General features: G+C 40.4%; 1 protein-coding gene across 1 annotated transcript; it reads right to left on the bottom strand.

Moving 5' to 3' along the window:
- Positions 1–82,318: 82,318 nt before the first annotated feature.
- On the bottom strand, positions 82,319–117,374 carry WDR11 (WD repeat domain 11). The gene is made up of 30 exons (XM_041415550.1): positions 117,371–117,374; positions 116,452–116,656; positions 115,397–115,508; positions 112,316–112,469; positions 111,277–111,450; positions 110,052–110,238; positions 109,337–109,502; positions 109,007–109,121; positions 107,817–108,012; positions 106,701–106,804; positions 106,045–106,218; positions 104,480–104,564; positions 100,942–101,048; positions 98,798–98,873; positions 97,296–97,404; positions 96,868–96,992; positions 96,297–96,444; positions 95,884–95,990; positions 95,303–95,417; positions 93,936–94,107; positions 91,443–91,551; positions 90,629–90,691; positions 89,556–89,621; positions 88,684–88,852; positions 88,354–88,449; positions 87,838–88,003; positions 86,873–86,970; positions 85,804–85,949; positions 84,960–85,039; positions 82,319–84,434 (listed from the first exon to the last, which is right to left on the bottom strand). The coding sequence occupies exons 1-30, from the start codon at positions 117,372–117,374 to the stop codon at positions 84,277–84,279; spliced, it is 3,786 nt and encodes a 1,261-aa protein (XP_041271484.1). The 3' UTR covers positions 82,319–84,276.
- Between the last annotated feature and the right edge of the window lie 26,805 nt (positions 117,375–144,179).

Below are 144,179 nucleotides of genomic sequence, written 5' to 3'. Positions count from 1 at the left end.
AATTAGAGGTAATTCAATAGTAAAATATGCATCTAGCCCCAGGAAACATTGTATAGTCTTTAATTCTGAAAGCCTTCTATGATTAAAAATGAAACCTAATTACAAACTCCCCATTCATGCTCTAAAATGTCAGAGAATTGATGTTTTTCAATGTCAATACAGTAACAAAGTCAGTCCTGGAGTGGCGATGCAAGATATGTTTTCTCAACCAAATTTATGCTTTGACAACATCCAGCTTGGAAAAGGGGGAAAAAAAAGAAAAAAAAAAAGCAATATCAGAGTTGTCCATATCTGATGTATGAGCCTTCCTGTGTCAGTGGCTTTCATTATGGCTTGGTTTCCAGTTGTCCCACTGCAAAGACACAGCTCTGGCTGATGCAGTGCTCACCTTTTCCCAAACCTTTTCCCAGGACAGCTCTGCAGCACCACCCTCTGTGCTGGGGAAGCCAACAGCCTCCAGCAGCAGCAGCAGAGCAAAGCCCCGAGGGGCAGGCAGAGAGCAGGGGCTGTGCCAGGAGGGAGGATCCCTTCCTGCAGGATCTGAGCCTTCCCAAGCACAGGGATGATATGCTCCAGGGATGAGATGCTCTCCATGGGGGCAGAGGGTTGGTGAGGGGATGCTCTGAGCCTTCTGCTGGTGTCGGTCAGCCTCCACCCATCTCTGCCATTCTGCCATTCTGGGATTTAATCCTGGTGCTGGGTTGAGAAGCATCCTTACTTAAAAAAAAAAAAAAAAAAAATGCAGCTTCTGGAAGTGGTAGAATTGTCAAATCATGGAGTATCTTGAATTGGAGGGGATGTATGAGGAGCAGGAAGTCCAACTCCCCAACAGAAAAAAAAAAAAAAAAAAAAAAAAAAAAAAAAAAAAAAAAAAAAGGGAAAAATAGGTAGAAAAGGGAAAATAGAAAAGGGGGAGGAAAAGGAAAAAGAGGTAGAAAAATGAACAGAAAACCCTTTTCTTATCTTTCTGAGATGTCCTGCTGGAGTCTGCTGGTGTAATTCCTGATGTTCAGGAGCAGCCCTGCTGAATCCAATGGGACTATTTACAAATTAATGCACAACTCAGTGACACTAAACACAGCCCGTGTCTGGCCTTGTGTAAATACAAATCAGCCTGCAGACTGTAAGGTAAATACAAACAAAATTCCTTTCCTCTCACTCAGGAGGAAGAAGAGAAACGGAGAAGGGTTGAGGAGGAAGAAGAGAAATGGAGAAGGGTTAAACAGGCTTTTTCCCTGCTCTGGTTGAAGCACCCTCTGGAGTTTGCAGTGTCATCAGTACCTATTTCCACTAAACCCTGAGTCTGTGCTAGCAAGACCTTTTCTTCCTTCAAAGAAAGATTACATCCCTGCTGCTATCGCCTGCAATTCTTCCTGCTGCTCTGGGGGATCTCTGCTGGCATTTCAGTCCAGGAATTGTGCAGGAATTGTGCTCCTGGTTCTCCATGACACTGTCAGTCCTGGCTCTCGCTGCTCTGCTCCCATCTGCTGCCTTTTCTGCCTCTGATGATAAACTTTAAAGGAGGCTTTAGTTTGTGCTTTGCAGCCTGGTGTAATGCTGATGAGGTCTGTGACTGGAGATTAGAGCTAGGCAGTAACACACCTAAAATTCAAACCCCTAACAGATCATTCCTTTTGCATTTGCAGAAAAAAAAAAAAAAAGGAATAAACAGAGCAAAAAGTTTTGCTTGTGTGTAAAACTTTATGAAAACAACCTTACATGGCCCCAACCAAGTTGAATACTATTCTTTAAAAAAGAAAACAGTCCTAAATTAAGAGTGGAATTTTAGCTTCCACTTTGAATTTCTTGGCCTTTGTTGGTTTCTTATATACCCTCATTATTTCAGCAGTGTGTTGGTTTTGGTCTGACTAATATTTAGAAATTGTTCCATCCAACCTTTAGATGTCTACTGTTTGAGAGTGATTCATTTCTCATTGACTTCATGAGCAAAATTTGCACAGTGGGACCTTTTCCTGCCCTTGGTGTGTCTCTCCCTGCTCCAGAATTCCCAGTGTTCTGCCCCAATAACTGTGGGGTTGCCTCACAGCTGTGGAGCAGAGTCCATTTCAAGTGGGGAGCTGCAGCTTTGCAGGGATGTGGTTGAGGGAGTCATTTTGCCAGGATGAACTCAGGGTGCCCAAAGCACCAGCACTCAGGGTGCTGGCAGCAATTCTGAGCTCAAGTACTGAGCTATTCCAGTGGGGTTCGAATAAATATTGGACAGAAGAAGTTTAAAAAGGAAAAAAAAAAAAGTGAAAGTAAAATTTAAATATCTCTTTATGAGGTATTTCTTTTTAAATGATGAAATATCAAAGGTGTTCCATAGGTTTGCACAGTGATAATTGTGCACTGGCAGCAGTGCTGTGAGCTCCCAGGCCCACTGGGGAGGCTGCCACCAGTGTTAGGAAAACAGCTATCCCTTCCCAGTATAATTGTCCTGAACCAACATGAAATATCTAAACACCCTGTTCTTTGGCAGTAAATGATGGATAATCCTCTAATTTTGGATTATGAACGCCAGGGATCACGTAGTGTTCAGTAGCAGAAGATCTGTAGTGTGCCAAGAGGCACAGTGATATTTAATATCTCCATGAATGGCACAGACAAAGGGACTGGGGGCACCCCCAGTGAATTGGAATGACTCCAAGAGGTCAGAGAGGTGCTGGTGACACACCTGAGGATTTGGGATGCCATCCAGAGGGACCTGGACAGGCTCCAGAAGTGGGACCTTGGAATCTCATGAGGTTTAACAGGACCAAGAGCTGATGTTGTACCTGGGTCAGGGCAAACCCTGGTGTCAATCCAGGCTGGGAAGTGAAAAGATGGGGAGCAGATGTGGGGAGAAGGACAGAAATTCTTTAGATCCATTACAAAAGCCTCCATTAAATAGATGCTGTTTGCTTTGAGTGATGCAGAAAAACAAATCAAAGAGTGGGACATCAGAAAAAAACCAGAAGATAAATAAAGGCAATGAAATATGACCACTGCTGATGCAGAAATTTCCATGTTTTTCCCTTCAAAAGATCCTTTACCAAGTTTCTAAAAAAGAGAGAGGAACAAATTTTTATTTGGTGCAATTTGTTTTGCAGTGATATATTTCCAAAATCTTTCAGCATGTCTGATAATAGGTTCTGAGCCACAATCTTCAAATGTCACATGGAAAAAGAATTTACAGCTGGTTAGGCATGGGATTTCCTCTGGCATAGCATAATGCCAAGTCTTGTGATCTATTTACATTTAAAACCAGTAAAATTAATGAATGAACCAACACAGAAGGCCCTTGTCTGTTTGCAGCGTTTCTGAGCTGCCCTGATTTTCTTATTTAATTTTTTATGGCTGCAAGTGTTCAATTTTAACTCGGATTTAGTTTTCAGCAATGCAAATTTTTCTTAATACTAACAACAGCTGTTAGCAATATACCCACATCCAAGAACACGTTTATATGTGACCAAACTCGGTGTAATTGCCACATCATCTGCTAAATTGGCATTACAAACAAGTCCCAGGGGAAGAAACACGACTCCCTCTGTATGTCATCACTTTTGAAATTTCCACAGTAAAGAATCAGCGCTCAAAGCTCTTCTTACTGTGCTGACAACTCAGATAAGGGAGCTTGTAGTTGGGGCTTGCTGTTTCCCAAGGACTTGGTAGAGCCTTGCTGTACCACTGCAAGCGCCCTTTCCACGTGGGACAAGCATTTGTGTCATGTTGCCTTGCAAAAACACCTCCCTATCTGCCTTTTGTGCAGCTGAGTGTGCTCTACCATGAATTAAATAGTGGCAGATTGCAGAGAAGCAACAGTACAGAACTCAACTTTTTTATCACCTAATTAGTCCCAACGTAAAAGTTCTGTATTTTGATGGTAGCTGTTAGAGCTCTGCTATCACTGTGGTTATTGCCCAGGCCACTGCAGGCTGGAAATGTTAAACGGGATAGTGCTTTGAGTTTCTCTGGCTATCATAGCCCATCAAATTGCCTCTCTCTGCCACAGATGCTATTCCAAGTTATTATATTACAACTAAATGTGTTTGGAATGATGTCTGGCTATCAGCATTTTGTCATTAGAAGAGAGAAAGGAAGACCAACAGTAGACATATATTGCTATCTGGACTGTAATGAGTCCCTGAGGGAAAATTAAGGGGTAATTGTAACAAGCCTCTGGATGGACCAAAAAAATATTAGTCAAATCTCATCTGTTCTCCAACTTCCTTCTTTCTTTAAACTGTCAGCACTTTCCATGCCTTTTGGCTCAAAATGCCTGTCTTCATCTCAGCTAAGCCCCACACAGCTTTTTACTTCCTTGCAAAGTTTTCAAAAAGCTTAAGAGGCTGCTAAAAGTGTCATTTTGTGTGTGGTAGGAAATCCAGTGGAACTGGATGCACTGATGGCTTTGTCAGAGTATTTACATGGAGCAGATGTGGGGGGAAGTTCTCCCTGTAGCGTGAGCATCTCTAACCTGGGAGGATCTGCCAAAACCCAGAGCTTGGTGCCTCTGCCTGACTGCTCACACCAGAAATGGGCCCTTTGTTTGAGGCAATGGATATTGAACTGGAAAAAGGGATTAAATCCATGATTTCATCATGGACTGTTTTACTTCTCATTTTATTTCAGGAAAATTGAAGTTCTTAATTTTGGCTATATAAATAATTCTGCCTCCAGTCACAAGTTTTTTTCCAGTTCAAAGAGTCAGTGAAATAAAGATCTCTCACTTAGATGGAATAAAGGTGGTTTCCTGTCCTGGGTGTGCTCTTCTCCTAGGTACCTGCTAGGATAGCTAAGCCCAAGTTTCTAGACCTGCCTTGGAAAATGGGAAATGGAGACAACCAAATAAATGTCTGGTTGTTTTCCCCTGTTGTTTGGTGTCCTTGTGTTACTCTCAGCACTTAAATCAAGACACAGAGAGACAAAATAGTATTAGGAACATTAGGATATTGGATATTAAAATGCAAATCCAAACCAGTTAAAGGTATTCCCTGAGATGATGGCAGGAGATGTATGGTGGGGAACACTGTGCTAAAATTCAGAAAATATGTGACATAAACCAAATTCTTGGTATGTTCAGAGATAGTCTGGAGAATCCATTATAAAGCTGTGGTCCTGAATAAGCTTCTTGGCTAATTAGTTACATTTTTTGTCCCCTGGAAATAATATTCTGAATGTGAGTTACCCACCAGCTGTGGTGCTTGTCCAAGGAGGGTGTCAGCTCTTTGTGATTATTGGAGTTCACCACTGATGTTATGTGACACAGAATAAATGAATTCTCAGGGAATTATTGGATCCTGCACCATTTTTCCTAGAGCAGCTCAGACCTGCTGAACACTGCTGAGCAAACCCACCTATGGGAGAAGGTGGAAAATCCTGCAAAGGCCTCAGTATTCCAAGCCAGCGGAGAAAGGAGCCAAAGCACTGTCAATATTTATATTTAGACCTAGAGATATATATTTTAATTTTAATTTATTTCTCTTTGAGGGTGGGCCAGACTGGAAGAATCAAAAACCTGTTGAGCTTAGGACAAAACCAGCACATTACTCTGCATTTTCTTTTGCTTCCCTCACAGTTTCCTCCACTGACTTTAGTTCAGCTCTCACCGGACCAACAAGCTCTGAGAACTCCTATAAAACTCCAAAGTGAAAAAGAGTGTGCCTGCCAGGTGGGATTTTTTTTCCCCAAGTGCTCACAGACCTAATTTTCACCACATGTGAACAAGTGTTCGCAGTTTTAAAGATGTGTTGAGTAATTGCACATGCGAGACATCTTCCCTTTAATGCTCCCCGTGTGTTCAAAGCTTTTTTTTTTTTGTGAGAACACCTCTGTTAACAACGGAGTTGTGGCCTTTAGCTTACACTTAAGTGGGTACTGCTTTGTGTTGAAATATAATTGGTAGCACTTGCCTGTTCTTATTCCCTCAGCTCAGCTAATGAAAGATACTGCCATAATCTCCTTCTCTTAGGCTCAGGGTTTGAGCCTGGAAAATCTCTGCTAGAAGGAGCTGGAGATGCATCTGCCACTGCCATTGCTGTGGGTACCATTTCTTGTTGAGCCAAAATAGGAAACAAGGGTGTGTTTGCTGCCTTCTCTTCGGGGTGAGGTTGTGATGTGCTGCTTTTGCACACCAATAAAAGGAATGATCCAATAAAAGGAAAGGGAGTTGTGACTGATAAGATGGGCAGGACACCTGACCACCTTCCCTGTGACACCACAGCAGATCTTCAGTGGTGGCTGAACAGTTTTCAAGAGAGCTGAGGAGGGAGAGATTTATCATCAGCCTGGTTACCCTCTTCCCATGCACCCAACCAGACAAGGGATGACTTAGGCAACAAAATTCAATTAATCACCATCCAAACACCTATCCTTAGGGGAATATCTCATTGCCTGACCAAATGTCCTGTAGGACTAAGTCTGGACAGCACTGGCATGAGACAAACCAAAGGGGAAGGGGTCTGAAGGATGATAGAGCTGTGGGACAAAATTAAATACAAATGGTAGTAAGTGAGATTTGAATCAGTTGAGGGAACAAATGCAATTTCTGTGAGATAGGACTCAGACAACAACTGTGTTTTCTTGGTTTCTCTAAGCCACTCTTCTCCTGGCCAGTAAATCTGTGAGAAAGTGGTAATGAAATGTTAACCACTTCCAAAATTATCTGCCTCCAGTTATTGCTAGAAATGGCATGGGAAACAACAAATTGTTGAACCTCATGGTGAGAAAAAGATTATTTTTTTCTTTTGCTCCATTGTTCTGAAAATGCACACGGTAAAAAGCCTCATAAATGTTTTTTAAATTTCAGGAACTATAACTAAAAGTCATTTACTCCAGGTTATTTCTGGAAAGGGGCTGACCATAGCCTGTTTGGGGGGAACACTGGGTAAAAGTCATTTACTCAGGTTATTTCTGGAAAGGGGCTGACCATAACCTGTTTGGGGGGAACACTGACTCACCCACCTCTCCTGACTGTGTTTGCAGGAACACAGAAGTGCCTACAACAAAGCCTGGGTTTCAAATCCAAGCAAACAAGCTGCAAGCACCACTTACATTTATGTTTTTGTAGTGCTCAAAGATATTGGCCAAGTCCAACACTCTGCTGGTGTGGAAGGAGCAATTCTTGTCCCATGAAACGTGGCTGACCTGAATCAGAGACAAAATAGAAGATGCTGGTCTGTGGTGGAGCAGCCAAACCTCAGAACCACAGAATCAGTTGCGTCGGAAAAGATCTTTAAGATCATCACATCCAACCTTAAGCCCAGCACTAAACCAGCCTTTAAGGGCCACAACTTCGTGCCTTAAATCCCTCCAGGGATGGTGACTCCACCACTTTGCTGGGAAGCTGTTCCAGCTCGACTTGGAGCAGCCCTCAGCACCAAACCTGTGCGAGGGTCACACCCTGGAGCACGTGAGAGAGCTTTCCCTGCGAGCTGACACGGCTGCTCCATGGCTGCGAACAGAAACTCTCCTCCTTTCCAGGTCCAGGGCTCTCTCTCTGGTGCAGCCTCTGCAGATAAACTCTCTGGAGATGTGCTTACACTTACGGTGTCACTCAAGACAGGAAAAACAAGCGAGCGCTTTTAGGTGATCAGCACGTTCAGAAAGAAATGTGTTCATTAGAGTTATGACAGCCCCAGTGATTCATTAGTGGGAAAGAGGTTATTATGCATTTGTAGATATAAACCAGAGCTGATCTGAACAGACCGAGTTCCCTTAGTAGTAGCTTATTACCAAAGAATTAAAGGTTGCAGTGGGATCTGCATCTAAAATTGGAGGAAACTTCTCGGCCAGCAAAGCTTTGGTGCTATTACTGTTTTTAACTTGAATTGCTCTTTTCCCTTGTTGGTATTTGCTCTGCGATGTGTGTGTGGAGAGCAACTGTAACACTTCTCCAGAACAGTATAAACTTGTCATATTAAATTTCACTTGGAAATTAAAAGGTTTCTAATCAGCAGAGCGGTGACGATCTGGAACAGCTTTCCAGGAAAAATGGAGGCCAATAAATTTAATCATAATGAAGCCTGAACAGTTTATAAAAGGGATTATGTGACATAGTGCTTAGAATATTAGGGGACTGAAACTGAAGATCGCTGTGTCTCATTTTCCAAGCTCTGTTCCTGTGTCTGGATATTTCTCTCACAACAGATTTTTGCAGATGATTCTGTGATCACTGCTGCATGAAGAACACCAGACAGTCAATGCCAGGGTACCAGTGCCCCATGTTTACAGCTGCCAAACTTCAGTTTAAAAATGTCTGCTATGGCAAATTATTTTAGTGTTCCCTCTTCATGCAGGCAGTGGAGGTGGTTGTTACAGGGCTGAAGGGAATCTAACATAACACAGGTACAATGCGGCAGGTCAGAGGCCCAGTTAATCCAGAACTCTGTCTCCAAGTGTGGCTGAGAAAAAAGACTTAATGAGCAGAGAAAGATTGTGGTAGTGCTTCTTAAAAGTCCTTTCCTAACCTCCAACAATTTAATGCCCAGGGACCTCACAGAAATCAAATGTAGTTGCTCCGGGCTTCCTCTCCTCTCTGATTTTTCTTCTGTGAATTAAAGCAGCCACTTTTCTAACACCTGAAGACTTTTGACACTGGTGCAAAGGATCTGCACTGCATGGAGAAGGTTTTCCTTCTGATGCCTAATTTAATGAAGACACCAAGAATGGGTATCCAGAAAACTCAGGTGTGCTGTCTCATACTGCCCCTTTCATCCACCCTTTCCATACTGAGCCATCCTGATCTGCCTGTGCAGAATCCAGCATTAACTTGATTATCCTTCCTACATGTATACAGATATTTTATCTTTTCCCATTTTCTTTTACTTTCTTCTTTTCTTTTCTTTTCTTTTCTTTTCTTTTCTTTTCTTTTTTTCTTTTTCCTTTCTTTTCCTTTTCCTATTCCTATTCCTTTTCCTCTTCTCTTTTTTCTTCTTTCACAGAGACACTAAAACAGCAGATAGCATTCAAGATTCATGCACACCACAGATGAATAAGTTGACATAAAGACGTTCTGCTTTGTTTTATTCTCTATTTCTTTCCTAACCTCCCAACATTCAGTTTTATTTTTTCATTAGCTGCTGAGTACTGAGATATATTCATGGAACTTTATATTCTGATCACCAAATCTCATTCTTGAACAGCTTCAAGTCCAGTTTCCAGTGTGCCTTACCATTAATTGGAGCTGCTCTTGATAATGAAAGTACTTTTCTTTCCTCCATTAAGAGAGAGAATCAGTCCTAACTCAGCCTCTAATTCCCTAGCTGGTGTTGGCCATCTTGGCTTGCAGTTTATTTCTGTACCTGTTTTCCATTAAAAAAATAAGATACAATCTGTTTCTGCCTACAATTTCTGGTTGCCTCTGTGCAGCACAGCTGCAGGAAGGTTACAGGTTTTGTTACTTGTTGGAGCTGCAGCTCATCCTTCCAGCTGTGGAGATTATCTTTCCTAACAGCATGTGAAACTTGGGATGTTATCAGGATTCCTTGTTTAGAGACCAGCTCTGAAATTAACCATTCTCTTCAGAAAAAAAAAAAAAAAAAAAAAAAAAAAAAAAAAAAAGAAAAAAAAAAAAAAGAAAAAAGAAAGTTAAATAATTCACAGCCTTTGCAAAAAGAATTAAAAATTGAGTCATATTTGGGGCCTTTTCTTAGCTCCTGTGATCCTCCTAGAAACAATTTCAGAGTTTGCTCTCTGTATTATTTAGGCTATAGAGAGTGAATTTATAAGCAAATGCAGGAGTTTCCCACCAGCAGTGGAGTGTGTGGGAAATATCAGCAGTAGTCCAGAATGTCAGCACATTTCCTTCTCCTTAGCTTTATTTAGTCTTTACCACTAATTGCCATTCATTTGTGGCTGCTAATGTTAATTTTTGCTATTTTTTCCCCTCCAATCTGCTAATTCCCAAAGAGATTGTTTTGTATAGTTGGATCAGTCATTTACATACTTTTTCTAGAAACTCATGGTGCTCTTTTCTGATCCTAAACAGCTAGAGAAGCAAAATGGGAACTGGAGCAGGCACTTCCCCAAAAACCAGGCTTCACTGATATTTTGCTTTGCCAGTGGGTAAATCACAACAAGCTGGCAAACTACAAGTCTTGAGTTTTTATTCTTATTTATTGTACGACCCTACAAAGTTTGTACAACACATCCACAGAAGGAGCTAATTAATAGGGTGTCATAAGGTGTGAGCAGTGCATTTTATAGCTCCTTTAACCCTTGTGGGAAGCTGTTGTTCAAGGCAATTTTGGCTGCTGGCTGACATTTCTTTATGCAGGACAATGGTGACATTTTTTCCAGGGATTTTCCAATTGTGGTTGTTGGAGGTTAAGTATTCCTGGATGAATACAGTTTAATATTATTAATCACAAAGGACAGTATAAAAAAAGGTAGCTTTTTTCAGCACTGTGTAAAACATGATCCTGCACACTGTCTTTGGGGAATTGGCAAGGTTTTTTTGAACAAGAAAACTGAATGCTATGAATCACAGGGGAGTTTGGTTGCAACACCAGCTAATATTTCATTTTATCTGATAGTTCCTGATTAAGTTTATCTTTTAGATACCTCCATCACCTGTGGATGTTCAGTCTTTCCCCTCTCTGTTTAAAATGACATGCAGAATACCAAATACAGCCAAAACCATTTTTCCCTGTGCAAAATGCTCAGCTCCAATTAGATCAAAGAAAATTGTTGTGCATGAAAGCAGGTGTGAGCAAACAGCAAAAAAAAACAAAAAAAAAATCCAAGCAAAAGCCACCCCCAAAGCAGCAGCATGCACACAAGCTCTCTGAGTGCACTTATATAAATAAACTGCACATCCTGTGGGAAGTAAACCACCCAAATCAATATTCGAGAGACACTTTTGAAAAATTCCTTTTGGAAAGCCAAAATTTTGACTGAACTTTTAGGACCTTGACTTTTTTGTGCTGCTGGGACAAACAGTGCAGCTCTTTGTTTGGTGCATGCTGAGGGAGAGAAGCACAGATGCTCTTTCCTGGAGGATTTTCTGTTCTGTCAACCTTGTTATTTAACAGCAGTAATAAAGAAATGATAACATTTTGCACTTCTGCAGTCACTTGAATCTAAAGAGCACCAAATGTGCTCAAAGAGACTCTTCTAGAAACTGGGTAAAATTGCAAACATCTTAAATCAACCCAAACCCAAGGAAAAGCAGTGTCAGAAATGTGGCCTTAGTGATGGAGTTACTGACCGAGCTGATAAAAATAAAAAGGAAGCACTGCTTTATCTTGAAGTCTATTTCTCATATTTATTATGGGATGAAGCTCCAGAAGGAGGAGGAAGGTTTGCAGCTCAGTTGGATTTCCAGCAGTTTGGGAAATGGCCACACTTTTCAGTCCTGAAGGTTAATGTAGAGGTGGATCTTCCAATGAGAATGAGAAATTGGCCCGTAAAATGCTTGGGACAGAACTGATGTTTCTGTGTGTTGCACAGCTGCATCACAACAATTTGTTCTGTTTGGGGTGTCCCTGTATCACCACATGAGAATAAATAACAAGAATAATCGAGGAGAACAGTGAGCGCTTTGCTTGTGATATTTGGTGTTGGGGATTTAAAAAAAATAAAGCAATAATTCTAAAAAGACCTTGCACTCAAAGGGACTTCTTGGAGTAAGAAACCACTCCAAGAGCTGCAGACAGCTGCAGCTCCTCTCTGCCATCAGCTGTGACCCTTCTCACAGCCATTCTCCTTGTCCTTTAGGTTTCCATGAGCATTCATGTGCCTATCTGCCCTTTATTAGAGGGAGATTTTAGGGGGGGACTGTAAGAGTTGGAATGTGGGTATTTAGTGTGTGTGGCTGTATTTTGGCAAGCCCTTTGCAGTATTTATACCTGAATTATTCATGGAGCTCCCTGATCTGGATTCTCAGTTTTTCTTTGTGAGAACAGTGGAACTGGAAAGGCAGCGAGAGGCTCAGGTTTTCCTTTTTATTGCCTCAATTCCTACACAGTGCAGTTGGGGAAAAGATGGGTGAGTCCTTGGTGTAGCTTTGGTTTTAATATTCCTTTTGGTTATGGAGTGGCTCACTATTTATGAGTATGGTTTTCAGTTTTCATCTCTTTATCTTCAAAGCCTGGTTCATGTTGATGTTACCTGTGTAAAAAATTGAAACAGTGGATGTGCACTAAAAATCTTACCAAGTTCTCTCACTATTGAGAGAACTTGCCTTGATTAAAATGAAAATAAATATACAGGCAAAAAAATGTGACCTAAGATTTTTCATTATTCAAAGGAATCCTTTTATTTCTTTTCAAATGAGGCTTTAATAGGATTATATATGTATGTTTTATTATATTGAAACTGGCATACCTTTCAAACCTAAAAACCCCTTTTCATAGTTATATTTAATGATTCCTACTTCTTTGAAGCTTAACATATTTTCACCATATGGCAAGCATTTAATTTTTCCTATTTTTCTAGTGGAGATTAAATTAAAATGGTTATTTGGTTTAGCAAAACCCTTCAACCTATATGTGCTGCAGGTCAAGGATTTTGTAGGCTTATTCCTCACTGCCATCCCATACTTTTCTCAACAGTTTGTTCCAAAACCTGATGAAGTCAACAAAGATATTCCCACCTACAACAGAATTCCATGCTAAAATTAGGAAGCAGTATTTCTTTTTATGCACCAAAATGTCCTGTCAAGACTACAACATAAACTCTGATGTTTGTAGATTCCACAATCAGGCCTGAAAAAAACCCCAAAATTGCTACAGGCAAAGAACCACGCAGCAGGGAGAGAGGAGATTTGGATTCCATCTCAGGATAAATATTTGTGTAAGAAAATTTAACCCAGCTCCCTAAAAATCACGTTTTGTAGTACAGTGTCACAGGATCACAGGTGGAAGGGATTAAAGAACCTTCCACTGTCCCAGGCTGCTCCAAGCCCCAATGTCCAGCCTGGCCTTGGGCACTCCAGGGATCCAGGGACAGCCACAGCTGCTCTGGGCACTCTGTGCCAGGGTCTCCCCACCCTCACTGGGAACAATTTCTTCCCAAAATCTAATTTAAACCTGTTAGTGTGGAGCCATTTTAAAGAAATAAATTTTTTTAGATTTTTTTTTTTTTGCAATTATAATAGATGTTTCTGTTGTTACAGTACGAACGCCTTGACTGCACTTGACGCAGTGAAATTGAGTTTCCCTTTAATGCCGTGGGAGTTTCAGCACAGACTGGCCAGCATTTCTTGACATCCTACCTTCCTGAATACAAAGTGCAGCTGTGAATCCATCTGTTGCTTTGTTTTGTTTTGATTTGTTTCCCATTTCGTGTTGCTTGGTTTGGCTGTCAGGCAGAGGGGGAGCTCGGCGTAGGAAGTTGTAGCTGTATCTGTCATCTCACCTGAAGCAGTTCTGGAGGTTTCTATAAACTGTGTATTCTTTGGCTGCTCTACAAAAATGTGAGAATATTCAGATAGAGCTGTAACTGATTCTACATCCGCTTCTTGGAAAAAAAAGATTTAATGTAAAGATAAATCAAGAGTACAAAAGACCTTTCTTCACTTTCATTTGTTCATTGCATATTCAGTTGGCTTTTTATCACTCTTTGAGGAAAAAATACCCTGCACACAACTACATCTCTGTAAGAATGAATCCTTCCATTTCATTTGTGTTATCTGTGCAGAATTCCAGCCATTTGCTGGACATGGAGAAGTAATCAGTGTTAAAATGTGTCCTTCCATTTCATTTGTGTTATCTGTGCAGAATTCCAGCCATTTGCTTGGGACATGGAGAAGGAATCAGTGTTAAAATGTATAATGATACAATTACTCCTCTTTTTAAAAATCATAACATCCAAGCAAACAAAAAATCCAAACACCGTTGTTTTTCTCCCAGGAAATCACATACTTTCAATTTATGTATTTTAATTTCCATGGTTCTTTTTTTTTTTTTTTTTAAGGTTTATTTTCTCTTTCCTTTTTTCTAATATGATAAGTTATTTCTCATTAAAATGCAGTTTTCATTCTTCCTAGGGCTATTAGATGTCAGTGACTCGAACAAAAGAATCTTCACATAAGTCATTCCACTTCCAGTCTTTCATTTTCCTAGCAAAATCCTAAGGCTACAGTTGTAAGAGCATGAATTTGTGTCTTGAAAGACACAAATTGTCTTTAATTCTATTAATGTTAATAATATTTTATGGCTTTCTGGACCTTGTGGGATGAAGCTCCTCACTGTACTTAAATAATGATATTACTGCTCACTCTTTTGCCCCACGCACATTTTACCACCTGATCTCTGGTGGTGCTTGCAGGGCCCTGTGCTCATGGCTTGCATGAATTTCCCTTTTAAAACGTTATTTTCCTTTTCCAGGTGCAGTTGGCAGGGTGCCTGTGTGCAGTACATGCAGTTTGTTTTTCCAGCAGCCACCACTGCTGTGGGAGCTGAGCTGAGCTGAGCTGGAGGCACAAACCTCCCTAAGCCTGCTGCCCAAATCCAGCCCGGGCAATATTTATAGCAGTTTCAGCTGGAAACACCAGTGCCAAACGCTGACTATTTTGTTTTCATGTTTTACCTTTGTGTTGCTCAGTCAAAACAAGTTAATTTTAAATGGAATGTTTTCATTCTAAGGGGGTAAAAAAAAAAAAAAGGAAAAAAGAAAACAGAGCAGCCCTTTGTGACGTGTTATTTTTAGTTTTACCACTCCAAAACGACTGATAGGGTTCTGATTTCTGTTGTCTATAAAACTTTTAGGTTTGGACCTTGCAGTCTTATTTATTGTTGCATAAACTTTTGTATTACTTTTTAAACCTCTCCAGTCAAGGATGTACTCCTGGATGAGCACTCACAGTCACCCCATGATACAGCACAGCAGAGGCCAATGCAGACAAATCCACATTTCTTGAAGCATAAAATCCCTCACAACAGCATGGAAAAGGCTTCTGTTGGACAGAAAACCTCTTAGATTTTGTCCCACTGGGTTTTGTATTTTCTCACTGGTTTTTGGGGTTTTTTTTGTCCTCATTGTCTTATTATTTTTCTTACCTTATGCAGCATGGGAAGGGGGTTGAGCTTTGCCTTCAAGAATTCACCAGGCTGAACAGCACCTTGCACAGCCTGTGAAGGGAATAACATCATTTTAAATTTGTGAGTGCTATCCCTATTCTCTCAAGCTTCACAGCAACTGTTTCTGCTTTTCCTGCTCCCCCAAGAAGTGTGTGTGTGAGGGGAGGAGGAACAGAAACTGCTCCTGAATTGCTGGCCCAAAAAAATGCCATTCTGCAGATGTGGTCAGTGTCAAAAATTACATTTTTTTTATACTCTTCATATTTGTTCTGTTAGGATGTGGCTAGATTGGATAGTTTAGTGCAGAGATACTTGAGGGAGCTAATTTCTCACCAATCAGTATATTAAAAATGATCTTAATAAATATACATAATAAAATTTTCCATGCAGCTTTGCCTTGATTAACTGGTTTTAGTGCAGAGATACTTGAGGGAGCTAATTTCTCACCAACCTGTACATTAAAAATAATATTAATAAATTATAAATAACATATAAATATTACATATAAAATAAATATATAAATACTTATATATTTATATATTAATTCCAGGTACACTTATTTTTAAGACTGTACGGGCATTTTTATAAATCAGAAAAATCCCGAAGACACAGAGAGTAATAACAAGAAAATAAAAACTGTGTAATTGCACTTATGTTGTCTCTTTCCAGGTTTGCCAGCCTGAGTATATTCTAAGGTGATGAATACCATGGGTGAGTTCTGTAACAGCAGGACTTTGTGTCAGTTCAATGTCTTGCAATGAGTCAGCTACAGAATCTTTTGATTTTCTTTTAAAACAATGTGAAACTCATAGCCTGGTTTGATTTCACTATGAACACAGGTGAGACTTGTCAATTTTGTCTCAATTTTGCCTTGAAAGCTGATGGTGACTTTTTTTTTTTTTTTTTTTTTTTTGCTAAGCCAAGTAATGATATAGTAGAAATACATAAAAGATTTGTTTGCCTGTTAATATGAAATCTTGTGCCCTGGCCTTTGCAAACTGAACTCTGGGTTTGTGGTTTGGTGCATTTGCAAACCCGAGGCCACGCTAAGAAAAAGTGAGCAAACAAAAGCTGAGATTTTTGGCATTGCTGGGAAGTGACCAGATCCCTCTTCTCATCTCCTGCATGAGAAAAGAATGAGAGCTGGTAAAACAAAATCTCTGTCAAGTTTTGTGTTTTCCTGCTTGGATAGAACTGTGGGGATATGAACTTGTATTTTCCTATATATAAGTTAAAGCAGTTATTTAAAAGTACACTTACACAAAAATAATCCTACAATAAGTCAAGTCCTCAAATAATTCATACCTTCACACAGCCAACATGAATTCAGAAAAGAGGGAAAAGAGAGAACAAAAAGGGGAAAACTGAGGTGGAAGGTCTTGAAGGGAAAGGAAACAACTGTGAGGAATTAAAAGTAGAGAAAAAGTTTGCGAAATAAGGGGTGCTGAGATAAAGATCTCCTTACTGTTCACATCCAGGATATGTGGCTGAATCCCAAGATTCTGCTAGCCAAGAAAAGTGCTGGATGCACAGAAATCCCTGTCCCTTCCCATGGCAGGGCTTAGTTTGGGTCTGTCATTACTGCCTGTGAAGCAAACACGACCGTAAAAAAGGGAAAAGTTCATTCTATTCTGCTTCATTTCTTTTATTTCATTTCAATTCTCATATTTCCAACCAAAGTAGTTTTATTCTTTACACATTTCTTCCCATGCCAGTGGCCTTGCTTCCAACCTTTTGAATTTGGCAAGAAGCAGCCTAAGTCAATAAAAGAGAACTCCAAGTGTCGTGCACAATAAAGACTTGGGTACAGTTTTCCAAATGACTGTAAAGAAAATTTTACTGAAAAGCAGGCAAAGAACTCGTATCTAGAAATCAAATCTCTGCTTGTAAAAGTCAGAGGTTAAATTCTTTTATTAAAACAGCTCTTACATGCATCTTTCAGGCATGCCCTATCCTTGCTTAAATATTTGAGGGGAGGGAAATCACTGGGATAGGCAAGAACATTTCCATAGATGCATGTCAGAAATCTACAATACAAAATTAGATTACTTCCCTCTTCTAAATGACATTTCTGATTTTTACTTATGAAGTATTATGAGCTCTAATACAACTTTTGAAAGGCAAAAGGAAAAGTAAAATAACAGGAACAAAAGACACATCCCAGTGTGTATTTATTTTACTTTGTAATTCATGTCAGTCCAATTGTGCTGCAAGGTATTTAGTTTATGCAATGCTGAAGTTTGAAAACTACACCCAGAATTACTTTTGGATCATATTCTGAAGATATATAACACAGGAATGATTGATTTATTTGCATGTTCTGCGGTTTTGTATTTTGCTCAGTTTGTGACTAAATTCTAATGCAGGAAAGCTTTAAAAATCATATTCATAACAAAGGGAGAGGAACATCTTTATCTAACTGCCATTTTCTAATGTGAAGACTAAATTTTAAAAGTAGGCATTGACTTTTAGATGGTCAAAACAGAAGTCCCTCTCTTGACTTCCACAAGTTGAAGGGAAGGATTTGGAGCTGCTTTCCTAAATAATAAAAGATCCATAAAATGGCTGCTCCTCCCAGGCAATGGCTGCTTTCACAATCCATTAATTTTACTGTGTGAAGTACTGGTCTCCAGAGAGATGGAGTTCATTACTTCATATTTTGTGGCCCCCTTAATGGATATGCTTAATTACACAGCTTCTGGTGTGAAAGAATGGCGTATGAGGATGTCCACGTATGGTTTCCCTTTGCTGGGATTTGGGATAAAACCTGCACCACCTCTCCCAGAAACACAGTGAACTTTGGCCATATTGCAGAGCTGGGAACTTGCTGAATGCCTGGCCACAGGATGCTTTTTCCTGTTGTGCCCCAGTGCAATGAATATTCTGATTTTTGTGGCCTCTAGTTGTGCCCTGCCAGGGCTCATTCTGTGCATTTCCAATGGCACTCCTGCTCCTGACTCCTTTTGGAGATTTTCAGCATGGAAAATATTTCCTCAGAGCTGCCCAAGCACGGGCATCACCTGCCTTTTATCTCCTGCATGTCCTGTGGAATAAATATCAAAATCACCCACTCCTGGGTGGTTTTTTTCCCTCTCAGGAGCCCTGGTGGTGTCACAGTTGAGTTACAGCAGCCTGGGGAATTGGTGCCGGCAGGAGGGACTGGGGGCTGAAAGCTCTGCACCCGCTGCTCTTGCTGTTGATGAGGAACAGGAGAGAGCTCTGCCAGGACTTTTGGGGCAGAAGTGGGAAAAGGAGGTGTTTTGCAGAGCCATAGCCTGGATGCAAGGAGCAGAAGAGCTGCAGAAGGTGCTGCAGGAGCCCTGGGGCTGCAGTGTCCCATGCACGGCTGCAGCCCATGGCAAGAAGCAGTTCTGGAGGCCACAGGCTCCTCCAGAGCTCCAGTTCTGGAGGGAACAGGCTCCTCCAGAGCTCCAGTTCTGGAGCAGTTCTTCCCATGCCAGTGGCCTTGCTTCCAACCTTTTGAATTTGGCAAGAAGCAGCCTAAGTCAATAAAAGAGAACTCCAAGTGTCGTGCACAATAAAGACTTGGGTACAGTTTTCCAAATGACTGGAGGGCACAGGCTCCTCCAGAGCTCCAGTTCTGGAGCAGTTCTGGAGGGCACAGGCTCCTCCAGAGATCCCAGTCCATGCAAAGCCCTGTGAAAGGTCCCTCAGCCTGCCGTGGAGCCCTGGCCCCACGTCCCCTGGGGCTGTGTGAAGATGGGAGAAGAGGAGCACACCTGCCTGGGAGTCAGGCTGGGACCTGCCAGCCACACAAACCAACCCTTGCTGGCAGATTGTGGAGCCGTGTCCCTGTTTCCTTGTATTAGGCAATTTGCTGCCTGTGCCACTGTCCCTCAGACAAGGGCACATTCCTGGGACACCCAGCCCCACTGCTTCAGGGAGCAGAAGCTCGTCCATGCATTTTGTGGAATACAAAAGCAAACAATTCCATGATCAGCACTCCTCAAAAACATAGACTGGCTTTTTTGCTCCTTTCCCAAACTTCCCTTTTGAGTTAATTCACAACCAAGTAGGATCTAAACTTGATCATTTACAGGGCTCATTTTGCTCCTCTGAGGCTGAATATCCCCACAGACTGACAGGCTCATTGCTGCTGTGTTAATTTCATGGTAAAACAGAGATGTTTCCCTAATATAATTTATCTAAATCAGATTTGATTTCACTAAAATACATAACTTCACTAGGTGGATAACTGAGGACACGTCTAAATGGCAGCTGAATTAGGAGGAGTTACATCAAGGATTCTTCTTTCATAGGCAAGATGAGGAATACCACAGAAGGGGACAAAGAAAATCATAAGAAAGCACCAGCTCTGGTCATTAATTTATTTCTGTAATGAACATACTCCAGATTTTGTGCTCATTTTTTCCAGTTTGAAAATTTGTTGCTTCCCACCTACATAAATGTAGGTTATCTAATATGGAAACTTAACAGCCAATTCATACTCCCATACTCCCATCATTTTTTGCTTTGTTTTTTTTTTTTGTTTTTTTTTTTTTCTGTAAAATAACGCTTATGTAAACCCCTAATGGTGAGGAGGAAACCTACATATGGTCATTGACTTTCATCTCCTACAATCCAAAGAAAGGAAAATACATAGAGTGGGATCTGACCCAAGAAAAAAATACTTTTCTTTCTGAACTACCAAAATGCATCATTTAAACCCATACTCTCAATCTAGTCCATCCAGATGGCAGATGGTCCTGCAGCTCTTATCAATGGCAAAGTATTCTATTTATCTTTCCAATATTTGTCTTTCAAACTACTCTGGAAGGCTTGTGAATTAAACATATCTTCATAAAAATTGCATCTTTGAAATCAGGGCTTCAATTTGACCATAACACTGATATTAAAAAAAAAAATTGTCACTGAAGAGCTGCTTTTTTGATATATTAAAAACAAAACCATAGCTGAGAAACACTACTGAGCCTCAACCAGAGACAGAAAAAATATGGAATCTAGCTCTGTTTGCATCTCACTGGTCTTATACTGATCTTTCCAGTGGCAGAATGATGGATTTGATTTGTTTGTGACTCATGCCATTTTAGCTCCAGGAATAACAAAACAAAAAACTTCTACGTTTTAGGTTGGCTTCGTTATGCTAACAGCAGTTTCCCTTCTGGCCAAAGAAGTGTCAGTATTAAAAATAATTACAAGTGTAAAAGAAGCTCCATAACCTAAATTAGTGGATGCACTGTGTTATCTTCAGAAAGAAGAACTGGGTGTGTTATGTACTGTGCTCAAGGCTACCTAAATTCCTTAGCTTTAGATACTTTGGCATTAATTACCTGTAATTATTTTTGTCCTTTCATTGAGATTTATGTTGGTCTGAATCATCACCAAAAACCTAATTAAATCAGCTATTTCCTTTTCTTTTAGTCCTGTTCAGTGATGAGTTTATTCTCATTTTGTTCGTATTTGGACATTAATCTTCTCAATGTTTGTGAAGGTCTCTGGGGAAGAGGGATTCATGTGAAACACAGGGAGGAGAATGAAGGCACCTCAGTGATGTTTGAGAGATTTTATGCACTCAGGTGACAAGATTTCCTAAAATATTTACAAGATTTACAAAAGTGATGGCTATTGTCAGTCCAGGGTTATCTGTCACAGTTGTAAAGGGAATTTTGACTTCACAACAAAAGACTCTCTCTTCCTTTCTGTGATTTTTTCCCCCCATGTCTGTATGTATACATATAAAAACACATTTTAAATTCATTCCTGTGCTTCATTTTCACAAAGAAGACTTGCTGTCTGTCAGTTCCTGTTGTAGCTCTGTCTTCAAAGCTCCAGAGTATTTATTCACTTCCTCTGCCAATGAATATGTAGAAACTCCATCAAAACCCAAGGAGTCACACCTGTGTAAAACTGGTTCCAACATTGCACCTATTGTGTTTAGAAGTCAAATGTACACATTTTCAGAATCCCAAGGAAGAGAAATATTTGCTTTAAATGGGTGCATGAGAGGTTGTGGCAATATCTGTGAGACCCTGAGTTTTTCACTGCTCTTTTTAACCCCTCTGAAATAATCCATGAAAATCAGGATGTCACAAGAACTCTTTTAGCCACAAAGAGGGAAAAAGACTTTGTGAAACAATAGCCAAGAATGATGTTTGGAATCCACAACTTAGTCTTATTAAAAAGGACAGGAGGGGCACAGGTGGACAGAAAATGGTAATGCCTTCAGGTGGAAGGGTGGGAATTGTCTCCTAAATTAAAGTCTTCCTCATAATCATGAAGTGCTTTAGTAATTTTTTGAGGCACTCTCCTCAAACTTACTAATTTGCGCTTAAATTGAGGCACCCTTGCACCAGAATTGGGTGGTGCCTGCAAATTACAGATCCTCACAGCTCTGGTGCCTTCCTGTGCCTCATTCCCACAAAAATGCCACGTGCTTTCCCTGCCCTGTTCAATACACATGCAAAATCTGCCTTAATTCCAATCAACCCCTCAGCAAATGCCATTTTAGTCCTGAGCTCTGCCCGAAGGAATGAGGGGATGTGCTCTGCAGAGCTGTGTGCAGGCAGGGCTGGAGACAAACCCTGCAGTGCCACTGCAGCATCGCCAGGCACCGGGAATCCAGCAGGAACATGCATGGAATAGACACATCATGGTTTTCATCCACACAGAGGAGAAAAAGTGGGTTATTTAAAAGAAAAAAAAACCAAAACAAAACCACCAACAACCCCACAAAGCAGTTTTGTGGAAGAAAGCAGGTAGTTTCCAATTTAAAAGCATTTGCCATTCTGGTAGCTGTCTTACATATGCAGGTGGGGGAGCATAAAACATTTGCTGGATTTTTCTGATCATTTCCCCTGCTAATAACTAAGGAAAAGCAAAGTGAACTTCAGCATCTCACACTGCATCTTTTAAAAGCTCTTCACAGATGTGTACCTTAACAGTATGAAAACACTTCCTTAATTCTCCTGATTGCTTGGAATTGTTGTCTGTGGAAGTAATTGGTGAGGAAATTGTTTTAGCTGGAAATCAATGTCATGCAGCCAAACCAACAGACTGTAGGGGCAAATGGCAAAATTCAATTCAAACAAGAAAGAATAAGAGGTTTTATGCTGCTCATGTATTTTTGATTAAAAGAAACTTCCTGATGGTGCATGGGAAGGGAGTGTGGGTTTACAGAAGATGACAGGAAAATATCTGTTCTAGCCCTAACCTTCCATCTACTCTAAAGTCTGAACTTTTCCAAATTTCCAGCCCTGTTTAATTTGTGTGTTTCATGCTACAAAGGGACGGAGTGAGCAGTGAACACTCATAAGGACAAGAGTGTCTGTTTTATCAGAACTGTCCTCCAAAATTCCTTTTAAAAATACCCCAGAACATGCATTAGAGTTGTTTCCCTTTTGGTGGTGGTTAACAGTGCACTTCACATTAAACACAAAGGGAAGAGCTCTCTGCATTGGGAACTGAAACCTGAACTGATGGAAATCAATATTCAGCAGATCAACATCTGTTTGTACCAGCTGAGAATTGGGAGCAATGCTGTAAACTGAATAGTGCCTGCTGAATATTAAATGAGTTTCTGCTCATACTGGGGCTGGGCAGAACACAGGATGGTTTTCCACTGCTACCTCTGACTGCAGCATTTGTCCTTCTCACCAGATCTGACTGAGACAGTGGGGTGAGCTCAGCCCCCTGGTACAACCCTGCAACACGATTTCTTGTGTAACTGCCAATGTATAATCTTATGGGTAATTATAGTTTAAGAGCATTTTACTTAAGGAAACCATAATTAGTGCTGTGATGTTTAAATAGGGTTTGAAGCTAGTAGCTGATGATCAGTACAACCTCTAGAAGTCACAGGGATCTGAAGCATGGATAGATTCATTTTTCCTGGTCCATGTCCAAACAAGAGGAAAAAAAAGACAATATAATTCAAGCTTTGACACTGATGGGGAAAGGAAGGAGGGGAGGGAGGGAATTGCAAAATCGCCTTAAGAAAGTGTCCTGTTGGATTGCCTAGGGGACAAAAAAAAAAAAAAAAAAGCTGATTAATGTCCAGTTAGGGCTTTCTTTAATTGGCTCAGACCCTGGCCTGCAGGAAGACCATCTTCCCAAACCAGGTGTGTGCATCTGCAGTTTTATCACTCACTAGAGACATTCCCTTCCCCAGCCTACTTCCTACCTTTTAAAAAGTGGATATATATTATCTTAGACTGCATCATTATCTGAAGATCAAGAAACCTCCTTTCCAATGACACATTAGATGTGATTCATTGCACCAAGTTTCAATTAGTTTAATGTTAAACTAAGCCTGTCTCAGCCTATGCCAATCCCCCAGCTGCTTTATATGACAGAAAAAAGGGCAAAGGCACTTCCAGAGAGCCATTTCCTGCATTTATCTGGCTTCTAACCCAGTGACTGCCACCATCAGGTCATTTTGGAGGTTCACCTATTACATAGCAAAAATAAGGCTTAATCCAAAAGTAGTTTTGGTGAAGACAAGTGGAAATATTAGGAGGAAATGATAAACAACAGAATTGAGGACCAGGGCAAAATGGAAGACCTCCTGAACACAGCTCCAAAGCACAGAGGATGGTTGGGGTGAGATTTATTTCAGCCAGACAACCTCCCAAGACCTAAGCATTTCTCTGCCCTTGTTAGATGGATATTTTTACTGTTGGTCCATATTAACAACATAACCAACTGCTTCTCCAGGTGAAGTTATTGAAAAAAGTTACTTTACCTTCCTCCCTACATGCCAACAAACGAGTTGAAAGATTTAGGCTTTGTTTTTCCTGTCACAAGTGAAGACATCACTAAAGGAAGCAAGTAATTTCTTCTGCCTCAGTGTTCAGCAGCTTTTGCCTTGCAAACAAAGCAAACTGAACCTGGTCTTGGATGGATGAAAAGTTCCCATCAAAAAAGACATTCACAGAGGTATAGGAGTGGGTCAGGGATTTATTGATTTTATCATCCTGTTGATGCAGGAGCACAGCAGCTGCTTCAGAGGAAAGGACAGGAAGCCTTACAGAAGGCAATTATGGAATAACTTGCTGACAGGAAAGAATTCTTACTAGCCCCCATTAATTAGAGGTTATCTTATGTCCTGGGAGCATAAAGACTTACATCCTTTCCAAAAAGATTGTCATGCTATTTATAATTTCTGATATTCACTAGCTTGTAAACTGCATCTTAAACCACATATTTCTTGATTCAGCTTAATGGCACAGAATGAACAGTGTTTATTTACAATGAAGACAAAGTCTTTTGTATAAATCATACCAAATTTTTCACTATATCACAAGGATAACAAAAACTGACTCATCTGGCACTAAAAAATAAACAGAGATTTGAGGATTTCCCTCATAAATTCAGCAGAAAATAGTCCCATTTTATAACAATGAATTATAACAAACAAGATGATTATTTCTACTTTAAAAGTCTGCTATTAATTAATAACTGGATCAAGCTTCTCTTCACTTATCTGACCTGGTGACAAACGTGTTTGGGAAATTTCCATCTCTGTATTTATGCCTGTCCCTCTCTGACATACAATGCTCACTTAGGCTCATGTCTGACAAGCAGAAACACAAACTACAGGACTGCAACCCTGAAGCTGCAGGCTGCAGATGTGTAGCAGTGGTGAGAATCACCCAGCCAGCATCCCTTAAAATATTTAAATACAACCAAATGTCACCCAAGGCAACTAAACCCAGAGTTCACTGTCCCCCCACTGCCCCACCCTGCTAAAGCTCCTGCTGTTTGTTCCAGAGGTCTTTAGGGCAGCACTGACCTGTCCAGGACTGGCCAAGGACAGCCCAAGATTGAGGCCACAAAGTGAATTCCAGACCAGTTCTGTACTTGCCTTTGGCCATCCTGCTTTCAGATAAAGGGGTTTTGGGCAAGGAGAGAGGCACAGAGAACTAACCATGCTGTGCATCTCCCTTCATCTCCCCCTGTTCCTCAGTGGGTCGTGTGCCAGCTGGTTTATTCCCATTTTTTGGCTGGTGACCCACAGAGCCTTCAGCCACTGGGTTCGGCTGGGCTGGAGAAGCCCTGACCTGCCCTAGGGTGGAAGGAGCTCCTGCCTTGGCTAAGAAGCCACCAACAAGATTTGGTGTCACTTAGGAGAACCCTTATACCAAGAGAGGAACTGATTCAGCCTCACACACTTTGAGAGCAGTCAACCTGTGTCTCAAATCAAAGATCCTTTTCACATCTCTCACGTCAACAGCTGCCCCTCCAAAGTGTACAGACACTGCCTTTGTTCCTGTGACAGACACAGTCCTGCCCACACCTCCCAGTGCTCCTGGGGTGGTTTCTGGGACTTCTTTTAAATTCCACTGGAACTTCCTGCCACATCTGTAACTAAACAGAAACCCAAAGGGAACTCATCTTTCAGCTGTCACTGCCATGAGCTTACAGCCTCCCCTTTTCCATCGCCTGCCATTAGAGCCTTCCATCATTTCCAGGGCTTTTTCACAGTTACAATTCCATCTATCTGCTCCCTTGGGAAGTGCCATTTTCCTTTCTAACTGCAGCCCCCTTGTTTGGGCCGTTTATGGCATCAAGTCAGTGCATGACTCTGGCTGCAGTTTGTCCTTGGGAAGTGCATCCTCTGGCCTCAGGAAGAGGTCTCCCCATCTGTGTTCCCTTCCTGCAAGAAGGATGCCTTTGGCATCTCTGCCTTTTGTGCAACAGCTGTTGGGCTCACAGGGCTCAGCCATGTCCTCCACCTACTGACCCAGTGGTGGAAAACAGCTCTAGCTTGGGAAAAAACAGATGGATAGAGTGGAGAGATGGGGGTTTTTATCACATGACACCAAACTCCCAGAATTCAAGCAGGTTTGCCAGTTACTGGGTACTCTGCAGCAAGGAAAATCCCAAATGTGTCAGCAGGAAATGTCAGATGGAAGAAGCTCAAGCAAAAATGGGGTCCAAACTCAACATGATTGTTGCACAGCTGTTGTCCCAAATTACACAGCTTAGATTTGCGCACTCCCCAAAACTTCCAAGTGCAAATAAACAGCAAGACTGCACTGCTTGTGAGTATAAAAATGCACAGCACTTAAAAACAGCCAAAGCATCCATCACAGATACACAAGGAACTAAGTAACAGCAAATAATCAGAGAGCAACAGCCACTGTGGAAATCAATATTACTTGAAGATAGGAGTAATTCAAATGTGGTTCTTTTCAAACTTACATCAGATTACTCTTGCTGCTACCAGACCCCAGTGAAGTAATTTCTAATTTCATTTATGCAATCAATGTATTTTTACATATCTAAAATCACAGGAAAAAATCCTTCCCCCACAGAACCTGACCCAGGATTGGCCATTGCCTTCCGTAGAATTAAATATTCACCCACAGGATTTTCTTTCCTGTTCTGGCCTCCTCGGCAGTTCAGGCCTTAATGAAATGCTGAGAGGCTCAGAAAAAAACCCCTTTATCTTTGCTATCAATAAGGGGTCAGTCTTGAGGGAATTTGGAGGTTTAGGATTACTGGGGATAGAGAGGTTTCAGGGCACTGCCCTCAAACTGCTCACAGCACCCCTGGACTACTTCTGCAGGAACTCTGTTCCTTGGAGGTTTTTGAAAGTGTATCTTCATACTAAATGCACTGTTAGGTACTTTCCAGAGAAATATTTCTGTTCATGAGCTGACTTGGAAAGGAGTCCAAGCAAGGCTGGTTTCCAGTGAGGCTCTGCCTGGCTCATTTTGGTTTCCATGAAACACAAAGAGCTCGAGGCTGGCCAGGGTGATTCAGATCCCCATATGGAGCTAGATGCCAGCAGTGTCCTGGCACTTCATCCTCCCATCCAACCACATATCCTCTTAAGCACAAAGTTCTGAATTTTTCTGGTTTGTTCAATTTTCAGCATGTGCAGGCCATGGTTGTTATCTCCTACATGTTACATTATTATAGTGAGCAGAACCTGGGTGTTGTTCCAGCTCTGCTCCTTTCTTTGTTGTTTTCTTTCTGTGCCTCTTTAAATTCAACTAATTTTTAATTAATATAAACAACAGCAAGATTTGGCCCAATTAACCTTCTTTGTCTTATCCAAAAGTTAAGGATCCAGTATAATTTTCCATATTTCCATGCACTAGCTACAGGCTTTAACATTAGTATTTAACAACATCAGCTAGGAGCTGTTTTGTGAGGACAAAAAAAGGACTTTTGATTATTTTAGCAATCATTTCAGTGCTTGCTTTTATTTGACCATTATCAGCTTCCATCCAGAAAGTTTATTTCTGCGTAGTTAAATACACAAACATGAGCCCACACACTTATCTCTGTACTCCTGCACATCCACACAAATAAACATGTCCAAATATTTCTGAGTGGTGATGAACTCCTGTCTCTAAGAGCCATGTGGAGCTCCACATGCTAGGGATTAGGGGCCAGCAAAAGCAATGGCATTGATCCTCAGACAGTGGGCACCAGGAGCTGTTGTGAGGAGAGCACAATCCAGAGCTGAGAGGATTTGCAGGGTGTTGGTCATGCCTTAGAATGAGGAGATTTGGTCTTAGCCCCATCTAGCATGAAGAGAAAAGCTTTAGTGATCTATTTTTAAAAAATCTGACTTTTTTTTTCTCTCTCTAATTAATTTTTTAAAAGCAGTGGCAGCCCCCTTATGCTTTTCTATAATGTATAACAGTGTCCCAAACATCATCTGGGAATGATTCCTTCCTGGGGGAGGTGGGGAGAGGGGACCTTTGGGGACTCAGTGGAGTGGGTGATGTGCCAGGCTGCTTGGCAGGGTCAGGGCTGAGGCAATTCTGGGTTTGCAGGAAGCCTCAAAACCAAGGGAAGCTTTAAAGCCTGGAAGTGGCAGCCACATGCAGCTGAGAGGTCTCTGAGGTGAGGCCATAAGTGGTTGGTGGTTTCCATGATCTCACCTTTTGACTTGGCTGTCCTGCTCAGCCTCTGTGACTGTTTACATGGAGCTGGCCCTTAGAAACCTGCTCAGTGTGAAGCCAGAAGTGTGTGCCCTGAATAAAAACTGGGGATTGTGTATTTTTAAATGTTTCTGAAGTTCTAACTGGACTTGCTCTCCTCTGTTTCATCCAGTAGACCTACAGCTAGAAAAAGTAAAGCCACCAGTCATGGTGGGTAAAAAGGGAAGGATATTTAACCTTCAGCAGCAACCACTCTATGGTTTTTAGAGATGTCTTTTTACTGATTATAGACAGGGATTTATTCATTACAAAAACTCTTCTAACCAATGAATAACAAGCATTAATTTTTTAAAATATTTTTGCTAAAACTCCCAAGTATATATTTGGAATATTCCATATTTAAAATGTTGGTGGAATAAAACATGAATCTGAATTTTTCAAGTCCCACACAGGTGCATTTATCAGCAGACAAGTACTGATTTCCACATCTAAAGTCTGGCCCCTCAAAATTAAATAAATCTTTCCAGTGGTCTAATTTTTCTAGGTATTTGGTCCCTGCCAGTGAAGTTCTCAAAGCACCTCCATCCCTCTTTCTGCACAGAAAGTGAGCCTTAAGAACATTAGGACTGGTTCCTATCTCAGCCCTAAGCCTTTTTGGCTTCAGAGGATTCCCTGCCTGTCAGTTCCAGGTAGATTTGCTCTAAACTTATCAATTTTTACAGCATTCAAGGCTTCCTTTCATGTGCAATCAGATATAAAAACAGACCAATTAAAAGCAGTTGAATGTCACTCTGCCATTCCAAGTGAAAACGCTGGCACTTTCCTCAGGAATGCAGTGACTCAAGTCACCAAATAAGACAAGACCAAATAAATAATGACAATAGCAAACCCAGGACAGCTAAATTCCAGAGCAGTGCTTCAAAACTTGTATTTAAATCGTTGCCTGTAGACCACCAATTAAAGTTCTTACCTGCAGTGTGAGGAGTAATTCTTTTTCCTTTGGTTGAGGCGAGCCAACCCTTACCTCCCACAGATGTGCTCTAAACCCACTGAAAGGTGTGGTGGGAGATTTCTCATTGCATGGAACAACCAAATAACCCTTGGACAGCTGAGAGTATCTGAAAATTAGGCTTTAGCCTGTGTTTAGGGATATTAATGCTCCTCAGAGGGAGTCTGGCTGTCCCAAACAGCCCAGACTGGCAGGCAGACCGCAGGTGCTGCCAACAGAAGAAGGTGCTTTTCTATTTATTGCCACAAGCTCCTTACTGAGCCTTTTAGTTGACTGATTAGGAAAACCTGCCAGGAGAAAGCTGGAAGTGAGTGAGCTGCCCCAGGCAGGGTGTCTGAAGAGGAGAGCTGGCTCTGGCTGCTGGGACCTGACCCCAGCCCTCCTGCTGGACCCTGCTGCTCCTTCCTCAGCCCCGAGGTTCCAGTGCTTCCTGCCAAACACCTGGCTCGTCTTGGCTCTGCTTGGAGGCCACCAGCCGTGTCCCATTCCCACTGCCCCGGTCCCACCCCCTTGTGTGGCCCTTCCATCAGTGCTGTGGCCACCTCTGGTGCCATTCTGGCATGAAAGCATCCCAGAATTGCACATCCAGGCAGCTGTCGAGCCGGGGGTCATCTGCACTGGTGTGACAACAGCCTCACCTTGCACGTGTGAGGGTCTGTGACACTTTATAGACCCCTCAGTTATCCTTTGGGCTGCCATGCAAGTGATGATCTCTTCTTTTTGGGAAGAAAGCTGCCGTGACTGCCAGACTGTGTGGAGTTTGGGCACACTCTGAAGCTAACCAGTCACATTATCAGACTGGGAGAGGTCTCACTTTCTGAACCTCAGATGGATTGGAGGGTACAGATGTGCTCTGTTTGCTGTGTCCAACCTTAGGGCACACAAGGAGTGTGAACCAGGCAAAATCAAACCACTCTGAGCTCAGTGGTGCCAACATGCATTGCACATTTCTTGCTATCACTTCCTTTTTTCCCCCCTTGCGAATGATTCTTGAAGTTTTTTGACAAATTAAGGCTCCCCAGTTTGTTTTCAGCCTCTTTACTCAAATGTTGATTCTGCTCTCACACCTGATTTTTAATGCCATGGTAATGTTAAAGATTGACCTAAAAATTAGATGTTTAAATGAGGACCTTGAGTCTTCCCCAGCACATTGGTGCTGTGCCCAGCAGCCTGACAGATAAAAATTGTCAAAGATTTTGACTGGCCCAGCCCTCTGATTGCCTGCTTTCCTCAAGGATTTTAAACCACACTTGTTCTTAACACACTTTGTTTCTAAAGCCCTGCGGGAACCCCACAATATCACTGTCCAGGGCAGCACTGCTAAAGGCAAAACTCATCTAAAGCTTCTCTTTTTAACTTTTCTGGCCTGAGCTCATCCACACAGTTGCCCACACATTTGCTAATGCGAGCAGCTCCTTTGCAAATATCTTTGGGAGGAAGGCTAGTCCTGTATTTCAAAAGTTCACAAATCAAGCTGCACTGAAAGGCCTCTTTAACCTCAGCCTTAAGCATCCTCAGCATATCATTAGGAAGATTAGCAGAGCCTTTAGCACCCCACTGAATTTCCTTATGTATGGAAAGGCCTGGCAGATCAAAGGAAACATTACTTCAAATAGCTTGTGACTTATCTTGTGCTTACCCTAGCACCGCTGGCCTCTCAATCATCATATTTTCTTCCAGTAGGGATTGCTTTTAAAGACAACAGTTTATCCTTCAAGATCCTTGTTTTGACCCTTTCATCTTTCCCAACATTCCCCTTACTGAGATGTGCAATTAAAAGAAGTAACAAACCAAACAGTTGATAGATAAAAATGTGTTCAAATTAAGCAAATACTTGTGACTTATAATTACTGCTTGGTTCTGCTAATGAAGTGACTAAGAATCTGAGTAAAACCATGTTTATTCTTTATAGATTTGCCTGGAACTTGGCAGAAACTCTTCACAAACACTGAGGTCAGTGATATTTGGCCTTCTTTGGCGTTTTCCAAGTAGGATGTGAATGGCTGCAGAGTGCTGAGGGGTCAGTCCTGGTTCTGCAGCCACATGTGGGTGTGTTTGGACCTTTCCACCCACACAGAGACCCCAGCTCAGGGTGTTCCAGCTGCAGGGCCCACCCACATGGACCGACTGCAAGCAGAGGTGTCTGATTCGTTAGCACAGCTCTTATAAAACTGTATTATTCATCAGTTTAAGGTATTAATCACTTTCTATTTAAATTTCCTTCAGGGGCTTGTTATTTATTCTGTAGGTGTGTTTTAGCATGTTGTAAGATGAAATCCGCCTTCATTTAATCAGCTTAAAATATTTCCAGGTTTATTACTTACATGTAAATCTGAATTAAGATATATATGCTATAACCAAGGAACATGGATTTGCAAATAAGATGTTTGACCTTTACCTTTTTTCAAAATAACAGGACTGGTAACTGCTGCATAAATGAGTCACCCGAAGAATTAAAAATCAGGTACATAACTGTTACTCCAATATATCTGTTTCAGTTAAGCATCAGCTGCTATTTCCATTCTAAATCCCATTTTCATGGGTATATAATTTGATGTTTTCAATTATATGGGGCTTAAACTCCCCTTAGTACTCTTAACTTCACAAATAAGCATGGCAATTTAAAGTTAAATGACTGTGCTTCAAAAAGTGTCATTTACCAATAAAAGGATAAGATTTGTGTTCTAAGGTTTGGGTGCAAATGGTGAAAAGGAACCTTGTAAAACTGTGGTTGAGATTGGTTCACTATGGATTTAAGCACTGAACAGCATTTTAAACTGCATTTTTTGTTACTTCCATTCCACTTCTTTTCAAATTAACTTTCAAACACCGCACACTTTAAACAGCTGGGAAATAAATCATCTAACAGATATCATCAATCTCCCATCCTCAGACAAACAGGGTCTGTAAACAGCCTTATGCCAGTTATCTGCAATTAAAATCAGTATCAGACAAGGAAACATGGAGTTTTCACAGAGTGATCCAGAATACTTTGAGTCAGAACCAGAGATACTTTCAAAAATTATGAGCACTGTGGTCATAAATTTTCTGTCACTTAACTCAGAGATAGCTGCCTTCTAGCCCTGATGGGCAGAGAAATGTGCCCTTCACATTCTGCTGTCATGTAGATATTAAATTTGTCAAAACTCCAGTGACATACCAAAAACTAGAAAAAAATCATTGAGCCCTGTTGTTTTCAAAAAGAAAAAATCCAGTTATTAGATTTTATTTGTTGTCCTTGGCATCTAAGGTAAAGGTTTTTCTATAATGATGCAAATTTTCTCATCAGTTCTCCTGGAGTATTTTGTAATCTGTTGGCATCACTTTGCCTGCAGATAAGGGAAGAAAACTAGAAAGATTTGGTGTCTTGGATCCAGTAACCATCCCTTTTTCAGGCTGGACCTTAATGGTCTGGGATCTCTGGATATTGTGGCAGGTTTTGTGGCTGGAGTTGAGCAAGAGTTATTAGATCCCCTTAACTTCATTTAGTGCTGAGCTGCTGGAACCCTGGGTGCTGAGAATTTCAAACTTCCTGTGCTTAAAGGCACAGACCCACAAGAGAACGCTGCATTTGACCTGAAGCTGTGGCAAAGACTTCCAAAATTGACTGATAGCACTGGGATTATGGGTGTGTAATTTGTTAGAAGTGTGTAATCGCACAAAGTAAAAAACTTAAAGTTTAAGCTTTTAAAATATAGAAATAAATATGAAGCAAAATAGAAGTTTTAAGGCAGAGACAAGTTGTTCGTCTTTACCTTCAACCTTCTTCTTCATAGGTTTAGGTGATGTTGTGTAATTAGACAGAGAAGTCCACATTGCAGGCTTCAAGAGATCAATTTTTAAGTTAAAAAGGGCTTAAAGGCACAGACCCACAAGAGAACGCTGCATTTGACCTGAAGCTGTGGCAAAGACTTCCAAAATTGACTGATAGCACTGGGATTATGGGTGTGTAATTTGTTAGAAGTGTGTAATCTCACAAAGTAGAAAACTTAAAGTTTAAGCTTTTAAAATATAGAAATAAATATGAAGCAAAATAGAAGTTTTAAGGCAGAGACAAGTTGTTCGTCTTTACCTTCAACCTTCTTCTTCATAGGTTTAGGTGATGTTGTGTAATTAGACAGAGAAGTCCACATTGCAGGCTTCAAGAGATCAATTATTAAGTTAAAAAGGAAAATAATCAAAGTATCATTTCTAAATTAGATTTTTTTTAGTCTTAAAAGACCTTGTAACAAGAGATAGTGAGCCATTTTGTACCCTACTAATGAAAAGCTTCTGAGCTCATAGTTACAAGACTGCTTTACTGATAAGAAATAATAAACACCTAAGTCCAAACATAAACTGCAGTCTCAAGTGCCTTCAACCAAACCTCAAAAAAACAATATTGAGCCCCTCTCCTAAGGTTTGTCTGTATTTGTTTGATGTATTTAGGGTGGAGGGGGCAAGTTCTGTCCCAAAAGTGTCCAGAGTTAATCCTGAGCAGACTCTGGGACTTTCTCCAGCCCCTGTGGTGCAGAGTGGGGAAGGAGACGAGGGCTGCTGGCACGGCTCTGAGCCCTCCTCTGCAGTGGAGGCAAAAGATCCATGTGGTGGGCTCCAATCATATATCATTAGCATTCATAAACCTCGTTTCCTGCCAGCAACAGCCACTCAGCACTGAAAAATCATAATTTCACAGTGGATTGCCATGCAAGTTGAAATAAATCCCCGAGGCAGAGCACGGCACGCTCTGTCCTGAGGCATGGCAGCCCCCAGGAAGTCTGCTAAAAGAGATTCTGAGCACTCTGCCTTTAGTGGTCCATTTCTACACACATAAATTCTTTTTTTTAATCTATTTTTATGTGTATCTATATGCAAATATGTGTATATGAGAAGTAGAAAAGTGCCTTGGGAATAGAATTCCCTACGAATTTTAGCTATTATTAGACAGAAATATGACACTCTGTTCCACCTCTGTACCATCTGTGTTAAAAAGCAGCTTCAAGGCTCCAGCAACACTAAAAAAGCTGGCAGTGCACTTTTCTTATCTCCGCTGCCTGCAAAGAGAAAATTAGTTAAGACTCCCTGATACTGAGCAATTGAATGTGTTTACCAAAAGGAACCATCAGTGACACAGAATTCTGCTCTGGACTCTGTAAAAAGATTGTATAAACATCTGCCTTATCATTTACAGTACATCTTTCCCATGCACTTATTTTTTTATAAGTATCTTAAAATACCCAGCATGTTCTTGCCATTGTATTTTAAGAGTATTTTGAGCAGATAAGCTATTTCCTTACTGATGTCTATATTCTGCTGAGTCAAATATTTGCACTCAATTCAAAAGTAATGATGAAAGTTTGACATTTTTGGTTTTCACTTTTCTTCCAGACTCACAAACAAGAAGTAGTTTCCCCAAATAAATCTTTTCTACAAGGCATTTTTGGTCAGAGAGCTTTGTAAACACAATTCGTGGAGTGAAGCAGCACAGGGCTGAGTTCAAGGCTTCCAAATCCACAATAAAATTAAGCAGTTAATTGGGAAGATGGATGCATTTCAGAAGATGTAAGAGCCAAGAATGCCTTCTTCCTTCACTGAAACTGGTAACACATGTTTTTCCATGTAGCCCGACACAGAACCAAACAGAAGAAAACACTCTCACAAAATAATTTGGTGTTAGAATGGTGAGATTCTGATTGTTATTAATGGATGTGAGACCAGCATTTCATCCTACTGCAAATTATTCTTCAAAACCAGCATTAAATCACACATTCAGAGACAAAGACCTCTCACTCAGGCAGCTCTGGCCTGCTATGATTTGTTTCCACTCCACAGATTGTCCATGTATTAAATGCAGTTGTAACACTGCAGAGCTGATCTCACCAAACTCTGTGTGTCCTAATTCATCTTTGTGGTGATTGTCTCCTTCAGATCACAGTGAAAGGCACATTTTGGTGTGTAACTGTGGCTGAAAGCCAAGGCTGGGCATGAAATATTTTTTAACATTCTGGTGGTAACATCTATAAATTGTTCAGTGTATGCTGCTCTGCCACTTTATTTTGTCCTTTTAATAGAATTTTTGCTCACACAAGGTGTGTTTTTCCACCTACATCTCCATGTAGGTTGCATCTCCATGATGCAATTAATTAAAATAATACTAAGGGGTAAACCTGGGTGCTTTCTTGGGCTTCCAGGCTGTGAGCACAGGGTGAGCACACAGATTACCAGAGTTAAAACAGAGCTGTGGGTTTGCTCTGCAAAGGTGGCAGGTGCATTGCAGCACTACAGAGGGGACCTGCTTCTTTTGGGAACCTGCCATAAACACAACAGCTGAGGCAGGAAGGGCTACAGTGAGCTCATGTTTATTTTAATATTGTTTGTTGCTCTGCTCAAACAGCTCCCTGGATGATTTTGACCTTAAGTGCTCACTCCAAAAAAGCATCTGTGTGTAAACACCACCTGCATGGTGGAGCACACCATGAGCCACTGCTGCCACTGGGTTACTTTCTTATCATTCATAAAGTGGAAATGGGGCTGCCAGGCTCTGCAGATGGCAGACACATGTGAGCACAACATCCACATTTTATAGCTCTGATCAATAAAATGAAGGCTTTCCCACCTCTGTGCTGTTCTGGTAAAAATTGTCCCTCCTTAGTTACTGGTTAATCTCTGTCCCTGTAATTTCCAGATGATATTGTCTTTAAATATTTGCATTTAATTTTGGCGTTGTTGAGCAGTTGGCCTACGTATCAGATTTTCCTAAAGCCAACATTTTCTTGGTGTTATCTAGAGTTTTAATTTATTAGCTCCCCTCCTTAGTGAAGAATTAACTTTGATCTTCTCTTATCTGCTCTTGTGTTTGTGGTGAAAGTATCTTCTCCATGGTAATTCCTTATTTTCTGGCTTCATGGGAGAGCTCAGAGGTTAAAATCAGCCGTCTCCTCAGCCTGTGGTACCCCAGGGGTGCAGAACCACCTCACCTGAGCTGTGCACCCCTGAAGGTGGGAGCAGGAGCAAGCCTGACTTTCACACCGTGCCTTGGGTTTGGGGTCACTGTGTGGGGTTTCAGCTGGTTTATCCTCTGAACTTTTGTGCATCTCCAGTGACTGGATTACCACAAACCCATTTTTTTGTTGTCCTAGTTCTGAACAGGCAAATGGTTGAACCTCTTCAGGGGTTGAAGGAGGAGAAATATGAAACCTCTCAGCAAAATATGCAAAGCTCAGTCCTGGTTTTCTTTCTGGTATTTTCTATCAAATATTTTCAAATATTTTTTATCTCTCTTGGCTCTTGAAAAACAGTTCCCATAAAATTGCAACTTCAGGCATTACAAATAAAATCTGTGCCTATTTACTTATTTTTTCAAACATCTATTCAGGTGTCAATACAGAAGAGGGGCTTTTGACATCCCTTTCTGTCCAGAGGAGTCATAGCAATCATGCAGACTTCAACAGTGGGAGTTTCCACAGGTTTAGTTAAATAAAAATGAGAGGGAAGTGATCCCACTGAAGGTCTGGCTACCTCAGCCCACTCTCCCTGGTGGCATCCCAAGGCAAAGAGCAGGAACAGAACAGGCACAGACAATTCCCCCACTCTGACTGTCCCAGCTTCTGATGTGCTTTCCTCTCAGCCTCAGATGTGCTTTCCATGATTTAACAGCCCTCAGTGGATTTCCATTCCATGGACTTGTCTAAGTTCCCCTGAAACCCTCGGCATCCCCAGCCCCATCCGTGGTGACTCCACAGACCTTGTCCCTGCCCTGCTCAGCTGTCCCTCTCTGGGACAGTCCTGGTGGGCTTGGTGGCTTCCCACATGGGAGCTGAGTGAGTGACCCTCTGTCACTCTTCAAACCACTGCCCATCCCCTAAAGGACAGATGCCACAGGTGACCACAGCAGTAGATCAGACAGCAATTTTCCCATGGGAATTACTCTGTGCTGGGAATGGGATCTGTACGTTCATTTACATGGAAATGATCAACCCACGAAAATCCCAAAGCAATGTTTTATTACATTTTCTATCTCCTTCATGATTTAATGATTAGACTGTAAGTTTTGGATTTGAAATTGCCATCACATGAATGGCACATTTTAGTGTGTACAGTGTTTTTCAGGATTGAGAATAATTCTGGAAAATTGTTTTTTACAATGCAAATGCTTTCAGGGCTTTCTGGTTACTGAACCTAATCAGGAGTCATTTCCAGAGAGTATTTTTTACTGTAGCTCTATAAAAGCTTGTCAGAAGCCTCACCAGTACAAGTGCATGCAGGAACAAATAAATTAATTACAGTGTGAGTTGCTGGAGGAGATAATGGTTCTCTCTCCTTGACCGCATGCCATTCTGGAGAGATATGGAGCATCTGACTGCCCAAGTGCTCATTTACACTTCACAGGACCATTTACACATCTAAATGGTATTTTATAGTCTTGTTGAGCAATTTGATCATCATCATTCTACTCCCTAGTTTAAAGATGGAACTAAAATCAAATTTCCATTTGTAATCTGGTCCTTTTACATTAAAATAAAATTAAAAAATGGATGAATTGAGGTGCCTGATCACAATTAATTCTTTTGCTTTCATTCCATTTGTTTTTTGCTCTCTGCAAGCAACATTTTCTATTTAAAAATTAAACGCAATAAAGAAAATAAAGTCAGGAGGAAGGAAATGTGTAAATCTTTGTCAGCTTTGCATTGCCACAGTACATGCAATGTGATATTTCCAGCATCCACTAGAACAGCATCATTTTTGCTGCTGACAGTGTGATTACTCTTTTTTTTTTTTTTTTTTTTTTTTTTTTTTTTTTTTAATGGGAGAAAAACAGGAGCTCTTCCCTGAGTTAAGATCTCATTTTCGTAATCTCATTCACTGGCTAGTACCAGACTGCTCAAATTGGACATTTTTGTTCTCAAGCCGTGCATGGATGTACATTCTGATCCTACTGTTAAACTTCATGGAAAAAAAAAAAAAATTTGACCCGACCATGTCAGCACATTTTTATGAGTAAAACCCCAGAGTCTCTTATTCGAACTCCTGGTAGCTTATGGGTTTATGTGCAGCTTTGCTAAGAGCTTTTATATAAGTGAATGTATTTGAAACCAGCATTTGTCAGAATTCTATATTATTACATTTTTCCAATTCTGTTGATTTATGTGTAATCTTCTCATTTCCTCCCTCAGCCCTGTAAAAATGATCCTCACTGCTGTGCTGCTCATACAGCAAAAACTGGCCAGCTTTGCTTCAGATGCCTCTTTGACTCTATCCTGACAGTGTCCACATGCCAAAAATTCCCTCAATAATTATTTCTGCCTCTTAAATCTTCTTTCCCTGCTTTTCCCACTCCATGGAAACTCTTTCTTGACCTATATATGTGCCCTGTTTTAACAGTTTGTTGCTATACTGCGGCTGCTCTCAACCTTGTATATGTTTTCTTTTCTTCTGCATAACAAGCTGCAGGTAACAAATACATAGGCCTGTTAAAATTATTCCAGACTGTCAAGCCTCATTCATTTTTTTTGTGGGAAAATTCAAATGGAGGCCTCCATCCCCTAGGAAATCACTGCCTTAAATCTGTTGCACAGTCTGAGTCTATGAAACCAACTTGTTGCCATAAATTAACAACTTAAATAAATTTATGTATGCCCTTGTTCCTAAAAATATTTCTAAATGAAAGTGAATTTTCATGTTAAAATTTTAAGTCTGCGGATTTTTTTAAACTCATTCTTTCCAAGTTTTTTTTTTTTTTTTCCCAAAGTTTGGCCCCACAAATTATAAGTTCTTTATTTGAATTATAATCAGAGAATCATAAAATGGTTTGGGTTGGAAGGGACCTTAAAAATCTTCTTGTTTCAACACCACTACTGAGGGAAGGGTGGCCTTACAAAATATATTCATTTGTTTTATAAAGGGTCCAAATTTCATTGCATTTTTCCAGTTTTCTTATTTCAAAACAAAAAATCCTTACCAAAGCAGCTCCCAGGTGTTAGTTAAATAACTCCTCCAAGTTATCTGAGCCATCAGTTTTCAAAATAATTTGGTTTCTTTCTACAGCTCTGTTTATTATATTTTTTATAATAAAATACATTTATTTTATCTTTATACACTTCTGCTTCCCATCTTTATTTGAATCCTTTCATTCCAGGTCTTTTCCAGGAGCAGGATCCTCCATTCCCAGGGAGCATGAGGGCCCGATAAGCAGTGAACGCTAAAAGTCCTTAGGTCACTCTGGCCCTGCCCCAAAGTGCTCAGAATAAATAACAGTGCAATGTTTAACCCCAGCGCCATATTTTGGTGCATTCACGATCCCAAATGTGGAACCCCTTGGGGTGAGGTGACCTCCACTGGCTGAGGGATATCTTCCAGGGCACTGAGGTGCATGTGGAACCCCTTGGGGTGAGGTGACCTCCACTGGCTGAGGGACACTGAGGTGTCACTGAGCAGTGGTTTGGCAGCTCCTCTGTGGGCAGGGTCTTTATCTGCCCATTCCACATCCATCAGGGGCCCTGGAGGGCAGAACTTTATTCACACCCCCTGGACTCTCTGAGTCACAATCTGCTACTGCAGCACAACCTTCTTCTTCAAAGAATGAATTCCCAGAATCACTGGTTTGGAAGAGACCTTCAAGATCATTGAGTCCAGCCCAGCCCCAACACCTCAACTAAACCCTGGCACCCAGCTCCACATCCAGGCCTTGTTAAACACACCCAGGGATGGTGACTGCACCACCTCCCCGGGCAGCCATTCCAGAACTTTATCACCCTTTCTGTGACAAATTTCTACCCAATATCCAACCTGTATTTCCCTTGGAGCAGCTGGGTACTGTGTGCTCTGGGTGTGTCAGTAATGCCTGGAGAAAGAGCCCAGCCCAGCTGAGCACAGGCACCTTTCAGGAGCTGTGCAGAGTGAGGAGGGCACCCCTGAGTCTCCTTTTCTCCAGGTGAGCACCCCCAGCGCCCTCAGGAGTTCCTCTCAGGGTTTGTGTTCCCAGCCCCTCTCCAGCCTCGCTGTCCCCTCTGGATGTGCTCAGTGTCCCAAGGTCCTTCCCAAGCTGAGGGGCCAGAGCGGGGCACAGCTCTCCAGATGCTCTTACCAGCCTGTGTTGTGGCTTTTCCTCTGGTTGTCACTTTGCAGCCCGGCTGGAAAAGGGCCTAGAACCCCTTAATGAACTTGCTTTGGGCTTCCTGTCTCCTCTGTCACTGAATGACTAATTACTAATTTCCAGCTATGAATAATTTACATTACATCCTCCTTCTTAACCTCAGGGGTATTTCCCTGGATTTATGTGCTTTAGATTTCTGCAGACATCTTCATGCTGCTGCAAAGGTTTCGTTGAACACCTGCCTGAAATACAGAGCAATTTTCTGAGCAATATTTTTAATTTTACATCTGTCATGAAAATTAGGAAGTTTATCTCTGAGTTCTCTGCTAAATCTAATGTGTCAGATTTTTCTTATTCTTATATAGGAGCCTTCAAAATCCTGATTTTCCAAAACTACAGCAGAGCTGCACTTCCCTACAGACTTGTTCTTGCCTTGTCCTTCAGTCTTCCCCCAAAAATCTCTTTGCAGAGCCTGGATTATGATTATTGCAGTAGATTTCTGGCTGTTACCAGCCAACTTGGTTATTCTGTTTTTTGTCACAATCCTTTCTGGTAATGTGGGCTGCCTACAAGTGCTCAAGGGGATGTTTTCCCCAAACGTGTAATTATCCTCTGTTTGCCACTTCCCCTGCCAGGACCAAACCCCTGGCCAGTCTTTGATTCATCAAATTTAGAGCCCATGGCTCTGTGCTGTTGATCTCTCTCCCCTGCCTGACCTAAATTCCATTGTACACCTGCCATGCTGCATTTGCTTAAACCTGGAACAAATTCTGGTTCTTGATGTACTGCCAGTCTCGGGTTTTAATTCGGGGAGCTGACTGGGCACGGGGATTTCTGTCTGCACTGACATGTGGACCTGCCACAGGACTGCTGTGCACGTGCCTCTGAGTCAAAAAGTCAAAAAACCCCCAAAAAGTGGCGCTCCAGGGATGGAGGGCACATCCCAGAGTGCAGCCTCTGCCCAGAGCCCCTCGCTCCTCCTGCTGCTTCCAGTGTGGCTGCTCCTGCTTTGGGCTGGCACTCCCTGCCCAGGAAAGTCTGAGTGCATAAAACCCGTTCAGTGGTGGATGAAAAAAATAAATAAACCAACACCATGGAACAAACACCTTCTGTAGAAGTCATATTTCAAAAAGTGTAGCTTAAAGTAAAAAGAAGTTTCTTGGAGAAATGTGGTCACTGGCTCTACGTTCACTTCCCTTCTGGAAAGCATTTATATATCTGTATTTTTTTCTAACACATGATGTAATCCATGTTTTTCTCTTACAAATAATAACATAAACATCATTCTATAACATACAAATAATAACATAAACATTAATCTGTAGTTGGCGCTATGAAGTAGGGTGCCACAGTTCTTGCCACCTTCAGATGAATATTTACTTTGACTTTTATAATTTAAACTGATCTATCCTTAGGTCAGAAACCTGACATATATCCAAAATTAGTGAGCACTAGAACATTTTGATCCCAAGAATTTGGTCCGAGCCATAGCTGAAATATGGCTGGAAAAGTCCACAGTATCCACCAGTCCCATCCAGTTCAGCACGACACTGTTTTCCTCTAGAGCAGGATCTTTTGGCATGTCCTTGGAGTTCTACTGCAGCTGATCATGGAACAGCACTCTAAACAAGGCAGAGCTCTACTCTGCATTTTCGCTAAACCTCAGGACCAAAATAATGGGCCAGTTTTGATAAATTGTAAATAATTCTCCACAGCTGGAGACCCATGCAGAAGGTGGAGCATCCCATTCTCGGAAATAGGCCCCTGAATTATGCCAAAATCTCATTTGGGAGTCAAAATCCTGGAGTGGATCTGACCAAGGTGATATGATCCATCTGAGAGATCTAGAATTTAAAGCCTTCTCTTCTCAGAATACCTACACCCCATTAATTTTCCCATTTTGGTAAGAAATATCCAGATTCTCTCCAATATGAGATTTTATTTTAATAAAATCTACTGTAAGGTGCAAAGTGGAACGGTTTACTTAAAATCAGGACAATGGGAAGAGCTTCCAAGTAACCAGAAACTTTCATGGCTCAAACTACATGAAACACATATTAATTATCACTGCAACATAAGTTCAAACAATGATGCAGCCAGAAAGGAAAGTATTGAAGGATAAACTTGAGAAAGTTGGGACAGAGAGTAAAATCAATTATTTGTGTCAGCGTGTCACCAGCAGTTTTTCAGGTGACTATAAATCTAAAAAAACTTCCTTGTGTTTCATGAAGGTTGCATTATATTCAAAAGTACTTCTTGATATTGGAGACTGGAATTCAATCTTCAGTGTCTCCATTTGAAATTTTCACTGTTGTCAAAAAAGAAGAGACAAGGAAGTGAATTCTTTTTAGTTGTTTGTTATGTGGGCAGGGAATTTGCCTTTGACATGTGTGTACTATGCAAATCTCCCCTGGGGTGTGACTGTCCTGTTAATGCTACCATTAACAATAATGTAAATAAGATGTCAGCTCAATTCTTAAGTAATTCTGCCCTAAATCATAGCTTTGATCTCTGCACAGGTCAAAGGCAATACATTGATAAGACATTTTAAATGGTTCCATTTAGCTTATGCCATCTGATCAGGTGAAGTGTTGGAGGTGTCTGGATCCCATCTCCTTTCCACAAAATCACAGACATTGGGCTAAAGCACAGGGAAGAGAGGAACCTCTGGGATTAAACTGAGGTGGTGAAATGGTTGACATTAGGAAATAGGGCTGGAAATTGCCCCATTGTTAGATTTACTCTGGTAAATAATATGGGTTTAAATTGCTTGGCTACTATTTTGATACTCAGCCATGAGGCTGCTTAGATTGATGCTTTCTTTAGAGTCTAATTTACTTTCTTGTCCCTTGTCCTCATGACCAAGCCAGGAGTGGTATTGATTAGTCTGGTACCTTTCACCACTAACAAAATCTCCACTCTGATCTAAACACTGCTTTTTCTCAGACAAAAATTCTCAAAAAGCTTGGTTTTCATCCAGAAAATTTGAAAATTTCAAAACAGCTTTAAAGCCCATTAAAAAAAATAAAATCATCAGCTAAGTTACTATAACATTTTAAACTCCACCTAGGGCACAAAGAGTCTAAACTGGATGGAAGATCTGGCCCAATTATTTGGTTAATTTTAATACAATTTATATATTTACAGCTCTTACACTGGAGACTGTGTTTTCCAGAGCAGCACTGCACATTCCAGCTGATGGTTGTGAGCAGAGTTTGCCAAGGTCCAAGTCTCCCTGTTCCCTCAGCCCAGGAGCACAGCAGCACCCATGGCTTGGAACCAGAGCTCTACCATGGGCCGTCTTTAGACCTTTACAACAGGTCCTGAAGGACTTCTGGCAGGATCTCCAGGAGATGGATGCACGTGCAGAGGTTTGCAAAGGGGTGAAGGGATGACAGATACCTCATGGGCAGGTGGTGCTTGCAGCCCTGCATTTTTTCCATTGGAAATCCCAGAATTTCTGATTTCTGCTGACAGACAAGGAGAAGCAGGGTCTCCACATCACTGGTGTCTTTCCAGTCAAGTACCCAACTCCTTTTGAGTGCTGTAGCCTTGGAGACAACTAAAAAAAAAATCAATTACTGAGTCAATGCCAAGTGGGAAAATGAGACAAAGAGCTTTTCAAGAGCACAAAAAACTGAGATGAGACTGAAAAAAATAAAGAAGAATGGTAATCCTACCTTATTCTGAAGTGGAGCTCACATAAAATAAATGCTGACGGGTTTGCTTTCCAAGTGGAACATGAGAGAGAGTGAGCAAGGGAGATTGTGAAAGAAAGATCATTGGTACATTAAATATCTGGAGGGAGAACTTTCAGTCATGCTGGAAACTGCACTTTTTCCAAAGCATCCTGCAGCAGACTGCATGAATGCCTAGGAAAGAGTAAAGGTGTCTTGGATCAGGCAGCACCCAATATGTTTATGCAGCCCTGATGGGAAGAGACATGTTTATTCAAGCTTCTTGCCAAAATTATATGTGCTGGAGGCTGCTAAGGAAGGGAAAGAATTTATTATTTGTAACAGTGCAATGTTATATATGTATAAGAGAACCCACCTAAGTAAAATGGATTCTAAGTAATTTCAAGCCAGGCTTTCACAAACTGGAGAAGGAACAGGGGAGAGGAAAAACAGGGTGGGGAACAGGAAAATGCTTTGACTTGGATTCTTACCTCACAGGAGCTCCACAGTGAGTCAGTGTGAGCAGGAATTGGGCACCAGAGTGTGTTGTCCTCCACAGAGGTGGCACCACTGTCCCAGCCTCCCTCCCTTCCCATCACCACCAGTACCTCCATCCTTAAATGCCTCTCGGGCAATGGGGGCCAGCAAGCCAGCCTAGCTGAACTCCAAGTGTTTTTTCTTGGGGTGAATTAATTCCCTGAATCAACAAACCAGCAAGTTGGTAGGTGTTATGGAAAATAATATCTACATGATTCCATTCCTCTAATGGAATAATATCTATATACTGCCATTACTCTGAGATTGCAGCATCTCATCATTAAGATGAAAAAATAAATAACCAAAAACTCCATGACCTTGGATGCTTGAAAAATTGCAGAGCAATCCTTGCAGATCCTGCAGTGATTCTGAAAAGCATATTTTCTAGCCAAAGCCTCCTTGCTCTAAACTTTGGAGCTGTATCTCTTTGCTAGATTGAGCTGGATCTCACTATTGAAATGTAACCCATGTGCAAGAGCCTCATATAATCTGCCTCAAGGAATTATTACTGCACTTAAAGCAAATTGTTTTGCAAGCACTGGGTTTCTGTTTTGTAATAAATCTAAACTTTCTTTGTCTTGCTTTATTTTGCTTCAGTGAACAACATCCACTCATTGTCTTTTCTTCCTGAGATGTTTGAATAATTATTGTTTTCAAAGCAAAAGGTTTTGTTTGATTGAGTATAAATAGTTGTATAAATCTGCATACCTCAAAACACACACAAAGAAAGACAGGGAGATGAGACAGCAAAGAGAAAATGAGGAGAGCAGATTAAAGGAGAAAAAGAGAGAAAATAGACTCTTTCTGTTTGAGTCACTGCAGCTCTTTGACTTGCATTTGTGATATTTTCAAGGAGCTTGAGATCCTGGTTCTCCAGAAGGGCTTGGGAAGATCCAGTTGTGTAGCAGATGATTTTGTGGACACACATCCTGCATCCCTCTGTCTCCCTCACTTGGCTACAGCTGGAGGCAAGCACAGAAGCAGGGTCCTACAGAGTCAGCTGAGTCTGTCTTATTTTTTAGTTAAATGTGGGAATTCCCTTAGATAGTCTTTTAACATTAAAAAAAAAAAAAATTGAATTTTTAACAGGAGCATTTCTGCCACTTTCTTACCAAGCCAAACAACAAAGTGGGGAATGGGGTGAAGAAATTTACCTCTATCCCAGCCAACACAAGGGCAGGGTTTGGCCACTTTTGTTTTGCCCCTTTCCTAGAAATTCTCTCACAGGATGATCCTAAACTGTCTGCCCAGGGACTGGGTCCTCACCAGCCCCATCCACCTGCATGGGAAAGCAGCAACCAGGAGGGCAAAGGAGCTTTGGTTGATCTTCCCTGGGAGGAAGCTGTGAGTGCCATGGAAATGGCCATTCAGCAGGGATCAGCAGGGTGAAGGAGAAAGGATTTTGATGCAGGCTGTGTCCAGATGTGCAGCTGCAGTGTGGGGAATACCTTGCTTCACACAGCACAGTTTGCACTTTTATCGTGTGGAAGCTGAATTCTTTGGGGTTTTTCTTAGGCAAACAATTGCTGTGCTATTCTTGAACCAGCACTTCCTCCCTCTGGAAAAGCCCAGGCACCTCAGCTTCCATTCTTGTGATCCAACTCTTGGCTCCCCTGCTCAAGCAATGCATTTGTCTGATACTGTAGCTCAGGAAAAATATAAAATGCAATGAAGGCTTCAAAATACTTAATAGAGTGGATATTGAAGTTTTATAGGCAGAGGTCTTGGGTGCCCTTTAACCTATAACTTCACTGAAATACTTTGTAACTGAAGAAATTTAAAAACAAATCTATCAAAGGATTTAATTTTCCATGATTTAAGCATAGTTTCACACTTATTAGCTTTGTGCTTTGTGTAAAGTCATTAACTGTTGCCAATATTTTTTAATCTGTATCTGCATTAACTTGTATTTACCATCTGTTCCTTAAATACCCTGTAATAGGTTATGTTTAACATTAGATTAATGAAGAAAAATGGGCCTGCAATCACATTTTGTAGTAAACTGTTGTCTCAGCTCTACCTTTGGTGTCATTTACAGCAGGTGGGCAATGGCAAGGGATTTTGTGATGGTGCCTCAGCAAAGTGGGCCAGGGCCAGGCCCTGTGGAAGGTCACCCTCTGAGCCTGTCAGGATTATCTGCTGGGAAACATTGGTCCTATTTCCATTGTGAGGAAAATTGAGTGGAATAGGGCATATTGGAATAAGGAATATTTGTCCTGCAAGGGACAATTCGATTGGTGAGTCAGTATTTTCAGGCAAGGTGTTTATTAATATTTCTCAATTTGAAATAGCATTTTTGGCAAGGTTTTAGCAAAGAAGTCAATGTGTCATCTGGCAACCTGTTTTGTATCAAACAGGACACCCCAAACTCAAACCCCCTGATTCTGTGGCTGCTTCCAAGGAGTTCTGTCTTAGGAGCACAGTCCCAAGTGCACAGATGAGAGTCCTTTGAGGATTAAATTGTCACATTCAAAAGGAAAATCTTGGGTTTTACATTGTTTGGAAATGTCTTCCGTGCCTCCTAGAGAACATACAAACAAAAAGAAAGTAAAAACATACAAAAGAATATTCCAAGAAAATGTTGCAATGAAAAGAAAACGACAGAGAACTTCCTCTGTTTGGATCAGTAAATACAAAGAAAATCTCTACAAACAAACTCCTTTCAGTAAAGATACGAGTGAAGTTCACAGCACAGGTCATGAGATCCTGGGCTGTTACTTCCATTTCGGGGGGAATTACTGGAAGAAATTCCTCCCAGCCCTGGTGGAGGCTGTGTTGTGTGGCCAACTCTCCAGCTGACTGTGGGACTAACACACACCACCCCTGAGCCTGCTGGCTGCAGCTCCTTCAGGAGAAAACCAGCTCAGCGTGGAAGCTGCAACTCTTCAGAGATAAATAAGAAATATCTGCTGTTTTTTCAGGCAACAAGGACACTGCCCTGTGCAGGTCACCACTCCAAGCCTGACAGCAGAGCATCAGCAGCTCTGATGGTGCTCTGTGCAGTCAGCTGAGGGTCACTGCCCTGTGTCCAGCAGCCCCAGCAGGAGGCTCAGCACAGCTGCAGAGGTTCACTCCATCTGGGAGATCTTGCTTTATGCCCATGGTATTTCCCCCTGTGTTTAATATCCTCCAGTTCACTGATTTAATCGTGGAGCTCTGGCCAAGATTACATAATTATTAAACTCTCTGTTCTTGAAATGCTTGTAGTGGGATGTAGACAAAAAATAGTGTTTTTTCTTAACCTTTTATCAGTGATTTTTCTATGAGTGATGTATGTGAGAAAGTGTCTGTGCCCACAGTGCAGGCTGTGTGCTGTCTGAATGATCACAGCCCTTAAAATGTAGAGATTTTTCCTCTGCAATACCTGTAGAGAAAGGTATTCTGTATTTACTGGTCCAGCTGAAAAATGCAAAATAGACGCTGAAACCCAAATTTAACGAAAGGACACAAAGAGCCTCTCTCAGTGCCTTCTGCGTTGTGAGAATATTCAAAACAAAGGTGTCTGAACAATTATTTGATTTCTTTGAAGGTTTAGTTGGAAGTGCTTTGCTTTTTCCAGCCATTTTTTTGGGTCACAGAGCTGTGATCACAGCAATGTCCTATTTCTTCATCAAGGCTGGTGTTTCACTGTGGTCCTCTGAAACAGAAGACTGAAAATCAGGGAGCACACAGCAAATGTCAAAAGAGGGAATTAACCTGCTAAAAATGCCCAGAATTGCTTCTTTTAATTTCTCTCTCTCACCCTTTTTTTTAAAGTCATTTAGGGAAGATCCAAACCCCAACCCTATTAACAGGATGACACAAAAGGCCTTTTGAACCTGGAACCTTTAAAGTCTTCATATTTTATTATATAAAATGAAATGCCTGAGTGTTTACTTTCTTACTCTTTTTTTGGGCTTTGTCTGCTTATTTTTTGAATTTTTTTTTTAATCACAATTTTCAGTATGATCCTTCCCTTCAGATTCCAGGGGGGAGTACCACAGGCATTGTGAGCTCTTGTTCCTGAACAAAAGAAATGAAAATAATAAACTTTGTAAAAAATTAAAATAATAAACTTAATTAAAAGTTTAAAAACTCTTTTTAATGATTAGCTGTAACTCCTGGGTCTGCTAGCCAAGAACATGGAGGTTTTTTTAGTTCAGTGGAAATATCTAATTTTAACAGATGAAATAAATGGAACTAGGCATGTAATAAGGGCACTATTCTGTATAAACGCAGCAGAGATGGTCCAACAGAGATTACCTCATGAGCATCAGCTTGGCTGCTCTAGTTACAGACTGAAAACAAACAGCTCCCAACATTCTGCTTGAGTAACAGGCCCTCAGGAAATGCCCAAACCCAAAATTTCAAGCATCAATCTTCAGTGCAGAAAATTTAATCTTTTATTGACTAGCACTGATGCTGCTCAGGACTCCTTGTGTGAGTATCCAGGAATCAGCCAGCCTCGTTTTTCACTGCCCTGAAAGCGAGTGAGGAGAGCACTTCCAGATGTTAAATGAACCCTCCACGTTTCACAGATTCAGAGACTTCTTTTTGAGACCATTTATAGAAGTTTGGAAAGAGCACGGGGTATCATGTTATTAAAATTTAGGGAGGAGTGTTTTACTTTTACAAAAAATTGAAGTACAGGATGCAGCCTGTGAACCTTTTTTTGGTAGATTTTGATGTGTAGAAGTGCGGCAGCTGGTACTGAGAAGGGCACTGCAGCAGCCAAAGGGATCCCTCAGACCTTCTCAAAAGTTGCAAAGTCAAGCCAATCAGTCTGATTATAAAGAAAGGAATGTTATCACCTATTTTTATTCTGTTCACCTGTGACAGCAAACATGAAAACAGTCTCTGACCTGTAAAGTTTTACCTGGTGTGAGTGAAATCCTTCAGATGAGACACAAGAGCCCTTTTTGAAGAAGAAAGGTTACAGACTTATCAGCCTGGTGGGAATTTGGCATGCTACTCCCGTGAACAACATGAAAAATCTCAACCTGAGACCCACTCAGATATAAATCTACCAGCACCCAAATGTTTCCCTGATGGAAAGCCCTGGATATCCTAGCATGGACAGCAGCAGATGAAGCAGAAGGACCATCACTGTAATCAGTCAGCAACGTGAGTACAAAAGTTAATTAACACAGTGCTTTAATCAAAGGAAGATTTACACCACAAAGGGTGTGCAAAGAAAGGCTGTGAGCTTCCCTTCTGCAGAGGGAAAGCAGCTCTGGAATTAGATAGATAGGCTCAGGCTCCTTGCCACAGTAAATCTCTCCTAAATCCTTTCACCCCACTCCAGGGGTGGGAGTGGGAGGTGCAGGACAGGGGAGGGTTAGCCAAGACTTCCACTGCTCCTGAGGGAACTGGGATTGCTACAGCTGCTAAAACGAGGAGCAGGATTTATGCTGCATGTTTGGAATAGCACTTGTGTTAAGCAATATAAACTTAAATTATATGTTTTTTCTACTCTAGTGTATATGGCATGGCTATACGATTTCTGGAGTAACAAAAAAACAAACCACACTTTAGCTGTTTCAGATAAATTCACACAAACCTTCTGCACCATGTCCCACCGAATTTACAGTGTTAATTGTGTCTGAGGTTTCTGGCTGATCTCTTGTTTACCCTTTTGATAACAATGCCAGGCACTTCCTAAAGCTGCACTGCATCCAGTAAGGAGTTGATGGGAATTTACACCAGCTGTGACTTTATGCAGGCATTTAATTGAAATATTACATGTTTCTGGTAGTGGAAACAATAATCTCATAATCTCAGTGCTGAAGATGTTTTATTATTAAGTAGCCTGCCTGTATATAGAAAAACATGATGTCCTGTTGCTCTTTACACTTTTAAGAAACTACAGGTGACTTAAGGGGCAAAAAGTTCCTCAGACCCTCCAAGAAAAGCCATGGGAGTCAGCTAGAATGTTCTCCCTAGAAATGTTTTTCAAATAATACATTAAGTGATACAGAATCCATAGGTGAATTTAAGTTATGAAGTTATAGCCGTCTTTATGTAATTCAGGTTATTTATACCTAGTTTAATATAGCCACGGTTCCAATCACTGTTATTTTAACGTATTTATTTAAAAATTAAAGAATGTCTTAGGTTGCCTGCCAGCTGTATCACTGCCACATCAGTTATCGTGCAAGAGATCAGTCATTCAAATTCAGTGCATGACAAAGTGTAGGAAAAAGAAATATTCCCACAAATGCAAACATTATGAGGAAAGTGCTTTATATGTTGTGAGCCACAGAGTCAGCTGGCTGTTTTAACTGAGACACTCACTGCTTTCCCCAAGTATAGAAATAGCATTATGAAGGGTGTGTTCCATGTTCTAAACTACCCCCAGAACACAATTTAAATATTCCACAATTCACACGTTCATTTACACATCCTGAGAGAATATAATGCTAATGTCTAGATTTGGAAGCCTGTAAAATCCCATATTGTCTCGATGGGAACAGTTATGGTGAAAGCAAAGCAAGAGCAAAAAACTGACTCCCAAAGTGGTGAGTGACAGCATAAGTCCCAGAACTCCACCACACACCAGAGCTCGAGGTCCCACCTGGCTCACCCAACTCCTTCAGGAAGGGCTCCTGGGTGAAAACTGAACCTGTGCCTTGGCTTCTGTGACAGGTTAGCTTGGTTTTAGTGTCATGCTGCTGGGGGTTTGCCTTTCAGGCTGATCAGGGAGACAGGAATAAATAGTGAGGGAGAATAAGGAGACGCAATCCAATTAGTCAGGCGGGACGTGATGTCAAAGGCAAGTTTCAATTACAGTGGGATTATTAACAGTGATCGTGTCAGCCTGAGATAAACACAGCCCAGTACCAGACATGCAAATGCTCTCAGTCTGCCTCTAGACATGCTCATTTCACCTGAGGAATCACTGTAAGGAAGTGTTGGGCTCACCATGCCCAGAGGAATCGGTCAGAGCCCTCACTGGACTGGGGCACTCACAGTGCAGATCATGGCAAAGCCAACACGATTTCCCTGGCTCAGCAGCTCTGAGGGCATCACTCAAGGGGTGAGCCAGGAGCTGACCAGCCCTTTTTAGCCTGGGAATGGTCACTGCATAAATCAAGGGAGGAGTCACAAGGCTGTGGTCTGTGGGAATCCCAGTTGTTGGCTTCTCTGGGTCTGGATTGAAGGCACTTGAGACAGTAGTTCATGTTTGGACTCAAGTTTTTATTACTTCTTATCAGTAAAACAGTCTTACTACTGTGAGCTTAGCAGCTTTTCATTAGAAGGCACAAAATGGCCAACAATCTCTTTTTACAAGGTCTTTTAAGAATAAATTTTCCAATTAAGAACTGACACCTAGATTATTTTTCTTTTTAACCAAATAACTGATCCCTGGAAGCACAAAATATGGACTTCTCTGCCCAATTACAGAGTGCCACCCACAAAGAAGAAGGAAGGTGAAGCATGAAGAAGAAACTCAGGACAACACCCAGTGCCCTCCATCTTGCTTCCATCCACAACACACTAAAAATCCCAAACCCTATGTTTCTCACCAAGTGACACACCTACGCTACTCTCTATAATCTATTTCACACTTTTGTGGATTCCAGTCTATCTTGAAGTCTAGGAAACTTTCCCCATGAATGAGGGTCAAAATCAGTGCTCTCCTGGGGGTCAGGGCAGCCCAGAGCAGACAGAGAAATATTCCCAGTGCTCTGGGCTTCCACAGTGGTCTGTCTAGAAATAGCACAGAGTCACAGGATGGTTTGGGCTGGAGGGGACCTTAAATCCCATCCATTCCCACCTCAGCCATGGCAGGGACACCTTCCACTGTCCCAGGCTGCTCCAGCCCCAGTGTCCAGCCTGGCCTTGGGCACTGCCAGGGATCCAGGGGCAGCCACAGCTGCTCTGGGCACCCTGTGCCAGGGCCTGCCCACCCTCACAGGGAGGAATTTCAGTCACAAAAAACAAGTTTGTACTAAAGAAATACAGAAAGCTGAGAACACTGCTAACTACACACTGATATAAGCCATGGGTATCTATTTCTCTCATGGCTCCTTGAAGGTTATTTATCCTCCATTTGACAAAATTTCATTAACTGACTAAATCACCATCAATCAAACACTTAAATATTCTAAGGAGACTTCATGATTCTCCTTTTTGGCCGATCTCTAAGAATTCTATTACTCCTGCACAGGACTTGAACATAGAAGTCTGTAATTCTTGGTGTTTTCCATAAATAATTATCAGCCAAAACCAACCAAACCAAAAAAAAAAAAAAAATTAACCCCAACAAGAAAAAAAAAAAAAAAAACAAAAAAAAAAACAAAAACCAAAAACAAAACAAAACAAAAAAAAAAAAACAAACCAAAAAACCAGAAACACTGTGTATTTGAAAGACACAAATTTATGCAGAGTAATAAGGTTCCATTTTTGTGTTATACAGATATTGTTGTACAAAATTATATATAAAACCAGTTGAAGGCCTAATGAGCTTGCATAACCAGCTTTGGTAAACTGGTGTTGAAAAGGACACTTGTGAGATTGAGACAACATAAAAATAAAAAAAGAAAGTTGAGATCATTCAAGCGAAAAACATCCTTTAGATCCTGTCTAAAATGTAGGAACTTTATGAGTCAGGAAGACAGAAAAGAAATCTACACCTAACTAGCAAAGCTCAGTTGAACAACAATCTAAAATCAGTGTAATTATTGCATAAAAGCCACACTTTTGACAGTTTAACTTACATCCCTTCAGGATGCTGTGTAGAGGGATGTTATTCTGCCATTTGCAGCTCCATCTCTCCCAACAACACTGTGCATTCAGCTGCCTATCCTAAGATTGAAGGAAAATCTAGAGAATTCTTTTTTTAAATAGTATCTTTAATTCAGTCAGTAGTATGGGTGGGAGAGCTAGAACTGATGGCTGATTTTGTCTTGTTTTGTCAATAAATGATGCAGCTTTTGTTTCTGAAGGCATATTCTTTTTAATTAAAAATAATCTAATAACACAGAGATGTTCTAGATGATGCCATCTATTTGTAGGAAGTTTTAGTCTTTGTATTTTTATGCAATACTAATAAAAAAGATACTAAAAAACTCTTCCCAGGTTCCATTTTATCTTTAAAAAACAACCTAAGACAAAGTAAATCCCTTTTTCTTTACACAATTCCTCATGAATGTCATCTCCTCAGAGCAGACAAAGAGGATTCTTTCCAGTTCTTTCTAAACAGAGGTTCTCTTTGTTTCAGGGATGGCTCCATGCTACTATTTATATCTATTTTAGAGTTCTAAACAAATATCAGCATGCCACATAAATTAAGAAGATTAAATAGGGGCAGCACTAAAAAAAGCAAGCCAGGCTTAACCCCAGTGAAAAGGATGAATTAAGCACAATGACATCAAACAGGAGCAGGAAACTTGGAGAAGCAGTAGGTGATTACTGCCTCTTAATTTATGAGGAGGATTAAAGGCTGGAGGAGGCACACAGAACAGCAAAGGTGCTTTTCTCTGCAGGCTGGTTATGCAATGTAACACAAGGGCATCCTTTGCCTGCCCATCCCACTGCAAACACTCAGCCCTGGCCATAGGAAGCCTACAAACTTCTGGTGCTCTAAAACCCTTTTTCTCCATGACACATTAATGAGAAATTCAGCCCTCCCAATAAATCACATCAAGCTGCCCCTTTTGTTCAAGGCTCTGTTCCCTTGTTGCTCTCTTTAATATTAACTCCACCTCCACAGGGCATAACCTCATGGAACATCACCACAGGCTGTGCTCCACCACCCCAGAGCCCACAAAGGGGCCCTAAAGCTGAGCCTGGCTGATGTTGGGCCTTGCTGATGCTGGGCCTGGCTGATGCCGGGCCTTGTTGATGCTGGGCCTGGCTGATTCCGGGCCTGGCTGATGCCGGGCCTGGCTGATCTGGGCCTGGCTGATGCCACGCCTTGCTGATCTAGGCCTGGTTGATGCTGGGCCTGGCTGATCTGGGCCTGGCTGATTTTCCTCTGGGCTCCTGGAGCTGTGACCAGGGATGGATGGGATCCTGCCTGACCTCCCAGCCTGTGCTAGCAGCTCCCCTCTTGCTCTGGCCACTCTGACATTTCTGGGTTTAAATCCATAATGTGCTGCTAGATGGTTTTCTCTTTCCTCTCCCAAAAAAGATGACAGCGTGAATGGGGGGAGAATGATTGCTTAAAGGCACGCATGTCTCTGGTGGTTTGAGACACATCAGAGCACCAGGAATTTGAGATTATCATACAGAGCTTTCTAGAGCCAAGGGTTTCAAAAGAACCCACCATGAAGCCACATCTCTATCACTGAAAAGACATGTCCACATCTTTTATTCAATATATTTTTTTTAAATAAATAAATATCTACCTTTGAAGCAAAAGTTGTCTCTTGAAATTTTCAGATCTATTAAGTCCTGAACTAAACCTTCTGCTAGCAAAGTTCTAAAGGCAGAAGGTGCAACATTTTGGCATCTCTGTGGCTGTAGTTGGCTCCAAACAAAGTTTTCTCATATGAGAAAATGAAAAGCGTCACACAAATCCTTTGCCTTGATCAAAAAATGATGATAGCTGCTTTACTTCTCTTCTGGTAATGAGTTATATTGTATTAAAGCCACATTTGTACTTATTAATTGCAAAGGACATTATTTTATTTTGTTTTTCTTTCTTTTGGATTGTCCTTATTGAAGCTTCTGGGAGTGCTTCAAGAAACAAAGGAAAATTTGATTTTTTCATTTATTTGTATAATCCTCCAGTTTTTAACAACACATTCAGACCAGTAACTGAAATGTTTTGTTTGATCACACCAAATTCATGCATTCTGATAAACTTCTGCACGTATCTTACTCTTGTCTCAGCATGCCTGGAACAGTATATGTAAAAATTTCCTTAAAAGAGGGGAAAGTCACAGCAAGAGGGGGAAAAAAAAAAGGGAGAAGACAGAAGTGACATATTAGAAATGAAAAATGCTACTAAAAAGAATATATCTTTTTTTGGCACAAATAAGAGGCTTCATTTTCATTGCCAAAGTCAAGTCAGATTACTTTTCAGAGTTATGCAAACCTCAAAGTTTTGCCTGGAGGAGATCCTGGGAGAGAATTTAAGGAAGGCTCATTTCAATTCCTGCTATTTGATCCACAAAGGAGAAACACTGCTGGCATTAGCTCAGCACACCCTGGGATGCTCTTGGCCTGGGAAAGGCAAGAATTGCTGCTGGGGTAGAGGCAAGTGGTCCCCACACAGTGAGTCCAGACACAGCACCAGCCTTCACCAGCAGGATTCAGAAGCCACTGTGAAGTTAGCTGGCTATTTTGCATCACTGTTGCTGTCATCTTCTGTATTTTTTTGAAATTGTTCCATCTCTCGTTACTAATCAGGATCCTTTCATGCATTTGATAACAAACATTATCAGTTTAACATAACAAACCCCCAAGTTTCTGTACAAAAAGGTATAAGTAACCTTTTCTTTCCTAAGTCCACATTCTAGTGCCAGCAGGACAGGATTTTGACTGCAGTGTTTTGTTTGTTTGACATTCCAGCAGTTGACTGTGTGACACGGGGAAGATGGAAACGATGCTTTTGGCACTTGCATACCTGGATCATGCTACAGCTTGCCAGGAGGAAAGGAACAAAACCTGAGCCTGCAGGGACATCCTGTAGTAATGGCCCATTAATCCAAACAGAGTGATCCCTTACCTGTCAGACTGAAAGAATTTAGACAATATTTTAAATAGTTTCTCTGCTTCTCTGTCACATAATGAGCACAAATCTGCCCCTACACCTTGAGGATTTTGTTAATACAGCTTTAGTTTTGCTCCTTTTTGCACAAATTTTGGTATTGCTTCTTAGTCAAAGCAGATTTACACAGAGCACATCCCCTGAAACATTTTCTCCTCCCTGACAGGGCAGATCTTTATCATGTCACTCCCTGAGAACAATTTGCAGAGTCTAAAGAGACAAAAAAATTGTTTAATCTACATGGTTCTGAGAGGAGGGGGACATGTTGGAATGCAAGCCTCAGTGAGTTCCTCAGAGAGAAAGAGATGAATGCAGGGGCTAAATTAGAGCCTTTAGAGAAGATATATTAAGCCACATAGATGTGAAGTAGAAGTGTAGTTTTAAGTTTTAAGTAAGCAGAAATACATTTTAAGTGCCTTAAGAAACTGTGTTAGCTAGTAAATGCCCTAAGCCTAGTTTAAAGTTCAGTAACTTAGCTCCAGCCAGCCTTACTTATTTTTTATTAGGTTTTTAGAATTATTATTCTTTTCTGATTTGCCTTTGCTGTGGTGTACAGCACCAGCTGGAACATTGCCCATGGTCACATCATCCCAGGAGCAGCAGCAGGACAAGAATAATGTCCCATTACTGCTGGGACATTTAATTTGCCCTTGCCAGCTGGAAGATTAGCCCTTGGACTGAGAATTTTTAGAATTCCATGTTTTGCAGGGTGTAGACACACAGCTCTGCACACCTTTCTGCAGCACAACAGAAGGGAGGAGGCCACCTGAGAGAGCCAACCTTGAGAAGAGAAATCCTCTGACTCCTGTAGGACACTGAAAATATTTGAGCAGACCACAGAAGGCAGCCTGAACCCATGTCCCAGGATGGGAGACAGACATTAACCCTGCCTTTTCTTTCTTACAATGAAATACCAATATAGACCTACAAAAGCCATTTTTTCAAGTCAAAAGAAAACTTCAAATGATTAAGCATTTGATCTATTTTTTGAACTTATCAAAATCCCAGGGTTTGTCAATGTCTCCTCAGCTCAGATCATCTCTTTAGGCTTTTTAATTTTGGATTTTTGACATTATTCAAATAAAGGGAGGTTTTTGTTTTGTTTTTCTGAGAAAAAAAGAGGAAAAACAGTAGAAGCTCAATGATGTGCATTCAGTGTTCTTCTGTGAAAAGCAAACTTGTAAAATTACATTCTGGGATAACTTATTAATTACCCTGCAATTGTTATTCAATCCAGCTTATCCAGTTCAGCGCTGAAAGGATGGGTTTGCTCCTGATTGTCACTGAGAGCTCAGTAAAGGTAAAGCTTGATATTTTCTGGGTCATGCTTTCTGAAAAGATCTTCTAAAGAGAATGTTGAAAAGTCTCAGTACAAGAGCCAGAACCCCATTTACCTTCCACTTCTACAGGGCTGAAAAACCCCCTAAAGAGCACCAGTGGGTTATTTAAAGACCAAAGGAAATAGATCTAAGTAGATACAGGAAAAAGGTTAAAATGTCTCTTGATTGTGCCAGGGGAGATTTAGATTGGGCATTAGGAAAAATCTCTTCATGGGAAGGGCTGTCCACCCCTGGCACAGCTGGAATCACCACCTGTGGAGGGATTTAAAAGCCAGGTAGATGTGGTCCTTGGGGACATGGTTTTGTGGTGGCCTTGTCAGTGCTGGAGGACTGGTTGCACTCAAAGATCCTACAAATATTTCCTACTCTTTCCACCAGGTCTTTGTTTAAGTCTATAAAGATTGAGGTCAGCTTCAGCCAGCTCCAGGCAGGGACGTATCTTTGTATATCCCAGGAAATTTTCTGTTGGGGCCATGACTGCACAGTGTGTTTGTGGACAGATATAACCCAACACCACACCTGCCCCAGATTCTCTGCAGTTGTTTTTTCCCTCAGAATTACTCCCACACCAATCATGGCTACACAGCCTCCAGTTTGTTCAGATCAGGGGGAAAGAGGCCGGGTAAAATATGGCTCAAATATGTGCTGGATCCTGCAGACAGAGTCCAGGGAAAGCCTTCTGACAAAACCAACACCCTCTGTGGTCTGAGACCTCCACAGCTCCTAGCTGGACTCCAGAGCACTGTTGGGATGGGTTTTATAGGGATGCAGTGACATTAACAACCAGCACTGTAGGTAACTGTGGCATTTTCCTAAGCTGTTACAGATGTAGAGGGATAAAATCAAACCTTCTCCCAGCACTGAACCCCCTTTGTGGGCACAGGGCTCCCTCAGTGTTAGACTATTTATTCTAATTTACTGTGCTCTTGGCTGTGTTCATGAGACTCAGGACACCCAGGGAGAAGGGGCTGTTTTCCTTTAATTTCTCCCAAAGCCTTGGGCTGCAGCAGAAGCTCCCCTGCCTCGCCAAGTGTGCTGCTCCTCATGGCAGCTCATCAGCTGGGAAGGTGTCAACCATGCTACAACCCAGCAGCAAGTTTATAAAGAAATGTAGAGGGAATAAGAAATTAAAAGACCTAATCTGGAAGAAATGTGTGTATTACTCCTGTTACTGAAACACTGGAGACAGGCCAAAACACAGATGAAAGAATAATACGACTTCTAGAAAATTCTGAATAACTGTAGAAGCTAGATCTATTTAAACTTCCAAAGGTGACCTGCCACTATTTTGACCCTAATATAGAGTGAAATGTAAAAAAAAAAAAAAAAATTATACTAGAGGATTTTTAAAATAAAGCCTATTAAACAAAGACAGACTGAAAGGCTGGAAGCTGAAGCCACATAAATTCAAAGTGGAAAATGGGTGATGACTTTTCCTTGGTAGCAGTCAGTCACTGCAAGAACTTCTCATGCATGGTTTCCCCATCACTAAAAATTTTTAAACAAAAGCGGATGTCTTTCTAAAACATATCCTTTTGTGGAATAATGCAGTCTGCCCTGGGTTACATAGGAAGTCAAATATTCCCTTCTGGCCTTAATCTAGGAATGGTTATATTCTTGTTCTATAAAGTTACTTGTTCCTATGGAGCAAGTTTGTTTCCTCCCCACTCGAGTGATATTTTCAAGACATCAAACAAAACTAGACAAGGTGTGTTTGATAAAAATGTGCTGTCAGCTTGACATCTGTGAATCACAGCTGGACCTGCAGGGTTCTTAGCAAGTCAGTCTTGAGACAGAGGTCTTAGAGCAGCCCAGGTTCACAGCCAGGGCTGTGTCACACCCATGGGTGCAGGTGTGCCATCCTGGGCTGTCCTGGAGGGGACAGCCACCACCTTGAGCCCTTTTCCTAGTCCTTGTGCTGCCTAGTGATGATGGGGAGGTGATTTTCCCTCACTCTACAGTGACTTGTGTGTGCCCATCTCATTTGCACAAAAAAAACATCACCAACAAATAAACAGGGACATTTATTTCCTGCCTTACACATGCTGTTGCAACAGCTTTGCAGAGGACTTCAGGTGGGCTTTGGACTCCTGTTGCAACTATGCAACAAAGCCTTGCAGGTGTTTCCCACATCTTTGTGGTCACCCCTTTGGAAGGAAATCTTGCCCACTGCTTCAAAAAACACAACCTGGCACTGCTGGGTGTTTGCCTTCTATTTAACTGCCCACCCACACTGAGGCAGAGGGTGTTTTATGGTGTTTTATGGTGTTTAGGAAGGCTGTGGGTACAATGTGAGGCTTTGAACAGCGAGGCTGCCCTCCAGAGCAGGAGGCACGGTGAGGAAAGGTGACCCAGGGATGTGGTCATGTTTTTCACCTGGACCTCCCTCTCCAGGAGCTCTGCTGTGATGGTTGGCACTGGCTGCTCTCCCACCTGCATCCCCTCAGCCTCCCAGCAGAGAACTGCACAAACCCCAGCCTGTCTCAGCTCACTGCACTTGGAAAGCAGAGGCAGCTCACCCCAGCATTACACATCTTATTAAGCACCTCACGAAACCTAAAACTAAGAGAAATGAAAGCAAATTTCCTAGAACGCTTCTGCAGTCACAGGCTGTGTAGTTGACATGAGTTTGGTGAGGTTTCCTAGGCTATGAGTCTATACTTCCTATAACCTTTTGGAAAAGCTTTGATCTACTTTCATTTTGCTTCCATAATAATTACCAATACCCCATGAAGCAGTCAAAATAAAAGAAGCAATGGAAGCAGGGCATAGGAAAACAGACCCAAAAACTTCCGGCCTAATGTAGATGGAGGCTGTACACAATTTTCTTCTGAATTCTTATTGTGTTCTAATAGCTAAGTTGGACTTTCAAAGTATTCTGGAAGTCAGAGGATTATATTAGACAGTACTAATCTACATTAAATAAAGTTAATTTTAATTTAATCTCTGTTAGTTTTATTACAGGAGCAGCATAAGGTTGATTTTTTTTTTCCCTTCAAGATATGGTTGAGACACCACTGGGAGTTATTTGGATGCTGCTTTCCAAACTCTGGGCTTTCACTTTTAAATATCATCATTCACTGGCTAGGCCAGCACTTGCCAAATTCAAGCCCATTCCTTTAGAAGCAGAGCCCAAACCAGACAGGGCCTCACTCACACCTAATTGCTTTTGGAAAAGAAACATTTTACATCATATTTCCAACGCTCTGCCTGACAACATGGTAGGTCCTGTGCTTCTCCTGCGTGGAGAGAAGTTGAGGAAGACTTGGGAGCCCACCAGACCCATCAGACACCAGCCACAAATGGGAGGGGAGAGCTGCTGCCTGGTGCTACCTCTTTGCCTAAAGCAGGCAATCCGTTTGGCAGAGGAATCCAACTTTTAAACAGTTAGTGGCTCATGCAGTAAACTCAACCTGTGCTGTGAAGCTTAAAAAGTTCTTTCTCAGGGAAAAGTTTTGCAGTGCTGGAAGCAGCACCAGTAACTGCAGAGGTACCAGGGTGCTCCTGACCTCCTGCAGCTCTCTACGGTTTCCACAGGACAGCAATCTGCACATTTTCTTTCCTGCTTGCCTGCTAGAAGAAAAAAAGAATGTCTTTATGTTTTTGGTATAATAGATGCCTTGAAGTGAACATCTTTGTAGCCGAATGCTCTGTAGAGCACGTTCCTGCTATTCTGTGCAGAAATTCTGTGTAATTCCCTTCCAGTTGGGTTAATTCTAAGCAGCATTGGGATCTCAGAATGAGGATTTTTAATGCACGGATGTGTTATGCACAGGAGCCCTAAGTTCCCTGTTTTTTTATGATTCCCAGTAATTGTACTGGTGACAATAGAAGTTTCAGAAGAGCAGCTCTAAGCAGACAAAATCCTTCCAGTCAGAATGGATTGGTCAAGGCAGCTACCACAGATTAATGAGTTTAGTCCATATTCCTGACATTAGGCTGCTAACTAAATATATTTCCTTAATTGCATTATTCGTCTGAAAGGCAAAGTTCTTATGCATTTTAGTACTGTGTGTCTCATCAGATGGTATCCTGCTTAATTTTTCTTAATAAATTTCATCTCCCCCCCCAAAAAAAAAAATCATGTTGATAGATTAATGAGTAACTGTTAATGAATAACTATTTTCCATTCTCTCTCGTTCATTTTTTCCCCCTGGATACCTTGGTCTTCATACCACAGGTACTCAGACAGCTTTCATCTTTCTTACATTTGCATTTCTTTTTACCTCAGGCAAAGTAGGTGTTTTAATGATAAGATACACTGGCCTAGCCCCCTGTTTAGAAGTCTGAAAGATGTATTTTCATCCACAAAGCACAGGTCAACTGCATTTGGAATAATTGCCCTTAAAAAAAGCCAGCACATTCTATTTTGTTTTGCATCCCTGTTAATGAAATTCTGGATGGGAAGGGAAAGTGTTGAGCTAGGAACAGGAGATCTGTACTGAAGAAAGTGGGAGATGGAAAAGGAATTAAGCAAAAATGTAGGAGCATTAGAGGTTTGCAGTAAAAATATAGTAGATAAGAGGAGGGGAAATACAAGAAACTTCTTCAATATGTTAAAACATATAAAAATGTTTATATAAAAACTTACAGAGACATTGGATGACTCATAAGTTGGTACCTATGTTCAATGTTAAAACATATAAAAATATTTATATAAAAACATACGGAGCCATTGGATGGCTCATAAGTCAGCACCTATGTTCATATTTTGGTAAAAACTATATTACTTAAATAAGAGAAACTAAATTCTCTGATACTAATGTAAGTATCCCAGATGGAGCTGCATGTTCAGGCCTGAGAAACTCTGAGTTGGTACCTATGTTCAAATTTTGGTAAAAACTATATTACTTAAATAATAAAGAAAATAAATTCTCTGATACTAGTGTAAGTACCCCAGATGGAACTGCATGTTCAGGCCTGAGAAACTCTGGCTATGGTTATATAAAGAACAACAGAACTGAAATGTGGGTTTGTGTTTATCACTACTAGAGAGTAACATCATTTGGAAGTTATCTTGAAATAAATTTACTCCATGTAATGTCACCTCAGACAACTTTGCTCTTTTTAAACTTGGCTTGAATTTCACTGCAGCCTTTGGTATAGACACCAGATTTGGCTCTCAAATGCTAAACCCATAAGTGAAATAATTTCAAAATAAGTTTTTGAAACAGTTGGGACAGAAGAAGATGACCTGTACTCAGTATAAAACCAAATAGAATTGTTTTCAGAGATAGAATCCTTTCTCTTTCTATAAGTTTTTGAAACAGTTGGGACAGAAGAAGATGACCTGTACTCGGTATAAAACAAAATAGAATTGTTTTCAAAGGTAGAATCCTTTCTCTTTTCCCAGAGTGGTTTTAATTTGTTCTCTGTGGTAGCCTGACCACTCAAATAATGTCATCACTGAAAACCACATAATTAATAAACCCAAGCCCACTGGTCTTCTAAAGCCCTTTGACTTCCTGAATACATTTCCCACTAACTCCCCTGCAGAATGATGCTGCACTTATGTTTCATTGGAATTAGAGCAACACTTTGCATTTTCCCATTTCCCAGCTTCAGGAAAATGCTGCCAGGATCTGCACCCTCTCACCCTCCCACAAGCTCTGGCCTCCCCTGCAAATTCTTGCTGCTGTCTTGTCTTCAGGGAAAGCCTCAGATGTGCAGGCTTATCTCGGTGATTTAAGCTCAGCTACCTAAGGATGTGATGGATTTCCTTTGCTTGCAGCCTCCCAGTCAGGCGCTGATGGATATCTCAGGGACATGTCAGAGCTCAGACACAGAGAGGTGCCTGATGCAGGAATTACAGGGTCAGACTCCCAGACCTGCCTTATGGGGGAGGTCAGGCAAGGTGAGCTGGTGCTTCAAACCAGTGCATCTGCTCTATAAATCTCAAAGATGGCTGCAGAAGTATGACAGGCACAAGGAATTAAATGGAAAGCACGTACTTTTTCTTTTTGTCTGAGCTGTAACCCAAGGCTTTGCCTTTCTACCACATCATTTTGAAAGGAAATTGATTTCCCTGCTCACTAGTTTAACTGAAATTATTTAAAGCAATTTTTCACCTACCACTTAGTTGAGCATAAAAAACTTTCTTAAGGCCAAAGCTCTCTCGTTTCAACACTTCCCTCCAAAAGGAGTTCCACCTGAAACAAAATTAATTTCTCTACCTTTCAACTCAAGACTCTCTATTTAGCTTTAATTGTAACTCCAGGGAAGAGGATTTCCCTCTCCTTTTTCTTCATATTTCCTGTGCCCTGCTTCTTATTTCCCAACATATTTTGAGCACCAGGCAAGAGCAGCCTGTGCCACATTTAACTTCTGTAGAAGATTCTGTGGAGGAAGAGTAGGCACAGAGGGGGCTGGACCTTGCTGTGGGGTAATTTCTGGGATCGGGGAAGTCCAAAAAGAGAAGGAAACAACTCTAGCAAATAAAGTCTCCAGCTTTGTAACAAAACAAGCCAAGGAAGTGCCAGGTTATCATGACATGGAAACAGCTGAGAAGTAGTAAAAGTACTGACACTTGCAGAATGGAGAAAATAGGTCATTCCAAACAGTGCTGGGGAGAAACTGAGTCCTGTAACTCTAAACAGGAATGGGACCAGGCTGGTTACCTGCAAAAACAGAGCTTGGAGAGCTGAGACAGCCTCAGTGGGGTGGCAGCAGCTGCCCAGATTTCTGAGCTCTGGGCCTTTATGAGCTGAGCCCTTTAATGAGCGTGTTTTCTTTAGTGTTTATTTTCACAGAGTCAGACTGATCTCATGTTCCAAGAATTAAACCCTGGCATGGAAGTGGCATATCTGCCAGTTAATGTCAACAGTTGATGTGCAGAGAGCAAACAGGATTTCATGTTGTGGTAAAAGTTGAGTTACTATTTGCTTTAATTCTGTTTTCTTTGTGTCAGATATATTAAGAGTAAATAGTGAAAGAATTTCATTTTTCCTTAAAAAAAAAAAAAGAGGCAAAAAATACCCTAATAACCCTAATTCTACAAGCTGAAGAAAAATGTTGTGATATCTACCTACTAATGAATAGCTTGAAATGTCCTCTGCAAAAGGCATCATAAGAAAAGACCCGAGGGGTTTGCACAGTGCTGAACTGTTGAGGAGGGGAAGAACACACTTCTTGATGAAGGGGCAGAGTGAAAATGCTCCCTGATTGAAACACAGGCAAGGGCAGATTAGGTTGTCACAGGTGCAGCAGTGTCTCAGTCTCACCAACAGTGGAAGCCCTGCCCTGTGTGAGCAGCCCGGCTCATCCCAGTGCTGATCACCTTTCACACCATCACCTCCCAGCTCTGGGGAGAGCAGGGCAGCCTGGAACCCACTGCTCTGAGGTGGTGCTGGTGCTCAGAACCAGCAGGGTTTAGTCTCAGGATCAGAAAAGCAGTGATTAATGACCCCCACCCCTGGCACAGAACTTCTGACGCACCAGTGGCACGTCCCACCCTGGCAGGGAAATGGAGCTGCTGACCTCACAGCCCCTTCCACCCCCAGCTTCTGGGGATTTATGGATTGTCAGTCACACCTAGGGGTGATATGGCTGTAAAACCCCAGCCATGCAGGAAAGCTGGCAGGGCAGCTCTGTGGTTTTAGGCTTAGCTGTGTCTGAAAGACTGAAAGGAGGTAGAAGACTCCAGGATTGGTGTTGACAGCTGCTTTCAAATACATGCAAAGACTAAATCCAGTTACACAGACAACAAACTCACCTGGAGTTTGGAGGCTGTAGGACAGATGCAACTGGAAAAAAAAAAAAAAGCCAGCCAAAAAACAATAAAGGAAAATAAACCAGATTCCCTCTAAACACCACCTGTATGGAAAAGAGACTGACACAAAGGTGTTCAAAAGGTTGGCAAAGATTTCCCTGTGTTGCAGGAGGTCCCTAAAACAAGGCAAGGGAGCTCAGGCAGGCTCTGTACCCACTGCTGGCTCTCAGTTCAGTGGAAGCAATTGAACATGAGTTATCCACACCACCTACCTGGCTACGGTGACCCTGGCACTGGGGCAGAGCTCCCTCTTTAGTGCTTGTTTCTGCAGGAGAAACTCTCTTTGTTTCAAGCACAATAAGTCTAATAAAGCAATAAAAATATGTGTGAAACAGAGACAGAACCGGTTTAATCTTCCCCTCCAAAATCCTATAATAGGAAGGGAAATGCTGGAAAGAAGGTTTTCAAGTCATACACCAATACCCTAAAGCTGTTACTGCCCTTCATCTCACTGCAAAACCATCAAGCAGGTCTGTGATGTTGTGTTTATGTGGCATGGCATTTGTATTTGGTTTAAATCATGCTATAGACAAGGGCCTTTCAAAGTGCAGAGTTGGAAAGCAGAGCTGCTGAGGCACTTTAAATGAGATTTCAGACCAGGTCCCTCTCCAGCACTGTTGGGAAAGGGTGTTCAGAGCTGCCATGGCTTTCCCAGGTGTTTCCTACAGGGAGAGAGTGTGGAGTGAGCAGTTAATCATGAATGCATTGGAGTGTCCTTGGGTGAAAGCTGCTGCAGACATTGAAAAAGTGTTTAATAATCAGAGCCCCATGGCCTGAGTGCAGCCTGGGTTCACAGGAGTTCACACACCTCTGACAAGCTTCAGGCCAAAATGTAAGGAGAAGCTTCAGCTTCAGGGGCTGCACCTTGCTGGGACTGCAGCCCAGGGAAGCCCTGGAAAGTGAGCCCAAAGTGCCCTTTGGGTGACCCAGGCAATGGGCAATGATCCTGAGATGCAAAAGATGTCAGAAGGTGCCCAGGGAAACTCCCCTGCAGGTCACTACCTGGGGATCTCTGTCCAGGGGCACTCAGCTCCACGTTTCCATTCTGCACATACAAAGGTAGAAATGCTCACAGTTCACAAAAAAAAAACCCAAAAAAACAAAACCAAAAAAACAAAACAAAACAAAAAAAAAAAAAAAAAAAAAAAAAAAAAAAAAAAAAAAAAAAAAAACAAAAAAAAAAAAAAAAAAAACAAAACAAAACCCAAAAAACCAACAGCTTTTTATCACAACTAACTCACTTATAAATAATTTTTTTGAGAATATATGTAACAACCACCCTCATGAGAAATCAGATTAGGGGCTTCCCTCTCTCTGGAAATGCATTGGCAAGTCAAAATGCCTTTTTTTGCCTCATTGGCATTGTGCTGTCGTAAAAAGTAACTGGAGATATGAAGGCATTTTCCACTGGAGAAGGAGTGAGGATGAGGAGTTGGTTTGTTTCTCTCTCTTCATCTGAGGGGGGAACAAATTCAGCAGGTCCTTCTCACAAACACAGAGTGGGTTTGGGCTGGAAGGGACCTTAAATCCCATCCATTCCCACCCCTGCCATGGCAGGGACACCTTCCCCTGTCCCAGGTGCTCCCAGCCCTGTCCAGCCTGGCCTTGGGCACTGCCAGGGATCCAGGGGCAGCCACAGCTGCTCTGGGCACCCTGTGCCAGGGCCTGCCCACCCTCACAGGGAACAATTCCTTCCCAGTATCTAATCTAAACTTACTCTCTTTCAGCCTACACCTTCTTTCCAGTCCTGGTCTGCAGCCACTGCTCTCTCCTGCAGGGTGGAGGTTCCCTGCTGCCCTAACCCCAACCCTCCTCCTCCTGTTTTAAAGGCTCTTGAGTATGACTTGCATGCATTTTTTGAAGTGTATGGCATACTCTTGCCCACCTGCTGCACACAGGTTTCACTTCAGACAGTGCAGAAAACTCCTCCACACCACTCTGAACCAGATCATGGTACTGGGCTTGCTGGGGGGATTTTTTTTTTTCTACACAAACCTATTAAGTATTAAGAGAAGTTAATCATTAGCTGGCTGGTTATGCATTAAGACAGAATCCCTCCTTTATCTCTCAGTGTTATTAAATGCTTTCTGCTTTGAAATGCCACATAAAAGTGATAGATGCCCTTTCTCTAAAAGCCAGGCTTCCAGTCAAGCTATGCTTGATGCTATTCAGCCACAAAGAGCCCTCCTTGTTTAAATATAGAAGCCTGAGGCAGATAAGGTGAAGTCAGCCTGGCTGCTGTGCCAGGGCTGCCCTGATAAGGAGCTGCAGGGACAGGGGAGTGTTCCCTGTGCACCATCCCCACTGCTGAGTTATGGCTGGACACCAGTGAGCAGCACACAAACGATTGAGCTCAGGCCAGAGATGCAAATGGTCAAGTGCATTTGTGCTGATAAGGCACTGGAAGGCTCTTGGCATTTTGAAAGATGGTTTAGAGTGGAAGCTGCTGCTTAAAACAGCTTCAGAAACAGCAAACCCCACCTGTGTAGACTGACAAAGGGGGTGTGTGTATCCACATGTGGAGTTCATCTTTCTGGCTTGGCTTATCCTTCCAGCTGAGTTTAACCTTCCAGTTGGGTTTATCCTTCCAGCTGGGTTTAACCTTCCATCCATCCAACCTCTGTGTTCAGAGAGCCCCAGGACTACTTTCAGAAGTAGTCTGCCATCTCCTCAAAACACACACACACTGCCCTAAACAAGAAATGAGTGAACAGGGAGGCAGAAAATCAGGGCTGAGTGAAAGAGCAACCAAATCCCCTTCCCAAATCACTAGGAAAAAAAATGAATTTTTCTCCCCAGAGGAATGATAAACTATAGTTTTGCCTAGCAGCTTTTACAAGGTGAAAGTGTTGCTCAGGAGAATAAATGGCTGCTTTGTGTGGCCCCCCTGGAACCAGGAGGCAGTCAAGTCTGGGCTCAGCTAATGTATAATCTATATTTACATGTCAAAATCCCCCCTTATTTAGGTTCTTGATTTACAGTCCCTAGTTTTCATAAAAGTCAGTCATTCCTAGTGAAAGAATGCAGAGCAGATTTATAGGATCTGCATTATGCCTTAAATCTTAATAGCATTTTTAAAGCATTTTTATGACTCGTCCTAAGTAATGCTTTCCCTCTTTTTTTTTCAAGGCATTACTGTGTAAAACCAAATAGTAATCCTTACCTTAAAAACAAGATCATTTTAACCAGCCCTGCTGCAATGCCAAACCTTGTCAGCAATGTCCTTATAAGCCTCTGTTTTCAAGCATTCGTAGCTTGAGTGTAAAATGTGCTTTTCACTAAGGTTTGCTTGATAAGATCTCAACCTGCATGAGCAGTGAATTTGTTTTCACCATCACAGTCCAAATAAAACAAACCTCTGGAGGCTGCTGTGAGGTAGATGAAGGGAAAGGGCCTGATCCTGTGCCTTCCCCACACCGGGCTGCTCCTTGCTTTGAAAAGTCTGCTTGAAATACATGTCAGCTCAGGTTTAGTCCAGTGTGGAGCAGAAATATCCCAAGTGCATTAATCACAGGCAGAGACACAAAAATGCTGGCTGGGCTAGTGTCTTCACACCCATGCATGGGCCCAGTTCTGCAATGCTTCTGGTTCTTAACCAGCTCTCTCAAGAACTCTTAACTTTAGATAGAAATTCAAATATTTTCAAAGAAGTCAATAGTTCAGCGGTGTGTCCCAAAGTGGCTTTGTAGGGAATGAGCTTCTCAAGCATTTTTTTTTTAGGGAACGAAGCACCAGGAATTAATATATTTTGGGGGAGACCTTAGAGTTCCTTCCAGTGCCCAAGGGGGCTCCAGGAGAGCTGGAGAGGGACTTTGGACAAGGGATGGAGAGACAGGATGAGGGGAGATGGCTTCAAACTGAAAAGGAGTAGGTTTAGATTAGATATTAGGAAAAAAAATTGTCCCTGTGGGGGTGTAAGGTCCTGGCACGGAGTGCCCAGAGAAGCTGTGGCTGCCCTGGATAGGATTTGGAGCACTCTGGGACAGTGGAAGGTGTCTCTGCCATGGCAGGGGTGGCACTGGATGGCATTTAAGGTCCTTCCAATCCAAATTCTGTGATTTTGTGACTTCAACTGACAGAACCAACAGTGATGGGGACCAAAGAAGTGTCCCCAGAGTCTCCTCGGCCACAGGCCAAGGATTTCTTTAGAGAATACATTCTAACCTCTGGTTACTTAACCTGAAAGCGTTCAAAACAAATGGAAAATATCTGTTATACACTGGGTTATTGCAAGCTGGAGTAAGTATACATCAAATACTATCAATAGAGAAAGAAAAATAAGTTTGGAACAGCAAATATTTCCAGTAAATTATAAATGTACTTTAGGATATCTTGAATAACATTTCAAAGAACTCAAAATATTCTCCCACTAAATCAAGTATTTACTCTGGATCCAGACTTGCAACCTCCAGTCATAAGAGAGTCTCATTCATAGTAACTGGGTTTTGAAGGTAAAGTCCACTCAGTTGAGTATAAGTCTTAAAGCCTGCTGTTATTCCCTTAAATGCTTTAAAATTAAAAATTTCCATTTACAATAGCTTTGGATATGAGAAACAGGTTTTAAAACAGCAGTCTCCATTCCAAGCTGGTCAAAATTTACAGATAAAAATCAATCATAAATGCACCTACATACTCTGGTAAATATTTAGATATTTCAACAGGCTTTTTAAAAGTGTATGAAATTTTGTGTAAACAACAATTAAAATCAGAATGTACTGTGCACAGAAAAAAACACATTAAAATAAACTGTCACATTGTGACAATTTATATTAAAAATACCTTTTCCTCAGGGAATTTATTAAATAGCCATAAAGTTTAACCTAATGACTAGTAGATGCTGAAAAGCTAATCATATTTTGGATAACTACATACTACTTTTAAATCCCCCAAAGAGGTCAGCATCAACCAGTAAATAAACCCAAAATTCCTACCTCCTACATTCCCACAGAGAAATAAACATTGATATCTGTATACAATCAGTTAAGCATACTCTAAGAGAAGCATAAATTTAAAAAAAAAAAAAAAAAAAGAAAGAAGCCCTGAGGACTTATCAACAGAGCTGAAATTTCTTCCAGAAATCCAGCATTAATAATTCACACCTGCTTTAACAGGTATCAACTTGAGATGTGATTATACAATATTCAGAGTTCTTGGCTTTGGTCAGACATGGTTAAACTGAAATTGGAATATGTGAAGAGTGGAGCTGGAACATCCTGGGACTGTGTGCCAAACACTTGAGCTCTTCAGGCTGCTCCTCCACACCATCATTTTGCTGCTCTTTAGCAATGGTCAGTGATTAAAGCTGAAACCTGAGCGCAGTTTCTGTCCTTTGCTGCATCTTTGCAATGAATAGGAAACAAACGGGAAACCTGTCTTGTATTTCCCCATGTAAGGCAAACAGTGGGGGCCACACCAGTCAGAATTCCTGGCTGCTGCCTTCCCAAAAGTGTCCAGCCAGCAGACTCTTCCTAGAGATGTCCTGCATCAGCTGCAACAGCTCCATCAGGACAGGCTGGATAAATACCCCCCCAGACCAGAGCAGGCAATGACAAAGTTCTGCCCCCAAAACCCAAAGCTGTACATTCCTGCCTCTTCACAGAAAGAGAATTGTCTCAAAGGCCACCACTGGTCCCATTTTCTCCTGATTTCCAGTCTCTAGAGTCCGGTGCCTGGTAGAATCTCTCCCTGATAAGGCCAGGGGAGCAGGCTGTGATCCTCCATCCTTGGAGGCTCCCAAGAGCAGACCAGAACCCAGTGTGATCCCAGAGCTCACCCTCTCTGAGCAGAAGGTTGGACAAGAGCTCTCGTGGGGTCCCTTCCAGCCTGGAGTGCTGAGAAATCATTTTCCCTCTCTCCCCTGTACTCCTTCTGCCCCCAAAATCAAACCTTCTCTAGGAATATTTTCATTTGTGCCTTAATATTTTCTTCAGGATGTCCGCTGACACTGAACTGAAAGTTGTGTTTGAGAGGGAATTACGCTGTCAGCTATCTCACACTTTCACTGCTATTTCATTACTGTCACAATCCCTTTTCCCCCCAGAGTGAGAGCTGCCAGCTCAGACCATTGTAATGAAACACTTGATTTCCAAATGTTCATTGAAGCAGGAAATATTTTACACCCCCCTGAACTTTCCAATAGCTCAGGAGCACAGGTTTTCCTTCTCAGCAAAAGTTTCTAATAGCTCAGATGTGTGATCTGTGTGGGGGAGTTTATGGCTGAGTACGCTGAGATACCTGGATGCCAATTGAAAGGCAATGTCCCTTCAGATAAACTAGAGAATGTAATTTATACAGGGCATGAAAATATATTTTTCAGAAATAAAACTAGAGTGTAAGAGGCCATGAGATGCCAGTCACTCAACTTTCTGCCCTTGGACAATCAATCTGTGCTTGTGATGCTCTCAGTAAGTGTGCAACCTGTTTTCTTTAAAAATAAAATTTCTGTGCTACAGATTCCAAAATCTCCCTTACAATTTTTTAATTCAAGAGGCAAGGACATTATAACATGCTCTGATGCTTTTGGCTGTTGTTGTTATTTGAAACATGTCCTTTTTTTCCAATTTTTTGCCTGTGCACTATGCAAAGGGAGCTTGGACACCAAGTGACCTTGTGCTTAATAGATGTGATTACAATGCACCTCACTGCCTGTATGCCTGGGGACAGCTATTCCCTGCAAGCCCGGGAGTGCTGAGCCTCTTGACCACTCAGAGCTGAGCATTCCCTGGGCAGGATCAATCAGCATGGACAAGCAGGGGCAGGTAATCAGCCTCAGACACAGAACCTGTCAGAGCACGAGTTACTGCTGCCCTGGGACTGCATTAGCTCACACATTCCTCCCTTGAAAGTTTCTTTTTATGAAGTGTACACCATGGATTCCTCTGAGCTAGCACTCCCTTTCTGGCTCCAGCCCATCTGGAGTGGGAATAAACCACTTCAGAGGGAGCTTTTCTGGGATGGCAAGGGAGGCATTGGCCAAAGCCTTGTGCTGCCAGCCTCACCTGCTGGCCCAGTGCTGGCCTGGGGGCTGAGATCTGGTTGCATGGCAAGGGAGGCATTGGCCAAAGCCTTGTGCTGCCAGCCTCACTGCTGGTCCAGTGCTGGCCCAGGGGCTGAGATCTGGTTGTCCTATTCAGGAGCTCAGCCTGGCCCTGCAAAGGTCTCCTGTGAGGTCCTGAGGTAGCAGGACACCAACCTAGCTAGAGAGATGTTCTGGGAGTCAGGAGGGATGGTTTGTGATCCATATTAATAATAATTAATAATAAGCATTTAATCAATATTAAAATAATTATCATTAACTTGTTGTGCATTTGTGCATGCCTGAATTAGTGAAGATGAACAGAATTTAACTGTCTGTTTTTAAACAGAAGTCTCAAAGGCTTGAGAGGGATTTATAATCCCTGAAAAACAAATCTGACCCTGATTCAAAACTATATGCACCAAAAAACTCCCCAGGCCCCACTGATCCATATATCTGAAAGTTTTAACAAAAAAAAAAAAAAAAAAATTCTGCTGCTTATATGCCACAAAATTTTGGTGAATTTGTGTATTTTTTAGCCAATGTTGAGCCAAACAAGACTGGAAGGATCAGGACCAGCACAGAGATTAAATGTGCAAGCAGGGGGATGGCAGAGAAAGGGGCAGGACACATCCACTCTGTGACACCACGTGGGAGCAGAAATTTGGGAGCTGGGTGCCCAGAAGTGGAAGATGCTGTTGGGATCAACCTTCCCAGGGGCCAGAGCTGCTCCCAGCTGGCTTTGGCCAACAGAAAAATCCTCAGCTCCACCTCAGGATGGACGGCTACAGGCTGAAGCCAGGCCAGTTCCATCTGGAGAGGCAGCACACAGGCTTTTAGCAGAAATTGTGGTTTTAAATGAGACTAAATCTGGGCAGGGCGTCTGAGATCTGACCTCCTGCCTGACCAGAGCCAGAGGGGCAGATGTGGGATCGTGGGCACCTTGGGAGACAGGCTGGCTTTTCCACCTCAGGAATTCATGTGTGTCTTCATTTGAATTCATATGAACTTGGTTTTTATCCTCTCCCACTGTCCAGAGATGTCAGAAATCAGTATAATTGCACAGACTGGCAAGACTCCCTGGGAATTATGTGTATTTTCTCTCTTTCTCTCTCATACAGAATCCATCTTTCCTCTGAATAATTACTGCCAGAGCTGAATCAGAGCCTGCCAACGTTGCAGAAAAGAATCCAACCCTCTTCTACAAACTTTCAAAACAAATATGACTTCACTTTGCTGATTTTTTTTCTTAATTTTTTTACACCCACTGTCATTTGATTCTCTTTGAATTACTTGAATGAGTTTAGGGAAGGCGTGGTACACAAGGGATCTTTGGGCAGACCCTCAGCTGGTGTACAATTGCCTTCAGAAAAGCGCTGCTCAGTTACATCCTGAAGATGCCTCACAGTGAATTTCAAAAGCTCTCTTGGAGATTATTCACCTCATGTGAATGCCACTGTTCCCACCAGCGATGTCATTTTAAGGATTTTAGCTGTTAAGTCAGAGGGCAGACAATAGGATGGGACAGAGCCCAAGCAATTAACTCTTCACTTGGTTTTATTACTGAATCCTGAACTGGACTCCCACAGGGAACCTGTAACATGTTAGTCAAAGGAAAAAGGGCAAAACTTTAAATAATTAAAAGTTTGGAAGGTGAAATTAAACAGCAGCCTATGATTTGCACACAGAAACTTTAAGAAAAACCCAACAAAACCAAACCCAAAAGGACATTAATTGAAACCTTTAATCCCAACAAAGTATTCATCCTGAGATAATTACTGCCATAAAAGCCTCTGACACTGACAGGAGAGCTGTCTTCAAAAGCTACATACGTAAGCAGCTTGGAACTTGAGAGAGGAGCTGGCAAGGATGAAATCCTACAGAGATGTGAAAAGGAGGGAAGATTTTGGAGGGAACTGAGCCTTTCAGTTTTAAGCCATTTCTCTGTGAAAATATGTTTTCATCTATCAGAGACTGAAAGAGGAAAAGGATGGGGAAGATTTGCCAGCAGAAAGGCAGTTCCTCCTATAAGCAAGAAACCAGTGGGTTAAAAAGAAAATTAGTAGCAACAAACTGGACCTTGAAAGGGATTTGGGACAAATGTCAGAAATACAAGGTGTTTAAAACTGAAATCACACAATTCCTAACTCATGGTGCATGAAGTGCTGCAATCTAAAAATCTCCTGCTGGTGTTCCTCTGCTCTTCCCAATTACAAACGTTTCTGAGATGCACAAAATTAAGGTTTTCTCTACCCTTTGCTGCAGTCCTGCTCATTTTGGCACTTTCCCAAAGATGACAGCAACTCTTGGAGCCCAGCAGTGCTCAGTCCCTGCTCCATAACCATTGGGTTTGGTTTAATTCCTGGGAAATGTCACCTGCTTTTAATAGAGACAAGGCTGGCTGATACCTTCAATCACCTTCTCACCCTCTGTGTACTGGCTGAGAGGCTTTAGGCTGACAGATAAACACTCCTGCAAAGATTCCAAAGTCTCTTTTCCTCTACAGGAATATTGTTACAAGTGCCCCCAAAAGTGGTGGCCATCAGTCCTGCCTCTTGTGCCAAGAGCTGTCCTGGGAAAAGGCTCCAGGCCACGCTCATGGTTCTTTCCTATTCATTAATTATTCCTATATAAGTTCAGGTAAAAACGGCTTTGGCATGTTTTTCCTGAATATTCCATAAGGCAAAGGGATATACTCATATCAACTCATTTTGTTGATGCGTTTTTAAAGATTTTTAACTGTTGTAGAGTTAAGCATCCCTATAACAAATGAAAATTTGAAACAAAACTCTTTGGGTATTTTTCCCTTTTTTTTCTCATCAAGTGTGATTTTGTACATGAGAAGTCACATCAGTACTTGATATACAGGGGGGTAGAGCTCTAAAAGCTACACTTCATTACTTTGAAACATATTTTTACTTTAGTAAGGCAAAAAAATCAGGCTGCTTGTTTCCGTTGGCCTTTTGGCCTTTTTTGTGGGTGGATCCACCTTGGGCAGCACAAGAGCCCAGCCAGGGCTGTACCCAGGATGAACCCAAATGGTCCCAAAATGCACGAGCACTCACGGGGTCTCTCCCTGGGATCAGCTCTGCTCCATGTGCACATTGCAGTTCAGTGTCCAATTCCAGCTCAGCCCCTGCACTCCCATCCTGCTTGTTTTTCTCTCTGCAGCCCACGGGGTTTGTGCTCTTGGGCTGAGATTTGGATCATTTGTCCTTGGTGCCCAGCTGGAGCAGGAATTGTTTTGTCTCCCTGCTCTGTGCAGAGAGCTCACCATCCCCTAATATGAAGTTCAGAACCAGACACTAAAGCCACACAGAATCTGAAAAATAGAAAAGCTAAAACCTGCTGCATCATCAGCACAAAAATAAACTAAGCCAGACTTGACGACAACCAAGTTCTGAAGCAAACCCCACATTTCCAGCATTAGATGCAAAATGAAGCTTTAAATCACACTTATGAATGCATTGTCAAGCATTTCCTTCTTGCCAAATCAGAACAGATTTCAAGTGAGGTGTGACCTTGTGTTTAATGATGACACGAGTTCCTACTTTTATAGGAAAACTGGACAATCTCAATGCCCTTCTTTCCTTTCCTGTAGCTATTTATAGCTGATGCTATAAATAGCATAATGCATGAGATGAAATAAAATCATCTATAAAATCCACGTCTGAGATCATTCCTGCTTGGTGGTGCCTGGGAGCTGCCACTCCTCCAGGACTGAAATAGGGAAAGAAATCCCGGTCCCTTTGGCTGAGGCGAGGCTATTCCCAGCCTTCTCCATTCGCTGATCTCTGCTGCCCTCTCCTGCAGCAGCTGCGAACTCCCAGGATTTCAGTGAAATAATAATTCTGTGTTAAAGCTGCTGCGGTGAGGTGTTTAAACTCCGAGGGAATGGGGCAGGAGCTTTAGGAGCAGGGAAAATTTAATCTGAAAAGCGGTTGTGGCAGCGTATTGAGCACAGCAAGGGGCAAAATAATGAAAATTACAATAATGCTAAAATGATGATAATTGTAATAGCGAGAATCATTGTAATAAAAATAATAGTAACAATAGTAATAAATTAAATAATATGTTAATCATTAACGTTGGAAAAGACATCCAAGATGAACAAGTCCAGCTTTTGACGTAATACCACCATGCCCACTAATCCAGCTTGTCCCCAAGTGCCACATCCACTTGGTTTTTGAGCCCTTTCAGGGGTGGTGACTCCACCACTTCACTGAGAAGCCTACTCCAGTGCTTAACCACTCTTTCAGAGAAGAAATCTTTCCTACTATCCTACCTGAATGTCCCCTGGTGTAACTTGAGGCCATTCCCCTCCTCCTGTCCCTGTTCCCTGGGGCAGGGCCCGACCCCCCCGGCTGTCCCCTCCTGGCAGGAGCTGTGCAGAGCCACAGGGTCCCCCCTGATCCCCCTTTTCTCCAGGCTGAACAACCTCAGCTCCTTCATCCTTCCTGGGACTTATGTCCCTGAATTCATTTAAGATGTTATCTCAAAGCGCTGGAGTTTCACAGAAACACAAATGTTTTAAAAAGTTCATCAAACATGAAAATGTGGAGGAATGGGAAAGAGAAAAATGTGCTTTGCAAATAATCTTGTGGCCAAGGAATTTGCCTGCAAAGCAGTCAGAAAGGATAAACAGTTGATTTCAGTTCAAAGAATGTGCCTTGGCTTTTTGATGAGATGGTTGTGGCATAAAATAAGAATAAACTCCCTCCACATTCGTTTAGTCCTACTGGGAGAAAAAGCTGCTACCAGAAAACATCACATCCAGGTGATGCCTGATGAATTCCCTCCCTGCTCTCTCTCCATATTAGCCAGGCTGCTTTTCCATGCATTAATCTGCCTTTCAGCTACTTTTTAATCAAAGCCAGGCTTAACTCTCCAGTGGAAAAAGAAAGCAGATGCTGAGGTAAACCACAGAACAGAACTGGAAGAAACAGTCAGAAAGAAAAGGCTCCTTGGCTTGATAAGGATTTAAGAGCTATTTTTCTAGAGGGAAGGCAGAAAGGAAATGCTCCATTTTTTTCCCAGCTTGGATAAATGACTATGTCTGCCTTCTTTTCCCAAATGTAGGAAGCATGGGCTGGTTTGTACAGTATTTTGCATGTGCCAACTCCTATTTAGTTGTGCAACATAGGAAAAGCAAAAAATCAATGCTGACAATTTGAAAATCAATCTTCAGATTGTGAAAATGAAATTTTTGTGCTGTCAGCAATTAACAAGCAAACAAGTCCTCCAAACAAGCCAACAAGCACTCCAAGTCATTCAGCTGTTCTAGGGTGGGATTGTATGCCAACAACCAGAGACTGAGATCCAGTATTGCCATTACTGTAGGCACCAGTTAAAATTCCAGACACAAGAAATTATTGAAATAGAACAAGGCAGGAAAGAAAAGACTCAGATATTTGAGGGGAGGGAGGGATTTCTGTTGGGGTTTTTTTGTTGGTTGGATTTTTTGGTGTTTTGGGTTTTTTGAGGGGGAGGGATTGTGTTTTGGGGTTTCTTTTGTGTTTGTTAGCATTTTTTAAATTTTGGGTTGGATTTTGCTGTAGAGATCCCCAGCTGCCTTTCAAACATTAGGTCCATTGCTTTAGTAAATATCCAAGGCAATTTTCTCCTCAAAGGAAAAGTGGTCGGTGGCCAAACCACTGAGAAAAAAAGTTCATTTAGGAGCCAGGAAGGCAAGACCAAAAGCTGGTCGTGAAAAAATTACATCTGCAGCAGCAACCTGGCTGTTTATTTCCCAGCACCAGCAAATGCTGGAGCTGAAGCCACACAAAAGAATAATACAGTAAATCCAGACAAGAGATACAGAGCTCTGGAGAAGCTCAAAGCTTTCTGAAATAGCTGGTCCTGCACAATACATGAAACACCAGATGATCTTGCCTTTTATATAAAGAATTACTAGAGACAGAAATCAAAAAGGTAAAAAGAGGTGTGGGTATAAAAGTTCATAAACAATGCTGGAAAAAAGCGTTTCCAAAGGGTCACCAAATTATACAATTATTAATGAGCCTGTGGTTGGATTCCAAAAGCAGGGGAAAAAAATATTACTCAGTAGGGCCATAAATATGAAAGTAGTTTGAAAAAATGACCACACACGCAAAAAAAAAAAAAAAAAAAGGCAGAAAGATGACCTTTTTTTGCAACTGAAATTTGCTGCCTGTAGCTTTTTATTAGTTACAGCAAGTGAAATAAAAGCCAGACAAGTCTAATATAACTCTATTATCTCCTGCTACACCAGGGTGAAAAGTAATAACTGCTATTTTTAAAAACCACCTGTTGGCATCTGTTTTGCCCAGTGGATAACACAATCACTCAATAAACCTCTGGAAAGCAGCCACTGAAGCAGAGTTTGCCAGGGGCACCCTCCTGACCTGCAGCCACTCCTTGCTAAATGAAGACAATGTGACAATGACAGACAAAAAGAAGAAAAAAAAAAAAAAAAGGCATTTTCAGTTTAGGGATCTGATTTCCAGAAAGAAAACCTTAAAGTTGGGCCAAGAAAGTCACACTGGAGAAGTATTTCACAGCCTTGCCTTCACCACCTGCCGAGCTTGGTCTGACAGGAACTTTGGCTTTCCCTGCAGCATCTGCCCAGGAGCTGCTCCCTCCCCATCACCCTGATTCCTCCTTTTGGTGCTGCACTTGCAGGGAAGGAGGAGAAAACAGGAAGGTGGAAGGGGAGGTTTAACCTGTGAAAGGGGACCAACAGTTTCAATGAATAGCCTGGAAATAAACTGAGTATCACCTGATTGTAATTGCTGCTCTAAGATTTTCAAGACTGAAATAAACTTATCACTTACCTTCTGTGGCTGCATTTTAAACGTGCTGCTTCCCTCCTTTGGGGATCCACACTTTTCCTTTTCTTCCAAATCGTTACAACCAAGCCAGAAAGCCATTTTAAATCTCAAAACAAAAAAAGCAAACCAAACCAAAAACGCTGTGGCTGCATTTTAAACGTGCTGCTTCCCTCCTTTGGGGATCCACACTTTTCCTTTTCTTCCAAATCGTTACAAGTAAGCCAGAAAGCCATTTTAAATCCCAAAACAAAAAAAAAGCAAACCAAACAAAAAACAACCAAAACCAACAAAAACAAAACAAACCCCACAAAAATCCCCAAAACAACAGCAACAAAAAAAAAAACCCCAAACAAACAACAAAACCCCACACTAATAGCAAGTTAAACACAAAAAGAATTTCTAAAATTTATTTAAAAACTCCCAACTTTAACAACTAAAACGTAAAAGCCCTATTTCAGCTACATTTGCATGTTTTCTGGTTTTGTTCAGCCAGAGCAGATGGAACCGATGGATGAGGTGCCAGCTCTAATCCCCCAAAATGTGCCTATGATTTCCACCTGGATGTTAAATTTTACCCTTTCCAGTCTTTTCCCTTTTAATTGGTCGTTCCACACCCAACTCATTACAACTTAATTTGTTCAGCTGGGCTGAGGAGGCAGGAGAACAGGGCAGAGTTCCCTCTTACAGGAGGCTGGGAGCCTTCTAATATTTAATTCTTTAGAACAGGCTGTATTTGTGCAGTTATGTTACTGTTAAAATTTACAAGAAATCACTCAAGTTATCACTTGAGTTGTGAGGATGCACTTTGGTAGGAGGGTTTAATTAACCACACATAATAAATACTTGTCAGAAACCAGGCATGTTTCAAGAGCTGGATGTTGTCTTCTGATTAAAGGAGCAAGATACAAGAGGAAGGAAAGCACTTTGCACATGGACAGTAAATTTTGGCTGCATATTCTGCCAAGCTCTGGCCGTGCTTAGGGAAGGCAGGATTCAGATCTGCAAAGTTTGTACTGTCCTTCCACAGAACAGAACTTCAACAAGTCCAAACCCACCGGTCTGCTTCTGAAAAATTTAATTTCAGGTTTTTAAGGTGTTTCTTTTCCCCTGGAATCACCAGGAGTGGACAAGATGCTCTTTGCCTGTGAGGTAACTGTGAGATCCCAGCTCCACAAAGCAATGACAACACAGCCCTAACTTGGGCAAGGGGGTGTGGAGTTGGAAAAGAATTTGAATCAGCTTGGGAAATGAACAGATATTGACTTTGCAATTTAATCTTTCAGTACTCCAGCCTTTGGAGAGGTGAGAACACAGCTCTGCTGAACCCCACTGTGAATACTCCCGTATTAAAGCTGTCACTTTTTAAGCAAAATGCTTTTGCCTTGAGTGTCTGCAAACACCTCAGCAGCACCCACCTCCTGGTTTTGTTTTGCTATTCTCCTATTCCTACAGAAGCCTTTTTAACACCTTTCCCCCATCCTTATTCTTCCCCATTCTTATCTTTCCCCCTCCTTATCTTCAGTGTTTAAGTAGAAACTGAACAATTTACTATCAGAATTCCCAACTCAAAAATATCAGTGGGTTAGTATCAGCCTCATTAAAGAATTTTGTCACTGCTTGGATCTGTGGGTATCAGTTTTTTTACCCTGAACTCATTAATGAATGGTTCAAATAAACACCAAAGTTGTGATTGATTATTCTGAGAAATAAATAAATAATTATAAAAACCCCCAAACCCTACTTTTTTTGTAAGCTATTATTATTTTCCTTCTCCCCAGCAATTAAATTTTTAGTTGTACTTTCAGAATACAATTTTGAGCAGCAAAGTGATCATCCAAACCAAAGCCATTTCCCATTGAAGAGTCTGTGATTGTCCTCATTTTCTGTCTCTGGAGCCAGCTGCACCAAAAACCATCTCAGATTATTTGCTCAGACACTCAACATCAACACTCTGGGCCAGGTTTCTTGATGTATAATAAATGCCTCTCTCTGGCTGCAGTGTCTCTGAACTGGCAGACTGCATTTTAATGAAACCAAATGATAAATAATTTGCAACATAGCACTAATAATTTTTACACTGCAATCAAGTATTTTGTGTTGTCATTTTCCCTAATTATTCCCCCTGCATCAATTCTATGTATACGTGTGTATATAAACACACCCACACACCATTAAACTGAATTTTTTGAGAAGTACTTTAGAAATTGACCCAAGTTAGGCAATTTTAGACACTGTTGGTCAATATGTTTAATTTACAGGCTGCCTTTATTGTGAAGCACATTGTGAGCCAATCAAAACTCTAATTAGGACCTGTCTTTACTGAAGCCAAGCTGAAAGACCATTTTCCACACTTTTCACTGACAGAATAAATAAATCCATTATCATAGAACTGAAACAATTTAGACTTTTTTTAAGGATCACATCAGGAACTGCAAAGAAATGAGCCCATTTTAAAAATTCAGCTCTGCCAAGAGAGTCCCATGAGAATATTCACCAGGAGCTTCCCTCAGGTTGTAGAACCACCAGTGGAATGTGAGCACACAGCTGGGGAGAGAAAGTGCCCGTGGGACTGACTGAGCTCCAGAGATTACAACTTTCAGATGCTTCACTGAACTGAAGACAATTTATGCATCCCTGCAGACTCAATTTTAAGCTTTTGGTTTTTTTGTTGTTGATCACGGAAAGCCAAAATTCTTCACATAAAACAATGAGAGGAGTAATCAGCACTAGTTGTGCTGCAGGATTTTCTCCAACTGGAAGTTCCTCATCTAGACAACCCAAATGCCAAAAAAATTCCTTATTTCCAAAGGTCCTGGCCTTTTGCAAAAGAATCTTTAAACAGTTACTGAATACTCTGTGCTGCTAATCAAACATCCCAGTTAATTAATACAAGGCTGGTGTTCAAAGACAAATGCACCAAGAATCTCTGTATATTGACCTGCAAACACAATTTTACCATTTCCTCGTTGCCAAGGATGGTCAAACACAGGTTTCAAAGTTATACAAAGTTATAGCTTCACTGCTGACTGAAGTTTCAAAAGGCAAAACCGAGAAAATACAGATTATAAACCTCTGGGGCTACTTGCAGTATTCACAGGGCTTTAAGGAAGGAATTCTCAAAGGGGTTTAAAGGAGTTAAAATCGTATTTATTATAAAATTCACTCAGTTCACTTTCTAGGTTGTGAGAACAGAAAGGGAGGGGGTTTCTTTCATCACTTATTTCTGTGCCTTGCAAAACTCAGGATGTGCAGACCGTGTCCTGTTCTAATTTAACCCACACAAATTTTATGTTTGCTGCTAAAGCCTGGGAATTGATGCTGCTCAAACACAATGTTTCATTAGAACTAATATGGAAAATGTGACTCAGATGTACGAAGGATAATCACTTCCTCTATTAAACCAGCCCTGAGCATTGTTCCTGTCCAGAAGGCAAAATGACAACAGTTGCACAAGCAGCATTCAATTCCAATGATGGTTTTGTATTAAATCAAGACACACAGAGATTTTAAAAATATTTTTATTATTGTAATGAGACTGCAATATTGTCTAAATAAACTTTTCAATCACTATTACACTCTATTTTCCTCATGAAGATTCCAGTTGGGAATGCTACAAATTATCCTGCAACCTGTACACTTAAAAGTTTATAGAAACATTCAGTATTTAAAGGCCTTTGCAATATGTTGTTGTTTTTATTTTTTTTACACCGTCAGAGTTATAAATCCAAGTGTATACTGAAGTAGATTTATCTCAGACCCACTGACAAACAGCTTCAAGGGCTGTCAAAGAAAAAGTTTGGGTGTGCTCACAACTCTGTGGGAGTCTTGTCTACAAGGGCTGCTACAAAAGCAAGAGATTGAGCAGAGCTGTAGCAGTCAGCGAGAGCCAGAATTTAGGCCACTGCTAATTACAGTTAATTTTGATTAATTCTGCTGCTCACATAATACTTAAGGCAAATTTCCTTGTATACTCATTTTCCCAAGCTAAAGCAACAACATAAGCACAGTTCACAATACACTGAACAAAAGGTATTTTAAGGTAATTTATGTAAGATGTGGCAAGAACAAATACAACACATTGCAGTTATAACTCCTACTTTTCTGCTCAGAATGATGAAACTCCCTTTTTCAGTTTGTATTCAAAAAGACTTGAACAGTCTACCCTTTCCAATTTTCTCAGAAATGTTATTTAAGACTTGAAACAAAAGTTTTCTGGAGCTGGAGATGTCCCAAAGCTGATGGGAGTTCTGAACACATATCCACAAATCCTTGAACAAAAGGAGAATCCAATGCACTGTTACTGCAAGTAGACAACACAAAAATTACATTCAAATGAGAGACATTTTATAGGATTCTTTTTATGACAACAAACTCAACTTCAGTAGCTCCAACAAGCTGGGAAAAAGAAGAATTTAGGCTTTTAGCCTAAATGCCACAGTCTTCAGTTTGCAAGGGCAGTGTACCATCAGCACCCACTCCTCAGCTGTAAAATTTCTCATCAGTAATACAAAGAAAAGAGACATCTGCCATTAGAAAGAATAACACAAACAAGTACTGAAATACTGGCAAAAAATCAGAAAAGAGGTTTTCAGCGGCATCCTTGTGTATGTGGACCATCAGATATGTTAGCAGAAGTATCTCAGGAAAAAGCCATTGTTTTGGCTTTGCACAATGCTTTTTTCACCTTTTGTTAATCAGACATTCAATAACACAGCAGTGACTGGGGACAGCACCAGCAGTGTCCTGACCCTGCTGCTCTGGAGGAAAAACCTTCTCCTACCCTTTGACAGGCAGAATTCAGTCCCCAGGGTGTGCAGGGAGTGCACACTTGAAAATAAAATGAAATATAACAATCCTTTGACTGGAAAAAGGGATGTTTTATGGATTTCTGGAATGTTAGGAGAGCAACATTTGTAAGTGAACCTGTTAAAGATTCCATCCAAGGCAGTTATGGAAATGACAATACATTGAATTGATTTAAAATAACAGTAATTTTAAACAAGAAATTGGACTGAAAAAACCATGATGTTCCAGGAAAGAACTGTGTGCTTTGTGATCTCTATTTATTTTTAAATATATTTATATTTTTACAGTACAGACTAAATCATTTTTACATATAAATACAACAGTATTGAAGTCTGTTAAGATTTGATTTTTAGAAGTAAATGGACCAGACTTTAACACAGGTATGTATGGAAGCCTTTCAGCACATCTTTAAATTTGATTCCTGCTACAACTGAAAAAGTGGAAATATTATTGTATAACTTTATCATAAGCTTCTTTCCCCTCTTGTGAAAGTGCAGACAAATTTAATAAAAAGCAACACCGCAGTTCTTCATCCTGACTTCCAACACATTTAACAGTATTTGCTCAAATCCCACAGATCAGCTATTACAGTGATTCAAGAGAAAAGTGAATTTTCACCCAGTGGAATCCCAGTCTGCCAGACAACCTCACAACACAGAATTCTCACTCCTGTGTCACCTCCTCCTTCGACTGCTTGAGTTCACTCAGAAGCTCCTTCCCACTTTCTCCTGCTTTTGAGGCAAAGAGAGCAGCTCCCTCCTTAAAGCCCAGCAGCTTCAAGCTCCTGGCATAATCTGCATACACAGCATGGATCAATTTATGTAAATGAGGCATTAAGGAAAACACAAATTAATAGCAAAACAAAGAAAGCTCAGAATCCTTTTTTCCCCCCTTCTTACTCCTTGGCTCTCCCAAGGTGAAAATGCTGAACATTGCTACCAGTTGTGCTAATCCATTATTTTTCAGCACAAGTAAAAAAAAAAGCCAGTTCCTTTAAATCCTCCATTTGAACTCATATGAGTATTTATAAAGCAACGTGCAGAGTGCTGTAAACTAAACCAGACACATTTCAGATATGCTTAAGTACTTACCATGATACAATAGCATAAACAGCAAAAGAAAACTTTGTCTCAAAGACTTTTCCATGAATTACACTTGAAGTTATCTACATGACTTATTAGTAGCATTTTTTTATTTAAGGCTGATGACTCCATAGGTATTATTTGCATATGCATTATTATTTACAGTATATAATACAACAGTTTGTGCAACTGCTCAGCTTCTCAGAACACCAGGTCAGATGTGAAGATTTAGTGAGCACAGACAGGATTTCAGAAAAAGGATATTTGTATCATCATTAACTTCAAATGCCCCGTACTTCAGGCAAGCTTCTACAAATAAAGCTGCTCTATCAAAGTACCTCATACTGTTAAATGGAAAAAAAAAAAAAAAAGAGAATAATTTGTTAGGATGCAAACCAGAAAAGTATTCCAGGATATCACCAAAACACTTGCAGAGAGACTTTCTAAAACTTTGTTCTATCTCCCCTTCTTCCTTGCACTCATGAACTGACACTTGCTATAAATTTTCCTGAAAGATCAGGGCTGAAGTTACTGAGAAAAAATCATAGCTACTATAAATCATTACTGCTTGATCCATGGGTGCTGGCAATCTTAAAGCCTGTAGTAAAATGAAATGCCAGTCATAGCCCACAGGTTACAAGTAATTAAAGAAAAACATGCTTGTGGGAAATGGATTTGTAGAGAATTCTCAAAGTTTGACAGAAGGTTCACATAGTATGTATTTGCACGTAAACTTTGAGATAAGAAATACTGACTTAGAAATGCTATGGAATGGGATAGACATTGCTGAGAGACAAATGGAACTAGAAACAAGTTTTAAAGGATGGTTTTGTAAATAGGGTTAGATACTGTAGAGAAATATAACAATGCTTATAGTGTATTGTAGTTAGGAAATAGTTGGCTTCTGATTGTGATAGCCTGAATTATAACTATTATCTGTATTGTCTCACCCTTCTCAGGAGACTGAAAATGGAATAAAAGTTTTTAAAATGCCTCTCAGCTGCCCCATCTCTGGGTCACAAAAGGGCTTAGTCTGACACACGTGAAAATAGATGTCAGAAATAGGTGTGGACAAGAGAAAACACGTGTCGTGCTGTTTCACCTTTACCTGTGTAACATCTCTGCAACTTTTGTGAAGCAGCCAAGAGACAAGAGGACCAGAATGGCCTTGGATTTCTGGTTGACCTGAGGGGAGCAGAGGTGATCGACCCAACGCCGCAGCACGTCCGCGCACTCCTCCGAGCTCAGCCGCACCTGCGGGACACAGCAGAGCCTGAGCGAGCCCCCAGCTGCCACACAGCCCCTGCACCCTGCTGCTGCTGCTGCTGCACCCTCCTCAGGGCAGCACCCTGGGCAGGAGCAAAAGCATCTGAAACCATCAGTTTTTAATAAAAAACATACTGCTTGAGTTAATAGGGCATTAGGAAAATCAGATATCTGGGTATAAAAATACTTCATTTGGGTCACTCCGTGATTAACATCATTTTTACCCCAAGATGTTCTAAAGGTTTTCTAAATCAAGAAGTTACTGTACTGAAGACTTAAAAAAAAAATCTTATTTTTTCTGAAAAGCAAAATTTCATTTAGAAAATCTAAGTACAACTTGTTCCATTCTTTCTTCAGGAAATATAACAGAAACACAGCTTTGGAGAGACTGAAAAATCCTTGCTAATTCCTGCCCATTTATAACGTGGAGAATTAATGCTGTGTCTGGGTAGTTTTGCTGTAATTATGGCTGCACACCAAAACAGAAGGTGATGACAATTTATGTGGGTGGTGGTAATTTTGAAATCCGCTCACACACTACATAGAGCTCAGCACAAAGTCACTGCTCAGTTAATTATTCACATCCAGGAGTGGGGTTTTGTAGTTTATTACCAGCTTTATACTGCTGCAGCTATATGGACCTTTCCAAACTGAAAAATTAGGAAATTAAGTATTCTAAGCTTTTTTGGGCCCCAATCCTGTAATGTGGACAACGAGGGCAGACTTGTGTGGTCAGAAGGCTGAAGAATCTGCCAGCTCTGATCGACTGGCCTGGCTTCTCATAGCTGAATGGCATTTCTAATTGATGTTTCAGTGATTTAGGGAACTTCAGCATCCTGCTCAGCCTTCCTAAGCACAGATGCTAAGCAGGTATTTGGTGTTCTCAGCCTGGGAAGGGAGGAAGTGCTCACCTTGGCCAGCCACGCTGCACGGTTCCACTCGCCGTAGGTCTGCAGGTAGCGACAGGCGTCTGCAGCCTTGTCAATCAGACACAGCAGCTGCACCCCCTCTGGAACAGAAACATGCACTCCCCTCAGGAAATCCAGGGAAAAAGAACTGCTGTCTAAGTGTGGAAAAGGATCCCCATATCCTTAGCACATGAAGATGTTGAGACTGCTCTCCATATAACCTGGGTGCCAGTTATTGCATTTTCGTTCTGGGCTACAGAGGCCACACAAAGCTCTCATTTACCTTTGTTCTGAGTACAAATTTAGGGTTCACAGGACTTCTCATCATAAAGATATAATAATCTTTGTAAATTAAATAAATAGATTTCATGAGTACTTATTATTTTACTTTAATTTAATGCTGTCCACCACAATAAATTAACAGTGTAATTATTAACAGTCTAGAGACTGGAAAGTAGTTTTTTCCAGGCAAGCACACTTTTAACTTTCTCAGCATGTTTGAGTATTTCAGTTATATGATTGTAACTGAAATATTTCATTTATGTTTCAGCTCTTGCATTAAGCAAAATAACCTGTACTTGTAAGAAAACATATATTATGAAAGAAAGCTCTGAACTGAAAAGGAGACTAAATCCATATTTCACGTTTTGTAACAGGGACACCAAATTTTAGTTAATTCTTTAATTAGAAGAGTGGAAAATACATATTATGTGCTCAGCTTCTCTTTGTGGAAACAACTGCTAAAAGATTTAATCCAGAAGTAAGTTTTCCAGTGAAAATAATTCAAGACAAGCTGGATTTTATAACTCAGTAACTCATCATTTTTGTGTTAACTACTCCGTGTAGTGTCTACTACAGCACACCCAACATGTAAGATCCACCACTGCAGGACTCACTCCTATTTCACTGGCATCCCTAAAAATGGTGAGAATTATCAGTTCACAAGCAAAGAGACAGAGATGTTTTACCTGCAAGCTTTCCATTGGCTATCATGTTGGTTGCTACCAGTTTAATGGTGCTTTGAGATGGCCCTGATGAGGTGACAGTTGTGACCAGGCAAGCTTTGAGCGAATCACAGTAATAATGTGCATTCTCTGAACTGGTTTCCAGCAGTAGTTGCACTGCTCTGTCAGTCTGGCAAGAGAAAAAAATACAGCTTTGACCACAACATTTTAATTTTGTTTAAAAGCCTTTCTATCTTTACCCTTTTTAAGACACAGAACAAATAACAATGGAAGTTAGTCTAAAACAGGCTACAAAAATATCTCCCTGTCTAGGAATGACTAAGATTCTACTTTAATAGGACATTTGCAATAAGGAGAGCATTGAAAACTCATCATGACTTTAACATAAGAATGCAAAAACTTTGCACTGGGCTCATATAAGTAGGAAATAACAAATAAAGTTAGAAAAAGCTTTCCTTGAATAGGCTAAGTACACAAAACAGGGAAGAAGAACAAAAAATTCAAATATTACCCACAAACCTGGCCCAACAGAAGAAGCTGATCAGCACATTTCCTGGTATGATCATATGTTGACCTCTTCACTTCCTGGAGATTCACCCTTTCCAGCTGAAATTTCTGGACAAAGAAGGAAAAATATTTTAAGTGTAAGCCTACCACAATAAATAAAACCAGGCTTTTAAAAGATATTTACATATCTTGCCAGTTTTTGGACCAGCCTCTATTTTTAAGTACCAGCAATGTTTTAATCCAGACTGGTATGTTACTAATAAAAGTGAAATATGTACAGGGAAGCGAGTGTTTACTGTACTGATGCCATTCCTTTAAATTTGGTTTTGAACTCTGACATACCTGGAAGTAAGAATTTTCACACAGCACATCATAGCATATATCCAGAGGATTAACCAGCTGCTCCTGAAGGACAGCTGTGTCTGGTTTTGCAGGCTTTTCCTGGCATAAGCTGTGCAAATAGTGGGCAGCAATAGTCCAGAAGTGCAGTTCAGATTCGTCCCCATACAGCCTGAGAAGATAGAAAGCAGGATGTGAAACAGGCTTGTATTTTTTCATACACCACATAAAAATATGATATATTTCATTTTCTCAAGGACTCTGCATTCCTGTGGGCAACACAAGTACTCTGCATTATCAGTGGGACAAACTATGAGAGAGGATTATGGAATGACATTCATTACAACAGCAATTAAACTCCAGGAATGTTCAGCATAGAAATATGTGGAAATTGATATTTATTATTATTTTACACTTAGTCACTGATATCCTCTTTCAACCACAAGTTAGTAAGTTTGAAAACCATCTCTGAATACAGACAGACTAAAATTAGCTCAGTTTAGACAGAACAAATACACTTGAAATAAACCCCAGACCCTCCCCTGTTTGTACAGAGCTATTGTGAAGTTCTAAATGACATTTTGGGGTATGAACAATTAAGTGTAATGTGGCTGCCAGAGCTGCAGCTATAAAAGTGCTATCAAGACTGAAGGAAGTTCCTTGTATCCAGCAAGCAAATAAAACTGTTTCAGTGAGGTAACATTTCCATTTTGCTCCTAAAACCACTCTACTCAATGAGTAACAAAGTAGTTTAGGGACTGTGCTAAGTTAAGGGACCACTGGGTGAGTTCCTAAACTTCAGCTCATTCCTGTGCATTAACAGTATCAAGATTTTCCCAGGAAACATTTCCTGTATTTATCTGAATCTCTTCTACCTGGCAACCAGGAGACATCTCTGCAGAAGAGTAAAATCTGGATCAAGCAGAAGTTTCTTTATGTCGCTGCAAAAAGAGGAAGTGTTAAAGAATCTGTAAAATGCTGAGCAGGATTTTTTTGTTTGGTTGATTTTGAACAGAAACAGGATCCATCACACACAAACTGAAAAGATCAACCCCTAAAATACACAATTTCTTTTCTGAAATTAAAAAATGCATCTATGAGAACAATTACAACAGAAATTAGATATAATTTGAAATATAGCTGATCTCTAGGGGCAAATGCAGGGAATCCATCAAGAACTCTTTATCCTTGCAATATAGGGAATCACCACCAGGGTGTATGCAAAGCTGCCAATTAGTCTGCAGTAATTCTACTAATTACAATATTAATTCAGCTACAAATAATCTTGCAGCCATGTAATGCCACAGCAGAAGGGATGCACATGCATGAATTTAGGCTTTTCACAGGTGTTTCAGACTGGATAAAAATAGGCTGGATAAAAGGCTGGATAATAGGCTGTTACCATCCTACCAAATGAAAGGACAAAAGGAAAATGGACAAAATTATCTATTTACTAGCTTTAACTATAATTTTCAAGGTTTAAATTGAATGTCAAAATCTGTTTTCTCTGTAAATAGAGCAATGTGCATCAACAATACTCTGGAATTATATCTTCAACAAAGGATTTTTGGAATCATCTTTTTTTTCCTTAGAGCTCAAATATCCTAACAAATCTTGGAGTATTTAAGTAGCAGTGTCCAATTCAGTCTGGATCAGCATAAAGAACCCCTAAATCCCTGAGAAGCACTGCTTAAAACATTCCAAATGCTCACAGGTCAGTTGCAAATCATGTACTGACCCTATCAGTACCTTTAAAGCACCACACTTAAAATTAAAAAAAATTTGCAGTAAAAAACCCTTTTTTAAAAAAATAAAAACTGTCATTACTCAGGCACATCTTTAGAGAAAAGAATTTTTTCTTCATTAACTGTGAATTGCCACAAACTTCAGATATTTTGCCTTCTCATAATTCCATGGCTTACACAAGTAATAATAGAAAAATTCTTACTTGGACAGTGAATTCAATTGCTCTTGAAGAAGATTTTTAATATTTTCATTCTCTGGATAATCACTGGATAAAAAAAAAAAAAATAGAGGTTTTCTGTGTTACAAAAAATAGAGAATTACCTGAAATGGAAGAGCACTACTTGTAAGAGAAAAACACAGGTTAACTGTTACATGTTGACAATTTTTCACATTCTTTGGGTAAGCCATTCATGCAGGATTCTTTATCCAGTTACCAGTTCCAAAATAGCAGTGAAAGATTTGGTTTGCTTTCACTCAGCCTCACAGTCAGTGCCAATCTTTCTTTTCCCATTTTTCTTTTTTTCATTAATCATAAAATTAATAAAAATGGCAATGTCTAGAGCATTATTAAGTGACCATGAGCACAGTCCAGGACACAGAAATGTGCTCCTCTGGTGATGTGAATGTGGCTCTCCAAGAGTACAGACAGGTCTATCAGGATATCAGAATATCACTTTCATTTACACTTTAGGATGATGGCTGCATTAACTTCTAGAACAAAGAGAACAATTTTTCTCAGAAGTAATATAATGCCATAAAAATATTGCCTGAAAGGACTGAAACCAGACTGCAGTTTTCAACAGCCAAGTCCTACTGAAAGCCAGAAGAAATACCTGACCTTAGAGCCTTACCTATATTACTTTCAGTAATAAAACAGTGAACTAATTATAATTTTGACTGTCCCCAAGAGTGAGGAAACTTACACATCCAACAGTTATTTGCACAGAAAGACTAATAAAAGATATAGGCTTTAAAAAATAATAATATGTTATATATAGATCTGTATTTCTTCTTACATGTCCATAATATCTAGAGAATATTTCTCATCCCACGGTTGATGCAGCAGGAATGCTTTTAAAGCTAATGAAGCCCTTGGAACAAGCAGGTAGGGACACCAGACAGGTTCTGAAACAAAAGGAAAAGATTCATTGTCCAGAGAGTCATGTGCAATAATACTGTGCTCACTGATCAGAAAATGTGCCTCCAGAAAATATACCACAGAAAATGAACCACAGAAAATGTACCACAGAAAATGTACCACAGAAAATATACCACAGAAAATGTACCACAGAAAATGTACCACAGAAAATGTACCACAGAAAATGTACCACAGAAAATGTACCACAGAAAATGTACCACAGAAAATGTACCACAGAAAATGTACCACAGAAAATGTACCACCAGAAAATGTACCACCAGAACATGGACCACCAGAACATGGACCACCAGAACATGGACCACCAGAACATGGACCACCAGAACATGGACCAGCAGAACATGGACCACCAGAACACGGACCACCAGAAAATGTCCCAGCTTGTCTGCAAGCACCAGGAAAATCATCCATAAGTCTTCTCACACACCCAGCACAGGGTGCTAGACATAAAAGCTTATCACTACACTGAACAAAAACATTTCATAGAAGGTACAGGGTTATCAACCATGCTCAAATGAGAATTTCAGGATATTCCATAGTGAGTTTAGCCATAGACTCCTGGAATGCATTTTACTGGCTTTGGCAGAGTTGTACAATGATTATTGCTACATGATGCAAAGTAAAGCTACACCAAATATATCATAAAGCATGTTTAGTTTTGTTTTGTCCCCCTAATTCCTACAGTACAATACAAGGATTAAACCCCATCATCTGGCAAGGATGGTGGGAAGTTTAATAAAATACAAATTCTACATTAGTGCTGTCACACAAGTGTAGAAGTCAGTAAGTCTGTATCCAAGGCGTGGGTGACAGGCAATAAATGCTACCCAGTGACTGAGGAGTAGAACAAGTACCAAAACCAGCTCCATCATTAAACATTCACAACTCCCTGTACTTCGTGTGCACTGAGTGATGTAGGACTCTTGTAAATGTGATTTGGTAATTAAAACATTACCACAGAAGGAAAGCTCAATCACAGCAGCCTTACAGCTGGCACAGCCTCATTTCAGTGTACTTGGCTTTACAACATTCATCTTTATAACTTAATATTGCAGAACACGCCTTTGGTAGCAAAAATGGCTGTGATAAATTACATGTTTCCTCAAACAAACCCACACCACAGCTCCCCACATCACAGCTTATTGCATATGTCTTAGAATCCACTGGTTTTTAAGGAAATTACTTAAGGAAATTGTATGAGTAAAGGTAGGATTGACTCAAAAGGCAACAACAAGAAGAGTTATTTGGAACACCAGTAACAATAAATACAAAAAAATATAGTTTGGTTAACTAGTTAAATATTTAAACTCCCTTCTTAGACATATGGCCAAAAAGGCAAACAGAACTAATATTGCTATTTTAAAGGTCAGTCTGAAGAGCAATGAATCAGTCTACAGACACCTGAAAAAATCAGGAAATACATTTTTACCCATCAACAAATGTTTGTAAATCATGTAATGAGTATCAGTGATGTGGATACAGATACTTAAATGAGGTGTCAATGCTTTTTAAGTCAATTTGCTATTTATCTGTACAAAAAGCTCTTATTTTCTTAATTTATTTTTAAATTAAGATAATAAAAAGTATGTGCTATTTGGGAAATTAAACTTGTATTAAAAAACCCATGCATATTTTTGGTTTTTTTGGGTCTGGATTGAAGGCACTTGAGACAGTAGTTCAAGTTTGGACTCAGGTGTTTATTATTTATTATCAGTAAAACAGTCTCACAGCTATGAGTTCAGCAGCTTTTCATTAGAAGGCACAAAATGGCCAACAACCTCTTGTTACAAGTTCTTTTAAGACTAAACTATCCAATCAAGAACTGATACCTGGATTATTTTCCCTTTTAAGCCAATAACTGATCCCAAAGAGCAATGTGGACTTTTCTACCCAATTACCCAAACCTATGAAGAAGAAGGAAGGTGAAGCATGAAGAAGAAACCCAGGACAACACCCTGTGCCCTCCATCTTGCTTCCATCCACAACACACTGAAAATCCCAGAACTTAAATTTCTCATAAAGTGAGACACTACACTGCTCTCTATAATCTATTTCACACTTTTGTGGATTCCAGTCTATCTTGAAGTCTAGGAAACTTTCTCCATAAATGAGAGTCAAAGTCAGTCCTCCCCTGGGGGTCAGGGCACCCCAGAGCAGACAGAGAAATATTCCTGGTGCCCTGGGTTTCCAAACATATGACCTAAGCATAAAAACATTACCTGTATCCATGAAAAGCAGTGGAAAGGCACCAAAATCTCCACACGTGACAACTCCCTGTTCTATGCTGAACTCCACTTTCCAAAGAGGACTGCAGAAGTATCAAGCAGTGGACAGCACAGAAGACATGACATACCTATTAAATCCTGCTCATCCATCCTGAAACACGAGGGCTTCATGGACAAGTCCAGCACTCGGATGCATCCATCATCTGCTGCCAGCACCACTTTGTCTGACGTGCACCAGTCCACGTCCAAGACCCGGAAATTCACATTTCTGCCACTCCTTAAACTGCTCACCATTTGTACCTGCAAAAGTTCAGTTATTTCTTATTTCTAGCAGCCTCTCCATCACCCAGTGTGAGGCTGTGTCACACACCCAGGAGGCACAGCACAAAATTCACCATGAAAGGTGAAGTTAGCCATAAATCATTTCAATAATGGTCTTTTCTGGAGAGTAGGGAATTTAGAAACCTTGGAGTAGGTCACATGGTTGACCTGGAACAATACTATTTCCCAAATCAGGGCTGAGAAAAAAGCTCCTTTTGAGCATAGTGTACAGCTGCCTTTTTGTTATCTTTTCTAATAGGACAGGATTAGATGCATAATAGAACTGAGACTATAAAATATTACTACAGATATTCTAAAAGACTTTTGACTGAAAATGTGAATTTGATTTTAAATGCTTTCATACAGGAAACTCCTTTATCCTAGGAAAAAGAGAGAACAGCTACAGTATCTTGTGGCATCAAAACAATTCAAATGTTCTCCAAGGAGAGACACATTGGGTAATACCCTACTCAACCTATGTAATTCACAGTAGTTGTTCAAATCTGCTGTTCATTCTTATCATCAGTGGAGTTTCATATTGCACTAATTAAGTGTCTGAGTTTGGAGTTGGTGCTCATTACAAAGTGAACAGGAAAAAAATTAAAATTCCTCTTTCATAGCCTGATACCCTGAACTTATTCTGGGGGCTAAGTTAAAATAGTACAATTATATTTCCTTCCCCATTGTACCATAATCCCCTAAGAGACCTAAAAGCAAAGCCCAGAAGGTTTGTGAACATAACTAGAGAGTTTGTGAGTAAGAGAGAAGCTAGAGAGCATTAATGAACAGGTGTCTGGGTTTCTGGTATTCCCTAACAAATTACATCTATTGACCATACACAGAAAACCTGCAGTGAAAGCAATCTCCTGTCCACAGATTAAAAACTGGGGACTCCCCCCTAAATTTTCAAGGTCTGCCTCAAAACCATTACAAGAGGATGACAAGGAGGATCTCATACACTGTCAGCTTCAAGAGTGGAAGACTCTTTTCATTGATGCAGCTCAAAGATGCTTTGCAGGGAGTAGAAGTCTTCTGAGAAAAGCCATATGACTTTATCATGCAACTGCCAGCAAGAAATCCTGACTCAGTAAAACTTAATCCCTCACTCATCCTGATGTTCAGAGGTGAGGTGTGGGCTTTGAAGAGAAGTGCTATCAAACCAACAGCCACTTACCTCTTTTGAATCCCAAATTTCTACCCCATCGTTGTACATTGCAAGGAGTTTTTGATTTCCTTTCCCTGGGGCAAACCGTATTTTTTTCACCCAGCTCCGGTGAGTAGGAATCCCCCTAAGGAAAGACAAGATTAGGATCCATCATTCTATACCCAATATTGTAGGAAATGGAATCCTTTCCAGGAACTTTGGAAAGATCCTGGTATTGCACAGACTGAGGAGAACAATCTCTCTATAGATGCACACACAAATGGATGTCCAGATTATAAATTTATTAAACTAAAATGATGAAATGCTTGGAATAAACACTACAATACATAATGTTTTACCAGAAGCCATTGCAGATTTAATGCAAAAAAAGATATCTAGCTGGTTTTAAAACCTTGATTGAATGTTAATTCTTCTGAAAACACAAGAGATTAAATGCAGGGAACTGTGACACAATAAACATTTTCAGAATTTTTATTCCCAAATACTTGCATTTTTCCCTACACTGAAGAACAAAAATGAGGAAGGATGAAAACATTCCACATTCTAATACTCATCATCTCATGTTTAACAGACTTAATTTGCATTCATACCTGGATACTCTAGCTTTCAAATCCCAGAAGTTTAAGTTTCCATCAACATCTCCAAGAACCAGGATATCCCCTTTCCAGGCAATACAAGTAATGCTACCCATACTTCCCTGAAAATATTTAAGAAGCAGAAAAATATCTTGTGATTAATAGATTCAAACATATGAATAAATATTTTAACATTGGTATTAATTAAAAAAAATTATACAACATGATAGACCAAACTGTACTCAGTTAAAACAGGAAAAATTATTTATAAGACTGTGAAAACAGAACTGCTATCAGTTTTTATGCTGGAATTCATTTCAGATTTCAAAGTATTACATTACTGACTTGCTGCTACAAAGCTGATCCCTGATTTTTTCTGGCAGTCAAAGCTAAGCAAAAAATTCAAGCATCAATGATATAGAACTTACATCTGGAGGAATTCTTGCACTGTCTTTTACTGAGTTTCCCTCTACTGTGAGATGATAAACCTGCCCATCAGCACCTGTAAACACAAAGTGCTCCCTGGCAGAGATGTTCTGGCTCAGCTCTGATTTACTTTCAGCTTCCTGCAACAAGCTTTAAAAAGAACATAATGAGACACAACTATTTCTTTCTTGAAATCAGAATTGCAAGACAAATTCTACCTCATGCACAGAAACAGCACAAAAAAGGAGCATACATGGCTTGTAAACACTTTATGTAACAGTTAATTATTACTTCCACTCTTGTTGAAAGGGCAAGTAACTTGTCCAAGGGCAAGTAAGAGTTTTACTTAAGAACCAGATAACCAATGGACTGCCACAGACACACCTGAGAGTAACAGGTACATCAAAGCACATTAAAGTCCCCCATATAAGAACTAAAGGGAGGCCCATAAAGTTGTTTTGCTTGCTATGTACTCAACAATCAGTTCCAAAATATTCTTTTCATTAGAAGAATGGCACATGGTGGGAAACCAACAATTGCTGTAGCCCAGGACTCCATCAGGAGGGGGGATACCTGATCACAGAGGATTCCACACTGCTGACTTCAGTGTCTGATGCCACTGTCTGCCGGGCCATGGCCTCCCTGGCTGCCAGCTGCTTCTTCCTCAGGCTCTTTAAGTTATGAGAAGGTGACCACTCCTGTGGAAAATGGCCCAGGAAAAATGGAAAGGAGAAAGGTTTATTCCCTGAATTTACTGGGGCTTTATAATGATTTCCAAGGAGATTGCTTTCTGCAGTACCTCCTTCCATTGCCCAAGGGGCAGAGCAGATTTCTTCACCAGAATCTCCTTTTTTCCTGCCTCCATTTGGTGAAGATGAAATGTTAAAGCACTTTCCTGTATATGCTACAGCTACAGTAGCACTTGCTGCAAAATTGTTCAAAGATTTTATACTATTTCAATGTATTACATTTATTAAAAGATAACAGAATTTATTCCTTACCAGAGCAGTGGCTGTAGGGAAGTTTTTAGACATTTCTCTGAGCAGAGTGCAAGTTCTGACATCCCAGATCTCCAGTGGTTTGTCTCTAAATACCACAGCTAGGTACTGCCTGAAACAAATGAGAATTTACTCCAGCAAGAGTCATTTGAGCATTTTACTTCACTTGTGTTGTTCACACCAGCACTCTGGAGACCCTCAAAAACTATGAGTTAGCAGAGCAAATCAAATCCCCCTCTGAAGCTTGTGATTCCCTTGAGTTACTGAGGAGCAAAAGAATGTCTGAAAAAAGAGTTCTCCTCAAAGCTAACAGAATTATAAATTTCTGCCAAGTGGTTCTGCACAATTACTGTGGAGGAAACAAGGGGAATAATTCAGAGAGCAGCAACCTCTGATCTCACCATGTTCAGCCTCAGTTGATGGCACAAAATACCAGAAAAACACACGAGACTGCAGGCTGGACAGAGTTTTTTCCCTCCTGCAGATGCATGCCACTTCCTAATCCTGGGATACATGAGCATAAAATCATCTCACACTAAACCACTTTTCAGTCATGTCTTAAGACTGCTCATCTGTGGAGCTGGGTGAGTGTAAACACCTTTAACCTACCACTTTTCACATTTAACTTGAAAACACAGAGGCCATGCAGCAATTTGTCCTCTCAGGCACTGCATTCATCTCTCTGCAAGTGAACCTCCTTTCTTGTCTCACTCAACACTCTCCAGCATCTTCATCTAAGCCCAAGGCTGTTCTTAATTTTTAATGCATTATTAAGAACATTATACGGTTGAACTCTTCCAGATTCTCTGGACTCCTGTGCAAGCTAGAGACATTAATTTTTTTTTCCTCCACTGTAAAGAAGAAGCTTTTAAGATTTAGAGACAATGCCCTATTAAAATCAATACTACTTTAATTTCATTTATACAAGAAAGTGAAGTAATTTTCCAGAGTACTACAATTATTATTTTTGATACAATGAAGATCAGAGCCTCCTGTCACAGGCCTGAGCTCAAAATAATGATGAAAGGAAACAATTTGGTCGTTTATCAGCTAACTTTTCAAACTGTATCTCACATCTGGTTTTCCAGCAGACAATTATTACAAAGGTGTTAAATACATACAAAAGCTAAATAAATATGAACAATCATCCAATCTTTAATGCCAAACTTCCTAGTTTTAAGTGAATTAATTCATAACAGAATCAAAGTTGAAAAAAAAACCAGTTCAGCACTTTTATTCACCTTAATCAGTAAATACCTCTAAGAAATAAAATATTAATTACTGATTTTGCAATGTGATTGGATCCTGAAGTGACAAAGTCAACCACAGAAACATTCACAGCTTTTTCACTTGAAATTAATATTCTGAAGCATTTTTCTCTTGCTGCTGTTGAATATTTTCCTATACACCCTGAAGTGCTTTGTGTCTTGGAATGTCTATGATATTCTGAGGATTTTCATGCAGTACAGTGAAATTTATAAACTTCCCAAGGCTGAGGCACTTACTTCAAATGAGACACCTTTATCATTTCGATGGCTGGCTCGTCGTTGCCTCGCTCCCCACGGAATGCAACACTCCTGCCTGGAGCACAGAGCAGGGGGAGAACAGAAACAGTCAATAAACCAAACAGAAAGGGAGAAATTTAAATATAAACTGCTCTGTTTGTAAGCAGAACCAGCTTTCTAACCAAACCAAAACATCTCCAAATCACCTGTCATCTCTAATGTCATTGTCAAAGTTTTACTGTGTTTCATTTTACTGCATTTCAGCGTTCATCATTAAAATACCAAAGTTTACATTAGATATATTGTAAACTCTGCTGTCAAATCTAACTCCTGACTCACTTCCAGAGCACAGCTACTCAAATGGATGCATCAGGATTATATAAATATAGAGAAGGTTCCAAGAGTTATTATTTTCCACTCAAAGTCAATGACAGATTCTCTTCATACCCCAAGGAGGAAATTCATTAATAGATTCAAGTTTGATAAGAGAAATTAACTCTGCCATGAACTGTGATAGAATTTCATGGTGAGCTACATTCTACACTTACCAGAACCATTCTCTCTTCCTTTCCAGCTAAAACAGTAAATCTTAAGAGTTTATAATCTCATCCCCAAGAAAATTTTCATCCACTTGTAGGAAGTGTTGCAGAATTATAGGTGTTAGAGATATGATATTTAGCAAAATAAAAAATTACCTACAAACAGCATCTTGTATGCAAGTTGCATGCTCCTTAGCTTCAAGAAAAATTCAAGCTATAAATTTTAGCTCCTCTTGTAGCTCACAGCAAAATTACTGAAGCCAGCTACATGAATAAATCTAGTTGTCAAGGACATGAGTTAGAGCTCTCCTGTCAGAGGTTACTGGAATTCCTTCTCTATTTTCAACATCTTAGCAATTTTCTTTCATATTTTTTTTCAGAAACATACATGAGAATTTTGTCAAAGTAAATTTGAATCAGCAGAGTTTTCCTAGGCCTAAAACAGGAAGCTGGGCTCCTAAGTGAGGGAAGAAGCAAAAATCAAACAGTTAAATTGCTGTGCCTTTCTTGAAAGCTTTAAAAGAGGAAGTGTACCATTTTTAAGCAAACCAAATGCTAAGGTCTCATGTATTCACATTTACTCAAAACTTGGTTGCCTGCAGAAATTCTGAACCTTTGACGATTTCTCTCTGTAAATGTTCTATACTGATTCATAAATGGAGTGAAAAATCAGATTCTCAATTTACATGAAATTAATTTCCCAGTTTTGATTTTAAACAGATGAACAAAACACATTATATGAAAAGACTTTATATTAATATGCTACAAGAACCTCTCTGTGCAGCACCCTGGAAATACAACTGAGGTTTTTCCATAAGCTTAAAAAAAACAATTAAAAAGTCACTTTGTATAAACCAATTCAGAATTAGCCATGTGCTACAAGATTCAGGCTCTTCCATTAGAACTTAAGTGGCTCCAGGTTTTCACATTCAAAAATAATGTAAAATTATTGAAGTGTTTCCTGTTCTGGGCTGCATAATCTCCCCAGTTACACCTCTTCTTGTGCAAATACTGAGTTCATTACAAATGTATTTATCATCCACTATGAGGCCAAAACAGTTGAAAAAATGTAACCTGTTAATTTTGCTATCAACAGTATCTTTTAACAGTTATTTACTTTATAACCTTTCCAATTATTTATAAAAGTACCAGTTTTTATTGTTTAAAATCCCTTTTACACTCATTCACACTCAAATCCTGATGAGGTGCAACACAACACAACAAATGGTTTGACACTATTTCAGGTGCACATGAAACAGTGAGTGCAGACTATGACAAAACACATTTGGAAATATGGAAATATGTGCAATTTGTGAACAAAATCCACCACTAATACCCCATGTGGCTGCTTCTAAACCCCCTGCTGACACTTATTATTCTTTTAATAAGTCCAAGGTGTTTTTGCAAAGGTGCTGGTTCAAGTCTTTCTGCAGAGCACCAGACAAAACACATATTGTGGCTTCATAAAGAAGAGCGGGAACAGTTAAAGCCCCTTTATTATTTTGTCATGACAACAGAAGGAATTAAAAAAAAATAATAGTCAGAACTTGTCACTCCCTAGCAAATCTGTCAGCTCCTGGAGCAGACTTCTCAGGAAACACAAACCTGTTGGAAGGTCCACCAGCTGCAGCTCATTCCTGACCAGTCCCAGATTGTTGGGTGTTGATGTGGCAAAGGAAATGAAGCCAGTCAAGCTGATCCATTCAATTCCCCTGTGAGCAGAAGGAAATACATGGAGCATATCAGCTAAAATATTTGAATTGCTACAAGTCTGAACAGAAGTATTTTTTTCACATATATTCTTAAAAGCCCAGCACAGATGTAATTTTCTACACTTTCTGGAAGCATTACATATAGCATAAAAGGAAGCTACACATTAACAACTATGGTGTGAATATAAGTTAGTGAGTTAAATTTAAGAGCAGCTTTCTTTTCAGACTGCATTAGCTCTACTTTGGTTAAATAAAAAATTCAGGTAGAAACACTGTTAACTTCTGCAAAAAGCCCTCACAGATACTCAGCACTAGAGTGGATCCAAAGCCCTGTTCTGATCAAATCAGGGGTTACTATCAAACTCCAAATCCCCAGCACACAGGAAAATATTCATGTGGGTGGCAGTGTGGGTAGCCTTATCTCTTTCAGTCCAGAGAGAGGAGAAATAAAGATGATATAAAAAGAGAGGCCCTGAAGAAATTTCATAAAAGAACCAAAAACCTGGTCTTTTTCGTTTGTTTTTTTGTTCTTTTAGATCACACCAAAGCAGCTCCCAAGCAGATCACATTACAGTGCTGCAAGGATGTAAAGTTCCAGTGCTTTAATGAATGAATAAATAATAATAATAAATAAATAAAATTGAACTCAATAGAACATACTGGCAGCACAGATGGACTTTCAGCCAATTCCTGAAATACACCACAGGCAAAAGGGACAGAAAGTGACAGTGGGTGGGACTGTCCCTAAAAATGACCCTTCTCCAGCCCCATTTCCCACACACATTTGGTGCCTGCAAAAATTGCTTTACCTGTGAAATAAATCTAGGAGCTCTTCCAATGAAAACTGAACTTCAATACACACATGTGCTCAACTTCCTTTTAACACAGATAAAAGGATTTAAGGTTTCCTCAAAGCCTTCAAACACAGATTACTTAACTGCTCCCAGGACAAGTATTCTGGTTCATCAACTGTTCATTTTGGAAGAATATATGTGCAGTATGAGAAAAATAAAAATAAATAACAGCATTTATGATTTGTGGTCAGTAAATCCAACTCACACTGCATTAAGTAAAAGTTTCCTAAATACAATGTACATGGGTGAAACCAAAAAGCACTCCCATAACATTTTGCACATACAATTTACAGCCATATTTATATTATTTTAGTTCAGCTTTAAAAACAGGGGAAGCTTTATTCCTAAGTCCTCAAGAAAAGGTAAAAATTTAGGGCCCAGGTTTTTTTCCCAGCAGGACTTATGGAAGTTCAACCCTTAATTTCAATCAAAATGAGAAGTGTTCAGTTATTAATTGAGACATTTCAGGCATGACTGAATAGAAATCTAAAGCTGCAGAAATGGGTGACATTGCAAGTCTCCAAAGGGTCATAAATCCAGGGAGCTTTCTGAAATGGAAGAAATGTGAATTCTGACACCTTCCCATTTATCTCAGCTATGTTTTTTGGGAAAAGCCCACTCCTAATGCATTGTTATTGCTGGTAGTTATTCACCACTCTCGTACAAAGACTTGAAGCATTTTCTACACTTCTTTCATCAGCTCAGATTTAACAGGCAAGTCCTTTTTCTCTGCTGCTGCCTGGCCATCTGTCAATACCAATAAAAATCTACAGAAACCTAAGACACTCAAAAACACAAGAAAATCTTAGCTCAGCTAACTGCTTGCACCTGAAACAACATAATTTTTGTAACTGTCATACAGAGAAATTGAGAATCTGAAGACAGTGGTCCACATTTTAATGATGGAAGCAAGTAATGCCTTCCCTATTGAAATAGCAAACATTTCCTAAGAAAAATCATCTTTGCCTACCAGAATTAAGGGTTACATTCAGCTGCCAATCACTTTCTCAGACTGAATCTACTCTTAAAATGCAACATTTACAGATTCTGTACATTCAACTTGTCTCAGTTACTTCAGGAGTGAGACTCCGTTGTTTTGATTAATGTTTCCAATGCAAACAAATCACAAAGTGCACTGAAGTGGATAAAAACACAAATTACATTTCTAGTTGGCAATAGATTGTTGTGACTTTATGACATGGCAGCTGCTACTTAAATTTAGGGATTCTAAGAAAAAGAGAAAGGCAAAATGGGAAATTAAACCATATGTGCTCCCAAAGTGGTGGTAGATATTTTTCATTCTAACTTCTCAGTTCAAGGAAAGTTTTTTTAAAGAGGTGATGAATGTTTGCAAAGCAGTTTCCCAAAGAGCAGTCAGCTAAAATTCAAATGCTAAAAAACAGCTTCAATTCAACTGCTAAAATTTGGATGTAATGTAGCAATTTTCAAGTTGTGCCTGCAGGCCATAGACATTCATGTTACAGTCAGTGAGATTTTAATTTTAAAAATAAAAGCTGCTGCAGCCTTGAACTCGCTGAGCTTCAGTGAAAAAGAATGAGCAGCACTGCTCCAGTCTCAGCTTATTACCAGAATAAGCAAAAGCAGCACTGAGAGCTGCAAATGTGCCACTGAACTGAAAGCTGCACTGCAGGCATTTTGTTTGCATGTCTCAAATATATTCTTCTCTGCACTGAAGGTGTTTTATTATCTCTTGTATTGCCTACAGTTGACTGTTTCATGGTTCCTCCTTCATTGTGGTGGTAGATTCCAAGCAGGTTTCCACAATGAACTCTCAGAGCTGCCTATTCTCAGGAACCTGTACTTTCCTTAACTTTCTGCAGAATGCACAGCAAAATGCAAACCTTAACCAGATGAAGGCTTCACAACACAATTCTGATAGAATTTTTTACTAATAATTGTACTAGAAATTAGTATTTTATTTTCATGCTTAAATCTGCCTGGAAATATGTATCCAGCAAGCAGCACCTTGAATATCTGTGCCATCAGTTATCCAAAAAGTTCTGCCACTGTGTTCTGCACACAAACACAAAGCACAAAAGCTTTAAAACTCACTCTGCTCCTTCTCAGGATGGATAAATACTGATTCCTATATTCAGTCTTTAAAAAATTATCTTTACTTCCCTTAGGACTAGAACTGTCTCAACAGCAATTTCAGCCCCAAGGGCGTAAAGTAAATAAAGCCTGACATACCAACCAGCATTACTTCAAAGGACTCAATCCAAATAGTTATACAATAAATAAAGTTTCTTGTCCTAAAAAGACTTCTTTGTCCTGCAGTGCACTGAAGAGACTGGAAGTAGTTGATATGCATCCCAGATCAGCAGGCACAGATGCAATTCCAATATTTCTTTCAGTGTAATTTTCATTAGTTTTGTCAGGGTGTTACAGCTCTCACACAGCAAAGGCAGGGTAGAGCACTCTACTCTGATTTCATTAACAATTTTCCTGATTTCATTAACAGCAAGGCAAGACACCCACACTGCTGGGTAACATCACTCAGGTGTTTCAGCATTTGTTTCCTAGAAGGATCACAGCAGGAATTAAAATGAAACTCACTTGACTTCACAGGTATGGATGCTTAACTCTTTGTGGAGGAGTCCACTTGTGAGGTGAAACACCAGGACAGAGCCATTGCTTGTACCTATAAAAATTGAAAAAAAAAAAATAGGCACACATATTACCCTTTTCTTCCACGCTTTACTGAAAATGCAGGATTTACAGCTATTTCTTTCTCTCTCTCTCTTTCTCTCTTATTTTTAGATACCTGTAATAATTAATATCTTACAATCATACAAAAAACATGTGAATTTATAGCACTTAAATCCCAAATATTAAACCTTCTGTAGCCACTGATATCCCCTTGGATCCATCAACGAAATGTTTTAACTGTTATCCATACCTGTAATAATTAATATCTTACAATCATACAAAAACTATGTGAATTTCTAGCACTTAAATCCCAAATATTAAACCCTCTGTAGCCATTGATATCCCCTTGGATCAAGACATTTTCCCAAACCTTTTTGTAAAGGCTGTAGAAAATCTGATTATTCTTCTTGCATTTCCACAACACACCCACCCAGCTGAAGAAGAAAGGAATGTTTCTTTTTACTTTGATTACTGGGGATGAGTAAATGCATCAACGAAATGTTTTAACCCAACAATGCCAGGGGAGAATCCTGGGTAGATTTTATGGAATCATTAAAGCAATTCTGCTTTCTCATCCTGAAATAATGACTTTTTTCGAATTAGAAATCAGTAACCTATTAGCTTTCAGCTTCCATTACATCAAAAATCTTCTGAAATACTGAAACTTACAATTTCCCATTAGACACTTCATTATATTCATATAAACTCTATGAAATACAATAATGGATACCTAAAGAGCCATTCAGGTATGTTAAGTCTAAAAAGACCTTGCTGTAAATGCACTTTACACCTACTTACTTTCTAATCTTTATATTTCACCTTTTCTAACAGTTGCAGCTCATGGAAAACCACAAGTTACATTTTAGCAGCATCACATCATGTCATGATGGACTGCCTATGGTTTGGAGCACAACTCTGAAAGAGGATGCCAGAAAAATCAGCTTTAAATAGGGAAAATTCTGAGTTAATACATCAGGTGCACACTGGCAACTATTCTAATAGCTGGATGAGTTAACTACATTTGTGGTAAGACAGAAAAGATTTATCAAGCAAAAATAACATGCTGCAAGTGTAATTTTAGAAATTCATATCAGAGCAAAAATAAAGTCTCGGTGAAGTTCACTTGCTTGTTGTAGGAATGCAGGGCTGCAGAAGTGCCTATTTCCTGACATTCAGAAAGAAGTGGGAGCAACACATATGCTGAGTGTATCAGCAGACCAATATCACAGTAAATACCAGGATAAATAAAAACTTGCTACTATATTGCATTTTGCAGGTAGCATTGCTTAAACCCAAGGCAAGAAAAAAGAACCCAAGGACTCACAGAAGCAAAGCAATACAGGGGTCACTATCTGCAATAAATTACACAGCAGCAACAGATAGATTTATTTTTCTGTACCAACAACTATATTTGAATTTAATACAGGATCTGTCCTTTTCAGAGCAATGAACAACCTGCTGAAGGCACTCACCAACAGCAAGGATGGGCTCATACTGTTTGATGTTTTTGGTTGTGAGGGGTGGGCACATGCGGATGGCGAAGGGAGGCAGAGGCAGCCCTGACAGAAGTCCTGTCAGCAGGAATTTGAGGTGCACTTCCTGCAGTAATGAATTCCTTAGCTCTTCTCCAGTGCTTGCAGCCTGCCCTGCTTAAAAGTGAAAGCTCTTGTTAGCATGAAATTTTAAATGGAGATGTTATATAAAGTTCTCAGACAGAAATTTTTATAATGAAAAATTACAAACGATGTATAAGACACATTTCTTCCTCTTGAGCTTGGCATGATGAAACTTTTCTGAAGACTGGTTGCTGTTTAGAGTTCACAAAGAAGGAATGTGTCAGATAAATAGGCTTCTAAGATTAGTAACAAAAAAATCAATGTGTTTTGTCCAAATTCCATTTTAAAATATGTTTTTTCCTCAAGAAAAATCAGAACATTAGTCCTCAACATAAAAATCCTCAAGAGGATTCATTTGATAATTTCTTTAGAAACAGGCATTCTTCTATTTTGGAGTTACTATTAGAAAATAATCCTAAAAAATACCTCAAGTTCTTAAGTAAGGTAAGATGTACAATGATTCTAAACCATGAGAAGTTAGTAGCAGTGGTATCAATGAAAGAAATTCTTACCAATCATGTTGTCTAATGAGAGGTCTGGAAGTTTATTTTGGAATGTTCCTACAGGGATTCCACAGAAGGAGACTGGGGAATACAGAGGTGAAGCACTGGAACTGCTGCAAAAGAAATGGGAACAAGTTCCTCATGCAGGCACCATCTCCATCCCCAAGGGACCCAAACTGCCCCTGCAGCCTTGGCAGCTGTGTCCTGCTGGGCTGGGGCAGCTCTGTGTCATCAGCAAAGAGCACAGACCTACCTGGCTCCTGTAATGTTACATTTTTCCTGACAAAGATAAATATTTTAGAAATAACCCTTAAGAATAGAAGAAGTAAAAACCAATTTAGATTTTAAACATCTTTCCTGGATACGTAGCACAAGGAATCCATCTAGCACTATTTTTGGGAACACTAAGAATAAAAACACTAAATCTCTGATGAGCAACGAGGATCTATGTTGAAAACCTGGTACTACTGACTTTAAAAGAATTCTATTTTTTTTTATGGCATTAAGTTATTTATTTTATTCCACAGTACTTTGAAGGCTTATTGCAGCAGAACAACCTTAATACATTGACTGTTCCAACCACTGTATCACCTCACACAGTATTTTAAGACTGCTCCAAATCTAAAATTCTAAAGGCTCTGTGTATAAAAACATTTTTTATACCACCATATTCCAGTCACCTACTGTGCAGCTTCATATTGCTCAGTGTCAAATTCGCACAAATCCGGCAGAAAGCCATTCCTCTACTAAAAGTGTAGTTCTTTACAGACTCATTTTGGTCCTTACATGTGACTGAAAGTGAAGGATTCATTCCTAAGGGAAATTATATAGTCTGAAGAAAGCCAAATGAGAGGAAAATGCTCCCGCAAAATAAAACAAATAGTCATTCTATCTTTTGTTTTCTTAGTCCAGACACTGAGGGTGGAACTGCCTTAAAAAGAAAAAGTAAATACAGTTCCTGCACTTTCTCAATCTGGAAGACACAATTTGTTCCTTCTCCTTCACTCACACACATGTAGAGCACATGAAACACTTCCAGTCACAGAAGGATCATTGTTGCCCTTAAAATACAATGAAATACAGAACACCACTTGGAACTTTGGTAAGGAAAGTAAATCCCATTACCTGTTGCGCACATTCCTGCCAGAAATGTTGGATTTTAATTCCCAGATCATCACCCTGCCATCACTGACTATGAGAGCTGCAGCATTCTCATTCACTGGGCAGCACACCATGCTGAAGGGTCGAACTGTTTTGGTCACCCTGATGGCATCACACTGACTTCTTAAATCATAAACCAGCTCCTGAGCTGGCTCTGGATCTGCAACACCAACAGCCCACAGAGAACACACTGAGTGAAAAACATGGAATGGGAGCAATCAGCAGAGGGAAATGTGAATTATTAAACTTTTGTCTGACTGAGCATGTGCATGGCAGCATGCAAAGTGCGTGGCTGAGCACTTTGACTGAAATCCATGTGCTTCCTGTGCAACAATCAGGAAAAGCAACCAAAAACAACACACTCTTGATCTTGCTGTACACAACAAAGCTCTGGAAAATTCTCCAAAATGTAACTTTGTCTTTGTAATATATTATTCCGTATGAATCTCAAAACAGCTAAAACAATAACTGTTTCACAGCTGGGCAGAGCCTGCTCTCCACAATCCAAAAACTCCAGGTTTATTGGTGAAGTTGGAAGCCAGTAATGTAGCTCATTAGAAACTAGCAAACTGCCCAAACCAAAATGAACAAACAGAACTCACGATTTTTTCCCTTTTTTTCAGCCTCCACCAGTAGATTTAAAAGACCATTCTTAATAACATTTCATGAGACAAAAGATTAATAATTCAGATTTTAATCTAAATTTAAGCCCACATCTTAGGCCTAAAATCAATCTTTCCAATTGACCAAATTACTTCCAAAATCTTGTGTTTGCCTAAAGACTGTCTTTTTCTTACAGATAAGAAAACCACACTAATATTTTATTTAAAACATTATTGTGTATGTGACTGTTAAGCCACTTACTAGTTTAAGTATTATTCAGCAATAAAAGGATATTCAGGATATTATTATAATTAATATAATCAATATAATCTATTTCCAGGGAATTCAAAAGCTTTTTGAATTCATTTTCGCAATTTGTTTTGGGAAAATACAGCATAAATTTACATTTAAATTCAACATATAAGAGACAAAACACTAGAAGAGCACTAGATTCACCATCCTGTATGAGGCCTGATGGTCATTATTGGTGTTAAATTATTAATTAAAATGCATCAAAGTTCATTTCTGGACATTTTTGACACCAAACTCACCTGGCTCCTCATTTGGAGTTGCAGTGATGCTGCAGTTGGATCTGCGAACCCTCAACGTGATACAACCATTTTCATGCAGGCAAAATAACCCATCCCTCTGAAAACAAGGGATTACCTGGGCAAAGAGATTGCTGTCAGATTGCATATACAAAATCTCACCCCTTGCAAAGGACACTTGCAAGGGAGCCCACAATTCCTGATGTTTGAGCAAACCATAAAAAATGTTACCATTAAGGCAACATTTCCATTAATTTCTTCAGCTACAGGATTTGTGACTAAGAAAGTCAATTAACTGGAAAAAATAATTGAAAAAATTGAAATCTACCTCACCTGTATGAAAGGCACTCCTGTCCTTTCAATGGCAATCACACCCACTGTCTGATTCACTTCCAAGTCAAGAATCAGAATTTCCCTGGGATACAGTAAGAGCATGTAGTTTCTTTTGGAAGGCAAATATGACAACTGAAGACAGTCGTTGAGTGTTACAGATTCAGCACTGTCAAATCAGACATGAACTTGTATCAGATTGTGTCAAAAAACAGATCAAATACAAAATAAAATTAAAAGTTTCATTTTTCCCACAACTGCATTTTTCCAAGTAACCTATATTTTGAGCACAAGGCAACTGCAGATTTCCATTTCTCTGTCAGAGCAGTGCAAAGCACCACTGACTTCCAAAAACGCATTCTGTTGACTTTTTGTCTAAATACTTCCATTTCTCTGTCAGAGCAGTGCAAAGCACCACTGATCCAAAACCACAATCTGTTGACTTTTTATCTGAATAAGATTACAGAGTAATTTTAACAATTGCACTTCATTCAAATGGAACAAGTGTAATTCCTGCACTTCTCAAATCCAAAGCAATTCCCTTAGGAACAGCACTGGCTGCCCTGACATTTACTGCCATTCATGGGAAATTACCCTCATACACAGTGCTTACCTCAATTTCATATGTTGTGTGTATTACCTTACAGCCTTTAACCTCAGCACATTGACAACATCAAGCACACAAAGCATTATCTGAGAAGAAGTATTTGCAACCTACCTTGGCTTTTCATTACTGATTAGGATTTTGACTTTATCAAGGGCCTTTTTGGCCCCTGTAGCAGCAGCCAGCTTGTTGTGAGAAGGACTGGAATGAGGACTGGAGATGTAAACTTTCTTCCCTGAGCTGGCAGGAGCTTTGGAAGGGGAGAAGTCAGAGATGAACACTATTCCTTCACTGGTGAGCACTGAACCAAGAAAGAAACATAGCATAATTCAGCCTGCAATTTGATTGTGGCATTCCATTTTAATGATATTTTGGTGAGGAGAAATGCTAATAACTTTGCTAATACTGTATCAGATAGAAAACTCATAATTCTAGACAACCAGCACTTTCTAACTGAAAGAGCAGCAGATGATCCATTAAAATCAATTAATATCAAAACCTCTCAATTTTTATATTAAAAACTACTGTATTTCTGGCAGAAGCTCAGTTATTCTCTCTCACCAACTGGTTTTCTTTAAGATTCACAATGCAAATAGAAGACACACACTGACTGTACCACCATTTTTTTTCTTAAGCAGAGCATTGCTCAAATAATCATTAATTCACATTATTTTTATTGCAGCACAAAGCTCAGCTGTACAGCTGAAGTGTTTATAGAAGGTTGAATGATATGGCAGATTAAAAAAATCCCCAAACTACAAAGGCTGCAAACTGCACTGTCTCATTACAAGTCAAGTGATGAAGCCCAATTCAAGAATAAAATGATGACTCTCCTATTTCTCTGTTTCTTTCTGCTAAAATTAATAAATCTGCACTACATCCCCCTTGATATCTGGATCACTTCTGGTACTGATCTCACTCTGAGTCCTCTAAAATCCTTTCTGTTAAAAATAACATTTATTCTTGGTCTACTTATCTTACTGGCTTCTCCCTCAGCACCCATCCCTTTTTAGCCTTTTACATTTCACAGGGCTCTCTATCCTTGGCTTCCTCCAGCTCCCTCTACACACTTGACATTTCCTTTTGTAAAGTCTCAAACTTTTCAGATCTTTAACTTCTCCCCTCATGCCTGCTTTCCCCCTTCCTGCAGAGCAGCACCTTCTGAACTAAGATTCCACACTCCAAAGGCTCCCTGTCTTTGCTTTCTGACTTCTTATTGACATTTCTGATATTATTCTCTCCAATCCATTACTTTTAATTTCAACATTTACATTCCAGTTTAAACAATTTTCTTGCTCACACATATCCAGGCCCCACTGTTTTACACATATAAACTTACAAGCTAAATGTGAGGGATCAAAGGGGTCAAATGAAAAAGACAGGATATTTTCAGCATAACTTTTCTTCCAAAGTTTGGTGCCTGTGTCTGCATTCCACAGTACAATATAATTTGGTGGGTGAACTGCAAGCAGTAAATCTCTGGAAGCATCTTGATTCCACAGCCACTGCATGTCTGTCAAAAGAAATAGGGAACAAAATTAATATTCGGGATGGCATCAGTTTGGACCTGGACACAAATATCTTCTTCACTCTAAAACCTTTCAATCAGTCTTAAGAATAAAATGAAACAGAGTGTAACACTCAGCTCTTTCAGAGCTGGTAAGAGCTTTCCCTGGTTTGACAGAAAATAAAAGGCTCCATTTGGTCCAAAAAGCTGTAGAAATCCTCAAATTGACTGCTCAGAACTTCTTTAAACCTTCAGTAAATCAGTGTCAGAAGTAAATAAAACCCAATTTAGAATGCACACAAAAACAAAAAGTAATAAAACTAAAACGAACTGTAAGCCAATAAACAAATTTTCAGTGGCTCAGTATCCAATTTAAAATGCTGCATTTTCTTTCACAGGATTTATAAAACAGAACAATAACAAAAACCAAACAACTTAATTTTATAAGAGGACTTTATATAATGGATTTTAAAAGCACACCAGGTATATCATAAACATCATCACAAATTTTTAGAATAGCTGAAATACCCCAAAAAAACCCAACTCCAGCTGAAGAGCAGGAAGATGTACTTGACATAGTAAATATTATTATTTCAATCAGTAATGTTCATAAAAATAGAATCAAATTTCATTTTTGTCACAAGAACTTGGAAAACATCACCATAATGAATTAAATCTCACAGCATTCCTCTGGGGGACAGTAAATCTTCCATTTACACATAAAATGAACAAGGAAACATACAGAGGGCTAGTAATCCCAACAGGAAAATTCCCTGTCAGAACTGAGCACAGTTTATAAAAGGCAGGTGATGGATTTGTACACAATGCTCCATAAAACAACTCCCATATAACCACCAGGAACTATCATTACCTTGGATGGGCTTTGAGTGCTCCTGGATTTCACAGCGAGCTGTTCCTGTTGCCACATCCCACACAATGATTTTCCCCGTGGCATCAGCAGAAGCCAAACGTAAGGAATATGGAGAGCCAATATTGTGGTGGTAATTTTCCTTAGCCCATTTAACCTGAGAATACAGATGGGAATTGGTTGAAGGAAACAAATGGATGGCACAGACACCATAGCTCATATTTTTCAGATAATGAACTCAATAAAAATGCACAATAATAGTTAATGCCAACAGCACTTGTTAATACATTTAAGCCACCATCACTTGTGTAAATCTAACGTAGGTCAGCACTGTGCTGCATGATGGCATGGCTAATATTCTCAAATTACCTAAATCAACAACACTTGTTCCTGAAGGTAACTACAACAATCCAAACATATACATCATGTATATAAAGAATTTACTCAAATATTTAGAGGAAACCAATGGCAATGTTTAAGGTCCTGTGGGCACCCACAAACCTAAACCCACAGACTTCCAATCAAATGAAAGCTGAAAAATTATCATTAAATTTTTATACACATTCTAAAACATGCAATTTTCCTAATCTGACAAATATACTGTGGTATTCGTGAGGAAGGAAGGTTAGTCTTTAATTTATGTGTTGTCTCATAAGAAAACAAAAACAAGTTATTGCTGACATTTGCTACCTCTTTGGTTATTTTCAGCACATTGTCACCGCTGATTTCAGGTACCACTTTCCAGTTTGGGATTTCAAGCTGTACAGGTTTGTAAATTGGCAATACTTACAAGACATTTGCATCTTGAAATCTGAAACACTCTGTCTACAACTCCTCTCAGATTACAAGGGGAGGGATAACACTGACTTCTTCCTTATCTACCCCACATGTTTTTTGCTATCTGCTTTTAAGGTGAACTTCTCCCCAGGAGGGACTGCAGGCGCTGGCAGAATAAAGAAACATTCGTGCTAAGCTGATTCACCTGCTACAAAAATTCCAGCCTGTGTGCTGTCACTGCCTGTCACAGAAAGGGTGAGGAAGACACAGGACTTTCTGCAGATCCTGAAAATGTGACACTTAAAAACTGATACAGGACTGTCATTGGGCACCACTAACTTTGCACCACGAACCAGATTTACAGCAGCATTCAGAGCCCTGCTGGCACCTTTGTGCTGCCCCTCTCAGAGGTGTGAGAAGGATGTCTCACAAACCAGCTGAATAAATGAAACAAATGTGACACACGCACAGCACACGATCTTAACTCTATAAAGCCAAAGTATGCTTCTACCAGAATCACAAAGAATTCTTGAGAGACTCTCCTCTACCTACAAATTTCATTTTTGCAATTCCTGCTTCCCTGCTGTTCAAGAAAGAACTGCCCCTGAGGATATCTGCAGGTGGCCGTGTAACTGTAATTGTAAAAACCTACAAAGCTAGTTATTTCTCAGTTAAATGCATATTACTTCAAAGCAAATTTCAAGTCTGGCAAACATCCTTTCTCAAGGGAGGAACTGTCACCAAGCTCAAAACAACAAAAAAGGAGATCTTTACATGACCAGCCCTAAGCAGAGCCCACGTGGTGCTCCCACACCCTGAACCTCTTTCCTCTCTGCAGTCACACTGATCCAACAAGTCCCCACACAGGACCTGACCACCTGCTAACAGAAATTATTTTCTAACAGTATTAGTCACTGTCTACTTGGCTTCAAAATACAGCAGAATCAAGAAGCAGAGGTGACTTTTCTTTTAATTTTCACAATTCTTACCCCCTCATTTATAAAGACTTATTATCACTGTTTATTAATGCATCAAAAAGGTCACAAACGTCCTTTTTATGCTCTCATTCTTGTGATGGATCAAAAAACTTCTCTTGTAATTAGATTTTCTTCCATAAAAGCATGCTTTCAATACTCTTTGTAAAGGTAAAATCAGATATAATCCACTCCATACAAAGTATTCAGTCCCATACAAACAGCTTTTGGACAGATGGACAACTAACATGGACCCATTTTCAGGGAAGCTTTTACCTACTCCAGACAAAGTTACAACAGTCAAGGGAGAGGATGCATTTTAAAGGAGAACAGCAAAACACCTCATAAATTAGGCATTTTCTTACAGTCTACTTCTGTTCATAAAGCTTCAGGTAGTGGCTTTGAAAAATTAACTCACAAATTTTTGGACTTCAGCACTTCTGTTCCTGTTGAAATAATGTAACTTCTCAAAGCTAGTGAATGTAACAAAACTTATTAAAATGCTATCACTGCATGGATCAAAAACTAATTTTGCTACAATTTGTTATCTAAGATAAGCAAAAATGTTAAAGCAGAAGACACATTCAACCATTTTCTTCTACTACAAAAAGATCCCACTAAAAAGCCCCCTATCTAAGACCCTATAATTCTTCATAAATTATTGACAGCCTTCTAATAAATGCAGCACTTGTGCCAAGGACAAACACATCTGCCAGCCAAACAATCCTCTAAACCCTAAGTGAATCTGTCATTGTCCAACCTGATCCACACTCACCCAAAGTCAAACTCTGCAATTTCAAGTCAAGGACCTTCAAAGGAAAGCACAGGTACCCTGAACTTAAACTAAAATTTTAGCCATTGTATATCACTAAAAGAAATGCTCAGTTTTGCCTGCTATTGCTCCTTTTCTATAGGTAAGAAAAGAAGGAAAAGCTTAGAAGTAACTTTTTGGACAAATGGTGCACTTCTCACAAGAGGGAGGATCAGAAAGGGCAGCAACAAAGAGCTTCATTTGATATTTTGTAATGTTCCTTTGAAATCCTCTTATGTTAACAGCTTTCCTAGAAACATGTTCTGTAACAGTAACAAATGTTTCCAGATATTCTATCTTTTATATTCTATATTTTCTAGAAAGAGATACCATCAACCTCAACTCAAATTTCAGCATGCATGATGTGACTTAGCTGCAGAAGAGATCACATAAAATACATGTATTTCACATCAGATTTCATGTCAAAATCACGTGAAACATCATGTCAGTATTTACAGTGATTTAGAAGGATAACATAAACACCAGAACCAAGCAATACACCATAAACCAGGAATGTCTCACCTTGACAACACTGGCTTTGTGTCTTTCCAAAACCTGCAAGGTCTGAGCAGAGTTGGCATCCACTACGAGCACGAGGGAATGGCATCCATAGGCAATCAAACCCTGCCAGCCCCTGGGAGAGCACAGAGCATCATCAACAAGGAAAACACATCAAAACCTCCTCACATCGGGAATGAGGGGCTTTTTTGGTAAGTTGAATGCATACTATCAGTCACCCTATTTGATGTTTATCAGATGGTAAATACTATTTAGTAACATAAAAGCTTTATAAAATAATACTGCACTGTCTGCTGGAGCCCTAAGCCACCACAAAGCATCTCTTTGTGTCCATCTCAGAATCTTTTTCTCTAACCTGAAAAAATCACATAGGAAATCAGGAAGAACGTTCCCAAATTTTACATGTAAGAACACGGACAAGAAATGCATTTGCAATGATATAACTAATTACATATCTTTTTTATTGATTACTTATTTATAGACAAAAAAGGAGCAAGTCAAGAGTTATTAAAGTAATGGTGAAAATCTGCTGAGGCTTGTCTGACTTCAGAAGAAGTTAACCACAAAATGTCTGGGTTGGAAGGGACCTTAAATCCCACCCAGTGCCACCCCTGCCATGGCAGGGACACCTTCCACTGTCCCAGGCTGCTCCAAACTCCATCCAACCTGGTTTTGAACACTTCCAGGGATCCAGGGGCAGCCACAGCTTCTCTGGGCACCCTGTGCCAGAGCTCAGCACCCACACAGGGAACAATTCCTCCCTGGTATCTAACCTCAGCCTACTCTGCATCAATGGGCACCGGTATGTCACTGCCGGCAGGGGCTGGGGACGCTCTGGGCACGGCTGTGTCCCTGCCCCGGGCCGGACAGCAGCACTCCCGGCCTCTCCGGGGCCGGATCCATCGCTCGCCCGGCCGCGATTCCCGCCGCTGCTCGGGGCTCTGCGGAGGCAGCACCGGGGCAGAGCCGAGCCCGACCCGTGGCTGCGGCCAAGGGACCGCGGGGGGACCCGGGACCCCCCGCCCGCCCGGCCCGGCCCGGCCCGGCCCGGCCCTCACCAGTCCGCCGCGCCCCGGTTGGGCGCGCTCAGGGCGCCCGTCCTCGGCGCCGCCGCCGCTCCCCGCTCCGCCGGGGCCCCGCGGCCCGGGAACGGCAGTTCCGCCGCCCTGCCCTGGCCTGGCCTGGCCTGGCCTGGCTCGGCCGGGCTGGGCGGTGTCCGGGGCCAGATGCGGGTCTCAGAGCGGTTCGGGTTGGCAGGGACCTCTGGAGATCATCCCGGGGCAGGTGGCTCAGGAACGCGTCCAGGTGGGCTTGGAATGTCCTCAGGGAAGGAGATTCCCCGCGCTCCCTGTGCAGCTGTTCCAGGTCTCTGCCGCCTTCAATGTGAAGGATTCTTCCTCATGCTGAGCTGGAACTTGTTGTGTTTGAGTTTTTGGCCGTCGCTCCTTATGCTGTCGCTACCACTGAAGAGTCTGGCACCATCTTCTGACACCCCTCAGAGATATTTAAACGCATTGCTGAGATCAACTCTCATTCTGTAGCCCAAAGATTCCCTCAGTCTCTCCTCATCAGAGAGATGCTCCAGACCCCTCATCATCTTTGTGGCTGGACCATCTCAGCAGCTTCGTGGCTTGCACTTTGGAACCCAGGAGCTGGCACAGAAGGGTTCCGCAGATCTGCCACCCCTGGACACGGTGCGGCTGTGCCGGTTGTAAATCCATGCCAGGGAGGGGGAAGGAGCCGAGGGATGCCAGAGGCTCCAGCTCCAGGGATGCTCGTGCTCCTTGTCAGCCTGGGACACCTCACAGGGAAAAGGGCTCCCTGTCCTGTCTCCAGCTGCAGGACAGCCAGAACATTTGTTTTTTCAGCTTAGTGATTTCTGCTCCAAAGTACCTCTTCAGTTACAAAACACAGTGACAGGCCTCTTTGGTACCCCCAGGAGCAGCAGTAGCGCACGTTTCACCAAAAGGCACCAACCCATCCTCCAACTGTCCCCAAGCTGTCACTCAGGCCAGGTAAAGCCACCTGGCATGACACATCCCTGTGCAGCAGCACTGACATTTGCACTGGAGCTCAACAGGCTGCAGAGCATTGCGGTCAGACTCAATAATCCCAAAGGTCTTTTCCAACCTGATTGTGTGATTCTGTGAAGCTTCTAAACCAATTTTCTGTGCATTAATAAGATAACAAGAATTATGTACTTGCAAGCTCATTATTTAATGTACATGGGCTGTTGGGGTGTTTGTTTCTCTTCGGAATAATAATTGTAATTGTTTATTTGTGACATTTTGTGGAGAAAAAGATGCCACTAGATGGCCAGAGATGGCAAGAATGTCATGCCAGCTACCCACTCTTACATTGCTGCAGTGTCACTTAGTCACAGAAGATGCAGTAATGCTGATCCTCTTTCCCCCTCTTTTCATTCTAATCACAATTGACTTTCTGCAAGTGGGAACTCAAGAAACAACCTGCAGCTGATGCCTTTTCTAACTGTCTTCTAAAGAATTCTGCTCTTGAAGCACAGAACATCACTCACTGCCACTTTCAGGTCACCACTGTCTCACCCCAAAAGATATCTCTCTACTTTTAAAACTGAAAATACCTCTTTGGAGAAGTAAAGAGCTTTTTTGTTCCCTTTTCTTTGTCAGTATTTGAGGAGTACATGATCTGCACCTCTGGAGATCAATTTTGTAAGAGCCTGAGCAGCTACTAGCTTCATTAATTTTAGTTATTTTTGCTAATGGCATGTTTTTACTCTGTGTCCTTGGGCAACATTCTGCTGTTCATGTTTTTGGTTATTTTCTTGCTTTTTTGGATTTGTGAGAAGGGCCTTTTGCAACTTTTATTGCGCAATAGAAACAGAAGCTTATCTTGACAGTTTTCTATCCATTTTCTTGACATCCAAAAACCAAGCAATGAGTGAAATGCCTAAAGGAAATAGATACTTCAAGGTAGTTGAAGATAAGGACAGATACCAGAAAAAGGGAAGCAAAAGAGGAAATGAGGGCTGTGTGACCAAGTGGTTAGAAAAAAAAAAAAAGAATCTGAGTGGTTTTCAGGGTCAGATAGGGTGAAAATCAGGGTGCATGAGCCAGGTGAATACATACTGAAGATTCATCAGAGAGATAGGGAGGAGATGAGGAAAAGGTTTGTGAACAATGATAAAGATCATTGGAAGAGCTGAAAGGAATAGAAATGTGCACTGGATGAACTGATTCCACTTCTGATCCACAGCTTCTCACCCACACTGAGTACTCAAACTGATGCACAGCAAATGGATGTGAAATAAAGATGTTCAGAGATGTTAACTTCTTTTTTTGGGGGGCTTAACTGGATGTCCTCTTTCACATCTTATTGTTAATTTAAACCACTGCCAAGCAAGAATGCAAAATACATCAAGGCACTTTGTTCTCTCACTCTTCTGTAAATATAACAATAGAATTTTGGCTGCTCTAAAAAAAGAAAATACCTAGCTTTCAGCTGTTTAAATGCATAAAATGCCATTAAACCCACTGAAACCTCTCAAGTATCCAAGATGTGATACCCAGTGGGAGAGACTTCATTCCAGACAGCTCCAATAGTTCTCACTAAGGAGATATAGAGAATAAAGTTCTGGGTGATCATAAAAACCATTTAAATAAGTTAATGATTAAATAAATAATGAGCAGTATGATTCCACATAGCTTTTGGCTCATGGCTGTAAATGATTTTTCGGTGAGTTTGAACAAGACAAAGTGGGACTGAAGCAGAGACGTGTGCAGTCTCCCTTTTAGGCTTCTCCTTTACATAGTAATTATTGCAGGAATATTCCTGTGAAAGCTTCTGGGACCTCTTTGATTTCCATGGCCTTAAGTTAGAGCTGCAGGAGCTCCTGGGATCCACTGGTGAACTTTGGATCCACGTTGCATTCCTTTGTACAAACGCCAGTTTGGGATGGGGGTGTGTAAGAACCCCCACGTGCTATGGGGCAGGGCTCTCTTTGCATTGCAGATTGCACTGCTCTTGCCTTGGTGCTGTCATTTCTGCTCTGTGCATTTAAAGCTCCTTGAGTTTTCTGCTGGTTAAGTGTCCTTGCTTAAAAGGAGGCTGACCAAAAACTGATATCATCCTTTCTTATCAGAGGTTTTGCACAGAGCATGAGATTTGCACAGTTGAATTTGGGTTTTTTGGGTTTTTTCCTTTTTCCTTTTTTTTTTTTTTTTTCCAAGGGGAATATATCTAAAGTCAAGATTCGTTTAATCACAGTCTAACTTCATAATCCCAATAGAGATCTTTTTATTTCATGTTGTATTTTCAGAAGAAGATTAAATAAAAAGTATTGATGAAGGAGATTCTATTCCTGGTGTGTCAGAGTCCTGCTAAATTTAACACAAAAATAAAACCAATATATGAATTTCAGAGTGTGGAATATTTAGCTTCTAGAACTCTATCAGCTTGATGCAAAACCAGATGGCTTTAATCAAAGACTCAAACACTTGTCTCCCTTTCCAAATGCTTTCAACTTCAAAGTTTAAAATTATAAACCTCCCTCCAAGTGAGCATGGTCTAATCCAGTTCCACTGAACCTGCTGGAAATGTAAATGTGAATTCTCAAAGGTGAACTATGAAGACACTCTGACTGCCTGCAGTCTCATTTTGTTTTGACCAAGTTTCACCAAAGGAAAAATTTCTCAAATGCTGTTGTGGGTTTTTTTCTGAAAATATTTTCCTTCCCCTTATATATTTCTCTTTTTCTAAGGGTCCAAAAGATGCTGAAGTGTAGAATTATTTTATTCACATATTGAATTGAATAATAGTGCCAGTTTTGGGCCATTTCTTTCTAATTTCATCCATGACTGCTGTAGCACAATCACTGAGGAGCCCTGGCCCTCACATTTTTTTCTGGTCCTTTCTTTGAATATTCCTGCAGATGAATATTTACCCACCTCCCTGAAATACATTAACTGAGTGAAAAATCTCTGGAGAAATAGTACAGAAAAAAGGACAGAGATCTAGGAGAGGTCTGATCCCATATGGACACAAAGATTGAACAGAAATGCCAATCCCAGATGTCAGCATCCAGGACAGATTTGATTGATTTGGACCTGGGGACCAAAAACTGGGGACGTTCCTAAGGAGAAATCAGAATTTCCACTAGAAAAACCCTGAGGTTTTTTAGTGGTGATTATTCCTGGAGTTCAGACTCTGGCTCTGACTTTAGGAAAGCATGGAGGGGTGCCAGGAGCTGTGATCGAACAAATGGGTTAAAGGGGAGCATTTTTAAAGTATTTCAGAGCTTTGGAAGCATCCTAGCAACCTGAGAGAGCATTTGGTTATTATTTTATTAGGTACCAAGTAGGGACTTTGGTTTTTCTTTTTCTATTTTTTGGTTTTTTTAGGGTTTTTTTTTTTGTGTTTTTGTTTTTTTGTTTTTGTTTTTTTGGGGTTTTTTTGTAGCTATTAAGTAATTTATCAGCATTATGCTGTAAGATACAGGATGAGAGCAACAGTGGTATGAAATTGGGATTTGAAATCTGTGTGAAACAATGCAGGATACTCAACACTGATTAATCAATCAGTGCTCCTGACAACATGAGGTTCCATGACATAAATTTTTAAAGAGGAAGAAGTCTCTAAGACAGGCTTCCTGAAAAAAATAATGGAAAATGAAGTAAAAACTGATTTTAAGAGCCGTCAGCAACTCCATGACTACAGCTAATGAAAATGTGAACACAGTAATTTACTGAGTTTGATAAAGTGCATATTGAGAAATAGAAGTGTTCTCATGTATATTGCATATTAAAAGGATGGAAAAAGTTTTAATCCATGTTATTAATGTTATGGGTTGTGCAGGGTTTTATAAACTAAATTAAAAAATTCAAATGTCCAGAAACCATGGTAACCGTGTATATATATCCAGTAAAGTGTTATTAATTTCTGCATGTTATATAACCTACACATTAATATTTAAGGTTGGATGCATCCCAGAAATAATTCTTATGAGAGCATAAACCTTAATTATTTTATGATGTATAATATTTTCATTAAATGGCTTTCACATTCTAATATGGGAAAATCCATATTAGGACTTGTTTGTATCCTATGTCCAATGGAGTTTGGGAGTCAAAGCGTGGCCCTGCTTCAAGGCTCAGGATGGAAGACACACATGGAAAGTAAATGTGTAGAATTCAGTATGCAGCAGAACAATCTGCATGTGGGCAGTAAAAAACCAGCCTGGCATATCAGCCACTTGAACCCCAACAATTCCTTCACCAGTGCCTCTCTCCACAAAATGGGGGAATTCTGTGCTCTGTGGTTTATGAGGCAGTGGAACTTTGAGTCTCTGATAAGCTCAAGGGACACTGAAGATGCTTAAATCCTGGCTTGATAAAACAATATAAAGTATCAGATAAAATGCTAGGATGACCTGTGAAAGACAAAATCCTGTAAAGACAAGGAGCATTAGCAGGGTGACAGTGACATTAAAGCAAGTTTCTGCTCACCACATTTGCTGTTTCTCCAGAGCTCCTGGGCTGTCAGTGGTTCCTGTGGCTGCCCAGGTGATGGATGCATTCCCACAGTCCCTCTGAGAAGCAGCAGGTAGCTGTTTCTGAGCAGGCATCACATATTCAGTGTTTAAAAAAGCTTTATCATTACTCTTTTTTACTAATAAAATATATTTTAAGAGCGTTACACAATGTTTTTGCTGTGGGATTTGAGTTCTTTGGTGGAATGTATTGCTCTTTTTTGTAAAGCATCCTGAAAAATGCCCTGATTTCTTTGATATACTTACATAGCTTAGGTGGAGGGCCTGAGTCTAGCAGGTAAACAGGAGCAAAAAGTAGAAGTTCTAGGAAAATTCCATAATTATGATGCACAAAACTTGCTTTCCATCTCAGCACAGTGATGACCTGTGACTTCCCTCTAGCTGTGCATGATTTCTTTTTCCTCTGGAGTAATTATAAATTGATCACAGGCAGGAAGAAAAGATGCAGTTTTTGGAACACAATTCCCAGACAACTTGATTTGGGATTTTCCACTTTTCCAGCTTAAATAAAAAAAGGAGTGATCACCAAGAGTCTTTAAGAAGGAGAATATCATGCAGCAGTCTGGCAGAACAAAATTATAATCTAGTGCAATCTATGGTGGCAGCAGAAAAGAATACACAGATTTGTGTCAGAGAGCAATTCCACACAGCTGCTGGAGGCAAAATATTAAATAAAAATAGTTTAAAAAGCAGCTTCTAGAGCTGGTTCACTGATGATGTTTAAAAGGTTGTGGCTGTTGTTGACAGCAATTAAAGTTTGGGAACTACAGGCAAGAGAAGACATCAGTGCACTGAAGGGAGAACACAGAAGCTTCTTCTTCAAGGCTGCTCCCTTCCAGTGCTGCTTTCCACACTTTAAACTGTTTCTCAGGGGCCATTAAGTTACAGAAAGGAATCAAATGAGTCTTAATACTCTATCAGATTTCCAGTTTTAAAGAGCTTATGTAAATATTTCCCATAAGTACAATAAATTCTTGATCTGACTTTGAAATAGTGCTGAAAATGCAAGTTTTATGATCACTGATAAAGGCAATGTAGAGGTAAAAATCCCCACAAGGCCCATCACTTTTGACATGTTAAGTGTCCTGTCCTTAGAAGTGTCTGCAGAGTAGGAAATGACTTGGCTGAAATACTGAATCTATTAAGAGACAAATACAATTTATCCATATATATGAAAACCAACCTCAGAAGAGTCCATTAAAAAAAAAAAAAAAAGATCTTCTAGTAAAGATCAAAACCCTGCCTCACCAACCATGAATAAAATGTATTTCTTTACAGCTCTGTCTGAGCTGTAAATGTTGGTTTATGTTCTGTGGCATTAGCAGTATCCATCTGGTTTTTTCCCTTCAGTGAAAGTAGTGGAGAGAGGGGTTATGGCTTTGCTTTACTGGTGATTTTCTGCAATGTTTACATCCTCTTCTTTAAAGATGAATCCTTAAAATGTGAAATTGTTCTTCCAGCATGCAGTGAATGCCAGAAAAATCATAATATCTGCTGGTTTAGTTCATTCTCGTATGTGCAAGAGAGATTTTGACTGGCTTAATTGGTGATAAACTGACTTTAAGGCCCTCCACACTGTGGCAATGTTCCCATACTCAATTTTATGCATTTTTATTTACCTTTCCAGTTCTAACTTTTCTCTCTTTAGCACAAGAAAAACAAAGTCAATTAAAAGTAAAAAATCACCAAAACCCACTCACAGACACAGGTACAAATCCCACCAAAAGCCCAACAGGCCTTCAGGAGTTGGCACTGAAAGTCTTTTTAGGAACTTGATCAGTGAAGGAATCTCATGCCTGAGAGGTGTGAGTTCTAGTGGGAATTATGATGAAATGCAGGAAACAAAAGCACCCCTGAAATCCAGGACTTCTGCAGTGCTCTTCCAAACCTCATTAAGCTTGCCTGAAATGAGCAGGCATTGAAAAACTTCAGAAGCAATCAATAATTTGTCTTTTTATAACTTCACTCATTGTGGGGTCATAAAGTATTGTTGTTGTTGTTAATAACAAAGGAATGGAATTATTTTTAGGTTAAGAATTATCTATTACTTAGATAAACATGAATTTTACAGGTTGTGAGATTTATGAGAGTAAGTAGCTGGCTATAGTTTAAGAATAGTTACACTTTTTTTGTTATAAGGTAATATATAACTTTCTAACTTAATAGACAAGGTTTATTTTGGTTTTTTTAACTTACCACTTTTACTTAATTTTGTTGTATTGCAGATATTTTTGTTCGATGGATTTCTGTCACAGTTACACATGTATGTTTCTATTATTATAACTTCTAAACTGTTAGCTTACTCTATACAACCACACCTCTACATTATAAACTCTTTACTGTCTTATTAATACAGTTTTTTACTTACTTAAGGTAAGTAAGAAACATTCTTAACCATAGAAATATAAGTTTATGATTTTGCTGTTTAATGTTTGTGTATTGTATTTTTACACCAATCTAAGCTGCTTCTAAGGCTGCAAATTAAACTCTTCAGTGTCTGTGGAGGTTTCTGTTCTGATTCCCACAATAAAGCAGAGCTGTAAGAAATGCATCTGTGAACTTCAGCTTACAACAGGGCAGTTTGGCTGAGGAATTTAAAATCTGTGTTAGATTTTCTTACATAAGGAAACGTATCTCTATCAGAGCATTTTCAGGTTGTTGCCTTGAAACTCAGCCCTGAAGGAGTGGCTGTATTCCTGTGCTGCAAATACTGGGGATGGTTTCAGTATTTCATTTTTTCTGCCCTCAGAGCAGGACTCCTGGGAGAGCAGGGAGGGTGAAATCCATTCACCTGGAAGCCAGTTCACTCAGGATGTGTTTAATATAATAGACTCATGACTGGCATTCTTAATGGGAATAAATTTTTGTGAGAATACTTCCAAATATTGTCATATCTCACCATGCTCCATTTCTTTTCTTATAAAACAATATGACAAATTTCATTCTAAGCTAGATTTTCATTTCTGACAAAAATGCTTATTTCCATCAAACTACAGCTGAACTTTTGCCTCTAAGGTGATGATTTCTGTACCTCCATCCCAGAGGAAATGCTCTTTGTGCTGCACACTTGGGCTGAGCCCCCTAGCACTGAATCCTGCCCACCCAAACTTCCAGGTGTTTTCCTAAATTATCACCATGCTGACCGTAGGTTGAATAAAAACCAAACCTGTTTGTCTTCCTCTGTGGAGCAAGGGGACATTTTCTCTGCTTCAAAAAATGCAAAGTTCCCTTTGTGATGCATTTGTCTGCAAACTTTACCAGACCTGGCAAGTTTAGATATGATATTTCTGTTCTTCATTATGCTAAAAGTCCCCAGATCCCGGAGAATAGGATTTCCACAATATCTCCTGCAGTGGGGAACAAGAGTATTCTCTTACTGGAGACATGGCATAAATTCATCTACCCTTGAGAAGGAATAAATTGAAAAAAAAATCAACTCTGAAATGTGCATGATTTAAGGACTATTTATTCCTTAATTCTGAATGGATATAATTCAGTAAGTGTCTATCTTGATGACCATGTGGTTTCAGTATACTTAAGGCTTTCAGAATTGGAGGAAACACTTTGCTAAGACTCTCAGTGCTTTTGATGGATGCTGCGAGAAGAATATTTCTTCAACTCTCTTTGGGAAAAGTGCTTTTGAAGGTTTAAATATCAGTATTAAAAGCACAGGATCTGCTGTCACCAAAGTTCCCATCTTCAAAACTTCAGCAGGTGAAAGCAGGTGGCTGCTTATGGCAGCAATGGAGAGAAATTGGAGAGATGAAGGAGCAGAAGACAACAATGAAGATCCCCATGAACCTGATGAGCACAGCTCGGAGCTCAGCTGCTGCCAGCCAGGGCAAATAGTCTGTGGTAAACACAATTTTCACAGGCTAGGTGCTCAGCTAGTCTTTAAAGGCTTCCTCCCTTTTATTTCCCATTCCCCTGCAAACTGTTTCTTCCAGCAATTGTGGAAGTTTTGCTATGAGAAAGAGCTGATATTCACTTTTAATACAAATAAAAGAGCCACTTTTTTGACTGATAAGGGCAACAGATCTAAAATGCTGAGCCCAAAGCACCTTCCCTCTGCTTATCAATTCTGTTCCATCTTCATCCTTATATTTTCATGTTCCTTCTCTTTGTCTCTCTTTGCTGCAATTTGCTTTTAGTGGGGAATAGAGATATTTTTAGTATAGTGGATTATTGTAGATGAGTTTTCCATAATAAAACAGTTCTCAAGCTCGCTATTCTCCACAGAATTTTAAATAAAATATCCCTGATTTGAAGACAGAATCATCAATCTGAATCAGATTAGACATGAAAACTTCAGAGCAGAAAACATAAAAAAATAATTAAATATTTAGCATGAGTTATACAATATTAAAACCAAAGGGGACTCAGAGTCAGAGGAACATTTACAAAGCATTCTTGATTTTGACACAAGACAAATGTTTGCAACAAACCTATTAACAAAAATATTTCCTCAAATAAAACCACAAGTTCCTAGACCTAACTTCCCAACTTTTTATAAATGTAGCTTTAAAATATTAATGCATACTACTTAAAACTTCTGACTTGCATTTTTAATAACAAAACTTTGTTAAACCAAGTGAAACATGTGACAGCCCTTGCAGGGCTGTTTTCAGCCTAGTGGGAGCCCTGGTCCTCCTGTGCCCAGCAATTTCCTTCCCTCTGCAGGAAAGGAGGAGAAACCTTCCAGAAACAGAGAATGCAATTAATCAATTAATCCTCCTCTTACTTGGCCTGAATATGAGAACCTTTTGTGCACCCTACAAATGTAAAATTGGCGAGCACACAAAGTGAGCTGTTGAAATTAGACACAAATCCATAAGGTTTTCTATTTGGCAAAATTCTTTCCCAGAGGATTTAAAGTCCCCTAAATTTCCAGGGATTAGAAATGCCGATTGGCCTGGAAAAGTCAACAAATTGGATAGATGCAGGTGAGTTACCTGGCCAACAGTCATTATTTCTTGCATATTTTTAAGGAGAAAAGACAGTTTTGGAATGTAATCTTGTAGTTCATAATACGTGTTAGTCCTTTGTAAAGTAATTTAAACACAAGTCATCTCATCTCAAGGGCTTGTTTTTTGCAGGATATTCACAAACATGACTAATCCATTGTGCCACAATTTACTGAGGGATAAGTTGTCCTTTACAGAGATTAAAAAAAAAACTACTCAAAACAACAACACCAAAACACACCAAAAAAATTGGTACTTTTCCTCTGTAAAATATATCACCTTTCTTCAGTTTTTGTTTTATTTTCCACATTTTAAAACTTTTGAAGGACTAGTTACGGGACTTTCAGAAAAGTATTTTTGCAACAAGTAAGACTACTTGACACTGTGAATATTTGCACTGCTCTAGCCCTCTTCGTATTCTTATTTATGCCTTGATTGTTGGGCAGTAATTTAAAAATTACCGTAGCAAAATTAGAAATTACACAAGGAGAGTGGCAGAGAGGAATAAGAAGAGAATCAAATAGAAACCTGATTACTTCAGGTATTACCATTGGGATCGTTTAATTAACTGCATTCCTCATTTCATTACAAAATTTAATGAGAACTATAACTGCATTATTTTTCAGTCAGCAACATTTTTTTTTTTTTTTTAATTCCAATTTCCATATTGATCTCCTCAGTTCTCAAAAGCGTTCTGGGGCAAAATGAGTTCTTGCATTTTTGATTAGGTTGAAACCAATCTGATTTGTAATTTTCCCATATCTCTTCAGTTCAATGAGTCACTGTATGAGACATTTCATACACAAAGATTCAGCAATGGGCAGCACTCTCAGGTTGCAGATATCTCAAAATCCTGGTACATTTGTAGGGGTGGGAAATGATGGGTTTGTGCATAAGCAGTCCTGAAGTAGGATTGCTTAAATTCACTTACTTAAAGAAAGTCTTGACTGGTCCAAACTCAGTGGTACCCAAAACACCAAGAAGTTTTTCCTCTGATTAATGGAGATTCCTCACAAAATATGACTGCAGTGGTAACTGATCCTGTTAAATGTTTGCTGCTGATACCCATCAGCATTAATGACCTGCAAAGGCATTCACAACAGGGGATCAACCATGGACAGCTGCTTTGAAAAGGAAAAATTTACCTTGTTATAACTGAAATAACAATGCTTTGGCGTTGTAGGGCACTGAGCATTCTTTGCCATGCAACTTCTCAAAGAAAAAATGTTTATTTTGCTGTAGGAAAAACTGTGTCAGAGGAAGATGAAGAAGCTCATCCAGGTCACCCAAGAAACTGGTGGCACAGCTAGGAAAAATATGAGGTTTTTTATGTACCAATGTGATGCCCTGTGATCCTCAAATGAAAGGATTCACAAACAGCAGCAGGCTTCACAGCAAAACCTCCTCATTAACTGAGACATTGTGGATCTCACTTCAGCCCTTTGAAAATCAGTGTTTAGCTGTAAGTAACCAGTGTTTCCCGTGGAAGTGCTTGTAACACTGAAACCACTTACAGCTACTGGGATACAAAGCACATCTGTCAGAGGAAAATCCTCATTAATAAAGGATGAGAATTCTGGCTCTTCTACAAAGCCTTAATGTGGCACCAAATCCTTCTTGCTGCTTGTGATAGTTTTTCCTTTGAGAAGAATGAAGATTTCTAACGTGGGCTCACATCAATGTAGTTACTGCAAGGAGGAATTTGGTCCCTCATTTCTCTCTTAACAGCAGTGAAGAAAGCAGGTGCAGTGAGAAGAAACAATGGCAAAAGGCCTGTGAAAGCAGAGCAGCTGCTCCAGATGTGCTGGTGTTTGCACATCTGGTGGAAGAGGCTCTGATATTCTGCATAGGCTGGGACATGGATGCTGTGGCCCATCCCTCTCTCAGTGGGATGCCTCAGGTTTAGCTTTTCAATTTTTCAGATTCTGTGCTGCTTTAGTGAGCTTCACATCAGGGGATGGTGAGCTCTCTGCACAGAGCAGGGAGACAAAACAATTCCTGCTCCAGCTGGGCACCAAGGACAAATGATCCAAATCTCAGCCCAAGAGCACAAACCCCGTGGGCTGGAGAGAGAAAAACAAGCAGGATGGGAGTGCAGGGGCTGAGCTGGAATTGGACACTGAACTGCAATGTGCACATGGAGCAGAGCTGATCCCAGGGAGAGACCCCGTGAGCGCTCGTGCATTTTGGGACCATTTGGGTTCATCTTGGGTGTGGCCCTGGCTGGGCTCTTGTGCTGCCCAAGGTGGATCCATGGAGGCCTCCTAATCAATTCCTACTTTATTCTTTATTTCTGTCTAGTGTCTCTTCTAGGTCAGCCTTCACAAGGCATCAAGTGAAAAGGATGGTTCCTGGAAGCAGCATTTGATTTATTTGCTCCTGGCTCACCAAAACACAGCCTACATGTTAATATTTATCATGTTAATTAACATCAGATTTATACTCTGCTACAAATGTAGAACAGCAGCAGATCAATTATTTTAGTGAAAAATTGTTGCCTTTTCAAACAAAGCTTCCAAATTTTCACAACAGTCACTGGTGTAAAACTTGAGGCATTTGCATTTTTAATTTCCCCTTGCCATGACTGGTTTTAATTAACAAAAATTACAGCAGCAATGATTGGCACTGATAGAAGCTGAAACTAATTACTAAGATGGCATGAGTTAAGATTTAAAATGTAGATTTAATTTTGGAAAAGAGCAAAATAAATAAAAATCAGCTCTAGAGCCCTTACAAAGATTACAGATGGCACCAGTGAGCTGACCTGTCTCTTACAGGGAAGGGGATTTTGTCAGCAGATTTGCATGCAGTGCTCTGCCATATTTACTGAAGCCTTTCCCAAAGGCAGCCTCTCATACATTTGTTATTCCTCTCCTTCTCTTTGATTAAACAATTGAGCCCCGTTGTAGCTTTTCTATTTTTACATTTTTGATCCATTTGGTCGCTGTAGGGATATGTTTTCAAAGCTGTCTCGAAGCACACAAAGACTTTGGATGGTACCTCCTGCAGTCCTCAAAGGCAATGACATCTCATCATTAGCAAACAGCTCTGAGTACATTAAAAATGTATTCCCACAATTTCATGGTTGAGGGGAAAAAAAAGGTTTAGAAATTAGCTTGACTTAGGTTTTGTCATGTTTTGTTGCTCTTGGGTTTTTATATAGTAGGTCTTCTAAAAGTCAAAGAATAATGAAAGAAATATCAGAAACTGGGAGCAAAGCAGAAATGGAAAGAAAAATAAAGAAAGGACTACAGAATGAAATTTCAGCCCCATCTATTAGTGAGAAATCAAAGGTTTCTAAAACCCTAGGGTGAATATGTCTTGTTTTTCCCTGCTGTGTTTTACACTTAAATCAGCAAGTGGTTGACCATTTTTCTGTGTAATTGATGGAAATTATTTGGGTATAAAATCCCGTTTTGTGTACTGCAAAATGTGTAGTTACACAATTGTGTAACTATTTCTTAATATCTTAGAGCTGAAACTTTTGATTACTAGAAATATCTTCCTTTTGTTGAGTTTCAGTCCATGTTCTGCTTCTATATTTCACATCACATGCTTCACATATTAATTTCATATTAATAGTTTTAATTCATTGTCTCTGTAAAAAAAACATTTCTTTTTTTGTAAAGTTCCTTTCAACTTAGGCTATAAAATAGCAGCTTTTCTAAAAGTCAAGCAGCAGTTTCACCAAGTTCCTCCAACAGGTTTGAAGTCCAAGAGGGATGATGGGATCTGCTCTGCCTCCTTCTCAGGTCACAGAGACTCAGTTCCCTCAGGCTGGAGACCAAATAGGCTCAAATCAGAAAAATGGAGACTCCAGATTTCATTTTGAAAGCAAACTGAACATCTCTTAGGAAATCAAAAGAGAATTTTCTTTGAAATGATGGATAAATAGCCAGCATGGGCTTCAGAGCATGAATTATTTCAGGCAGTCTCATTCTAATATTGTCCAAAGCACCTAATTCCACAGCCCCTAAAGTGTGCAAGAAATAAAACTGTATGAAAAAAGGCATGTCCTCTCACCAAAATGGTCAGGCACAGGAAAAAACCAGCAGCTCACTGTAACAGTACCCTGCAAGATCTTTATTAATATTATTCTTGTAATAATAATGCACATAATGGCTGTTTTCAGCCATCCTAAGAGAGGATTTGATGAGCTGAAGCTTACATGGTGTAAAATGATGCTCCTGTACTGAAATGAATGCAGCTCTGCTGAGTCCTGTGAGGTGTTGTGAAAGTCCCCTGGTTGTTGTGAAAGTGGAGAAGAGAAATGATGGTGGCATTTCAGCAGACAGAATTTGCTCAGATTTTAGTGATATCAGGTTGAAGATTCCAGTATGGGCAAAAGAGTGAAACCTTTTTGATAAAGTTCCTTTTAACTTAGGCTTTCAAATAGCTGCTTTTTTTAGCTCTTCCTAACCACAGCCCTTGTGGACTGGACTGATAAACTTCCCACACTTGATAAACCCCACTGGACCTTGGAGCAGGTAGGAGAGGGAAAGGTGCTGCCCCAGACTCCAGCACTCTTTACAATGTATTTCCCCACCACATTTTCAGAAAGGGGCTGCAAATGCCTCATTTGCCAGGCAAACAGCATTTTTGGGATGGAGACTGTCTTTAAGTAGAGAGAGGTTGAGCCTTCTCAGTTAGGAGCTTTCTCAGTTATTCTAGTTAGGCACCACTGGAGAACTACATGAAATCCTGGGCTTCCTAAGCTTGTCTATCTTTAAGAACACATGTATTTTTACATGGAAAGCAAACCCCTTTCAAGGGCATTTGTTCAATGAGACATTTTCTCCCTTGCATTCTCTCCTTGGCAGGCAGAGCTCAAGGTGCTACTGAAGATGACAGCCAACCCTGTGACCTCCTTTAAATAAAAACCTGAATTTCCCAGTGCTGTGAGACACAGCAGAGACCATTCACCCCTTGACTGGACCAGAATAAAAACTCTCCTTTTGTTTTCTAGGTGTTCCCAAACATCCTATTTCCCTAGAAGAATCCCCTGAGCACGAATGCTTGTCTTGTTATTTCTTAAGCAGCTGCAATGAGGACAGACAACAGCTGGATTATATTTTTAGATGAGCCTCACTTAAACCCTGATGTTTTCTCTAAATTACAGATTAGTTGATTGAATTTTCCTTTCTCACTGGCTTTCTTAGGGATACAGGTGTGCTCACCTGTGCAAACACTGCCCTCACCTTCACTTACAGTGTGTAAAATGTTTTAGATTTCATCACAGAGCTGGAAGCTGCGTCTGTCTGGCAAATTTAGTTGAAACATCCCAGTTTTCTTCCAAGAGCCCAGTTCTCTCCTCAGACTGCTGAAATTGGATTACACTGAGGAATAAATTGTGGAAGGTGCTGAGAACTGCCAACAGCCAGCACCTAAACCTTACAAGAGTCTTCTCATACAGATGAAGGTCTGAAACTCTGCCAAAACAATAAATAAAACCGGGATTCTTCCTGCAGATTTTGAAACATCTTGGAAAACTGACTCAATTTCAAGATTCCTGGAGAAGTTTCGCACTGCATTTACATTTATTGCTGAGGAGTAGTTGCTCCCAAGTTGCCCTCAATAGAAATACACTCAGACACATTGTTGGTAGAATACAAAATTTTAGTTAAGGAGCTAGGTTGACCTTTTTTTTCAGTGCATTGCTGTACATCACTGTGGTTGTTTTAATATCCTAGTAGAAATTCTGCTGGTGCACAATGCTGTTGTGATTTTCAAACAAATTCAGGCATAAAGTTTGTAACAGCATATTAATTTCTAGTCCACGTAATTTTATGAACTTAAAAAGGGGAGGATGGAACTGTTCAGAACTGCTGCTTTTCATCCCAACACAGATTTCCTGCAGGACCAGGACTGTGTCCAGCTCAGGACTGTCAGCCCAGGCAGGGATTAGAGCCCAAGCAAACCTGGCAGGTGAGGATGACCACGATCCTACTGATGGTTCTGCTGGCACAGGGTGGGTTTGTTTTATCTTTTCCTCCACCCTTTTCTACCAATTCAGAGCAGCTAGGTGCTGGAATCCACACCTGTTTGCCCAGTTCAAATGACCTGATTTTCCCTCCAGTTAGAGGATGCTGATTTGCTTAATGCCTTCGGGAAACAGACTGTCCTGTCTAAACACACACACTGGGTATTTATAGGTCTTCAATACACAAGCCTGAAAAAACCTTGGCTTCCTTACTTGGCTGAAAACTGGGTTAATGAGAAGAAACATCTGCCAGTCTGGAGATTCAGTAGTCCTGGTCATGTGGCAAGCATCTCAACAAAATAATAAAATCCAACAACCTAAATTAGGAGGAACACTAGGAATAAAAGTTATTCACTTATAACAAGACTGTCAAGAAAAATCCTCTCTTTTTATTTCTGAGATGAGCTGCTAAAAGTCTCTGGACATGATTTGTGTCCTGCACTGAGGGCAGGAGACGCTGGAAAGGCAATGGTCCAGGAACAGTGACTGCACACAATCCCTTCCTCAAGGCCTATGCAAACAGGGAACAGAAGAAGGAGAGATGATGCTGATGAATTATTCATGAATAATAATGCACACTCTACTCTGGGGTGGGTGTATGAGGCCCTCATCTCCATTTCCTCTCCTGCAAACAGCTCAGGGAATAGCTATCTCAGCTGATAACCCCAAACCCCCAGCATTTTGCTCTATATGGGATGAGCAACAATGTCCAAATAGATTTGTAAGTTCTCTAGAAAAGTTTCATAACCTCCAGGAAAAGAACAGTTGTACATCCCCAAGCAGCACACAGTTCCTTATTAAATTGCTTGGCTGAAGTCTTGCAGTCCATTCCTTCTGGAAGGTGCTGCACTGGCAATCTGGCAGGGGCCTTGGGAGCTGCCCTGCTCTGTGCAGTGCCAGAGAGCAGAGCTGGAACAGATTTGTGCTGGGGGCACTGGCAGAGATGGGACAAGGCTTCTGCTCAACCACAAGCTAAGGACAGCACATACTCAGAGTTTCAGTCTTTTGCTAAACAATCATCAAGGATTCAGTTTTAAATGGTGACTCGGAGTAATTTATGTACAGGGAGTAGGAATTTAAAACCTTTGATTTCATTCCATTATGTCCAGTAGGTCCTAAATGAAGATCCGGGAAATTATGTACTGAAAACTTTTGTAAATGCTTTTAAAAGGTAGACTGGCCTCTATGTAGGACACCATCCAAAACCAGGAATCCAAAATCATGAACTCCTTTGAAGGGACAATATAAAAAAACACCAGCAGGTGAAAAATATAATTCAAAACACTGGCTAAAGCCCATGGGTGATGCACAGTGCCTTGAGTTTTTATCCATTGTGATTTCATCTCAGTTTGAGTATTCAAGAGAAGTCTAATTTGAAAATCAAACAGCAGGTTCTGATTTCTAAAACAATTCAGAGTCAAACTGAGTTGAAACTTTTTTTTAGTGCTTATTTTATTTTATTCTACTGGCTAGGCAGAAATTCTTGAGGAAGGCTAGGAAGTGGGGGGGATTTACTACAGCTGTCATTGCTTTATAAAATCTGCCTCGGGGCTCTTTGTGGTGCCTGAAATGCATCACATATGCAGGAGCTGCTCTAATGCTCAGTGTTTTCCAAGGATGCTGCATTAGTGCCATTCTGTATGGAATTACACCTGGAATTACAATTAACCAGTTCATTGGGAGTACCCTTCTTTAAATAATTAAAGGAAATCCTATATCCACTGAAACAGTCCCAAGGAGTGAGTACCTAATTTGTACATTTCCCACTATGAATCATAAACTTCCTATAATAAAATATAATACTATTGAACTGTATTGTTAGAAAGATGCTAAATCTTCACTTTGCAGGATTGGTAAGGAGCTTTTGGGTTTTTTTATCTGATACAGCTGCTGTTGAAACAAATTGTGTTTCAACAGCAGCTGTATCAGATACAAAGTGAAAAAAAATAATTAAAAATTAGCATAATAATTTCACTAGAGGGCTCTCATAGTTTGGATGTTTATTCCTTTTCTATTTAATTTCCTCCTTATCAGGGATGCAATACACACACCTTCCTGAAATATGGAAAGAGAAAGGGGTAATATTGCAAGAACAATAAATCATTTATGAGAGGAAGTTTTCTATCTTGATGCTATGGGCAAAATTAGGGGTAGTGGGAAACAAACACCCATGTGTGTAAAATTAAAACTACTTTCCACCACCACAAAGATACTTACAAAGCTTTGTCACGAGGATGATGACTTTGGCAGCATTTTAATTGCTTCTGTTATCTGTGGGCGTGGGCAGCCCAGTGAAACTCATCTGAGAGCTGCATGGATGTGTCTTCATTAACTGATGACATTAAGCTAATGATAAAATAATGATCTGTGGAGGACTAATGTTTTTACTGTAATGTAATAACCCATGAAGAGTGTGTTTTGGATTGCTTTGGTATAAATCCTTTAAATAATTGCTAAAAGTGATTTTTACGAGGCTGTTTTCTTCTCCCAGGACGTCCAACAAAAGGAAACACCAGGGCAGACGGCCTTTGCAGCATGCAGCCAACTGTGCTTTGATCAAGAGTTGTCTGTGATGACATTTTTGGTTGTAAACCTCATCCATTTTTCAGGTTTGAAGGGCTCTTCCCACACCAGTTAACCTGGGCTTTGACAAGCTGCAGCAGAGCTGTGCCCTGTGAGAAGCTGAGTGTCAGCAATTCCATGAAGGATGAGAGCCAGGGTGGCACAAAGCTTCCATGGCATCGTGGGGCCATGGATGGTTGTGGAGCAGTCAGAGTGCACTCCAGAAATGTGAGAAAGTCACACTATTAAACCTCCCAGCTTTGCCCAGCACCCCCAGAGGCTAAAACTGAAGTTTTTCCTGACTCCCTCTGCAGGAAAGGAGGGACAAGCAGTGAGGCAAAATGCAAGGACTGAGATAAAACCTTCACCTACAGCTGGGCAAGGAGTAACCCACTCATTTTCAGGGTCTGCACATCTCCCAGCTACCAAGCTCTTAATGCTTCCTCTCTGCCAAAGCTTTTCTGATCTTCCTAATCCAGCCCCCATCTCTTCCTTATCCAACTACACAAAATGTTCTGCCACTGTCCTCCCTTCCATCATTTTCTCACCCCACTTAGCAGACCAGTCTGGCCCAGGCTGAATCTTTTCACACACCCAAGTCTGACTTGCTGCAGGCTCAGCTCATTGCAGGGTAATTTTCTATAAAATGCTTCATTTACTAACTTAGGTAGAGCTCCTTCCCTTGGATGCCCTGAGTGTGAGATACAGAAAAGGGTTAATTATTAGAGCTGGACAGAATAAAACAAACAAAATGTTTTCTGTGACTGAAGGCACACAAAATAGTGAATTGTTCATATGTCCTTCACAAGACTCACACCACACTGCACACAGCAAATAATTAAAAACACTTAAAAGCAGTAGCTTCATTTTCAGGTAGCCTGAGTCCATTGCATGTATTCACCGCTGGAAAAGAGTCCTTGATTGCATGAATTAACCTTCATTTTCAAAAGTAACTGAGTGATTCAGACATGAAAATCCTTGTTCAACAAGACAACAAACAAATGGTTTAGGACACTCAGAGGCATTCAAGCAATCCAAGCCTGGCTTAGCCCTTACCCAGGTTCTGCTGCCTCAGTGAGCCAGAGGATGCTCTCAGCTACCACATGACCAAGTTTTTAGACCCTACACTTCCAGCAGAGTACAACAGGTTGTAGCCATCCACTCCCAAGAGTAGTTTCTCTAATTATATGCCAGAGAAAGATGTAATAATGACACAGAATTTGGTAGCAGATATTTATTCCTGCTCCATAGCTTGTAGGAAATATAAATTCAGGATGAAGAATTTCCATATAGTAATAGGCTCCATATTGGTATTTTCATATGCTCATTATCTAAGCACACTGTTTGCAAAGGTGATTTATTGCAGCCAGCATTTCCTTATTCTTGTTATTTGTGGTGGGATTTGTTATTAACCACACTTAAGTGAAACATCTGCTCACACCACTCTGCTACATCTCTTAGAGAAACAGAAACTTTTCCAGGCACAGCCAGAGCATATTAGAAATGGAATCTCACTCCCTTTGCTTCAAAACACTGGGGTGATGAGGAAAATGAACTGGTTTACATTTTGTCTCAAGAAAGTTATAAATAATGAATCCCCTAGCACAGGGCCACTGAATGTCACTATTTCAGTTTTCACCTATAGGATGATGGCAAACCCCAATTTTTCATCCTATGTATTCTCTCTCTCACCACCATCAGAAATTCAGTTTTTTGCCCTAATAATTGTAATCATCCTTCCACACATAATTCTGCTTTTTTCACAGAGATTTTCCTCCCTGGTTTGGCTGTGACTGACTGGATATTCAGGGCCTTTTTCCTCAAGACTCCTTGTTAATCCCTAAAGGCATTCTCTAGTTTCCTTTCATCTTCTACCACTTCTTTGAAGTTGGGGGCTCTTTTCTTTATCTCCCTTGAAGCTTCCAGGCCAAATTTTCAGAATTAAAGCTGAAACTGCAAAGAGCAGAATGGCATAAAGATATATATTGTTAACTTGGACTGTGCTTGAGCATAAAATAAAATAAAACATCTCAGCCAAGCAAAAAGTGCACTGCAGAGCAGGAGGACTGAAAATAGCCCAAGTAGGTGAAATCAGACATTGCTCTAAACTCTGAGTTTTCTTGGTTTTGAGCATATGCTTGAGCATAAAATAAAATAAAACATCTCAGCCAAGCAAAAGTGCACTGCAGAGCAGAAGGACTGAAAATAGCCCAAGTAGCTGAAATCAGACTTTGCTCAAAACTCTGAGTTTTCTTGGTTTTGAGCCTAACAAAGTATGAGCTGCCTCAATGCTCTTTTAAAATATAATAATGTAATACAGCTAAAGGAAAGTTATACACTCCTGGTTATTGATCAGAAGCCATTAAAAAAAAAAAAGTCAGGAGCAGAGGTGTGGAAGGAATGAAGTCCCACAAGGAAAAGACAGAGGAGAGCTGCAGAAAAGCCTGGAGAACTCCATGGGGCAGCTGAAGGAGGCACCTCCTGATGTTTGCCCTTCACTCCCCATGTTTTTAAATGTTCCCAAAAAGTCTGGAAGCTGTATTTATAGCTGTTCTCAGAGCAGCTGATTACTTCTCAGAATCCATGATAAATTGCCTCAGTTAATATCTTTTTTCACAAGAATTACAGTCTTCAGTTTAATAGAGTTATAAAAGCATAACTTGAACTCTCCTGATTTCATTGTAAAAGGGAGATTTGGAAGGATTTAATAATGATAATCTACTTGGCACAAAGAATGTAAGTGTTCATCAGGTGTGTATTTCTGAGCATGCATGGACTGCAAAAAAGTATTATAAAAACACTGAAAAGAATGATAAACTAGACAAAGACAATGAAAAATATAGGTTATGGGATTCTGATGATCACAGTATTACATTTTGTGATATGATGATCATCCTAAAATGAGATGCTATAACAAAATCAGTGCTCACTGCTCTCTTTGCAAGGGTTTAAAATAGGGAGAAGTAAAATCCATGAAGATCCTGGCCAGCCCTTAGCAACATCCCTGTGACTGTAATAAATTACATAAAGGCATTCAGGTAGTAAATTACTTAGAGATTGTTACAGCTCCAACTTCTCCAGAACGTCTCTTGCATTAACACATAACCTCACACAGGTATCTCTCATAGAAAGTACTGGACTGTGAGTTTTGCCTCCCTAGGTCTGGCTTTATTTTCTGCAGTTTTACAGGGCTAGCACCAGCACAATCCTTTCCATCCATACTGATCTCTTTCCTCTCTCGGGCCAATTATTCAAATCATTAATTGTTAGCACTTAATGAAATGTCTTGGTTCCAAACCTGTCAGAAGTCAATATTGTTTGTCAGCCAGGTGAGCTCTCAATACATTCTCTAATTAACAAAGCTCATGCCAGTGATACCTCTGCTGCAATTGTGCTTTTAGTTCAAGCTCAGCCTATGAGTGTTTACAGACATTATTTTGTACAGAAAAATGTGTTGTTCAAGAAACAGCTTTCACTGGAAACTGCTCTTTACATGCAGCCCAACAAAGGGAGTTGCTCCACAAGCTCACTCCTCACCTGACTGAAATGATAATGCTGACCTGCCTGTAAAAACCTGAGCAGTCACCACAGAAAGTTTTCCTTTTTCTAGGGGACATTCTTCCACTCTCACTAATTTTCTGGACTATTTACTCTACATCAGCCTCTCTGAAATGGGAAATGTTGATGCATTGCTGTCTAAGTCAGGGAGAATTGGTTTAACAAAAGGTCAGGCTCAAAGGGTTCCTGTCAGCTTTCAGTGAGTGATACCATTAGTGGCCTTTTTCAGAGAGGCTAAATGGCATTAGTGATGCTGCCAGTTTGTAATTTTAACAGAACAATCTAAGTTCACCTGTAGGGATTCTTTTGATTTTTGATTTCTTGATTTTTAAAGTGCTTCCCACCCCCCATATGCTCACTCGCTTCCTGACCTTGGAGAAATTAGCACTGACTGCATCTTTATTTTGTCTCCTTTTAGGAATGTGGCAATACTTAGCTAAATGCTGCCTTAACTTTCAGACAAAAGCCCTGATGAGCAGCTATCATATTAAGAATATTAAAAAATAGTCACAAGGCAATATAGAAGCCCCATTTTCACCATTGACACAGAAGTATCAAATATGCTGAAATACTTGCTAGAGAGCAACAGAATAATAATCCTAGAAGAAATTGCTCTTCAGAAGAGTTTTACAGAACTGACTAGCATGGAGGACTTTGAGCTCCCACTACATTTTGCTGTCAGAACCAGCCAAAATTCCTGCAAGCTAAATCCCCAAATGTTGTGTATGAAGATGTTTTTCAGTAATTTTCAGTGAAGTTGGCAAAGAGAAGAAAAAAAAATAAAAAGAAAAAAAAAAGGCACTATAGATCTTCTTCATATTTACCTGAATGCAAATTCAATTTTTGTGCAATTTCAGACCTCTTACATTCAATAGAACACTGGACCTCCCAGTGGGATGTACAACTCTGCATTTTTTCCATCCTGAATAGAATCAGGAATCTTGGGCACCAAGTGTGCAGTGATGAGAACTACCAGATTTGCTCTCCTGTACACAAGAGTGGGTTAATTTGAACAAGCAATGTGAGAGGTGTCAAGAGGATGGAGACAGAGATTGTCAGGCAGATAGCCACAAGTTTAAGATCTCAGCAGCCTCTGCCATGTCTAGAACTGGCCTCAGCTCTGGGCTAAGCAGGGAATATCCCTGGCATTTGTCCAACATGACAATGTGGCCATGTCAGTAAAGACACAACCATGTCACTGTTTAAATAACAGTGAAGGATGGGCTGGTTGATGCCTCAGTGACATAAAATAAAGAGAAAGCCACCCCACCTTGTTCTGTCTCATCACATAGAAATATTCTATGTTAACACAGGTTAACTGAGGGAAGCTGTAAACCAGAACTATTGCACAGCCCAAATTGGTATTTATGAAGAATGTAGAGCACTCTAAAAGAAGAATCTCATAATAAAATTTCGAGTAAGAAAAAAAAAAGGCAAACAAATAAACCAACCACTTTTATCAGATTTCAATACATTGAATTGAAGCCAAAATAATAATGTAATCGCTTCTTAAAGATCAGACCAAAACTGTCTCTTTGATTTTAGGGTATCAAGTTTGCTCTTGAGAGATTCCAGGTGATCTCCAGCCCAGTGTTCACGTGGGGTGGGACAGGAGCTCAGCTATGAAGTGGTTTTGGCAGTGCATGGTTGTAATCTCAACCACTTCCACAATTTAAATTGGATAAGAAGCAGTGTTTCCTCTGTACTATAATCCCACTTTTCCCATTAATAAATATCCCCTCCCTGAATTTGGGGCATCAGCACCCCATGGAGATTTTGGGAGGTGGAGCACAAGGGCTGCCTCTGGCCTTTCCTTCACTCCCTGGTAGCCCCATGAGAGCAATGCCATGGCAGACATTTTCCAGAATTCCCACAAATCTCCTGTCTCTGATTCTTCCCAGCCTGTGCTCTCCTGTAATAATTCGCTTGTTGGGAATTTTGGAAAGAATTTGAGATGGGACCTCTCAGTTTTTTGGATGATGAGGTTTATTTTTCTTCTACAGAGACAGGAAGGGTGAGTTCAGCTCACATTGTTACTGCATGGTTTAGAAAGTCACAAGACCCTTAGTTACAAGACCTTTTAAGGAGCTATTGGCCAATAAAACACTGCCAACAAGGACATTTATGGTTTTGACCCAATCCTTAAATATTTTGCCTTATGGATTCATGCTGCAGTGTAAGCTTTCTTAGCCAGATGTATTATGACACACAAACCTACAGCTCTGCATTCTAAACTCCTTGTTTACCTTCGTAGCTACTTTATTTTTTCTATATCTTAAACTCTAAACTTTCCTTTACTCAGCTTAACATGTCTCTGCTTTAAACTACAAATCCACATTCTCACTTCTAGCACCTAAGTTCAGAAGCCTTTTCCAAGGTCTCAAATCAAATCCTGTGTTTAAGTCTAAGCTTTGGCTCACAGCCCCAAAGTTCTGAGTTCCTTGCATTGCAGATTCTAACACTCCCTTGCCCTGTTCTGCTGCAGACAGCCCCAGTTCACACACAGCACAGGAAAATGTCATCATTTCCCATCACTGCTGGCCCTCAGTTCCCTGGCTCTGGAAAGCTATCAACTCATTCTGAGTTAACTTTGATATTTTAATTGCATTTGGAAGATTTCCCTTCCAGTGAGCTGACTATGGCAGCAAAGCCATTCCAGTGGCTTGGATTTACTTGCCCCTTGTCATTATGCAGTAAAATATGCTTTTCAGGAGTCACATTTGTCTGGATGTCTGGGATTCACTGACAAAGAGCTTTTTCCTTTCTGAACAGCACAGAAGAAGCCAAATTCAATGTTTCATACACAGTGCTCATAACCACCCTGGACAGAATTCTATTTGTCACTGCATTTCTATGCTCATTTTCTCCCAGATGCAGCTTTTGTTAATGACAATGAGCTTTCACTTCAAACAAAGCAAGTTTTCAGGTACAAATGTGATTCATTGCAAGCACAGAAAGCAAGAGCTGGGGCTGTGCATGGATGGAATCCAAGAGCACACAACTCCCTACAGCAAAAGAAAAATGCTGGAGACAAAGCCCCATCTCATTATATCAGTCTGTGCGTGGATAAGCAGCCACAAATCGCTGCCTGGGGCTGTTGCACCATCATTTTGGAACCCTCTGACAAGGACAGTTTGGACTTTTAATGCCCTCCTTATGGAAAGTAATTAGGGTGGATGAAAAACTTTAGTGCTGCAGTGATTTGTGGTTTTTCTCTTCCCGCTAATTGTTTTGATTGAGAAGGGAACCTTTGCTGCAGCTCTGAGGACAGTCAGGTGTTTTATAGCCCTTTCTCCAGAGCTGCTGGGAGCTCTCCTGGCTGCTGGAGAAAGTCCCACAGCTGAGGACAGGGAGGATTTCCATTGCCCTGGGGAGCAGCACTGCAGCAGGGAAGGAAAGGAAAGCTGCCCTGGCATTCCCTCCTCCTGTCCTGCCCATCAATCTCCCACCACACTCTTGGCTATCTTAGGCAATATTATTAGAAAAGTTAATAGAAGGAACCTCTTGGCCACTTCAAGAGGTCAAAAACCAGAAAAGAACAATCTTTTTTTTTGTTGTTTTTAATACTTCACTGCACTTTCCATTCACCTGGCTGTCCTAAAATACATTAATATGTGCATATTAAATTTTCTAATCGGGGTCTTTCTGCACAGATATCAGGATGGAGTTTCCACCTAGCAGCCAATTCAATCTAGTTTTTTGTCTGGCAAAGAAATAAGGAGCTTTCCAGAAGGTACAAGAAGGAAACAATTAACAGATGATCTTCCGTGACTGCTCTTGACAACATTGTTCACTTCATTATTGTTTGTCATCTCTTGTCCTCAGCACAAAAGCAGACAAAGATTTTCCCAGGGGTAAATCTTTGTCAAAATGTGCTGCTATGCTGACAGGTTCAAATTAGTGGTTGATGGGAATTACCATAAACCTTGGCATCCTTCCTCTTTGTCACTGAAAATGAAATTTAATTGATGAAAGCAGCAGCAGGTGGAATTAAAGCTTGTCTGTTTAACACTCTAGTGATTGATAGCAGAGATTTAGAAAATTAATTCTGAGTTTAGAGAGTAACTGATGTTAAAGAACAGATCAGAGCAGGAATTGGGGAACTTGGGTAAAAGAAGGGTCCAGTGTGTTAACCAAAGAGATGGGTGAGACAGCAGACTGGAACGTGAAGAAATTGTGGCACGAGTGAAAAAAAAGAAAATAAATTTTGACATTCAAATGGAGAAGTACAAGGAAGGGAATGATGGTTTCAATAAAAATGAATGGTTTTTAATCCAAACTATTCATATCCTTTTGGTTTACAGCCAGATGTTGGTCAATGTTTTTCACTGGCTAGTTTTTTACCTCACAAATAAAAAATTCCTCTGTCCTGAAAGCAGGAGGAAAAATGCTTGAAAATCTGTGCTCATTTCCCTGCTCTGCTGTGAGGCTTTTCTGTGCATTTTTAAATGCAGTTTTCCTACCTAGACCATGATTAGATGCTCTGTTGAGCTTCCAACATCTACAGCAATAGAGACACTGGTAGCAAGAAAAATAAAACTCATTAAACCTGGAAAACCACTGAAGAAATCTATTTTTCTGAGCTCTCTATTAATAAAGAAGATTAGATGTGGAGCTGTAAATGAACAAACCTGAATCTTTCATTTATTAGGATTCTTTACTTTGTGTAGTTGTTAAAACCCTGAAGTTTTCCTGAACTTATGCTTATGAACTGAACAATAAAACTTCAAAAGGAGGTTAAATAGGATTACCCAGGCTAAATCTCAGGCTTCAATGCTCAGCTCTTTCTTGATCCACGTAGAGCACTGCCTGTTGATAATGCAGGGCAGATGGTGTACAAACCCCCAGCCTCCAAAAAAACGTGTTAGCACAGCTTCATTTAAGAGGCTGGAAGTGTTTGGTCTGCATTTTAATACCATAAGACTTAATCTGTTTAACATGGCTAGGAGAACAATATTTTCCACTCTGCATTCAGAGTAACTTTCCATGACAAACACTGGGGAAAAGGTTTAAATAAGTCATGAAGAATTGTTCTTTTTTTCCCCCTCTCTAATTTCTTGCATTTTCCTATTCCACCAGGAACCTCTGCTACAGCATTCCCTGGTTCCACCAGGCAAATAACTCACACATTTTCACCATCCACTGCTTATTTTGTTGGTTCTCAACTTGGGAACAAGATTGGCATCACTTGCTCAG

The sequence above is a fragment of the Onychostruthus taczanowskii genome, unplaced genomic scaffold (genome assembly GCF_017590055.1).
Source record: "Onychostruthus taczanowskii isolate IOZ18803 unplaced genomic scaffold, ASM1759005v1 scaffold5, whole genome shotgun sequence".
Lineage (NCBI taxonomy): Eukaryota > Metazoa > Chordata > Aves > Passeriformes > Passeridae > Onychostruthus > Onychostruthus taczanowskii.
The sequence above is the reverse complement of the archived record's forward strand: the minus strand, read 5'-3'. Positions and strand labels throughout refer to the sequence as shown.

What these genes read in the sequence shown, in the direction of transcription:
- WDR11 (XM_041415550.1), bottom strand. An exon ending in CAGGAGTGCCTTTCATACAG is followed by an intron (nt 109,122 to 109,336) that starts GTGAGGTAGATT and finishes CTCTTTGCCCAG; the next exon opens with GTAATCCCTTGTTTTCAGAG. An exon ending in TCCCTACAGCCACTGCTCTG is followed by an intron (nt 96,993 to 97,295) that starts GTAAGGAATAAA and finishes CATTTTCCACAG; the next exon opens with GAGTGGTCACCTTCTCATAA.